General features: G+C 43.9%; 2 protein-coding genes and 1 pseudogene across 4 annotated transcripts; all 3 read left to right on the top strand.

Annotated features, from left to right (window-relative positions):
* Positions 1–9,818: 9,818 nt before the first annotated feature.
* Positions 9,819–10,106, top strand: LOC123637963 (annotated as a pseudogene).
* Positions 10,107–17,970: 7,864 nt separating this feature from the next.
* ADGRE1 (adhesion G protein-coupled receptor E1) lies at positions 17,971–66,543 on the top strand. Of its 3 annotated transcripts, none has more exons than XM_045548462.1 (28): positions 17,971–18,147; positions 20,647–20,709; positions 30,671–30,817; positions 31,459–31,614; positions 31,738–31,857; positions 33,375–33,530; positions 35,072–35,227; positions 35,351–35,470; positions 36,933–37,088; positions 37,212–37,331; positions 38,854–39,009; positions 39,936–40,082; positions 40,806–40,955; positions 42,949–43,092; positions 43,181–43,327; positions 44,419–44,507; positions 45,810–45,893; positions 49,203–49,380; positions 51,857–51,976; positions 52,391–52,590; positions 53,044–53,214; positions 55,057–55,251; positions 56,509–56,744; positions 57,773–57,839; positions 60,727–60,818; positions 63,675–63,843; positions 63,951–64,055; positions 64,994–66,543. In XM_045548462.1, exons 1-28 carry the CDS (start codon positions 18,114–18,116, stop codon positions 64,997–64,999), a joined length of 3,684 nt encoding a protein of 1,227 aa, XP_045404418.1. In that variant the 5' UTR covers positions 17,971–18,113; the 3' UTR covers positions 65,000–66,543. The 3 variants fall into 3 exon arrangements, with proteins under 3 accessions (XP_045404418.1, XP_045404429.1, XP_045404421.1); XM_045548465.1 differs by having other exon boundaries at positions 18,094–18,158; XM_045548473.1 differs by lacking the exon at positions 33,375–33,530.
* Positions 66,544–75,339: 8,796 nt separating this feature from the next.
* Positions 75,340–101,894, top strand: LOC123637905 (putative adhesion G protein-coupled receptor E4P). Its single transcript, XM_045551109.1, has 14 exons — positions 75,340–75,371; positions 76,125–76,175; positions 77,930–78,052; positions 78,957–79,109; positions 82,052–82,092; positions 82,608–82,743; positions 88,138–88,322; positions 89,614–89,784; positions 91,631–91,825; positions 96,839–97,074; positions 99,280–99,346; positions 99,938–100,029; positions 101,241–101,421; positions 101,793–101,894. Exons 1-14 carry the CDS (start codon positions 75,341–75,343, stop codon positions 101,892–101,894), a joined length of 1,764 nt encoding a protein of 587 aa, XP_045407065.1. The 5' UTR covers position 75,340.
* Positions 101,895–102,564: the final 670 nt, after the last annotated feature.

The following is a 102,564-nucleotide window of genomic DNA, read 5'->3' as shown; positions in this document are numbered from 1 at the left end:
GAGCATGGTAGCTAAGGCTCCAGGAGGATTCTAAGGTCCTCTCTGCCACTGTAAAACTAGCTGTAATTTTTTTTTTTTGAGACACAGTCTCGCTTTGTCACCCCGGGTAGAGTGCAGTGGTGTCATCATAGCTCACTGCAACCTCAAACTCCTGGGCTCAAGCGATCCTCCTCTCTCAGCCTCCTGAGTAGCTGGGACTATGGGCCTGCGCTACCAAGCCCAGCTAATTTTTCTATTTTTAGTAGAGATGGGGTCTCGCTCTTGCTCAGGCTGGTCTTGAACTCCTGAGCTCAAGTGATCTTTCTGCCTCAGCCTCCCGGGTAGCTGGGACTACAAGCACGTGCCACCATGCCCAGCTAATTTTTTCCTATTTTTAGTTGTTTGGCTTATTTCTTTCTATTTTTAGTAGAGACGGGGTCTTGCTCTTGCTCAAGGTGGTCTCGAACTCTTGAGCTCAAGGAAGCCTCCCGCCTCGGCCTCCCAGAGTGCTAGGATTATAGGCGAGAGCCACTGTGCCCAGCTGCTGTAAAATTTTGGGAATGACTTTACCTCTCTCAACCAGAGAAAGATGAAATCACCTGCCCAAGGTCACAGAGGTATCAATAGTATGTATCAGAGTGCAAAGCCACCCTCTTAACCATTCCTCTAGTGGCCGGTGGGGACCTTGGCATGTCCCAGTTCCCTCCCCAAGCTCAGATAAGCCAATGCCCAAATGGCACTTGCGAACACCTGGCCAGGTGCAGGATATAGTCTCTGGAACCCTGAGCAAAGTGTTTGCCATGTTCGAGGAGCCATGAAGCCGAGAAGAGGGTGTTGGGGGAGGCAATGGAGTCACAAGGGATCAGGGACAATGCTGGGAGGTTTCTGCCCCTCCCTATGACTCCCCCGGTGAGTCACGCCATGAACTTACCTAAGACCTAAGGTGGCCACCTGGGTTGTCTAGTTCCATGGTGTTGGTGAGGTTGAGTTCATGGACTTGTTCTTGGAGTTCCCGATTGTCACTGACCTCAGCCCCAGATGGTAGGAGTGAGTCAGGCACAGATCTGTCTGCAAAGTGTGCCCAATTGAATAGAAGATTCTAAAAACCAACTAGGCAGTTATGACACAGTGATGAGTTTCAAGATAAGAGAACCAAGGACGTGGTGGAAGCAAATACATATCTTACCCAGGCTTGGGTTGGGGGAGGGTAGCCAGGGAGGGCTTCTTGGAAGAGGAGACATCTAAGGTGCCACCTCTGTGATGAGCTGGGTGGAGTTGCCTAGGTAAAATGGGGAGATGCAAATGAGGGTGATTGTGGTGGGTTGTGGGAACTTTAAGGGGCTCATTTTGCTCAGAGGGAGAGGGAAGTGGGGGTGGGGGCATCTGGAAAGTTGTTGGGACTTGAATCAAGCCCAGGTAATGCCTGATGTGAGACCCCATACTTATATGTTCCCTGGAGGGACTAGGGACAGAGGGGGGTAACTGATTCCTCAAGATATCTTGATGGGGGAGGCTACTCCTTGCTCGTGGTGGAGAGGAGGATGATGATGGCTCTTGGTCACCCCTGAGGGCCACATGTGTTCCCTGAAGTGGCCTGCTGATGGCTGGGGAGTTGGGGTTGAGGGAACAGCTGGTACCCCAATATGCTGGCACAGAGGGTCAAAGATCACAGGGCAGCCTCACAGGGCCCTAACTCGGAGTCCTTTCGTGCTGGCTGTCTGTTACTTCTGGCCGCCTGGGGGCATGCACATGCATGCACACATACACACATGCACGTGCACACATGCATGCACACATACACACATGCACGTGCACACACGCATGCACACATACATGTACACACACATGCATGTGCACACACATGCACACATACACACATGCATGTGCACACACGCATGCATGCATACACACATGCACGTGCACACACGCATGCACACATACACGTGCACACATGCATGCACACATACACACATGCACGTGCACACACGTACACACACATGCACGTGCACACACGCATGCACACATACATACACATGCACACACACATGCACACATACACACATGCACGTGCACACACATGCACACATACACACATGCACATGCACACACACATGCATGCATACACACATGCACGTGCACACACACATGCACACACACTGTATTAGTTTGCTGGGGTTGCTCTAACAAAGTACCACAAACGAAGTGGCGGAAACAATAGAAATTTATTCTTTCACAGTTCTGGAGGCCAGAAGTCTGAGGTCAAGGTGTTGGCAGGGCCACGCTCTCTCTGAAGGCTCCAGGGAAAGATCTGATTTTGCCTCTTCCAGCTTCTAGTGGTGGCCAGCAATTGGTGGCATTCCTTGGTTTGTAGATGCATCACTCCAATCTCTGCCTTCGTCATCACATGGTGTTCTCTGCACCTTCCAAGTCTCCCTCTCTTTTCTTCTATAAAGACACCCGTCATTGCATTCAGGACCTATCCTAAATCCAGGCTGATTTCATCTCAAGATACTTAACTAATCCTATCTGTAAAGACCGTGTTTCCAAATAAGGTCATGTTCTGAGGTCCTGGGCATTAGGGTTTCAACATGTGAATTTTTGGAGGGATGCAATTCAACTCGTAAGACAGACAGACAGACAGACACATACACACACATACTCTGTATACAAAGACCCTCATAAAAATAGAAGCACAAATGGTTAGAACAGTCACATAGATGTTCATAAAGAAAATAGCCCCAAAGGTACACACAAACACACGCAGTAAATAGAGACTCACAGATATAAAGATTCTGTCCCCCTCGGGTGAGCAGAAGCACAGAGGGACACAGACCCAGACAGACAAAGAAAAAAAATATTTGCTCACCTACAACAGGCAAACACAGCAGACGGAAAGCTGTAGAGACACATAGACAATGTGGCCCGTTGCAACATGCCAGAGGACCCCAGACCCAAACACTTCTCTCTGCCCCCAACAATGCCGAGAAAAACACTGAAAAATGAATAGAAACACATACACATAGATGCAAAAATACACACTCCCTCTTCCAGCAGGCAATTGCATGTGTACACACACACACACACACACACGTATACACATAAAACACTCACAATGCCACCTGCATGAACATCAGGTAGTCCCTGTTAAAGACTGTCTCTCTCTCTCTTTCTCTCTCTCTCTCAAACAGACTCACTCTTACACCCTGTCCTAGGAATTTAAAAACACTGATAAACACATGCAGTGGGTGGAGAGAGACTTCAAACACAGGCAGACAGACAGACACCCACTAGATCAAACAGGGACATTTGTGAGCAAGCATCGCAAAGACAGATACACAGGCAGGCAGACTGTCTTCCCGCAGACAGCCCCAATTTAAATCCATGCTTGCCCCCTGGTGGACAGTAGCAGTAGTGAGCCAATCTCAGCATACCTCCCCAATTATAATATATACCCCCATTTATTCTCCCAACAAGCCATAGAAAACGACCCACCCAGAGGCACCACATGGGGGGTCTCATTCAAGAGTTTTGAAGAGAAAAAAAAAAACCCTCACTTCCTCATGGTGGGGAAGCACAGGGTTGGAGGAGTCTAGAGGACTGAAAGTTTTCCTGGAAGGGGAGGCAGGATCTGGGTCTTTGAAGGGTAAGTAGGAGTTCCTGTTGTTGAGAAGGCAGAGAAATATGGTGTAGGCGGAAGGGGCTCTCTGTGGCCTGAAGGTTCTTCCAACCTCTTTTAACCTCTAGTGCTTTACAGAAGTCTCAGCTTGGGCTATTGAATCGGTACCCTGTCTTTTCTGGAAGAGAAATGTTTTTTATCCAAAGGAATGAATCCGTAGTGGTGAAATTCCAGGCAGTGAAGTCAGGTCTGGGGCAGATTTTCACATAGGGTGCCGTCCTGTTTCATGGGGACCATTCACTCAGGGGAAAGTTGTCCTCAAGGAATTCAGCACACTGTTTTCCCTGGTGTTTGAGCCTGGGGTGGGGGGTTCAGGTTCCAAGAGATCATTTTCCATGCTGTCCTCTGAGCACCGATTTGAAGCTATGTGATGCCCTCTCGTGGCTTTTGCTGATTTGACTTCAGCACCCAAAACTCTGCCTAGACTGTTCTGAAAGATCAGGCTGGAAGGGTGGGCTTTGACATTTGAGAGCTCTAAGCTGCAGGACAAGGGGAGCTTAGAGTGGGGGGATTGAATCACCAGATGTTGACATAGCACCTGCCCATTCCCATGGTGTAAATACTCCCACCACATCTGTGTATTTCAAGTCATTGGTGTTGTTATCATCACCTCCCCTTTTTTTTTCTTTTTCTTTTTTCTTTTTTTGAGACAGAGTCTCACTCTGTTTCCTGGACTAGAGTGCCATGGCGTCAGCCTAGTTCACAGCAACCTCAAACTCCTGGGCTCAAGAAATCCTCCTGCCTCAGCCTCCCGAGTAGCTGGGACTACAGGCATGTGCCACCATGCCTGGCTGATTTTTTCTATATATATTTTTAGTAGTCCATATAATTTCTTTTTATTTTTAGTAGAGACGGGGTCTCGCTCTTACTCAGGCTGGTCTCGAACTCCTGAGCTCAAATGATCCGCCCGCCTCAGCCTCCCAGAGTGCTAGGATTACAGGCGTGAGCCACCGCGCCCCGGCCTATCATCACCTCCCTTATCTCTAGTTTCCCCCACTTCCACTCCACCCAGCAAAAGCACCACCAGCGTCAGAGAGAACCCAGGCACCAGGATAACCACAAAACCTTGCGTAGTTTGCATCTTTCTTCCTGCCCTGGCCACACTAGCCTAATAAAGCAGGAAGGGGCAGAGAGGGAAAGAACTGAGCAAGGATGTGGCCTCAGTGGGAGTTTATTTAGAGATCAGTTCCACAAAGAGAAATAAAGCAGTGTCACAGGCAAGAGAATGTCTTTTTAAATTTTTTATTATTTTTTTTCAAATGGACAAATAAAAATTGTATATATTTATGGTGTCCATCATGGGGTTTTGAAAATATGTATAGATTGTGGAATGGTGAAACCGAGCTAATGAATATATGCATTACTCATATATGTATTTTTTTTGTGGTGAGAACACTTAAAATTTACTCTTAGCAATAGTCAAGAATGCAATACATTGACTGTGGTTTTTTTTTTTGGGGGGGGGATGGATAGAGTCTCACTTTGTTGCCCAGGCTGGGGTGCAGTGGCATCATTATAGCTCACTGCAGCCTCCAACTCCTGGGCTCAAGTGATCCTCCTGCCTCAGCCTCCTGAGTAGCTGGGACTACGGGTGTGCACCACCACGCTCGGCTAATTTTTCTATTTTTAGTAGAGACAGGGTCTCGCTCTTGTTCAGGCTGGTCTCAAACTCTTGACCTCAAGCGATCCTCCCACCTCGGCCTCCCAGAGTGCTATGATCACAGGCATGAGCCACCGCGCCCAGCCCTCTCACTGTGGTTTTGATTCCCTAATGATTAGTGATGTTGAGTATCTTTTTGTGTAATGGAGGGTTTTGAGAGAGAACAGTGATTCAGACCCAAGAGTAGAATTGTTTGGCTTGGAATTAGCATCAGATGTCCTGTCCACAGTTTTCAGGGGTGACCTTTGAAAACTGGGACAGGACAGCTAGAGAGGGCTGGAGTTGGGTATTTCCCTTCTCCCACGTGGAAAGCTAGAGTTGAACAGAGTTGGGTATTTCTTTTCTCCCATATCATTTAGGCTTTAATATAATCTCAGCAGGGGCTGGGCGCAGTGGCTCACGCCTGTGATCCCAGCACTCTGGGAGGCCGAGGTGGGAGGAACACTTGAGGTCAGGAGTTCAAGACCAGCCTGAGCAAGAGCAAGACCCTGCCTCTACTAAAAAAAAAAATAATAAAATAAAAATTAAAAAAGAATATAGATCTGTGTTGTTCAAACCACCCAGACTGTAGCACTTTGTTATGGCAGCCCTAACAGAATAATGTAGTGCAACTAGTTCTCTGCATGCAACAGGAAAGCCAAACCTCTAAGCTGGCAGAACATATTGCCCCTTATTTAGGCTAATTTTTGAGGCCCGTCTACCTTCTAGAACCTTCTCCTTTCTCAGAGGCTTAGGGCTAGAGACCCATTTTCTTTTTTGTGTAGATTCTTTTGAGGTAGGAAACTGGCAGTCCCTGTTGGATAAAGAGTCCTAAATCCCAAATCAAGTTCTCTGATAAAACAAGAGACAGTGGTGTAGAAACCCACCCAAACTAGCGAGAACCCAGATGGTCGGGAAAAATGAGCTCCAGTTTCCCCTCACTGCTCATTATCCACTAGTTTTAATAACGTATTAGCTTACTACAGAAACTCCACCCAGGGCCATGACCTGTTACAAATGCCATGACAACTCCCGGAAGTTGCCCTATAGGGTTCAGAAAGAGGAGGAACCCTCAGTTCCGGGAACTCCCCACCCCTTTCCCAGAATTTTTGTAAATAATTCTCCCTCTGCTCAACATAAAATTAAATAGAACGTATAAAAGAAGACTCCAGAAACTCACAAGGTGCTATTCTGTGTTGCCCTGAGAGACAGCAGATGCCCAGTCTATGGGGCAGCCTCCTTTCTTTTAAAAAAAAAATTAATACTTTTATTACTTTAATAAACTTGTTTTTGCTTTGCACTGTTGGCTCACTCTTGAATTCTTTCCTGCGTGAAACCAAGAACCCACTGGGCCTTCAAAGAGACCCCAGTTTGGGGGTCCACTTTCCTATATTTCTTTGAGACCCACTTCCTTCAAATCCAGGCCACTGTTTGCCTGGGCTCAGGGGCCCTGTTTTTGGGGAGCAAATCTGATGATGTATCATTTTGCTCTTTAGTCTTTGACACTTCTATATCTGCTTCTGGGTCTACTTGTGGTAATGTCCAAAGGCAGTCTAGAATAGCAGTTCCTCTAGCTGTTTCTTCTGCCCCTTGTGAGATGAAACGATAATCAAAACCATTTGGGGAACTGGCTTGGAGCTCTGCCAGAAACCCTTGCAGAAATTTGCAGAGGGAGAGTACGTGCACAGTCGTGCTTGTGCAGACACCCGGTATCCACTGCACGGGGGTGTGGACGAACAAATTGCACACAACAACATACTGTATAACTTCGAAAGGATGTGGCCTAAGCTGTAAATAGGGATACGGAAGGATTTCCAAGATATATTTCCAAAGTATATTTCTTATCACTCAGGGTACAGTCAGGAAACAGAAATTGCACCAGTTTTTGTGGGTTTATTTTTGTTTTTAAGGAAGTACATGGTTAGATTGTTGCTTAGTTTTATAAAGTTACACGCATTTATCATTGTGTAGTGAGATCAACTCTATATGAAAATGAATTCGAGGCCACATTTCATCAGAGAAACTCAAAACACATGATGTCTTTAGTTCCCTTTATATAGCATGCACCATAAAATAATTTGATTATTTTATTTAGCATGCACCATAAAATAATTTGGTCACTTTATATAGCATGCACAATAAAATAATTTGGCAGGATGGTGGGTGCCCTTTGTTTTGGGGCCAGTCTCTTCGATGTTATTGAAAAGTAATTTACGTACGACACACAACATTCTTTTGCAGCATAAGGTCTGATGTTTTGACAACCACTACCAGAGTCAGAATACAGAACATTTCCACCATCCCCCCAAATTTCTTCGAGATCTCTTGTAATCCACCCCTGGCCCTAGGTAACCACTGATTTGCTCTCGCCACCCACAACTATATGTGGTTTTGATTTTCTAGAGTTTCATATACACAGGATTGTGGGGGTGAATTTTATGTGTCAACTTGGCTAGACTATGGGAAGATATATTTTTAAAGAGATCATGAACGTTTATGGTCAGTTGACTTTAAGGAAAGCGGATGACCCGTCATAGCGTGGGTGGGCCTTGTCCAATCATTTGAAGGCTTTGAGAGCAAAGACTGAGGTTTTCTGAAGAAGAAGGAATTCTGCAACACAGAAATGTAGAAATACTGCCTGAGTTTCAAGCGTTTGGACTCAAGACTGCAGCATCAATTCTCACCTGAATCTCCAGCATGTCAGCTTGCCTAATGGATTTTGGACTGGCAACACCTATAATTGGGAGCCAATTCCTTAAAATCTCTCTCTCTCTTTCTCTCTCTCTCTCCTGTTAGTTTTCTTTCTCTGAAGAACCCCAAATAATACAGGATCCTTTTACTTTTTATTCTTTTGTGTCAACTTCTTTCTTTTTCAGCACGATGTCTTTGAGATTCACCCATGTTCTTGACTGTGTCAGCGGTTCATATCTTCATTGCGTAGACTCATCATCTGTTGATGGGCACTTGAATGTTTCCCTGTGTTTGGCAATTTTGAATAAAGCCCCTGTAAACATTTATATATGAGTCATTTCATGGATCTATGTTTTTATCTCTCTTCAGGTAAGCACCTAGGAGAAGGATGGCTAAACTACGGACAGACTTTCATTCTAGGTGGTAAGTGGTCATGACTTCAAGTGCCCTGAATGTCCAGCCATTACCCTAAGACTTCCCGAGATCCAGCTACTAAGGGGTTAATTAATGCCTGGAATCTCGCTTTGGGATCTTAGCCAGCGTGCATTCTGATTGGTCAGTGCTCCACCTCTACCAGGTGTCCTATACTTCAGATACCACCTGTGCAGAAATGAGTTAACATAGTTGGTTCTTGGTGGGGTCTGGGAATTTGGATTTGGGGATGTTTCCTACCATTTCCACACTGTTAGTGCAAACCCGAAGGAAAGACCTTCCGGGCTTTCCTTGGGCCCTGAGTCTCTAATGAGCTGTCCCGGTAGACCACATTTCACACCTGCTTTTGCTAATAGTTGCTGGAGGAATTAATTACCTAATTAATTAAGTTGTGACTCAGCCGGGAGAGGACTCTTGGGTGCTTACCTGGTTTCCCTTGGACTTCAACCCACGTGCATTTTCCTTATGCTGATTTTTGGTTTGTATCCTTCTGCGGCAATAAATCCCAGCCTGACCGAGCCTGCGGGTGGCCTTGGGGACCACCGGCAAACCACCCCTTAGGAGCTGTAGGTAAACTACAAACTCCTCTGAGGAAAACGTGGCCATGCCCCTCAGGATCCACCTCCCTCCCAGGGCACCTGACCCTTCTGTCCAGCCAGAGGGCAACTCCTGTTCATCTCCCACCTCCTCAAAATCCTGGTCTGGGGCAGTGGGGTAGGGGTCCGAGATCAGGAGATTCATCTGTTTCTCTTTCTTCCTTCTCTCTCATCTATTTCTTCATTTTCTAGGACATGGTAGCAAACAAAATGACTCCCCTGCTCTGAGGAAGCTCCCAGTCTTTTGAGGGAAACAGACATTTAAACAAGCATAGAGAGTGTGGTGATGGGGAAGCATAGAAGAAGCCCCTCACCTTAAAGTGGGAGTCAAGGAAGGCTTCCTGGAGGAGGTGATATTTATGCCAGAAGGATGCATAGGATTTGGATGAGTGCTCATTGCAGATCTGGATTTAAGAAAGAGCTAGAGGGGAGGCTGAGGTGGGAGGATCCCTTGAGGCCAGGAGTTCAAGACCATCCTGGGCAACATAGCAAGACCTCATCTCTACAAAAAAAAAAAAAAAAAAAAAAAATTTTTTTTAAATTATCCAGGCATGGTGGCACACACCTGTAGTCCCAGCTACTCAGGAGCTTGAGGTGGGAGGACGGCTTCAGCCCAGGAGCTGGAGGCTGCACTGAGCTATGATCTCGCCATTGCACTCCAGCCTGGGCGACAGAGTGAGACCCTGCCTCTACTAAAAAGAGAGAAGTAGGGGCTGTGGCTGTACGCAGGGGGCCGGCTGCGATGGCTGCAGTGTCTGCGGGGCTGATGAGAAACTGCTAAAGTTCCCAGGGAAGCAAAGTAGAATTTCCTAAGAGCATAAAATGGAGGGAGAGGAGAAAGCCTATGGTGGCTGTGAAGGCCCTGATGCCATGGATGCCAAATCGATATATTCTGATGGGCGTGACTTTACTGTAAAAAGAGAACATGCGCTAACATCAGGAACAATGAAAGTATTTTACCCGCAAGCTTCGCTACACTAACAGCTCCACGGAGATTCCTGAATTCCGAATTGCACCTGAAACTACACTGGAACTGCTGATGGCTGCAAACTTCCTAGATTGTTCAATCAAACACATTATAATAAACTATTAGTTTTTTCAGTATTTCCTACCTGTAGTTCAGTGAGTAATTTTTTCATATGTAGCATGTTGCCTGTGTGCAGTTAACTATAAAGTTCACTGCAAAGCAGATTCTCTTTTGGTTTTTTTTTTTTTTTTTTTTTTTTTGCGTAGCAATCAGGGTTAATATTTGTTTGTTACCTCAACAAATTAGGGACGTTTTCACAAATGGAAATAAAGAAATATGCCAGTTCAAAGAGAGAGAGAGAGGGAGGGAGAGCGCTTGAAGCAGAACTTGCTGCTGAGGAGTCTTGTGCATGGGGGTTATTGAGCAGAAAGGGAGTGAAGGAGGGGAAGGCCTGCAGGGCAGGGAAGAGGTGATCTGAGCTGGAGCCTAGCCTCAGCCGGATCCCACTGGGCACGAATGGCACCACCCAGTTGACCTCACCTTGAAGGCGAGGGGCTGGCCTTTTGCATGCATGGGGCTGGGTGTGAGGGTTTGTGCAGCTAAGTTCGGCTGAGGTCAGTTCTCCGGAGAAGGGGGAAGCTGTGAGCTATCAGTAGGCAACACTTGCAGCAGCAGGGGGATGGGTGCACCAGCTGGTAGAGGGTGGCTGGGCAGGGCGTCGACAGCATTCACTACAGGGGCCTCAATTATTTTAGGATCACTAGAGTTTGGGGTGGAGAATGGAAAACAATGAAACAAGATGGGGAGACCAGAGTAAGGCTAGGTAGGGTCTTGAGTGCCATATTAATTAATGAGGCCAGACTTTACCCTGAAGGCGCTAGGGAGCTATAGAAGGGTTTGTAGTACAAGAGGGACATGGTCAGGTGAGGTAGAGGCTGCCCTGGGGGCCCCTGGGGTTTCCCAGGTTTCCTGCTCCTCCTCCACTCGGTGTGACAGGGAGTGATGTCCCTGAGGCTCCTCTGCTGGGCTGACTTCTTCAATCCTGAGCATCCCTTGCTTTCCCCATTTGCCAGGAAAGTCAAGAGTGGTTAGATTTTTGCAGAATGGTTCATTTCCTCCACCCATCCTTCCCCTTCTTGTCTCTCATCCCCACCCACATCCCTGCAGAATCGCTGCAGTCTGGACTTTATAGCCTGGGTAAGCTCTCGTGGGTCTGAAGGGAGTCTGGAGTTTTTGGGTCTTCAGTTACTCACTGGGGACCCAAGCCCCCCACCTGTGGTAGGTGGGATCATGCGCTCCCCTCACCTCTGCAAGTTGTCCACAGCCCACCTGATCCCTAAAACCTGCGGATGTGTTGCCTTCTATGGCAAAAGGGACTTTGCAGAGGGGATTCAGTTAAGGATCCTGAGAAGGGCAGGTGATCTGGGGTCACCTGGGTGGCTCTATGTTGTTACAAGGGTCCTTATAAAAATATGAAAGGCAGGAGGGTTGGGGAGAGAAAGGGAGATTGAGAGAGAGACTGAGAGACAGAGACACAGAGAGAAATTGATTGGAAGATGCTACATTGCTGGCTTTGAAAATAAAAGAAGGGGCCACAAGCCAAGGAACGCAGGTGGCTCCCAGGAGTTCAAAAAGGCAAGAAATGGATCCCCCGCTACAGCATCCAGAAGGAACACAGCCCTGCTGACATCTTGGTTTCAGCCCCATAAGACTCATGTAGGACTCTGACCTCCAGACCCATCATATAGTAATCCACATTTTTTTCAAGCCACCAAGTTTGTGGCAATTTGTTGTAGCAGCCGTAGGAAGCTCATCCCGTCCCCATCCCGAGGAGGGATCTGGGCTTGACTGCAAAAATGCTAATTCTTTAGCCCAACCTCCACCTTCCAACTTCTGTTTCAGACTCTCCACCAACATGCAGATGATCCCCAAATCCTGCTGTTCCTGCCTCCTGAAACCCTGTCCCTCCCCCACAGCCTCTGTCCTAGACCGGATAACCATAAAATAGCCATCACTCTTTTCTTTATCCTGGGAGCAGTCCCAGCCTCCTCCCCGTCTGCTCACCCCTGGCCCCACCCTGTCTATTACCCCTCTGCATGGCACAAGTGTTGTAAAATACTAGCCTGTGACTCCCTTGCTGAACTCCCTTTTATTGTCCCGAGGTTAAAGTCTAAACTCTTTCACCCGAGATAGGGAACTGGCAGGCTTTGTGCAAGAAAGAGTCGTAAGACCCGGACCAAGATCTCTGATAAAACAGGAGGTGGGGTCGGGTGTGGCGGCTCACGCCTGTAGTCCCAGCACTCTGGGAGGCTGAGGCAGGGAGGATGGCTTGAGCTCAGGAGTTCCAGACCAGCCTGAGCAAGAGTGAGACCCCATCTCTACTAAAAATAGAAAAAATTAGCTGGATATGGTGGTGAGCGCCTGTAGTCCCAGCTACTAGGGAGGCTGAGGCAGGAGGCTCACTTGAGCCCAGGAGTTGGAGGCTGCAGTGAGCTATGATGACACCACTGCACCCCAGCATGAGTGACAGAGTATGACTCTGTCTCCAAAAAAAAAAAAAAAAAGAGCAGGTGTTAGTGGAAAAACCAGCCAAAACCAGTGAAAGCCCAGATGGTGAGGAAAACTAACCTCAAGTCACCTGCACTGCTCATTATACTCTAGTTATAGTGCGTTAACATGCTACAAGAAACTCCCACCAGCACCACGACTGTTTCCAAATGCCATGGCAACTCCTGGAATTTGCTCTATGTTGACTGCCACACTAGAAAAAAAAAATTTTTCCCCCCTAGGGCCACAGTGTTTTATTATGAAAATAGAATAAAAACTTTGAAAACACAGTGAGCCTTTCTAATTTAATGAAAAATTTGTTATTTTTTATTGTTTCCTGTGTGTGAGTTATGTGCAACTCACGTGGGGCTAGAATCAATTTTTACACTGCATGCCGCTTGAGTTGTATGTGACTCATGACATACTTACTGAATTTGTTTTGGAGAATTGAGTCTTCATAGGTGAGGCCCTGGGCTCAAAACTAGCGTGAGTTAAATACAACTCACATGGCAGTTAATGTGTTAAATGGGAGAGGGACCCAGGGTTCCAGAGACTCTCTACCCCTTTCCGAAGACACTCATGAACAATCCTTCTTTTGTTTGACATACAGTCAAGAGATAACCATAAAATAGCCATCCAGCAGCACAGAAATGCTCCTTTGTGTATAGGGCAACTACCTTTTTCTTTTTCTTTTTTTTGAGATGAAGTCTTGCTCTGTCGCCTTGGGTAGATGCAGTAGTGTCATCACAGCTCACTGCAGCCTCAAACTCCTGGGCTCAAGCAATCCTCCTGCCTCAGCCTCCTGAGTAGGTAGAACTACAGTTGCACCATGATGCCCAGCTAATTTTTCTGTTTTTAGTGGAGATAGGGTCTCACTATGTTGCCCAGGCTGATCTTGAACTCCTGACCTCAAGTGATCCTCCCACCTCTACCTCTCAGGGTGCTAGGATTACAGGTGTGAGCCACTGCGCCTGACCTCTTTTTTTCTTAACTCAGTAAACTTGCTTTTATCTTACCCTATTGGGTTTCTCTTGAATTCTTTCCTGTGTGAAGCCAAGAACCCACTTGGCCTTCAGGCCAGACCCCAGTTTTGGGGTCCACTTTCCTGTATCACACCCACATTTTAAAGTCCTGCAGGATATGAACTTTGGTACATTTTCCAATTCAGTTTTTGCTGGCATCAGGATTTCTTCCAGGCAGAGCTGGGACTATTTGACATCGTGGAATAATAATAATAATAAATAACAACAATAACTGATAGTGTTAAGCATTTAATCTGTGCCAGGCAGGGTTTTATGACTGTACCACATTAAACTTCAAATCCTGTGAAGTAGACACCTTATTATTTTGTTGATGGTAAAAACTGCTTCTGGGTATATTCATTGTCTCTTGCTATGTAACAAAATTACTTCCAAACTGAACAGCTTAAAATAGCAAACTTTTATTTTCCTATAGTTTTTGGGAGTCAGGATCTGGGGGTGGCTTCATTGGGTGGTGCTGGCTCAGGGTCCTGCATGAAGTTATAGAGAAGCTGTTGGCCGGAGCTGCATCATCTAGAGCTCAGCTGGCGCTGGAAGATTTGCTTCCAAGGTGGCTCACTCGCATGGCTGTTGACGGGAGCTCTCAGTTCCTCCACAGCACTGTTTGAGTGTCCTCACAACATGGTGACCGTCTTCTTTCCAGTGAATGGTCCTGCAAAGACAGAAGGCAAGGAGGAAGCCACAGTGCCTCTTTCTATCTGGTCTCGGAAGTGACATACTGTCCCATCTTCCTTTTTGTGTTCGTGAGAAGCAAGTGCCGCCCACACTCAGGGAGAGAGGGATTTGGCCCAACCACTTGAAGGGAGGAGGATCCAATACTTTGCAGATGTATGTTACAACCGCTACACGGGTCCATCTGCCTCTAGGAGCCGCAGTCCTGGATCTATTGAACAAAGATTACAGAAGAAAGTGCAAGTCCCTGGTGGTCCCTCCTAGTTGGTAACATTACCCCACAGGGAATTGTCAGGGGAGAGAATTGGGGTGTCATATTACTAGGAGAAGGGAGGTGGGAGGAGAGAGCTACATCTGTGGTTTCCTCAGAGCTGGTATGTGCCAGGGGAAATCCTCTTAATTCTTTTTGTGAGTCCCCAGAAGGCTGTTTGGCCATCTGGGGCCTTCCCCTATACTATGATACTTCCTTCCCCTACGATCAGAAGCATCGTGAGAAGACATGGGTGGAGATATGTTGGTTAAGGCTGTGGTCCCCAACCCCCTGGCCTGTTAGGAACTGGGCTGCACAGCAGGAGTTGAGTGGTGGGTGAGGAGTGAAGCTTCATCTGTATTTACAGCTGCTCCCCATCACTGGCATCACCCCCTGAGCTCTGCCTCCTGTCAGTGGCATTAGATCCTCATAGGAGCATGGACCTTACTGTACACTGCGCATGCGAGGGATCTAGGTTGCGGCTCCTTATGAGAATCTAATGCCTGATGATCTGAGGTGGAGCTGAGGCAGTGATGCTAGCACTGGGGAGCGGCTGCAAATACAGATTATCATTAGCAGAGAGGTTTGACTGCACAATAAATATAATGTGCTTGAATCATCCCAAAGCCATCCCCCCGTCCACACCCCCATCCATAGAAAAATTTTCTTCCATGAAACCGGTCCCCGGTGCCAAAAATGTTGGGGACCACTGGGTTAAAGGATGCAAATTTCAGTTAAATAGGAGGAGTAAGTTCAAGAGATCTATCCTACAACATGTTGACTATAGTTAAGGACAATGTATTGTATACCTGAAAATTGCTAAAAGAGTAGATTTTAAGTGGTCTCGCCACCAAAAACTGATGTGCATGTGAGGTTAAAGATATGTTAATTCTCTCGCGTTGGCCAGCCATTCCATATTTCAAAACCTCATGCTGTCCACCATAAATGTATACAATTTTGATTTGTCAGTTAAAAGTAGAAATTAAAAAAGAAGAAGAAAAGAGAAACAAATGGAAAAAAAGAACGCACAGATCTCATATCTCAACTAGGGGAAATTAGAAGTCAAAATAAACCAAGTTGGAGCTGGTGTTTCTGGTTGGTAGAAACCATGGAAGGAATCCGGAGTTATGGAAGTATGGAGAGATCCCTTGTTTGGAAAGCAGCTTCCCTTGAACTTTGTGGGCCTTTGCATGTGCTTTATTTACTTCTCATGCTGTCTTTTCTCCAGAGCTCGGCTGGCTACCGCTCCTTCCTCAGGTCTCAGCTTGGGTTAGACTTCCTCTGGCCAAGCCGTACACCCCTCACCTCTGGCTTTCTGTTTCTCACAATGAGGAGAACAAACCTGTCTTTCTCCACCACCCTGGGGGGTGGGGGGTCTGACGTCATCTGTGTCTAACAGCCACAGCCAACACTGGGGACTGAGCTCTGGGTATACTCTTGCCTGCAAGGCTATGTGCTGAGCACTTTAATACCTCCCTGGCCATAAGGATCTTTTGGGACAGGGCTGATTGACTATCCCTGTGCTCCAGGTAAGAAACTGAGACCCAGAGAGCTGAGTCACCTCCCACAGACACTTTGTGAGCACCCTGTAAAGTCAGGAGTTGAACCCATGGCTGTCCGACTCCAGTTTCTCCCGCCGTTATAGCCAACGCTCAGAGCGTTGGTTGTCTGCCAGCCTCTGTTGTGGGCATGTCGTAGACACCAACTCCTCTGAGGCTCGCATCAGCCCCATAAGGTAGACCCATCCTCTTAATAGGCCCATTTTACAGATGAGAATGTCAAGGCAAGTGGAGGCAATGGGATTTGAACCCCCAGCAGTCTGGTTCCAGAGTTTGGGTTCATCCTCTAGCACTTCTATAAACCATAATGCAGCTCTGTTTATCCTCCTCCCTGGTGGAATTTTTTTTTTTTGTATTTTCATGCCAGCTCTTTACTGCGACCTCACCAGGCAGGGTCCCTTCATGCGCAAACAGGAAGTGAAGCCCTAGATGCACCTTCTTCAGGGTGTTGACTCCAAGGTGGCTACTTTGCCTTGCAAAAGAGCAAAAAGGGAGACTGCAAAAGCAAGTGGAGATTTTTCTTTCCAAGAACATAGGGGTGGCCCTTGCAACCTCCTTGGGAGCTTGTAGCAGACGCCGTTGGCGCTCCATGGCCTTGAACCCTTCGGGAGACTCCAGCCTGATCTCTTCTGGTTGCTGCATTTTGTGGTCCACAGGGTTCTATCCACTGGAGCCCACTCGACCTGCGAGGCCAGGCCCGAGTGTCATCGGGTTGACGTCTGTCCTCCCACCCCCAACCAGGGAGCAAGCCTCACCCAATGACTGACAGTTGTTGGGGTAAAAATACTCCAGCTCCGTCACCCTTCAGTTGCAATAACTCTAAGGAGTGTGTTCTATGCTGCCTCCCAGATATCCCTGGGGAAGTTAAGGGCCACTTTCTCGCTGCATCACCTCTTTGATAACACACCCATTATTGACTCTCTTCCTTTCTCACTTCCCCTCACCGCCCAGCTGGTGTCTTCTGGGGTCACCTCCCTGAGAAACGTTCACTAAAATCCTTATCTCAGGGTGTACATTTGGAAGACTTTTTTTGTTCGTTTGTTTCTTTCTTTTTTTTTTTTTTTTTGAGACTGAGTCTCGCTCTGTCACCCAGGCTGCAGTGCAGTGGTGTGATCACAGCTCGCTGCAGCCTCCAACTCCTAGGCTCAAGCAATCCTCCTGCTCCAGCCTCCTGAGTAGCTGGGACTACAGGTGTGCACCACCAGCCCCAGCTAATTTTTTGTAGAGATGGGGTCTTGGTATGTTGCCCAAGCTCGTCTCAAACTCCTGGTCTCAAGCAATCCTCCTGCTTCAGCCTCCCAAAGTGCTGGGACTACAGGTGTGAGGCACTGCACCCAGCCATTTGGGAGACCTTAAGATATTACTAGATCTCCTTATTTATGAGAGAGAGAGAAGGGGGGGGCTGGGAAACTGAGCATGGGCTGGGAGGGGTCAGACAGAGTTGAGCCCTGAAGGAAGATGAAATGGTTAAAGCTCTTGATCCTGGAGTCAGGGGGTGTTCATTTCATATCTTGGGTTTGAGTGGCCTTGGACAATTTATAACTCCTCTGCAAGCCTCGGTTACCTTTTTTGGTGGAAGGAGGGGAATTCCTACTTTACAAGGCTGACATGAGGATGCAATTAAATTTTGTTGGCAATGTGCCAGCAGAGCGCCTGGTATATGATGGTTACGACGGTCGTTTGTTTTCGTGGGGCAGGCTGAGAAGAGACTCTTAAGTCTGAGACTTGCTTCATCAGGGGCAGGAGGTGGAAGCTCATTTGCTGGGTGCAATGAAAGAGGGTGATGAGAGTTGGGAGATGGATGTCAGAGAGCAAAGCAAAAAGAGAGAGAGGGGAAGAGAACAGCACACGTTAGCCAGATTAACTTCTCTTCATTATGGAGGAAGGGGCAAATTAGGAGTTTTCCAGGGTGTCCTATAGTGCCAACGACTCAGCAAAAAGGGCTGTGATGTGCTGGGGACATTGAGCAAGCCTGGCCCCGCCTTCCTCTCGCCCCACACCTTCCGTTACTGAAAACCCAGAGTAAGAAGAAAAGGTTCCCCTGTTGGGACGGCAGGACCACGACATGATGTGGCGCTTCAACCTGCTCCTCTTCTGGGGTGAGTGTGCGGTGAGTGGTGGGGGTTCCTGGGGGCAGTCTGGGCTGGAAATAGGCTACAGAACAACAGGCAGAGCTATAGACAGTCTCCAGCCAGGGGGCCATGGAGTGTCTCCAGGCAAGAAATCCTAATTCTAGGCTGGATGTTGCAAACACCTTCCTTGGGGCATCTTTGACAGAATTCCATAGGGAAGTCCATCTGTCAGGGCAGATTTTCTTTGCAGTCATTCGCCTGCCCTGAGCACCTGCTGTGTGACAGGTGCTGTTCTAAGCACCAAGGGTATACAGCAGTGGACAAACAGATGAGGTTTCTGTGCTCGTGAGGTGAGAGCAGACAGAGAAGAAGACACGGAGGGTCATGGTGGTTACCCACTGAATACACTGCTCTAAGTCCTTTAAACGTAGAATGTATCCAGTTGCCACATATGATTTCTATGATATTAGGTCAATATGAGCCCCATTTTGCAAAGGTGAGGAGGGAGGCAAAAGAGATAAAATAACTTGCCACGACCGCTTAGCCAATAAGGAGTAGAGCCAGGGTTCCAAGCCAGGCGATGTGATTCCAGAATCTCTATGCTGTATCATGTACACTATATTGCCCCCAAATAATAAGCAAATGAAAGGAATGTAGGGAGTGGTAAGTGTTATGGAAGAGGTTGTTACAGAATGTGACTGGGGGTTACGGTGAAGGGGAAGTCAACAGTGGGGGTGAAATTTGTGCTGAGACCTGAAGAATGAGATGGAGCCTTCCTGTTTGTTCTTCATTTCTCTTTCATTGGACATCAGTTTGTCCTGCCTGGCTTTGTTTATCTCTCGTGTTGCTGGATTTCTGTTTCTGTCTTGTGAGTTGGGGTCATTAGTTCAAACGTAAGAATAGGGGTCATTTTTTAAGTAGCAAGGCTGAGTTTCCTCCACTGTGGCACAATGGATCTGGTTCCCCTGTTTTACCGAGGAGGAAACTGAGGCACAGAAAGATTAAATAGATTTCCTGAGGCTACCCAATCAGTAACTGGTGAAGCCAGATTTTTATTTTATTTTATTTTATTTTATTTTATTTTATTTTATTTTATTTTATTTATTTTATTTTTTGAGACAGGGTCTTGCTCTGTCACCCAGGCTGGAGTGCAGTGGCGTCATCATAGCTCACAGCAACCTCTAACTCCTGGGCTCAAGGAATCCTCCTGCCTCAGCCTCCCGAGTAGCTGGGACTACAGGCGCGTACCACTGTGCCTGGCTGATATAAAAAAAATTTTTTTTTGTAGAGATGGGATCTGGTTATGTTACTCAGGGTGGTCTTGAATTCTTGGGGTCAACCAATCCTCCCGCCTCGGCCTCCCAAAGTGCTCACAAGCGTGAGCCACCACGCCCGGCTACTGTGGGACTTGTTGACGGGCAGGCTTCATTAGAAGAAATTGTTGGCTTGGTGACATCAAATGTAGGGACACAGAGTTGTTACTTTGGGGCGTCGGCACTGGTGTTAACCATTAGCAGCCCTCAGTCTGCCCTGAAGCCGATCAGCAAAGACTTGTGGTGATGATATTGATGATATTGGTGATATTGATGATGGCAGTGACGATGATGATGGTGTCAGTTGCGCAGCGAAGCCAAACGCTGCAGGCCTGCACTGCCTTTTAAACATTAAAAAAACAAAAACTAATCACCCTACCCTCTCATGAAATTTTAATATCACAGATATACTGTATATCTATATATGTTATATGTAAATGTCCACATGTGTCTTTTTTTATTTCAGCATATTATGGGGGTACAAATGCTTAGGTTACACGTTACACGTGTCTTATACATAAAAGAGCAAGACTTTTTTTTTTAAAATCTCTTCCTACGAATAAAGTTTGGCTCCCTTGGGGGAGATATCCCCCTTTGATAATGCATGCTTTAATGTGTGTATGTGTGTGTGTGTGTGTATATATATATATATATATATTTTTTTTTTTTTTTTTTTTTGAGACAGAGTCTCACTCTGTCACCCTGGGTAGAATGCAGTGGTGAGATCATAGCTCATAGCAACCTCAAACTCCTGGACTCCAGGGATTCTCCTGCCTCAGCCACCCAAGTAGCTAGGACTAAAGGCACGAGCCACCATGCTGGGCTAATTTTTTCTATTTTTAGTAGAGACGGGGTCTCACTCTTGCTCAGGCTGGTCTCGAACTCCTGACCTCGAGTGAGCCTCCTGCCTCAGCCTCCCAGAGTGCTGGATTACAGGCATGAGTCACTGCACATGGCCCTAATGTATGTTTTTGAAAAAAAAAAAAAAAAAAAAAAAAGCTGGAACTATTTTTGTAATTGAAAAGACAACAAAGATAAAGACAAAATGAAAAACAAAAACAAAGTGTAGAAAATCAGGAACAGTCGCTGGGCAGATTATGTGAAATAGTATATGTTTGTCCCCCTGAGGCCAAGCCTGGAGTCATTCTGCAGGTTGAGACCAAAGGGTTATTTTTTTTGGTGGTTATGGTGTTTTTCTTTTCTGTCTTCACAGGGTGTTGTGTTCTATTCAGCTGGAAAATGCACACAGTGTCCACAGTGGATCTAACGACAATGGGTAAGTTAGCTGAAGAGAATCCACATGCCTGATGTGGTGGAGGATGTTCCTGGCGAGAAGGGGTCCTCCATCGGGATGCTTTCTGGGAGCTCACTTGGGTGCTTGCTGGGAGATATTTAGTGGCAGAACAAGGGTTAACATGCAGGTCTCCTGATTCCCACTCCCAGCTCTTTCCTTTGGAAGTGCTGTGTGATCTTAGGCAAGTCACATAACCTCTCTGATCTCCAGCTTCTTCAGCTGTGAAATACAGATAACAATGAGTCCTATCCCCCAAGGATGTTGTGAAGCTTTAATTCAAAAGAGGTAACTTTGTAAACCGCCTCGCTGGTAGTATGAGCTTTATAAACGATAGTGGAAGAGGAGTAGGGATGGAATTTACTCATACTACAACTCCATGTAAAAAAAAAGTGGCTCCTTTATGTGTCATTAAATGTTCTCGTCTCTACATAAGCTCTGGATAGAGGGAGAAAGACACTGTCAGCTCTTAATTGCTCTCAGCATCTCCAATTCGTGGTTCATACAGTCTCATTTGGGCAAGTCAGTCTCTACTGTGTGAAAAACTAATTTTTTGAACTTTCTCACCTTTCCCCTTGCTCTTCCCCAAGACAGCATCTGAATGTTTGGTGTAGGGGCAGCTGATGGAATCTTATAGCTATGAGGCAGGGGAGCAGGTGGGTTCTGAAGGGGGTGTCTTATCTACGGGTGGTGTGTGGTGCCATCTCGTTTACCCAGCAACCCTTTTGGAAGCTCTGCATCTCCCAGGGGTCCATGCAGGAGACCCTGGTCCCATGTTCAGGCTATGGGAAACGAGAAGTCTTTTTTTTTTGAGATAGAATATTGCCCTTTTGCCCAGGCTGGAGTGCAGTGGTATCAGCCTCGCTCACAGAAACCTCAAACTCCAGGGCTCCAGTGATCCTCCTGCCTCAGCCTCCCCAGTAGCTGGGACTATAGGCATGCGCCACCACACCTGGCTAATTTTTCTATTTTTAGTAGAGATGGGGCCTCGCTCTTGCTCAAGCTGGCCTCGAACTCCTGAACTCAAGCGATCCTCCTGCCTCAGCCTCCCAGAGTGCTGGGATTACAGGTGTGAGCCACCACGTCTGGCCACCAGAAGAGTTTTGTTGGGCCACTTCCTAGCCATGTCTCTCTACTGATTCCAAAGCTCTGCTCCCACACACACCACGTTGGATGCAGCAACTGAAGAAGGCAGGCTTCGCTTGTAGACTCAGAATTTCCACCTGCCCTTTACTGGGAGAAGCCAACCTTTAGACTTCATGCCCCTGGATTCATCCATTCCTATTTGGAAGTTTCTAAGGTCACCCATCTCCATCTGGGTTTAGCCCTGAAGTGAAGTGGTTGAGGAACAAGAATCCTGCACTCATAGCTCCCTCGATTAGCTTTCCACAGCTGCTGCTTTCCCCATGCGACAGATACTACTCTGAAATTATCTCCCGCGTCCTCAATGAAAACTCTACCTTCCTGTCCTCCAAGCTTGGCTCTTGAAATGTTAATAAATGGGAACTTGGATATCTGTTTATTTTTTTTTTGCGAGTCTTTGCTTTTGAAACTATTGTCTTGCTGAGAACTCCATGATCCAATTTGGTAATTAAAGCATGCACCTGACTGTTTTGTGCTTGTTGTGTGTCTGGTGCTAAAACGTCTTCATTTTTCTCTGAATGAGTAGAAATCCTTTGGCAGACTGTTTAGGGGAGGTCACAGCCATAAAAGTGGGAAAGAGAAAAATCACACTGATATGTTTCCAAAACAAGGCAACCTTAATGAAATAGTTATTATTATTGTTGGTGTTGAGCGCAGAAAGTGGAAGGTGGGGAAAAAGCTGTATTAATCTCGACAGCCCCGGACCCAGCCCAGGCCTGGCACAGTATACACAAGTAAGGTAGATCAATAAAAGGAGGATTATGTGCTACATATAGAGAGTGTGAGAAATGTTACAGTAGAGGGATGTATAAGGAACTTATAAATGGAAATTCAAAAGGCTTAATATTTGAGCAAAATTTGGCACTATCAGGATTAAAAATGCAAACACACAAGTTTTCCCACTTAGTGAGAGTTCATGTATTGCACTGTACACTTACAATACCTTTTCTACACATATTACACTTAATTAAATATTATAAAAATGCACATACAGTTGGACACATCAGCGGCTCATCTAGAAGTTTACTCCAAAGAAATGTTCCTGTAATGTGCAGAGATATCTCCCCGTGCATCTAAGGATATGCACCCTAATACTCCCCTCGAATAAACTAAATGTTTATTTATACAAGGGGACTGGTTAGATAAATTGTTGAGTTGGTTCCAGTAACCCTAGCTGCCGTACCAAATAAACCCCAAGCTGTCAGTCCATTACTAAAAAGAAGTTGCTTCATACAAAAAGTTTAATTCTTGTTCATGTGGGAGTTCAGTGCCAATGTTTCTGGCTAGTGGGTGGTTTTTCTCCATGCAGAAATTCACGCACCCAGGCTCCTTCTGTCTTGTAGCTGAGCCATATTGGTGTTTCCGAGTCTTCTGCAGACAGTGGCAGAAGAGGAAAGAGACAGTGGAGAAGGCACAGCCACTTTATAAAAACCCTGATCTGGGCTGCCACTTGTGGTCACCTGACTGTACCTGGCTGCAATGGAATCTGGGAATTGTAGTCCATGATTGGGTGGCCGCCTCCTAGTGACAAAATGATACCATGGAAAAAGGAGTGCAAATTTTTTTGTTTTGATATTTGGCTGGCTAGATATTTTGGCACAATTCTACTCTATGGATGGATACAATGGAATACTATGCTGCTATTAAAAAGCACGAGGTAGGTCTATAGAAACGGACTTGGAAAGATGCCCCAAACATATTCTTTTCATTTATAGAACTATTTAAATATTCAAAGGTAGAGAAAACAGTACAATACTCCCCTCAATTTATTCCTCAACCAGTTACAAAACTTGACACGTTTTGCGGTTCTTGTTCTGCAAGACATACTATGAAGTGAACGAGCAAGTAGTAGAACAATGTTCTCCAACAGGACTTTCTGTGAGGGTGGAAATTTTCTAAGTCGACACCGACCAATAAATACAGTAGCTGTCTTGGTTTGTTTTGTGCTGTTATAACAGAATACCTAAGACTGGGTGATTTATAGAGAACAGAAATTTATGTGCTCATAGTTTTGGAGGCTGGGAAACCCAGGAACAGGGTGCTGGCATCTGGCAAGGGGCTTCTTACTGTGTCACCCCATGGCAGGAGGTAGAAGGAGGAAAGGGAGAGTGTGTGAGACAGCAAAAGAGGACCTAACTCCCTTTTATGACAAACCCACTCCCATGATAATGACATTACTCCATTCAGGAGGGCTCCTTCTTTATAATCTAATCACCACTTAAAGCTCTCATCTCTCAACACTGTTGTCTTGGGGATTATGTTTCCAGCACATGAACTTTGGGGCATACATTCAAGTCATAATGTTTTGCTCCTGGCTCCCAAAAGTCATGTCCTCACATGCAAAATACATTCATTTCATTGCAACAGCCTCAAAGTCTTTTTTTTTTTTTTTTTTTGAGACAGGGTCTCACTCTGTTGATCTGGGTAGAGTACAGTGGCATCATCATAGTTCACAGCAACCTCAAACTCCTGGGCTCAAGGGATCCTCCTGCTTCAGCCTCCTGACTAGCTGGGATTACAGGCGAGTGTCACCACGCCTAATTTTTTCCTATTTTTGTAGAGACGGGGTCTCACTCTTGCTTAGGCTGGTCTTAAACTCCTGACCTCAAGTGATCCTCCTGCCTTGACCTCCCCGAGTGCTGGGATTACAGGCGTGAGCCACTGTACCCGGCCTGTGCTAAGCTTTTTACAGTAATTACCTCTGTGTATAAGGATGAGGACTGAGGACTCTTAATTTTTTATATACTTCTGCATTATTTGAGTTTTGTTCCAAAAAGCAATTATTACCTTATTAAAAAAATGAAAACAAATGAAAAAAATGAGCAAAAATAATGACTAACATCTCCTTTTGGATGACAAGGGCATGCCACCACACCTGGCTAATTTTTTCTATTTTTAGTAGAGACGAGGTCTTGCTCTTGCTCAGGCTGCTCTTGAACTCTTGATCTCAAGTGATCCTCCCTCCTTGGCCTCCCAGAGTGCTAGGATTACAGGCATGAGCCACTGTGCCCAGCCAAGGGTCTTTTAAAAAATTATGGTATCTGGCCAGGCATGGTGACTCATGCCTGTAATCCCAGGGCTTTGGGAGGCCTCGGCAGAGGATCTCTTGAGCCCAGGAGTTTGAGACCAGCCTGGGCAACATAGTGAGATCCCCATCTCTACAAAAAAAAAAATAAGAAATTGAGCTGGGGGTCCTGGCATACACCTGTAGTCCCAGCTACTCAGGAGGCTGAGGTAGGAGGATCGCTTGAGCCCAGGGGTTGGAGGCTGTAGCGAGCTATGATCATGCCACTGCACTCCAGCCTGAGAGACAGAGCAAAAGACCCTGTCTCAAAAAAAAAAAATTATATTATTCTATAAGGGTGGATAATAAAGAAGGCTGAGTCAAAACGGGGGCAGGGATCTGAAAAACTTACTTTTTCAGACAATAAAAAACCTAAATGCTTTATTTACTGTGTATGGTAACAGAGCACATCTATGAAGTATGGTGAACAAAGGTACGGAAAAATTTGGATCATTTAAAAATGTTTCTTTATCCCTAATATGTGTGTTTGTTGCTTTTTTCCACCCAGACTTGCATTTGATAAAAGAGCAATTGTTTTTCTTTATTTATGATACACTTTAGACTTGCCCCAACTTATTTTTCTTCTGAAAATTATTTAGGTTCTATTATATTTTTTTTAAAGATGTGAGCTGCCACTTGTGGGGATTTTTAAAAAATTGTTTTATTTCTGCATATTAGGGGGGTACAAATGTTTAGATTACATATATTGCCTTTGCACAGCCCAAGCCAGAGCTTCAAGCGTGTCCATCCCCCAGACGGTGTGCAACACACCCATTAGATGTGAATATACCCATCCCCTCCTCCCTCCTCCCACCTGCCCGACACCTGATGAATGTTACTACTATATGTGCACTTAAGTGTTGATCAGTTAATACCAATTTGATGGTGAGTACATGTGGTGCTTGTTTTTCCATTCTTGTGATACTTCCCTTAGTAGAATGGGCTCCAGCTCCATCCAGGATAATACAAGAGGAGCTAAGGCAATCACAGCAACAACAAAAATCAGCAAATGGGGCCTGATCAAATTAAAAAGTTTCTGCACAGCCCAGGAAACTATCACGAGAGCAAACAGACAACCTACAGAATGGGAGAGAATATTCACATGCTACACATCTGATAAAGGGCTGATAACTAGAATCTATATAGAACTCAGGAAAAGCAGCAAGAAAAAAACCAAACAATGCTTTGCCTGAAAAGTGGGCAAAAGACATGAACAAAAACTTTTCAAAAGAAGACACACTGATGGCCAAGAAACATATGAAAAAATGCTCAACATCTCTAATCGTCAGGGAAATGCAAATCAAAACCACAATGAGATATCACTTATCTCCAGTGAGAATGGCCTTTATCAAAGAGTCCCAAAACAATAAATGTTGGGATTTTTTTTTTAAGAAGGGGGGTTTTATTGAGATGGTTTGGAAAACTTTCTTGAGACAGTGATGTTTCCGTGGGCACAGAAGGATGGATTGATTGACGCCATGCAGGCAAAGGAAGAGGGTGGGAGATGGCGTACCTGGCCAGCTGGAGCAGCAGGAAATGTTCCTGAGGCTGGGAGGACTTTGGCGACCTGAGCAAAGGTGGGCTGATGGCAGGTGACCAGTCACTCAGGACTGGGCTGTTATTCTGGTTTTGGGTGGATCTGAGTCGTGAGAGATTGGGCTGGAGGAAGAGGGTGGTGTGTGGGAAGCTCACGGGATCAAGATACCACACACAGTAAATTACTGGAAGTCTGCAAAGAGAAATATGGCCTCTGCAGATGGAAGGGGAAGCTGGAAATGAGAAGAGAGATATCATCGGAGGCCCCATGCAGGCAAGGGAAAATAACAAGGCACATTGGAGGAGCAAGGAGCCTGGATCTCAAAACCAGTGTTACAAAAACAAGAGTGAAAAATGTCATAATACTACTACTAATAAGCCATCCTTTCCATTTTTTTCCTGGTGTTTTATAAAGAGTTTTCTCATCCTACCAATGGATGTTGGCATCATCACTGGTTCTATTCTTTTTGAACCTCACATTTAGTCCACTGGCAAATCTTGTTAGTATCACTTTCAAAAATAAATCCAGAATTTCATGCTCTCCATGCCCGCCTCCGGAATGTATGTGCTGACATCGTTCGCCAGGACAAGTGCAGGTCACCTCCTCCTTGATCATTTTGCTTCTGCCCTCCTGTAGTTCTGACGAGTGGTGAGAAGGATCACATTAAAACCTAAACCACGTTGTGCCCTTCCTCTGCTCAAAAGCCTCCCATGGCTCCCATCTCTCTCTGATAAAAAGGTTAATGTTAACTATAGATGCCCTATTGTGCTACTGAACATTAGATCTTATTTCTCCCATGTAACTATATTTTTGTACGCATTAACTGTCCCCTCTCTACCCCCCACTCCCCTTCCCAGCTTCTGCTAACCATCATTCTTCTGTCTACCTCCATGAAATCAATTTTTATTTTTAAAGAGACAGGGTCTCACTCTGTTGCCCAGGCTGGAAGGCAGTGGCATCATCATAGCTCACTGCAGCCTCCAACTCCTGAGCTCAAGCGATTCTCCTGGCTCAGCCTCCTGAGCAGCTGGGAATATAGGCACATGCCACCAAACCTGTCTAGTTTTTAAATTATTTATAGAGCTGTGGTCTCACTATCTTGTCCAGGCTGGTCTCAAACTCCTGGTCTTAAGCTATCCTCCTGCCTCAGCCTCCCAAAGTGCTGAAATTACAAGCTGGAGCCACCGGGCCCAGCCCAGAGTTCAATTTATTTTTAGCTCCCACGTATGAATGAGAATACATGATATTTGCCTTTCTGTGCCCAGCTTATTTCACTTAATATTACATATTCCGGTTCCATCCACGTTGTTGCAAATGACAGAATTTTGTTCTTTTTTTATGGATGAACAATATTCCACTGTATATATGTACATTTTCTTTATTCATTCATCTGTGGGTGGACACTTAGGTTGATTCCATATCCGACATGACACTTTGGATTTTTAAAGGCTTGGCTCTGTTGCTTACCAGCTGTGTGTCCTTGGGCAAGTCACTTAACCTCTCTGAGCCTCAGTTCTTCCTATCTGGATACTGGGAATTATATTCATTTCCTATGGCTGCTGTGACTTGTTGGCTTAAAACAACAAAAACTTATTATCTTACAGTTCTGGAGGTCACAAGTCCAAAATGGGCCCCACAAGGTTAAAATCAAGGCATAGGCAGGGCTGCATTCCTTTTGGAGTTTCTAGGGGAGAATCTGTTTTCTTACTTTCATCTTTAAAGCTAGTATTGGTTGATCAAGTCCTTCTCACATCACATCACTCTGACAGTGCCTCTCTTCGATTCATCTTTCGTTTACAAAGACCTTTGTGATTACATCGGATGCACCTGGATAATTCAGGCTACTATCTCCATCTTGAGGTCTTCTGATTAGCAACCTTAATTCCACTTGCAACCTTAATCGCCCCTTGCCATGTAGCATAATGATTTTGCAGGTTCCAGGGATTAGAATGTGGTTATCTTTTGTGGAGGGGTCCCAATATTCTGCTTCCCACAGGAAGGATAGTATCCAATGAGCATCTTCTCTATCACCTGGGAGCCTGTCCCCACCTGCAGCCTTGTCCTTCTGAAGCACACAGTGCAATGGAGCTGGTGGCCTTGTAGAAGCTAATCACAGAGACATTCAAGCAATTATAATAGTAATCAATGCCATAAAGGGGGAGCTCAGGGCACTATTGGAGAATCAAGGAAGGTTTCTTGGAGGAAGTGACATTAAAGCAAAACCTGAGGAATGGATAGGAGCTGGCCAGGCAAAGCAGAGGCTAAACAGGTAAACTGAGGTATAGAGAGGTGAATTAATTGACTTCTAGGCACCTTCCATCTTTTTGTCTGTCTCTAGGTGTGAACTGTATTCCCATGGCTGAGGATGGATCACCCCACTCTGTCCATCTTACAGCCTAGGTGAAAGGGGGAAGAAGGGTAGAACATGCCCCTCCTTTTTAAAAAGGTGCATACATCACTTTTGTTCATCCCCATTGGCCAGAATTCAGCCATGTGGCCACACCTAGCTGCAAGAGAAGCTGGGAATACAGTCTTCAATTGGGTCATGATTTTATTAAAAGGAAGAGAGCGGAATGAGTCTGGGGGAACAGCTACCATTCTTGGATTTGAGGTTTACTGTTGGAACTTGAACCCAAGTCTGTCTTGCTTCCAAAGCCTGCAGTTTTGACTCTCATCCTTTTCTGTCCAGTGCTTGCATGTGTATAGTGTGGTCCATGAACCAGAACCCTTAGCATCCTCCAGCAACTTGTGGGGAATGCAGAATCTGAGACCCCCACCATCCCCATATCTGTGGAATCAACATCTGATTCACGATCTCCTTGGAATCTAAGGGGAGGCAGAGGCTGCTGGACCACACTTTGGACAGCAATAGTCCAGAGCAGCATTTCTTTTTTTTTCATTTCAGCATATTATGGGGGTACAAAAGTTTAGGTTATGTATATTGTCCATGCCCCCCCACCCCCCCGAGTCAGAGCGTCAAGTGTGTCCATTCCCTAGACAGTGCACATAACACTCATTATGTAAGTCTACATTCTCAAACTTTCTTGTGGGCACAAACCAGCTGGGAATCTTGTCCAAAATGCAGATTCTGATGCTGTCGATCTGAAGCTGAACCTGAGATTTTGCATTTCCATAAAACTCCCAGGCAGTGCTTATGCTGCTAGCTCACAGACCACACTTTGAGTAGCAAGGGTCTAGGGTCTTTGAGGTACTTGATAAGCATAGTTGGTTGACATTTCAGAGTCCTAGGGCTACCCTAACTAACGGCCACAAACTGGATGGCTTAAAACAACAGAAATTTATTTTCTCACAGTTCTGGAGGCAAGAATTCTGAAATCAAGGTATTGGCAACCCCATTATCTCTCTAAAGGCTAATAGGGTAGAATCTGTTCCATGCCTTTTTCTTAGTGTCTTAGTCCATTTTGTGTTGCTATAAAGGAATATCTGAGGCTGGATAATTTATAAAGAAAAGAGGTTTATTTGGCTCATGGTTCTGCAGGCTGTACAAGAAACATGGCACCAGTATCTGATACTGGCAAGAGCTTCAGGGAGCTTCCAATTCAGGTGTAAGGCAAAGAGGGAACAAGTGTGTCACATGGCGAGAGCAGGAGCAAGAGAAGGAGGAGGGAGTGCCAGGCTCTTTTCAACAACCAGCTCTTGCATGAACTAATAGAGAGAACTCACTCATGACTGTGGTGAGGGCACCAAGCCATTCATGAGGGATCCACCCTCATGATCCAAACATCTCCCTCCAACACTGGGGATCAAATTTCAACATGAGATTTGGAGGGGCCAGACATCCAAACCATACCATATAGCTTTTGGTGTTGCTGGCAATTCTTGGCATTCCTTGGCTTGTAGACATGTCACTCCAATCTCTGCTTCTATTGTGACATGGTGTTCTCCAGGTACCTGTCTCTTTGTCTCTTCTCTTCTTATAAGGACTCCAGTTATACTGGATGAAGAGTTCACCCTACTTCGGTACTATGTCATCTTAACTTATATCTTAATTACATCTATGAAGACTCTATTTCCAAATAAGATTACATTCACAGGTACCAGCATTTAGGGCATCAACATATCTTCTGGTGGGGGACACAATTAAACCCACAGCAGTCACCTCCGCTGTTTTATGATGGGTTCCCTTGCACCTCACTCTGATGCTCTAATCTTGTCCAAACACTCCCTTTTGTACTGCCTAGGTTTGAACGCGTGTGCTTACACCACCACATGCCCAGCTTATGCAACTTGCACCACCACTACGAACAGTTACTATTGCACTTGCAAAAGAGGCTTCCGGGCTAGCAATGGACAAATGCAATTCAAAGATCCAGGAGTAAAATGCAATGGTGAGTTCACAAGCCCCTCAAAACCCTCCAGCATTTGGTAGGAAAATCAGGTGAAAGCTGGCTGGGTAGTGGATGTAGGTACTGCCCCCTTTCCTCCAAACATGAACCCAACCCTTCCTTTTCCTCCTTTCCTTTCCTTTCCTTTCCTTTCCTTTCCTTTCCTTTCCTTTCCTTTCCTTTCCTTTCCTTTCCTTTCCTTTCCTTTCCTTTCCTTTCCTTCCCTTTCCTTCCCTTTCCTTTCCTTCCTTCTTTCCTTCTTTCCTTCTTTCCTTCTTTCCTCTCTCACTCCATTTCCCCTCTTCTCTCTTTCTGATTATGAAATATGATGGTTGGGCTTCCTCACAATATGGTGGCTGGGTTATAAAGATGAGCATCTCAAGAGAATAAGGTGGAAGTACGTGATATTTTTATGACCCAGTATGGTATGTTTTTGACTTAATGTCACTTCCATCATAGTCACAAGTATGCTCAGCTTTAAGAGCAGAGGGGACATACACCCCACCACTTGATGAAAGGAGTACCAAAGTCATGTTTAGGGAAGAGCATGTGGGATGGGAGATATCGTTTCAACCACTTTTGGCAAATACAATCTGCTACCTGAGATGAGGTATATTTGTAACTCCAGCTCTTTCTCTGTCCAGATATTGATGAATGTTCTCAAAGCCCCCCAGTGTGTGGTCTTCATGCAGTCTGCGAAAATATGAAGGGCAAATACAAATGCAGCTGTTTGCCTGGTTTCTCTTCTCCCACTGGAAATAGCTGGAACCCGGGAAAGCCAGGCCGTTTTGCCTGTACAGGTAATGCTCTTGGGCTCTCAGGCATGGGCCTTTGGTGGACATCTTCCATTGGGTTGAGTTCCTGTGTTTCTAGACTTACACAGCCAATCTCTTGTCCACTCACTCTTCTCTACTCCTTCTCAGACATCGATGAGTGCCTCACCAGTGGGGTCTGCCCTGAGCATTCTCACTGTGCCAACTCTGTGGGAAGCTACAGTTGCAACTGCCAAGTTGGATTCATTGCTAGCAAGTCCACCTGTGAAGGTATAAAGGACCAGCTCTTCATTATTTACCTACTTAATTAATTAAGGATGGCGTCATTAGAAGATCATATGAGGAAGGGATTTTCTCACTTTATTTTATTTTATTTTATGATTGTTTGAGACAGGATTTCACTCTATTGCCCAGGGTACATGCGGTGGCATCATCATAGCTTGCAGCAACCTCAAATGCCTGGGTTCCAGTGATCCTCCTGCCTTAGCCTCATGAGTGGCTGGGACTATGGGCATGTCAATTATGCCTCGCTAATTCTTCTATTTTTTGTGGAGACAGGGTCTTGCTATGTTGCCCAGGTTGATCTCAAATTCCTGGCCTCAAGCAATCCTCCTGCCTTGGCCTCCCAAAGTACTAGGGTTACCAGCATGAGCCACTATGTCTAGTCTGAATTTTCTTATTTTAGGGAGAAAACTGGGGCTCAAGGAGGTGAAGTAACTTTCCCAAGTGTATGCAAGTATTATATGGAAGAGCTGGGACTTGAATTCTGGTTGTGGGTCTACTATGAATCAAACACTGGGTCACGCTGTACTTGAGTATAATAGAAAGCTCTTGTTACTAAACAAATCAATGGGCTTGCAGTCCAATGTGCATAGAAGCCAATACTATGGCACCAGCCTCTGAAAAAAGAAAAGTTTTATTGCAAGTTGACTGGTGACTGGGAAGGAGAGAGGAGGAAATGCTCAAATCTGTCTGCTGGATCTGGGGCTGCCTTGGTTTTATGAGCATAGGTTATTGAGGTGTGATGTGATTGGATCTTGCAATGAGGTGATGCTAGGAGGCATGATCTGATTGGGTCATGCCATGGGTGATGCCAGGGCTCGATCTGATTGGACCCTGGAACCTGCCGTGTGGTGTCCCCTTCTGAAGTCCGTCCCCACTTCTCAGTCTGAGCATTTATGTTCTGCCCACCGTTGCATGCTTGGTTCAGCTGGGGGTAACATTAAACCTGGAGGTCCATGGCAACTGCAAAACTACTCATGATTTTATTACATAAACAAAGACCCTATTTCCAAATACTAATACATTCACAGGTACCAGGGTTTAGGACTTCAACTAATTTCCTTCCTTCCTTCCTTCCTTTTTCCATTACTTTTCCTTCCTCTCTCCCTTCGTCCCTCTCTCCCTCTCTTTCTCCCCCCGTTTCTTTTTCTGATTACGAAAATATAAAAGGTCACTGTAGCAGTTCAAGGATGGATGGGCTTCCTGACAATATGGTGGCTATGTTCTAAGGAGGAGCATCTCAAGAGAACAAGGTGGAAGTACATGATACTTTTATGACCTAGTATGGTATCTTTTTGACCTAGTGTCACTTCCATCATAGTCACAAGCATGCTGATATTTGAGAGCAGATGGACATATATCCCACCACTTGATGAAAGGAGTACCACAGTCATGTTAACTGAAGAGCATGTGGGATGGTAGATACTGTTTCAATTGCTTTTGGAAAATACAATCTCCTAACCAGAATGAGGTACATTTGTAACCCTAACTGTTTCTCTGTCCAGATGTTGATGAATGTTCTCAAAGCCCCCCAATATGTGGTCCTCACTCAGTCTGCGAAAACATGCTGGGGACATACAAATGCAGCTGTTTGCCTGGTTTCTCTTCTCCCACTGGAAATGGCTGGATCTGGGGAAAACCAGGCCATTTTTCTTGTACAGGTAATGCTCTTGGGCTCTCAGGCATGGGCCTTTGGTGGACATCTACTATTGGGTTGAGTTGCTGTGTTCCTAGACCAGCTCTTCATTATTTACCTACTTAATTAATTAAGGATTGCATCATTAGAAGACCATATGAGGAAAAGATTTTCTCAGTTTATTTTACTTTATTTTATTTTATTTTATGATTGTTTGAGATAGAATTTCACTCTATTGCCCAGGGGTAGATGCAATGGCATCATCATAGCTCACAGCAACCTCGGATGCCTGGGTGCCAATGATCCTCCTGCCTCAGCCACTTACCACTGTGCTAGAATAATTTTTCTATTTTCTGTAGAGACAGGGTCTGGCTACATTGCCCAGCTTGGTCTCAAACTCCTGGCCTCAAGCAATCCTCCTGCCTTGGCCTCCTGGTACTTTGGGAGTGCTAGGATTACAGGCATGAGCCACCATGTCCGGCCTGGATTTCCTCATTTTAGGGGGAAAATTAGGGCTCAAGGAGGTGAAGTGATTTTTCAAGGATATGCAAGTGTTAATTGGAAGAGGTGGGACTTTAACTGTTGTTGAGGAGTTAGTATGAATCAAACAGTGGGTCAGGTGTATTTGAGTATAACAGGGAGTTCTTGTTACTGAGCAAATCAATGGGCTTGCTTCCGGTGTACATAGAAGCCAATACTGTGTGGCACCAGGCTTTGAGAAAAGAAAAGTTTTATTGCAAGTTGACTGATGACTGGCAAGGAGGAAAGGCCCAAGTCTGTCTTCTGCAGCTGGGGGCTGGGTCAGTTTTATAAGCATAGGTTAATGACATGATTTGATTGGCTCTTACAATGAGGTAATTCCAGGAGACATGATCTGATTGGGTCATGGCATGGGATGATGCAAGGGCTTGATCTGATTGGATCCTTGATGGTGCCTCCTGGTGTCCCCTTCTGAAGTCAGTCCCCACTCCTCGGTCTGAATGGTTATATTCTACCCACCATTGCATGCTTGGTTCAGCTGGGGGTGGCATTCAACCTGGGGTCTATGGCAAGTGTAAAACAAATCATAATTCTGTTACATAAACAAATAAGATTACATTCACAGATGGCAGGATTTGTGACTTCAACTAATTTCCTTCCTTGCTTCCTCTTCCCTCCCTCCCTTCCCTCCTTCTTTCCTTTCCCTACCTCTCTCCCCACTCTTTCTTTTCTGATTATGAAAATATGAAAGGTCACTGTAGAAGTTCATGGATGGTTGGGGTTCCTCACAGTATGGTGGCTGGGTCTAAGGATGAGCGTCTCAAGACAACAAGGTGCAAGTACAAGATATATTTATGACTTAGCATGGCATCTTTTTGACTCAGTGTCACTTCCATCATAGTCACAAGCATGTTCAGATTTGAGAGCAGAGGGGACATATATGCCACCACTTGATGAAAGGAGCACCACTGTCATGTTAAAGGAAGAGCATGTGGGATGGGAGCTATCGTTTCAATCGCTTTTGAAAAATACAATCTGCTAACCAGAATGAGGTACATTTGTAACTCTAACTGTTTCTCTGTCTAGATGTTGATGAATGTTCTCAAAGCCCCCCAATATGTGGCCCCCACTCAGTCTGCGAAAACATGCCAGGGACATACAAATGCAGCTGTTTGCCTGGTTTCTCTTCTCCCACTGGAAATGGCTGGATCCGGGCCAAGCCAGGCCAATTTGCCTGTACAGGTAATGCTCTTGGGCTCTCAGGCATGGGCCTTTGGTGGACATCTACTATTGGGTTGAGTTCCTGTGTTTCTAGACTTACACAGCCAATCTCTTGTCCACTCACTCTTCTCTATTCCTTCTCAGACATCGATGAGTGTCTCACCAGTGGTGTCTGCCCTGAGCATTCTCATTGTGCCAACTCTGTGGGAAGCTACAGTTGCAACTGCCAAGTTGGATTCATTGCTAGCAAGTCCACCTGTGAAGGTATAAAGGACCAGCTCTTCATTATTTACCCACTTAATTAATTAAGGATGGCGTCATTAGAAGACCATATGAGGAAGGGATTTTCTCAGTTTATTTTATCTTATTTTATGATTGTTTGAGACAGGATTTCACTCTATTGCCCAGGGGTAGATGCAGTGGCATCATCATAGCTCACAGCAACCTCGGATGCCTGGGTGCCGATGATCCTCCTGCCTCAGCCACTTACCACTGTGCTAGAATAATTTTTCTATTTTCTGTAGAGACAGGGTCTGGCTATGTTGCCAGGTTGGTCTCCTACTCCTGGCCTCAAGCAATCCTCCTGCCTTGGCCTCCTGGTACTTTGGGAGTGCTAGGATTACAGGCATGAGCCACCACGTTTGGCCTGGATTTTCTCAGTTTAGAGAGAAAATTAGAGTCAAGGAGGTGAATCGACTTTTCAAGGTTATGCAAGTGTTAATTGGAGGAGGTGGGTCTTTAACTGTTGCTAGGACCTACTATGAATCAAACAGTGGGTCAGGTGTATTTGAGTATAACAGGGAGTTCTTGTTACTGAGCAAATCAATGGGCTTGCTTCCAGTGTGCATAGAAGCCCATACTGTGGCACCAGGCTTTGAGAAAAGAAAAGTTTTATTGCAAGTTGACTGATGACTGGCAAGGAGGAAAGGCCCAAGTCTGTCTTCTGCAGCTGGGGGCTGGGTCAGTTTTATAAGCATAGGTTAATGACATGATTTGATTGGCTCTTACAATGAGGTAATTCCAGGAGACATGATCTGATTGGGTCATGGCATGGGATGATGCAAGGGCTTGATCTGATTGGATCCTTGATGGTGCCTCCTGGTGTCCCCTTCTGAAGTCAGTCCCCACTCCTCGGTCTGAATGGTTATATTCTACCCACCATTGCATGCTTGGTTCAGCTGGGGGTGGCATTCAACCTGGGGTCTATGGCAAGTGTAAAACAAATCATAATTCTGTTACATAAACAAATAAGATTACATTCACAGATGGCAGGATTTGTGACTTCAACTAATTTCCTTCCTTGCTTCCTCTTCCCTCCCTCCCTTCCCTCCTTCTTTCCTTTCCCTACCTCTCTCCCCACTCTTTCTTTTCTGATTATGAAAATATGAAAGGTCACTGTAGAAGTTCATGGATGGTTGGGGTTCCTCACAGTATGGTGGCTGGGTCTAAGGATGAGCGTCTCAAGACAACAAGGTGCAAGTACAAGATATATTTATGACTTAGCATGGCATCTTTTTGACTCAGTGTCACTTCCATCATAGTCACAAGCATGTTCAGATTTGAGAGCAGAGGGGACATATATGCCACCACTTGATGAAAGGAGCACCACTGTCATGTTAAAGGAAGAGCATGTGGGATGGGAGCTATCGTTTCAATCGCTTTTGAAAAATACAATCTGCTAACCAGAATGAGGTACATTTGTAACTCTAACTGTTTCTCTGTCTAGATGTTGATGAATGTTCTCAAAGCCCCCCAATATGTGGCCCCCACTCAGTCTGCGAAAACATGCCAGGGACATACAAATGCAGCTGTTTGCCTGGTTTCTCTTCTCCCACTGGAAATGGCTGGATCCGGGCCAAGCCAGGCCAATTTGCCTGTACAGGTAATGCTCTTGGGCTCTCAGGCATGGGCCTTTGGTGGACATCTACTATTGGGTTGAGTTCCTGTGTTTCTAGACTTACACAGCCAATCTCTTGTCCACTCACTCTTCTCTACTCCTTGTCAGACATCGATGAGTGCCTCACCAGTGGTGTCTGCCCTGAGCATTCTCACTGTGCCAACTCTGTGGGAAGCTACAGTTGCAACTGCCAAGTTGGATTCATCGCTAGCAAGTCCACCTGTGAAGGTATAAAGGACCAGCTCTTCATTATTTACCCACTTAATTAATCATGGATCACGTCATTAGAAGACAATATGAAGAAGGGATTTTCTCACTTTATTTTATTTTATTTTATTTTTGATTAAAAAATAAAATTTTTAAATCATTTTAATCATTTAAATTTTTTTAATCATTTTTGATTATTTGAGATAGATTTTCACTCTATTGCCCAGGGGTAGATACAATGGCATCATCATAGCTCACAGCAACCTCAGATGCCTGGGTGCCAATGATCCTCCTGCCTCAGCCACTTACCACTGTGCTAGAATAATTTTTCTATTTTCTGTAGAGACAGGGTCTGGCTATGTTGCCAGGTTGGTCTCCTACTCCTGGCCTCAAGCAATCCTCCTGCCTTGGCCTCCTGGTACTTTGGGGGTGCTAGGATTGCAGGCATGAGCCACCATGTCCGGCCTGGATTTCCTCATTTTAGGGGGAAAATTAGGGCTCAAGGAGGTGAAGTGACTTTTCAAGAATATGCACGTGTTAATTGGAAGAGGTGGGACTTTAACTGTTGTTGAGGAGTTAGTATGAATCAAACAGTGGGTCAGGTGTATTTGAGTATAACAGGGAGTTCTTGTTACTGAGCAAATCAATGGGCTTGCTTCCGGTGTGCATAGAAGCCAATACTGTGTGGCACCAGGCTTTGAGAAAAGAAAAGTTTTATTGCAAGTTGACTGATGACTGGAAAGGAGGAAAGGCTCAAGTCTGTCTTCTGTAGCTGGGGGCTGGGTCAGTTTTATAAGCATAGGTTAATGATGTGATTTGATTGGTTCTTACAATGAAGTAATGCCAGGAGACATGATCTGATTGGGTCATGGCATGGGATGATGCAAGGGCTTGATCTGATTGGATCCTTGATGGTGCCATATGGTGTCCCCTTCTGAAGTCAGTCCCCACTCCTCGGTCTGAATGGTTATATTCTACCCACCATTGCATGCTTGGTTCAGCTGGGGGTGGCATTCAACCTGGGGTCTATGGCAAGTGTAAAACAAATCATAATTCTGTTACATAAACAAATAAGATTAGATTCACAAGATGGCAGGATTTAAGACTTCAACTAATTTCCTTCCTTGCTTCCTCCCTCCCTTCCCTCCTTCTTTCCTTTCCCTACGTTTCTCCCCACTCTTTCTTTTCTGATTATGAAAATATGGAATGTCACTGTAGAAGTTCATGGATGGTTGGGCTTCCTCACAGTATGGTGGCTGGGTCTAAGGATGAGCGTCTCAAGAGAACAAGGTGAAAGTGTAAGATGTATTTATGACTTAGCATGGTATCTTTTTGACCCAGTGTCACTTCCATCATAGTCACAGCATATTCAGATTTGAGAGCAGAGGGGACATATACCCCACCACTTGATGAAAGGAGCACCAAAGTCATGTGAAATGAGGAGCATGTGAGATGGGAGATATCATTTTAATCAGTTTTTGAAAATACAGTTTGCTTTACCAGGATGAGGTGCATTTGTAACTCTAACTGTTTCTCTGTCTAGATGTTGATGAATGTTCTCAAAGCCCCCAAATATGTGGCCCTCACTCAGTCTGCGAAAACATGCTGGGGACATACAAATGCAGCTGTTTGCCTGGTTTCTCTTCTCCCACTGGAAATGGCTGGATCCCGGGCAAGCCAGGTCATTTTGCCTGTACAGGTAATGCTCCATGTTTATCTATAGGGATGATGACTAAAGACTGTGAAAGGCCAGGAGTGATCAAGCCCTTATCACATGTCCCCTGGCTTGGTCTAAGAGATGTTGGATGTCATCTCTGCTTTTTCTCATCTATTTGTAGCAGTGAGTTATGGCTGAGTAACATATCACCCTGAAAGTTAACGGCTAAAAACAACCACATTTATTTAGCTCTGGAGTCCATGGGTTAGCAATTTAGGTTAGGCTCTCTTGGCCAGTTCTTTTGGTCTCACCTGGGCTTGTTCTTGTGTCCACAGTGAGCACATCCTGGCTCGGCTGTTTCACATGTCTGGGACTCATCTGGAATGGTTCATTTCGCTTCCACTTGGTCTTTCATTCTTCATTAGGGTAGTCTGGGGTTTATTTCTATGGAAGAGGTAAGAGGGCCAGGAGAATGAACAGAAGGAAACAGATTTCTTAAGTCTCGAGTTTGCGTCTGGCTCTTGTCACTTCTTCTGCATTCTACTGGCCAATGCAAGTCATAGGGCCAGCTATATTCAAGGTATGGGGAAACAGATCCCACCTGTTCGTGGTTGGCATGGCAAAGTCACATGCATGCAATCTACATTCCAAGGTGTGAATACAGAGAAGAGTAATGGACTATGGCCATTTTTGTAATCTCCGTTAATTATGTTTTGAAATTATTTGCCACCCTTCTGCTTACATATCATTGGCCAGAATTTATTCTCATGGCAATGGCTAAGTGTAGGAGGCGACTGGGAAATATGTCCCACTGTGTGCCCTGGAAAAGGGGAGAACACAGATACTGGAGTGCATCAGCCCAGTCTGCTGCAAATGAACATGCAGGGTGAATCTCCTATCTGCCGTCTGCCGTCGTCTTTCCTCATTTTCCTTGACCTGGGTTTGGGGTTTTCTCTTCCACTCCTCAGAGGTGAACGAATGTGCCAACCCCAGAGCTTGCCCGGAGAACGCGACTTGTTATAACACTCTTGGAAACTACTCTTGCGTCTGCAACCGAGGATTTGAATCCAGCAGCGGCTCCCTGAGTTTCCAGGGTGTGGGGGGATCCTGTGAAGGTAGGCGGAGGTGTCTTTTGGAGACTCGGGTCCACATCTGTTTGCAAAGACGCCAGTGACAGGGTTGGGGAGAGTCTTGGCTGAGTTCATGACCTTCATCTGCAAATCTGGAGCCTATAACTATTCATTCATTCAGTCACTCACTCACTCATTCAACAAACACCTCTTGAGCACCTATTCTATACTCTATAATAGTTAAGGCACTTGGGATAGAGCAGTGAATAACATCTCCAAATACCATCATATTGGGGGTTTGGGCTTCAACATATGAATTTGGGAGGAGGGGGGGCCACCATTCAGACCATCGCACCCAGGATCACCAAGCCCTTCAGTGACAGAGCCGGGCTTTGAACCCAGAAGAAAGTTCACTGGGAGAAAATCAACCTGTGTGGACTAAAGTTAATCTATGCACCTGCCTCATAAATTGCAAGGAGATTAGGAGCAAACGATTCAGTAGGTGAGCTTGGTTGGGGCCAGGTTCTCAGAGCCTTGCACATCTAATGAGGAGTTTGGATTTTATCCTGAGCCGTGGAGAGTATTGTCGGAGTAGTTTATGGGTCATCAATATGCCTCTAATGGTTGCTCTCTGCATGGTGAAAACGTGGTTCAAGAAGGTGAGATTGGAACCAGGGAAACACATTGGCTCCAGTCAGCAGTGAGGCTATGAGGGGCTGTAGCCCCAGTGTCCTTCCTTCTTTTGACTTAGACTGGTTTTCTGCTTAGATGTGGATGAATGCTCCAGGAACTCAACTCTTTGTGGTCCCAATTCCATCTGCATCAACGTCCCGGGAGCATACAGTTGCTCCTGCCTGGCTGGCTTCTTTTCACCCAATTTTTGGACCCTCAAGGATCCAGGGGCTTTTGAATGTGTAGGTAAGTCTCCCAGCCATGCTGAGGACGTCTCAATGGATATCCAACGACCTTGAAACATAGCGGCTTTAGAACAATGACCCTTTATTCTTGCTCACTATTCTACAGGTTGAGCACATGATTTTTAAGGATCTAGGATGGCTGGCACATCCAAAATGGTCTTGCTTATGTGACTGGCAATTGGTGCTGGTCTCTGACTGGGATCTCCACTGGGACCCTGAGCTTTCCTCATGAGTCTTTCCACATCGCTGCTTGGGCTTCCTCATAGCATGGCAGCATCTCTAAGACAGAGCATTTCAGGAAGAAAAAAGCAAAAAACTGCCAGTCTTTTTATGGGCTGGGCTTGGAAGGGACTTGGGACAAACAGTCCTTCTACCACACTCTATTGACCATGGGCCCAGGGCCCGTATAGATTTCAAGGAAGGGGAAATAAACTCCCTGTCTCACTAAAGGAGCAACATGTGCCTACAGGAAGTGGAGGAATTGCTGGAGGCCATCTTTGGAATATCTATTCTATTGCATTTTATATTCTTCAACTGTGAAAAACGCATGCTTCTCTTCATTAAAAAGGCTGTATTTCTTATTATTTGTTGATATTCGCTAGCTGCTGATATTGTTAGAAGCAGAATAATGGAGGGGTCAAGTTGAAAAGGACCTTATAAATAAGTTAGTACAGGTTTAGGTGCTCCCAGGCACCCAAATGGGATCCCATCGAGACCAAGGCAGAAGCCATGCAGGCAAGGCCATGGGCTCTCCCATCCTGCTTTTGTCAAATTATCACCTCTTTTATTTGTTTTATGTATGTGGGTTTCACTTCACATAAAGAAAAGCTTGCTGGGTGAAAAAGTTTTGAAAACGGTGCATCTAGCCCAACTCCATATGCAAATTTCAGCCACTAGACCACCAGGGACATATGCGCATTTCATCTGTGCTCCCTGTGACAAGATGTCACCTAGTTTATGCTTAAATGTTTCTGGAAGTGGGGATCTCTCTCCTTCTAAATGAGGAGACGTCTTCCGTGATACTAACAGGAAAACCACTTCCCCTTACCTTCCAACGACGGCCCTTTCTTGTGTGTCTTTGGGGGCCTTCAAATTAATCCACATTCATATCACAAAGACTTTTTATTCCAATTCTCCACGGTAACGCCCAGTGCCAGACACCATATACTGGCTTGAGTCACTAGTCAATGTTGCCTGTTTAGTCCTCCTATTTTGTGAGTTGTTATAGAAATAAGAAAACTTTTGTCTTTACCACCTTCCTCATCATTTTTTCCCCCCATAACATTCTAGTCCATGTATCTGCTGCAATTCAGAAACCCTCCGAGGGAGACCTAAGCCTCTGTTGGCATAGTAACCTGGCATCCCCCTGGATTAGTTAAGTCAGAGTTTCTCAGCCTTAGCACTATTGACATTTTGGGCTGTATACTTTTTTGTTGCTGTGGGGAGCGTGTTCTGTGCAGTGTAGGATGTTTGGAAGCATCGTTGGCCTTTACTCACTAGATCTCAGTATCACTCTTTGTTGTGATAACCAAAAATGTCTACAGATACTGCCTACAAATTTCCCCCCAATTATAGCTTAACATAATAGAAATTTCTCACTCTTATAACAAGACAATATGGATATGCCTGGCCAGTGGGCAGCCTTCCTTCACATGGTGATGAAGGCACCAGGTCTTTCTCCATCTTTTGGTCCTCCTATCCCTTAGAGCCTTGGAGTCCCTCGTTCTAGCCAGTGGAGGGGGAAGAGAGAAGAGAGAGGTCACACCTACTTCTTGACCAGTGTGGCCCACAAGTGACGTGTATCTCATAAGTTCTCCTATTCAACGAGTGAAAACTAGTCACATGGCCGCACCTAGATGCAGAACGTTCTGGAAAATGTATTCTCTGGCAGGGACACCATTGTCTAGTGGACCACGACTCTATACTTTGGAAGAAGTATGACTTGGTTGGACCATTGGCCCACCTCTGCTTCACACTGATTCCGTACCCTACAGATATCGATGAGTGTGCTTTCAAGACATGCCCCGTCAATGCAACCTGCACCAACACTCCCGGGAGCTACTTTTGCACCTGCCACCCTGGCTTCGTACCAAGCAATAGACAGACGAATTTCACAGACCAGAAAGTGAAATGTAGAGGTGAGGGAGAGTTTTCTGGGACAGCCCTGAGAAGTCATTTCTCCTCCTTGTTCCTCTGGGTTTCCTGATATTCTCCAGTTCCTTGCAGATATCGATGAGTGCTTCCAAGATCCATCACTGTGTGGTCCACATTCTGTCTGCACCAATGCCCTGGGCTCCTACAGCTGCAGCTGCATGATGGGCTTTCGTCCTGATCCAGAACGCTTCCAGAAATATGGCAACCTCAGCTGTAAAAGTAATAATCTCTTTGTATGTCTTGGCGATGGAATCTGTGTCTTGCTTTGGTTCTAAAATTTCTCACTCTACTCAACCCCTGGATCCTTCTCTTACTTCCACCCCATTCACTAAGTACTGAGCATTCTTCAGTTCTGGATATGATGGGCATGATTCTCATTCTCAGAGGGCTTATTATCTAGGGAAGGAGCCAGGGGGCTCCTTCACACACAATTACGTAATATTTAATAGTTATTAGGATGAGTGCAATGATTGAAAATGCATAATGTGCTTTGGAGTGGTCAATGGAATATTGAATTTGCTCCATGCAAAGGATATTTAAGTGGAAACTTGAAAGAGGAGTAGGAATTCTCTAGATGAAGAGAGGGATCACAGTGTTCTGGGTTATGGCATGTGCAAAGGCCCTGAGGCTCACGCAAAGTGAGTACAAGAGGAAGTGGCATTAGATGTGTGCAATGAGGTGGAGAGAGGTCAGAGTCTGCAGGGCCTTGTGTGTGTGCCATGTGAAGAATTTTGGAGTCTTTTTTCCCCCAAGAACAATGGGGAACCACAAAAGGTTTAAAGTTTTAAAATTATGGATTATGGGATACATTAAAAATATATGTTATTAATACTTATAGGGAAGCAATGAGGTATAACAATAAAATGAACATACCTGAGGCCTTTCCCAACATAAGAAAGAGAATATCATCAATACCATTGTGTCTTCTGCATGTTCCTTCCCACTATGTCTCCTCCTCTGAGGGACCCACCTGGAATTTTGGGTTCATTATTCTCCTACTTTTAAAAAATATTCCCTCCTGGGTATGTATCCCTAAACAATATATCTGCTTAGTTTTGCTTGCTTTGGAGCTTTGCAAAAATGGTATCACACTATTTATGGTCTTCTCTGATCTGCTGTTTTCACTCAATATTGCACTCTGTAGAATCCCTCATGTTGTAGTGCACAGCTGTAGTTTGTTTAGCTTCACCATTTTGTGTTATGGCTATGGGCCATTTTTAAGCCGGAGAGGGGGAATGAAATCTGACTTTTTTTTTATCCTGCCTTGCTGTGGTTGACATTTGGTTTTGTTGCTTTTGTTTTCTTCCTAGGACTTCCCTTCAAGTGTATGGAAGATGTGATACCCAATAATAAACAGGTCCAGCAATGCCAAGGGGGAGCAGCATTGAAACCTGAATATGTAAGTGTTTTTGAAGTTTCCTAGTTCTTGAGGTTTTCCTAGAAGCCACTTAGGTAGAATGTTGTTTTTGCAGTTTTAACAAAGGCAAAAATAACAGTAGCATAAACCAGATAGAAGTTTGTTTCTCTCTTCTGTAACAGCCTGAGTGTAAGATGTGCAGAGCTGATAATGATGAGTCCATAAAGCTCCCATGTTGTGGCCCAAGACGGCTGCTCCAGCTCCTGCCATCACATCTGCATTCCAGATGGTAGGAAGGGGAGAAGAGGAAATGGAAGGCACAGTCTTTTCTCCTTTAACTGCATGACCCAGCTTCACTTCTGTTACCTGACTGGCCAAAAATTAGTCACATGGTCACACATAGCTGCAAGGGAAGCTGGGAAGGAAGGATATTTGCTTATCTAAAACTTGAGGAAGAAGAAGGGGAGACTGTATTGGAGTCTCCCCAACAGTGAAGGTGTTGTTGTTGCATCCAAGTGATATGGGACGGGTGATACTCAGCTAGCCTAGCAGTGAGGAATTTGGACCTCCTATCTAATGAAGTCATTGCTGTGTGTAAAAACTCTATAGTCTATTTAGAAATTGTTGCTACTGTTCTAAATAAGAGCTTGTAAATTAGCGTTGGAACTACCACACACCTTGGACCACTGTTTTTACTTTTAAATTGTAAAATACACATAACATAAAATGTATCATTTTACATATTTTAAAGTGCACAATTCAGTGGCATTTAGTCCATCCACAATGTTGTGCAACTGTCACCATTATCTGGTTCCAGAACATTTTCATCACCCTGAGAAGAAACCCTTCCCCATTAAGCACTCACTCCCCATTATTCCCTTCTCCCAGCCCATGGCCAACACTAATCAGCTTTCTGTCTTCATGGATTTGTCTTTCCTGGACATTTCCTATACATGGAATCGTACAATATTAGTTCCTTTGTGTCTGGCGTCTTTCACTGGGCATGACGTTTTCAAGCTTCATTCACTCTATAGCATGTATCAGAAATCCTTCCTTTTTCAGGGTTGAGTAGTATTTCATTCGAACCACTGTTTGCTTACACATTTCCCCATCTTTTTGTACCACTAAATAGTTTTGCTGTTTGTTCATGTTTGCTTCTTTTATTCATGGAAAGGAAAGGTGATGTGATTCTAATTTTGATCAAAGGATAGTTTTATTTCCCTGGGAATTCTAGATACTTGGGGATTCAGGAGTACGATGGGCTTGATGGCTCAATTTGTGGATTATGTGCTTGGAGGAATGGATGGGTCAGTGCTCACAAATGCTCTTTCTTCTGGGGCACAGGTCTCCTTTTGTGCACTGATAAATGCCATCTTCAGCATTCTGAATGATGTGTGTGAAAACAAAACCACTGTGGTTTCTCTGAAGGTAAAAATAAAATTTTTGTGTCTTGAGTTTCAAACATCTCGGGTACATTTGGGGAGTGCGGAAAGTCCTCTTTGTAATTCATGGGTTGTGAGTTAACATTTAACATATTATAGTTGTAAGGTTTTAAAAATTAACATGAGGTAAAATTACTTTATTTATTTGTTTTTTTTTTGGTGTATAGTTCTGTGAGTTTAATCACGTGAATAGATTTGTGGAACTACCACCACAATCAGAATACAGAGCAGTTTCATTTCCTCCAAAAATTCCGTTTGGCTTTCTCTTTATAGTCAGATACCCCCTTCACCCCTAACCTCTATACATCTCTGTCACTGCAGTTTGTCTTTTCAAGAGGGTGATATAAATGGAATCACAGAGTATATGGCCTTTTGGGACTGACTTCTTTCACTCAGCACAGTGCATTTGAGACTCAAGGATGTTGCGTTTATCAATAGTTCCATTCCTCCTCCTCCTCCTTCTCCTTCTTTTCTAAATTTTTACCATTAGTGACATTTAGTGTATTCATAGTATTGTGCAAACCATCACCACCCTCCATCTCCAGAACTTTCTCATCTTCCCGAACTGACACTCTGTCCCCATGAAACGCTCACTGCCCGCCCTCCCCCCCCCAGCCCCTGGCACCCACCACCTACTTCCTGTCTCTGTGGCTCTGACGACTCTAGGGACCTCCTGTGAGTGAAACCACACAGGATTTGTCCTTCTGTGTCTGGCTTATGTCATGGAGCATGATGTCCTCAGGGTTCATCCATGTTGTAGCATGGATCAACGCTTCATTTCTTGCTTCATTTGTCTTTTATTGCTGAGTAATATCCCATTTTATAAATGCACCGTGGTTTGTTTATCCATTCATTTTTGAAGGACATTTCAGTTGTTTCCAGCTTTTTTTTTTAAAATAATTGTGGCCTCTTTATTTATGTAAACTTTTGTTACATATATTGCTTTTGGTGGTTATCGATAGAGCTGCTATAAACTCTCCTGTGCAGTGTTTTTGTGTGTGTGAACATGAATTTTCGTGTCTCCAGGGTAAATACCTAAGAGCAGCTCAGTTATTACAGTTGCAGACATGAAAACTCAGTTTTTCTTAAGCCTTTAAGTTGGACTTAGGGATGTTGTTTTATTTATAAATCTGGTTATTTTTGTATGAAAATAAGAATAATACGTTTACTTGTAATTTTACCAATTTAAAGTTAATTTAACATATTTATTCATTAAGTTTACATTTTCATGAATGGTTGACCTTGTTTACACACTTAATTAAATTTTCTCAAATGTTTTATGCTATCTTTACAAATATCCTAATTTCCCCCCAATTTCAAGTACCTAATGAGGAAGATTTCCAAATCTAACAGGCAAAGTCACTAGAGCCCTTGAATGACCCATAAATCCAATTGATCAAACCTATTAATATATTAATAATAATTCAGATTCCCTTAAACATTCAATACAGTTTATAAACAGCCATGTTGTCTGAAATTGTTCGTTTTAAAATCACAAGTCTAATCGTTTTTTGCAGCAGAACCATGTGGTTAACTGGTTAGCTTCTCCAATGTGCCAAATTGTTCTAAACCCTTTAAATAACAGATGTTTCCAGATTATGCTAAAGATCTCAAAACCTTTTAAATTTCCCACACAAGTATTACCGCTAAGGATATTTAATTTGTCTATTTTTTTTTTTTTTTACTTTCCTGAAAGTATGAAATAACCTTCTGAACTAAGAAGATTAGAGTCAACATTTCAGGGGGTGGTTTTGATGAGATTTCATCAGCTGTAGAATTGTGGACCATGTTTTTCTAAGAGGCTTCTAGTTGAGATTTTTTTCTCCCGTGTCAGGGTTGTGGCGGGTGTGGACTCCAAAGCCGTGCCTTTCCGGGATACTGTTACAGAACTCAGGACATCCTGTTTCTCCTGGACAAACACCACTCAAATTTCACCCCTATCTCATAACATGAACAATACTATTATCATTATTGCTTTTCTTAATCCTATCCCTCCAGACATAACCAATGCTAACAGTTAGATGCTATCTTTCGATATCTTTTTGTGAGTGTGTGTATACACAAACACATTTTAGAATCATCTATTGAGCATTTACTATAAGAGGTTGAGGGCAGTTACTAGTGAGTCAGCATCGGGTGCTGCCAAGATTCAGATCACAGGTCTCTCACCTACTAGATACACGTCCTTGTTTCCCTATCCAAAAATGAACATAATAATGGTCTCTATTTTATAGTTATCTTCGCCAAATTAAACAGTTTATATATGTGTAAGATACTCAAAACAATACCTGGCTCTTAACAAGTGTGTGTTATTTTTATTTCAATATGCCAGCACATAAATACCATAAATATAATTTAAAAAATTAGAATTATTGTTTCTGAACTAAATGAGATAATACATACATGTCACTCTGTAATTTGCTTGACTTAACAATAGGCCATTTGCAAGTGTTGGTCACTGTCAAAAAAAAAAAAACAAAAACGCACATACGAAACAATAGCCCATGGACTTTTTTCCTGTTAATACATGTAGGTATGCTATGACATTCTTTTTTTTTTCAGTTTTATTTTAATTTTAATTTTTTATTTCAGCATATTACAAGAGTACAAATGTTCAGGTTACATATATTGCCTTTGCCCCACCTGAGTCAGAGCTTCAAGCATGTCCATCCTCCAGACGGTGTGCACCGCACCCATTAGGTGGTGAATATACCTATCTCCTCCTCCCCCCCTCCCACCTGCCCAATACCCAGTGAATGTTACCACTAACTGTGCACTTAAGTATTAATCAGTTAATCCCAATTTGATCAATGACATTCTTGTTAACAGCTGCATACTATCCCATGGTTTGACTGCTTAATCTTCATTTATTTAACCAATGTAGTGGGCATTTAGGCTTTCCACAAACCATCCCAACGTGAACATCACTGGACAAGATCCTTGTACAAATTTTAAGTATTTCTGGAAGGATTAATTCCTGGAAGGGAAATTGCTGGGTCCAAGAGTATGTGAAGTTTATGTTGTCATAGGTGCTAAATTACTGAATTCTATAAAGGCAACACCAGTTTGTATTCCCAGTGGAGCATCTTGAATTGGGAAGAGGGGCCTGAGTGAATGGTCTTTTCAGTTTGCCTTTGCTCTTGATTCCCAAACGTGTCTTCCTAAAGAGAGAAAGGACGGCTGTTATTTCATTAGTGTGAGTGTGTGTGTGTGTGTGTGAGAGAGAGAGAGAAAGAGAGGGAGAGAGAGAAAGGGAGAGGGGGGAGAACACTAACAAACACATCTTTCCTTGCAGAGTACGGCCAAGAGCCTTGCCCCTGTGCTTGAACGAGTATCTACATCTTCCAAATTCACCAAGGAAAAGATGTCCGCGCTGGGCACGGTCGTCCTGCAGAGTGTGGAAAGCACCGTATTGGCAGCTCTTCTGGACCCCTCGGCGAACGTCAGTCAGACTATTCGGACGGAAAACCTGGGTAGGATAAACCACTCATGGCAAGGTTTGATTTCGAGGAGTGACTCTGGCAAAGGGATTTTCCGTGACTCTCCCACTCACCTTTTCCCCAACTGTTTCAAAACCCTGATCTCCCAGCAAAGCAAGTCTAATCATGTTAATATTTCCCATTTGTTGAGTGCTTGGCAAGGGCCAGCCACTGTGATAAGAGCCTGTCATTAATTTATTCAGCCAATATTTGTGCTGGGTTAAGGTACGGTGGTTATTTGCTGTGTTCAATTATTTCCAGCTCCCCCTGCTGGGAACGTGGTAGGACTGCACTTCCTGGCTCTCTGGGATTAGCTGGGATTTTGTGACTAGTTCTGGCCAATGGACTGGGGAAGAGAATAATTGCTGGTGTGAGACATTCCAGAACTTTCTCTCCCTCTGACATAGTGACTGGCAGTGTTTCAGGTCACAGCTGCTCCAAATGCCTGGGTGCCAGAGTAAAGAAAACACAGAGCATGGCCCCCAGTTAATCAATGGCAAACACAAAGCATTAAGGACCAATACATCCTTGTTATTTTCTAATCCACTAAGACTGGGAGTTGTTTGTTACTGTGGCATGACTAATCCTTTCCTGACTGATGCATGCTTGATGGGTGGCCACTTGGGCATACTGGGTGCTGTGGATCTTTTACAGCAACAACCCACTCCCAGTAGTAGTTCCTGTATCAGTCACACAAACCTAGGAAATTCCATCCTAATGGATGCCCAGGAGGCCAAGATGTAGAGTTTGAGTATTTGATGGACTCCCAACAGTAGTGAACACAACTGACCTCACCAATCTTTTTTTTTTTTTTTGAGAGAGAGTCTGGTGCTGTCACCCAGGCTGGAATGCAGTGGTGTCATCGTAGCTCACTGCCACCTCAAACTCCTGGGCTCAAGCAATCCTCCTGCCTCAGCCTCCCGAGTAGCTGGGACTATAGAGGCATGCCACCATGCCTGGCTAATTTTTCCATTTTTTTGTAGAGATGGGCTCTTGCTCTTGCTCAGGCTGGTCTTGAACTCCTAACTGGAAGTGATCCTCCTGCCTCGGCTTCCCAGTGTGCTAGGATTACAGATGTGAGCCACCACACCCAGCCACAAATCTTATATTTTAGTGAGTTGAATCAGACAATAAACAAAACGGACATCTGGTATAACAGATAGAGATAGCTCTATTGAGGAAAATACAGCAGGCTAGGGAGGTTAGAGAGGGTCTAGAATTAGTGGGGGAGTTGTTATTTTATATAGTGTGGTCAGGGGATGTCTCATTGGGGCAGGGACCTCAAAGAAGGGAGCTGTGTAACTATTAGGAGAAAGAGCAAGCGTAGAAATACTTGGTGAGTTCAAGGAACAATGGGGTGGCCTGTGTGGCTGAAGTGGCATACGGCAGTGGTCCCCAACATTTTTGGCACCAGGGATCAGTTTCATGGAAGAAAATATTTCCACACACAGGGTGGGGATGGGGGGATGGTTTCAGGATGATTCAAGCACATTATATTTATTGTGCAGTCAAACCTCTCTGCTAATGATAATCTGTATTTGCAGCTGCTCCCCAGTGCTGCATATCACTGCCTCAGCTCCACCTCAGATCATCAGGCATTAGATTCTCATAAGGAGCCACAACCTAGAGCCTCAGCACACACAGTTTACAGTAAGGTTCATGCTGCTATGAGAATCTAATGCCGCCACTGATCTGACAGGAGGCGGGGCTTATGCGGTGATGTGAGTGATGGGGAGCGGCTGTAAATACCGATGAAGCTCAGCTCTCTCACTTGCCACTCACCTCCTGCTGTGCAGCCTGGTTCCTAACAGGCCATGGACTGGTACTGGTCTGTTGCCTGGGGTTTGGGGACTGCAGGTGTAGAGGATGGTGAGCACAGTAAGAGAAGGGGTCAGAAAAGAAAGGAGGAGGCAGATTTTGCAGATAAATGGAGGGACTTAGGGACTTTGAAGTAAGATGTGGGGCACTGGAGAATTTGGAAATAGGCATGGCATTATTTAATTTATATTCTGAGAAGACACTTTTGGTTCCATTATCTGTTTTATTTTCATGAAGAGTCAACGGGATAGGTCTTGCAATTATTGCCACATTACGGATGAGAGATGGGAGGCTCAGAGAGGTTTAAGTCACTGCTCAAATTTGCACAGCTGGTGAGTGGCAGAGCTGGGTGCCCTAGTTACCACCATGTGACTGCACAACCTGAGCCCTTGTCCACTGTGCTATGCTTGCTCCAGCCCCTTCCTGTTTCCTCTGGCTTTGGAAAACTTATAAATTTGGAGTAGCCAGAAGATCTGGCTTTTCATTGCTGTTGACTTCACCTCCTCTCTCCCTGATGCCCCTGCTACGATGTGAGACCTTTCTGTTCTTTCCTTTGCTTGCAACCGTGTCTGTATACCTTTCTTGGACAGACACTAAATTTGGGACCCGCTTTCAGGGTGATCTCATACAAAGTCTCCGTTTCTCTTTTTAGACATTGAGAGCAAAGTTATCAATGAAGAATGCACTAAACAGAATATAGTGTTTAACCTGAAAGCCAAAGGGGACGAGATGAAGGTTGGGTGTTCCATCATTAAAGAATCCGCATCCACAGGTACTGACCCCATGTCCTAGAATCCAGGCTGGGGCCCATTCCCTCAGCAAATATTTACCTTCTAGATGCAAGGACCAGCGCCAGGGGGTTGAGAATCCATGAGAGTGGAGGCAGAAGTGGCCCATGCCCTCAGAGGGTTTTCCACCTGCTAGGGAATCAGGCATTAATTAAATAATCTTACAATACAATTTTTTTATGGTTTTGGGAAGGGTCACAGTCTGGAAGTTCACTGGGATTTCAACCCTCAGAGCAGCCCAGTGAGGTGTGCGGGGTGAGGTGTGTGGGATATTAAAGTGTGTCTTTGTGTGTGTACATGCATGTGTGTGTGTGTGCATGCGTGTGTTGGGTCATCTATAATAACTATTCACCAAACGATTACCCCCCCTTTTTTTTTCCACTGTGGGAAATCTGCAGGGACCACCGGAGTGGCTTTTGTCTCCTTTGTGGGTATGGAGGCTGTTTTAGATGAACGTTTCTTCCATGGCCTCCAGACCCCCTTGGCCGACTCCAAGACAAAACTGAAGATCAATTCTCGCGTTATTGGGGGCATCATGACTGGGGAGAAGAAAAAGAACTTCTCAGACCCAGTCGTCTACACTTTGGAGAACATCAAGGTTTGTGAAATTCTCTACTGAGACCCCTGTCGACCTATCGAGAACTCCCCGGACCCTCCGTGGCCTTAACTCCCATTTTCAATGGGACACCCATAAGGCAGCAGCTTCTGTCATTCCCAGCACCTCCAGCCAATTCCCAAAATCCAGCTCCAGAGGGATGAGCTCTCCTGTTTCCCTGTGGGGCTCTTCCATTCAGCAACTGGCAGGATATTTAGGATGGGTGAAGTCACATCCATGCAGAAACCTTTATGGGTAGTTTGTTTACACAAACTATGTTCTAGTCAGTGGTGGAAACATGTCTGGCCTCTAAGACATTTCATTTCATCACTGCATTTTGAAATATCAGCATTCTCCTCCATTTCCCCATCTTCTTGCCCCAAATTTCTCTTGAGGTTGGCCACATCAACTTCATTTGAGGGGGATTCTCAGGTGACCAGGGCCTTTGTTTTTCAGCCAAAGCAGGAGTTAGAGAGTCCCATTTGCGTTTCCTGGAGCACAGATGTGAAGGGCGGGAGATGGACAACCTCTGGCTGTGTGGTCCAGGAAGCTTCCGAGACACATACTGTGTGCAGGTGCAATCGGATGGTGAATCTTGCCGTCATCATGGCTTCCGGAGAGCTCACGGTCAGTACGGATGGTCTGTTCTCTGGCTTCCTGAGTACCCCGCCCCAAATCCAATGGGGAAATATTGACTAAACATCAGTTGCGTGTCCCCCGAGGTGTCAGGTGTTGTGGGAGGGAGTCCTAGGGACAGAAGGCGTGTGTGCCATGCCTTTGCCCCAGCAGAATTCTCAGACTGGTGGGGAAGCCATGATACTCAAGTATAAAATGAGAAATAAGGACCCAAAACAGGTGTGGGCACCACAGCAATCACAGATCTTATTTAATGAGCACTTGCAGTGTGCTGGGCTCTGTATTTTAAGTGAAGTGTTTTTGGACCCATTTCACAGGATGGGAGACTGAGGTTCTTTAGCCTGCCCAGTCATGAAGCTAGGAATGGGTGGAAGTGGTGTTCAAACCCAGGGAAGTCTGGCTCCAGAGGTCTCTTCCCACCAAACCATACAAATGGAGCAAGAGCTTGTGCTGTAGGAATTCAGAGGTGTTTCAGGGAGAGCTGATGGTAGGTCAGGGAAGACACGGGATATGAAGTGAGCCTGGGCGAATGAGTAGATTTGGTAGAGAGGAAAGACATCCTCAGGGTGCTGTGGAGAGTATCTTTGCCTGTCATGCTAGACCTGAGGCTCGATTCCCTGCCAGGATGTCTTAAATGCTGCTTAAAGGACCATGTGGCTTAGCATTTAAGACAAGATCCAGAGAAAGACTTATCTATTTTCAAATCCCATCTCTAGCCCTTCCTAGCTGTGTTTTCTTGGACACGTCACTCAACCTCTCTGAGCTGAGCCCAGCTCTCTCATCTCAGAAATGAGAACAAGAAAAATAAAAATAACGATGACGCCTAACACTTATATAGTGCTTAGTATCTTTTGGGCACAATTGTACTTTTAAGCATATTTGTTTAATCCTCCTAAAACAACCCTCCAAAGCAGTTACTATGAGCATTCCCATTTTAACAGATGAGGAAACTGAGGCACAGACCAGTTGAGTGTCTCATCCAAACTCATACAGCTGGAAACTGGCAGAACTGTAGTCTGTTTTCTTAACCACTTTGTTGACAATATTATGAAATGAGGTCATGAGGTGGTGCCTGACTTATCTTTAACACAGAGGAAGCACTCAAATAAATTTAACATTAATTTTAAAATGAATTATGAATGAATGGCACAGGGGAAGGGCTGAATACACACCCAGAAGTCGAAGCATTCCTGAATGTTTGAGTGTCAGTCAGGATTCAGTGCAGGAAGCAGAAACCACTCCAGGTATTTCAACCAGAAAGAGATTTAACCCAGGGAATTGGGTGCTCATAAAATCGCTGGAAGGTGATAGAGGAGTTGAAGTCAGGGAGCTGCCACTTGGATTTTGCCTTCAAGGTGACAACCCCACCCGCAGCTGTAATCCAGTGGTCAGATATTGCTACTGTCATGTCCCCTGCCCTACCCCCATAAAATTGGGAACCGAACTGTTGGGATATGAAATTTAGCCACAGCTGATTCCTGTCTGAAGAAAGCTGGTACTGGCTTCCATTCTGCCTTCCAAACCTTTCACAGTGTATCTCTTTGGAGAAGCTGAATTACACTCATGACCTTAGTCCCGAAGGATTCTGGGAGATGTAGTTTGTGGACATCCAGCCCCAGGAATACACAGGGCAGAGCACAGGACAGGGCTGGGAATGCATGGATTGCAATGCATTGCAAAAGATGATGATGGACCTAGCTCACTCTGAGTGTCCAAGGAAAAAAATGCTCTGAGTCCTTTCTGCTCAAGCCGGGGGTCTGGATAATTTTTTTCCCTGCCTGGGGAGGATTTGGATCCCCTTCTGAGGCCAACAGCTGAATTTCTTCCCAACAGATGGAGTTCTCCTTGTATGTCATCAGCCACGTGGGCATGATCATCTCCCTGGTGTGCCTCATCTTGGCCATTGCCACCTTCCTGCTGTGCCGCTCCATTCAAAATCGTAACACCTACCTCCACCTGAACCTCTGCATTTGCCTCTTCTTGGCCGAGATTCTCTTCCTCATTGGTATAGACAAGACTGAAAACCAGGTGCACATCCCTTGGGCTGTGTCCCCGTCATCTCCCCATCTGCCTCAGCTTGTCCCAACTCAACTCCCTTGATACTTGTTCTGACCTCAGGGCCTTTGCACATGCTGTGCCCTCTGCCTGTAGCACTCTCCCCCGAGCTCCTCAGTTTAAAATCACTTTCCTGATCATGTTATGGAGTTACTGTCTAAACAGTGGCTGTCACCCCAGGCGATTTTGCCCCTCCAGGGGCAATGTCTGGAGACATTTTTGGTAGTCATGACCGGGGGGAGAGTGCCACTGGCACCTAGTGGGTAGAGGTCAGGGATGATGCTAAACGTCCTATAATGCACAGGACAGTGTCCCACGACAGAGGGTGATCCAGCAACAGTGTTACAAACGTCAATAAGCAGCAGCTGAGAAGCTACTCCATCCTATCACTCTTTCTTGTCCCCCCTAGCACTTATGTGAAGCCATATTGATTATTCATTGATTTATTTCCTTATTTCTACCTCCTCCACTTGACTGTGAGCCCCGTGAAGGCATGAACATTGGCCAGTTACCCCCATAACCTTTTACCAGACACATAGGCTCTTAGGATTTCCTAAAAGGAGTACTATTCACATTTGGGATGAGATGGTCATTCTTTGTGCCCCTCTCACTGTGGGATGCTCAGCTTCTCTGATGTCTTGAAAACCAAATGCTGGTAGGGACCCTCACCCCCCATCATTTGGCTAGAGGTGGGCAAAGGTTTTCTGTAAAGAGCTACACAGTAAATATTTTCAACTTTGCAGACCACACAGTGTCATGATGACTCAACACTGCTGCTGTAGTGTGAAAGCAGCTGTAGATCTCACACACACACACACACACACACACACACACACACACACACACACACACGGGTGTGGCACTGTGCCAATAAAACTTTATTTACAAAACAGGCAGCCAGCCCCTGGGCTGCAGTTTGCTGAATCCCCACATCTTCAAACACTCCCTAAAGTAGGGTGATCAACTATCAGTTTTCCCAAAACTCTTCCAGGCTAGCACTGAAAATCACATGTCCTGGGGAACCTCAGTTCCAGACAGACCAGGACCATGGGTCCCCCTTCCAGGATACGGCGCTGCCCCTGGTTAGGAACCACCGTGTGCCTATAAATGTCTGTGAGACGGGTGAATGGGCCAGGGTTGGGAAACCCCAATCAAAGCAGTCCCTCCCCTGCCCCCTTCTCCTCCGTCTGCTCTCTGGGCGGGGGTTCCTGACGCACCTCTCCTCCCCAGATGGGCTGCGCCATCATCGCGGGTGCTCTGCACTACCTGTTCCTTGCCTGCTTCTTTTGGATGCTGGTGGAGGCTGTGCTGCTTTTCCTGATGGTCAGGAACCTGAAGGTGGTGAATTACTTCGGCTCTCACAATGTCAAGTTGCTGTACCTCTGTGCCTTTAGCTACGGACTCCCGGCACTGCTGGTGTTTGTCTCCGCCAGTGTGCAGCCGAAGGGCTACGGGATGGATGACCGGTGAGTGACATCCTCTTTCTCCCCAAAGACCCTGCTGCCAGGGTTCATGATAATTAATACTGAAGAACAAGAAGAGTAATAACAGCAGCAGTAGTTGTGGCTACCATTTATTGAGCTCTTACTTTCTGTACTGTTGGTCCCAGGGCTAACATGTACAGCAGCACAGGTTGTGCACTGTACAAATCCAGAAGTCACTACTATAATACTTGAGGCTCACATTCCAGGGAGAGAACGTCTGCTTGGCCTAACTTCATTATTTTCCTTCTCTCTTCTGTGTGTGTGTGTGTGAATGGGGAAGGGGAAAGAGTACTTCTGCTAAAGGAATATTAAGATGCTGTTATTGGACGTGGAAAAATGGTTGTTGTATGGTAAAAGGAGCAAGTATGCACCAGTAACATGATAGAAAGAGGCAAGCCAGTCTTCTTTCCTTCCTTCCTTACTTCTAGTAAACAAGTACGCAATGCCTTTTCCATGCCAGGCTTTGCCCTGGATGCTGGGCACACAGAGATAACCATTTTCAAGGTCCACATTCTTATGTAGCTCCTGGTCTAGTAGGGAAGCCAGTCTGCAAGTATGCAAAGATTTGTATGAGATGATACTTGTGATAGTGATAGCTGCCATTTGGAAAGAAGGCTGTGAGTTCTGCTAGAGAGTGGACAGGGGTAGACATGGGATATTTTAGCTAAGGGTAGTCAGGAGTGGCTTCTCAGAGGAGGTGAGATTGGAATGACAATGTGTACCAGCAGGGAGTTTTGCATGGCGGGGGGAAGGTATCACAAAGATTATGAATTGAGGATGAACTGAAGATCGGACACCAGGTGAACATTTCAGGAACGTTTTCCCAGGGAAAGTCTGAAAGAGGGAGAGCTATGGTCCAAAGGAAACCAAAATGCAACCTGAACCATCAGGAGAATCATCTGAGTCTCACCTCCCAATGTGCTCCTCCATTTGTGCTGTTGTTGGGGCGTGAATAACTGTACAGTTAGGACTCTGAGACCAGCGCTGACTCCTCCTATTTCTCTCCATAGCTGCTGGCTGGATGCAAAGACGGGGTTCATCTGGAGTTTCTTGGGGCCAGTTTGTGTAATCATAACGGTAAGCAAATTGCTTGGCAAAATGTATCCTGGAGCAGGAGGAAGGAGTCCTGAGGGATCGGGAACCGCCAGAGCAGTGCACAGCTGAGGTCACTTATTCCCCTCAAACATTCTCCTTCTGATCCTTGATTCTTGGGATTTCCAAGTTACAGAGTGATTTCTTTGACTTGTGATTTGTTTTTTTCATGCTGAAATGCAAACGCCCCTGAGAGGGACACCAATCTTATCCATCCCCCTTGTCCTTTGTGCTCCAGTGAGAATGGGTCTATCAGTCTCTCCTAGATGTAGATGTTGAAGGAAAGAAGAGATAAAAACAAATTAAAGGAAATTATAAGGGGGAACAGTGGGGTGACAGAGGGAATGGTGGACAAAGGCAAAGAGAAGTCTGAGGAGGTTGAACACCATCTCTTTGCCTCCCTGCCTCCAATCCAGCCTCTACTGTCCCGCCAGATGACGTTTCTTCTGACTCTCATTCATGGTGGCTCCTTTCCTTGTGTCACTGGTAATTTTTAATTATGAGCTCATGTTTGACTGATCTAGGTCTTGGAAATACTCCAGAGAGGTTTTTCTCTGATGTCCATCAGATTTTTGCCCTAACAAGGTGTCACACTCTGCATCTTAGAACAACAGACATTTATTGTTTCAAGGTTCTGGAGGCTCAAAGTCTGAAATTAAGGTATGGGCAGGACCACACTCCCCCTCAGGGCACTAGGGAGGGATGTGTTTCAACTTCTGGTAGGCTCAGGCCTTCCTTGGCTGTAGTTGGTGGTGTTCTACCTGTGTCTGTCTGCACATCATCTTCCCTGTGCGGGTGTCTGTCTGTGTCTAAATTTTTCTGTTATGACCTCATCTTAACTTGATTATGTCTGTACGACTCTATCTCCAAATAAGGACACATTCAGAGATCCTGGGGTTAGGGCTTCAACATATCTTTTTCAGGGACACAATTCAACCTGTAACAGGGCACTACCAACCTGAAACAATGTTAAATAAATTTCTCACTGCAGAGTTTCCCAAACTATGAAGGTAACATAAATTTCAACTCCCAAACCATGCGAGGCCAGAGCTATGGTTCCTTCCTGTCCCCTGACGCCTCCTCCTCCTCTTCCTCCCCTCTCTCCCCACCTCTCTACCCCTGTCCTCTTCTTTCTTTCCTCTCTCTCTCTCTCTCTCTCTCTCTCTCTCTCTCTCTCTCTCTCTCTCTCTCTCTCTCTCTCTCTCTCTCTCGTTTTTCTTGAGCCAGGGTATCAGTTTGTTACCTTTTCTCTTTTTTTGTTCGCTAACATCCAACCTTTTCTGGACAGAAAACTTATCTCATTTTCCAAGATAATTTTTTGTGTATTCATTCAATGAGGATGTGGTCCTTGCTATATTTTGTGGACTCCTCACCTTCCGTGGAATCAAGGGCTTGCCCCTGTCTTCATGAATGACCCCTAAATCCCTAACACTTGAGAGTCTTGATTTTAGGAAACACACTTCGGACAGCTCCAGTATTCTGCCTTCATAATTACTCTTTCATTGTTGGTCTCTGTGGATTTCTTTTATTTTTGTACAAGCTCTTCTACTGAGCTTGCACAAAGGTTTTACAGAGGGTTTTACAGAATGATATTCCTAAAACCCCAAATCGATCCTGACACCATTCTGCATGAAACTCTTCTGTGGTTTCTCTGTTGCTCTCAGGGCAGTGCCCATCCTCTAAGCCTGACACCTAAGGTCCTCCCTGACCCAGCCCTGCCCAGCTTCCCGAGTGTCTCTTTCTTCCCCGACCCTGCAAGTTCAGCCCTCCGGCCGTACCACCAACTGTCTCCTTCCTTGGCACGCTAAGTTCTCCCCTGCAGACCTTCCCCACAGAGGTGCTGGTGGGGTTCAAACCACCAATGTGAGATGCTTGGTACAATGTCTGGCATGGATCAGAGTGCAATAATATTAGGACTGAGCAACAATGGGAAAGATATTGATACTGATAATGATAATGACATGTTTATGTTGCCCATTCTGAAATTTTCATGGACATTGAGCTCTCCTGGAAGTTTTACTCATTTGGAAAAAACAGTCCCCCTGGAGCAATTGTTCTCAGCTGAGACAGTTTTGCCCCTTAGAGGAACTTGGCAAAGGTTGGAGATATTTGTGGTTATCACGAGGAGGAGGGTGGGTGCTGCCAGTATCTAGCAGGTAGAGGCCAGTGACGCTGCTCAACGTTGTGCAACACCCGGGACAGCAGCCCCCGCTCCCCGCCACGAACACATACCAAGAATGATGAGACCCCACACATCAGCACTGCCAAGGTGGAGAAACCCTGCCCTGGGAGCGTGTGTGTCCCAGGCTCCGGTGGTTTTGAGGGAGAGCCTGAGAAGTTAACAACTCTCCACTCAAGCTCACAGTCTGTGTCCTAACTTAACAGATGCATCCTGTGGAAATAAACAAAGACCACTCAGCTGAGAACAAGCAAAGGCTATTTACTCAGAGACTGCGATGGCACAGCAGTAAGGGAGTCAGACACTGTCATTTGCGTTTGTCTTAGACTCAAAGGTGGGCAGAGGAGTGGGATGTCTTTATAGTGGAAAAGAGAGAGGGCTTCAGGCTTGCCCTGATCAAAAACTGTTGGCACTGGGCAGTGGCAGGTGGCTAATTAGACGCAGGCTGTCCTATGTGATGGGTTAGGAGTGTCTATTGGCTTCCCCCTTTGGGTCTTAAGTTAGAAGCAGGGGTAAAAATTAGGGACGTTATCAGTTATTAACCAAGTCCTGGTTGTCCAGGGGTGATTGCCACCGGGGTCATTGTTTGGCTTGCTGTGTTGGACTGTGGGTCAGGGTTCTCTTTGTATAGACGGTCTCACCATTGTCCAATTGTATATTCAGTCTCTTGAACTTTTCTGCTTGACTTTGTAGGTCAACTTCGTCCTCCTGACTTGGACATTGTGCATCCTGAGGCAGAAGCTTTCCAGTGTCAACGCCGAAGTCTCGACGCTAAAAGACACCAGGTGCAGCCCTCTTTCCTTTCCTTTTCCAGTTTCCACGCCTTCTTCCCACAAAAGTTCTCTGTGCATCTTTTGTATGCTGGATCCTGTGCCCAACACAGAGGTGACGAGGCCTGGTTAGAGCAGCACAGGGTCTAGATCAGGAGGCTCCAACCCCAGTGCTGCTCCCTAATAGCTGTGTGACCTTAGGCAAGTTACATAACCTCTCTGAACCTTGGTTTCCTCATCTGTAGAATGAGGACATTAACACTGCTTATTATATGTGGCTTATGAAGAGTTTAGCACAGTAACTAGGCACAGTGAGTGTTGCATATATTCCAACTATTCATAAATTTTCTAATTCTTCTCTATGCATACTTATATGTGCATATTTACAAGAAACAGAATCATACTATTTTTGTAATTTTTAAATCTTAATCATTAATATTTTATCACTTAATTAGAAATTATTCCACAATAATTTTTTTCCATAGCATTTCAGTGCAAAGATGCAGTTCATTATATTTATATTATCTCTTATTCATAGACACTTAAGTTGCTACTATATATTTTTTTAATAAACAATACTGCCTTGAATACCCTCGTAGGTAAATCCTTCTACATGGGAGTTATTTAATTACAACGCTATGTGCAAAATTGCCTGGATATAGGATAGATTGGATTAGAATGCTTTTAGTATATACATACGTATACCTTCCAAACTGGTTTGCAGTAAAGTTGTTTCTAATTATGAGAGTGCTTGTTTACCTGCAGCATTGCCAACACTGGAGTTTATCATTGTTTTTGGTTTTGTTTGGTTTTACTGATCCAATAGGTAAAATATACTGTCTTATTATTTTAGTTATTAATACATGTATGTTATTGTATATTAAAGATGTAAGACTTCTTCATATTTCTATGTATCATTTGTATTTCTTAACTTTCTTACTCTCCTACTGTTCATTTTAAGAACCTACTACAACCATTGTCTAGGTTTTATTGTCCATAACTTGATCATATTCTTTGCTGCTGCTTTTTTTTAAAATTGAGACAGTGTTTCACTGATTCCTGGGTAAGATTGCTGTGGCATTATCATAGCCCACTGCAACCTCAAACTCCTGGGCTCAAGTGATCCTCCTGCCTCAGCCTCCTGAGTAGCTGGAACTACAGATATGCATCACTGTGCCCAGCTAATTTTTCTATTTTTTGTTGAGACGGGGTCTTTCTATGTTGCTGAGGTTGGTCTTGAACTCCTGGCCTCAAGCACTCTTGCCACCTCAGCCTCCCAAAGTACTGGGATTACAGTCATGAGCCACTGTGCCCAGTCTGCTGCTGCTGCTTCTTTTTTTGTCAGTATCTTATCCCATATCCATTTTAAATATTTTTGAAATGTTAGTATAAAAGTTAAGAAGCTGAAACAAAGTTAACACACACGAATGGCAAAAATTTAAACAGTACATTTCACATAAGATGAATTTTACCATTTTAACCACTTTCAAGGGTACAGTTTAGTGGCTTTTAGTGCATTCACAATGCTGTGCAACCACCACTGCTATCTAGTTCCAGAATATTTCAATCATCCCACAAGGAAGCTCTGCGTCCATTAACATTTCTTTATTTCCTGGTATACTCCCAGATCTCCTGATCTGCCCCAACCTGAAGCAACCATTATCACTCAAAGTGTGCTTCCTTCCAGAACACTTTATGGCTACATATCCACCTAATGTTGCATAAACGATAGGGTACTATATATGTTGTTCTGCACTTTGCTTTTTCCAAATAGCATAGAGCTTGTTTCGTATCGATACTTGTGGCTCATAACAGCTAACAAAAATGCTTACTTTGGGCCAGATACTGTTCTAAGCACCTTAAGGGTCTTGCTATCTCATCCTCTAATCTGGAGAACAAGTTGATCATACAGGTATTGTATTATTATCCCTATGTCAAAGTGAGAAAATTGAGGCACAGTGAGGTTAAATAACTTCCTGAGGCCACATAGTTAGTGAATAGATCAGGGAGACTTAGAATGCAGGCAGTCTGACCCAGAGCCTGTCCTCTTACCTGCTATAGCATATTGTCACTCTCATATTATTTTTTAAAATGTCTTTATCATCTGCTTTCAATCTCCATAAATTTGCCTATTGTGGAAATTTTATATGATTGAAATCATACAATATGTGGTCTTTTGTGTCTGGTTTCTTTTACTCCACATTAAGTTTGCAAGATTTACCCATTGTGTCATATATCATTGTATCACTCCTTTTTATGGCTGTATAATATTCCATTGAATGGATATACTGCCTTTGTGTATCCATTCATCTGCTGTTAGGTATTTGGGTTGTTTCCACTTGAGGGAGTGAGGGATGAGGAACAAATGCTTAATAGGTATGGGGTTTCTCTTGGGGTCAGTGACAATGTTGTGGAGCTAGATAGTGGCAATGGTTGTTGAACACTGGGAATGTACTCGATGCCGCTGAATTGCACACTTTACGTGGTTAAAATGGTGAGTTTCATGTTAGGTGAATTTTACATCAATACAAAGAAAGTCTTCATTGTATTTTATTCTATGGCTTCACCATTTATTTAATGTGCCCCAGATTTTTGGACATGTGGATCCTCCTATCTTTTCATGACTACAAGCAAAAGTTCATTAAATACACGTGTCCAAACAGCTTTGTGTCTATGTGTGTCTGCAGGCTGACTGTGTTTTCATTCCTGTAGGATTCAGTTCCCCTGCATCTTGACTTGCAGACTCCACATTTGTCCCCACCCACGTGGCAGGTCACATGGTGGCAGCCTCAGAGGGTTCCTAGCAGCATGGCCCACAAGGACGACGGTCACTTCCTAGAACCATAATGCTCTGCAAATCTTCTCCCCCAGGTTACTGACCTTCAAGGCCTTCGCCCAGCTCTTTGTCCTGGGCTGCAGCTGGGTGTTGGGCCTTTTCCAGATTGGACCCATAGCCAGTGTCATGGCCTACCTGTTCACCATCATCAACAGCCTGCAGGGAGCCTTCATCTTCCTGATTCACTGTCTGCTCAGCCGCCAGGTGTGTGGCCACTGCCTTCCCTGTCTCCCCGCCACAAGCCCTCTGCCCAACATGCCTGCACCAGGACTGTTTCGCTTCATCTGCAAACGATTTGTCTCGGTCTCCAGGTACGTGAGGAATATAGGAGGTGGATCACCAGGAAGACCAAGCCCAGTTCCCAGTCCCAGTCCTCGGTGATCTTGCTGTCCTCTGTGCCATCCACGTCCAAGACGGTGAGAGACCGCGTGCTTCCCGCAGGCACTGGGAAGGAGGTGGGCTTGCTGCTTAGCGACGCTCCATGCTGCCAGGTGTCAAGTACCACCTGGGAGCTGAGTGCACCCACCTTAGTTAGTTCATGCAATAAAGTGAGGGTGGAGCACTGTGGGTTTGGAAGCAGGGCTTCCCTTACAATCTGTGTGACCAAAAAAGGATAAAATCGTGACTCATACAGATATCAAATGAGCACATTAAGGATTTTATTCTACTCATTAATCAGTGAAGGAACCAGATCAGGTAGATGTTAATAATTGGCTCAAAAGAGAATGCAAAAAACGTGTGTGTGTGTGTGTGTGTGTGCACAAACACTTATACATACCCATATATATACATACGTGCACACACATATACACTTAGCTCTCCATATCCAGGGGTTCTACATCCGTGGATTCAACCAACTGGGGATCGAAAACATTTGGAAAAAACACTGCATACGCACAGGCTGTTTTTCTTGTCATCATTCTTTAAGCAGTGCAGTTAATAACTATCGACACAGCATTTCCATGATATTAGGTATTAGAAGTAATGATTTAAGTATACAGAAGGATGTGTGTCAGTTATATGCAAATATTATGCCATTTTATGTCAGAGACTTGAGCATCTGCAGACTTTGGAACATCTTCCGTGGATGTAGGGATGGTTGTGTGTGGCTTTCTAGCTTCTAGAATGGGAGCTGTTGAGGATGAAGCGACTGGGAATGGTTTTTGGATTTGCCAACAGTGTCTGCCACCCTAGAGACAAGCACTTCTAACATTTCAATGTTTATCTTTCTCGTCTTTGTTGTTATATTTATCTCTGTGTATTTTTAAGACTCAGACCCTGGTAGATATGACCCTTGGAATCACATTGGTATTAACTGCTGCTGACTCTGAAAAAACTCTTTTCTCTCTCACAGGGTTAAAGTCCTTTCTTGCTTTCAAATATGCTATGAGTAGGTACAGCAAGTGCCTACTCAGAAGTCTCTTCACAGCTTAACCTGCAAATGAAGAATCCCATCAGCCCCAGAACTCGCTGGGTGATTCCGAGCTTGGATGCACGGGCCGTCTTCCCACAGTTTTACGCAGTGGTGAGAAACAAGAGTTTCTGCTCCAAAGAACCATTTTGTCTTCTGTGTTCTGCAACTCTATGAATTTCCAGAGTTCTGGGAAATAACAGATCCCAGTTCTATGACATGGCCGAGAACATCTGTCTACCGTTTTGTTTTCTCCTGCATTCGTTGGTGCGAGGTTTTGAGCATGTCTTGCTGCATCTATCGGGGCCTGACACAGAGCAGCTCTCAACAAATCAGTTGTCGTCTTTGTGACTGAATTACCCCAGGACAAAGATTCTTCCTGCTTTTAACGACATGGCCAGTGGAACTGTAGTGAGAGTCCCAAGGAACTGATACAGCACATAGACGCATAGGCTACTTTGGCACAAACTTCCCCGTGATGGTGGTTCCTGTGCCTCATGTCTGCCAAAGTCCATAATGGTTTGGACGCAGACAGGAACAGTAGACAGGGTGGACAGAGACATAAGATCGGTAACAGTGGCAGCCAATGTTAAGTGAGCATTTACCCTGTCAATCACCTTCCAGGTTCTATATCATGGACCCTCCCCAACACTCCCAAGAAGCAGGCACTGTTCTCAGCCCTGTTTTACAAGATGAGGAAACTGAAGGTCAGAGTGGTTCCAGGGCTTCCCCAAGATTACACAACAGCTAAGGGGTAGAGCCTAACATCTCGCTATGCTATGCTGCCAGTCTAGCATTTTTCATGAAGGGCTCCTACCCAATTTAAATTGTTGTCATCTTGCTCCTTTGAGTGACACCATGTTTGCTAAACTCAATAGTCTTGAGGGCCAGAAAGTGGTGGCCTGTTTGGTGCCACAGAGAAAGAGAGGGAGTGATTGTGGTAAGACTCCACCATTGCCTGTTTGGAATGAATTACATCGATATCTTCATAAACACATGCACGTGAAGTCAAATAAGAGATATACTCAATATTGAAAGTTAAAAGAAAATAGCCATCCCAATGATCAAGAATTTCACGGAGATTTTGAGTTTTCTGCAAATGAATTTACCTATGAAACTTTTTTCTAATTTGATTTTATTATCTTTTTAAGACCATGTCTCATTTTGCTTCAAAAAAAAAAAAAAATCCCACACCTTTCCTTTACATCTGGGTTTCTCAGCCTTGGCATTATTGACATTTTGGGTGGATAATTCCTTAGTGTAAGGGAATGCTCTTTGCATTGTAGGATGTCGAACAGCACCCCTGGCCTCCACCCACGAGATGGCAGTAGTACCTTACGTCTTGGTCGTGACAATCAAAAATGTCCCCGGACATTGTTGAATATTCCCCTGGGGGTCCCAGAATCACTCCTTGTTGAGAACTGCTGCTTTAAATGTCCTTTTTGGTTCCAAAGAAATTAAACATTGCATCTAGAAACAAATCGAAATGGCAACGATATGGATTGTGTTTTATTTCAACACACCCTTGGAAATTCAGGTCCGCCACTCTTAGGACACGCGCCTCGTGCCACTAGCCCTGTGGCCGTCCACTCCAGCTGGATAAGAGTATATTATAACTTTTCTAGAACTTTTCTAGTGTTTAACACTCACCACCTAGGAGAAGGGTTGTCCTCTTAGTGCTAGCTTCCCTGGCTTCTAACTGATAACAGAGAGGGAACTGTAGAATCTTATCTCCTATTTCTCAACCAGTCTTGGGGGTTTCAAGACAGCCACTCCTTGTGGGTGTAACTTCCATAGTTCAACCCAAGGTGGAATTAAAGGCAATGTAATGAATACAAAATTTTGTAGGACTTTGGGGTCTCCATTACTTCCCTTGGCCAAGAGGGGGTCCATTCAGTCAGCTGGTGGGGGAAGCCTTAAGATGTTATTTCAGTTCACATACAGGATGCCTAAAGCAGTACCTGTCAGTTCCCTGTCTCAGTCAGGAGTGTGAGACCAGCGTGAGCAAGAGTGAGACCCCATCTCTACTAAAAGCAGGAAAAAATTGGCTGGTCATGGTGGCACACACCTGTAGTCCTAGCTACTCAAGGAGGCTGAGGCAGGGGATTGCTCGAGCCCAGGAGTTTGAGGTTTGATGCAGCAGTGAGCTATGATGATGCCACTGCACTCTACCCGGGGTGACAGAGTGAGACTCTATCTCAAAAAAAAAAAAAAAAAAAAGAGTGTGGGGGCCATGTTTTAATACCATATCAGGCATGAAGCACACTTGGCATAAGAGGTTTGTTGGAAGCAAAGGTGACGATGTAAGTTAAGGGCTAGGTCCCTCTGACTTCCAGTGAACCAGGCAAGAAAGAACATTTGTAGGAGTCACTAAACAGAACCTTTTGGCACCAGGTCTGGGCTGCCATTCAGATGGGGCACAGCTACTGGGCTCTATCCCATTCCTGCAGGCCAGACCACTGGCACTGTTTTTCCAGCCAATTCGTATACTGAATACCACTATGTCAAGGCATGGGAAGTTTGCTGAGGAACAATTCCTTTTAAATGACTAGCAAAGGAGGAAGTGGTGTTTTATGTTTTGTGCTTTGGATCCCCATGCTGGTAAAAAGAATGGTATTTCCTTCTTTTCTTAAAATGTGGTTTCCTCCTCTGTGACAGTTAATAAGAAAGAGTAATGCTGGTATAGGTCCAGGGGTGTGTGTTAATGGGTGACTTGGGGAGAAGCAGCTCACCCAGTCAAATGGGTTAAATGAGGAGGGTTTAATGCAAGGACTATTTATTTAGATGTGGGCAGGACTAAGGGAACTCAACAAACGATGGTGGGACATCCTGGGATTAGCAATGTGTGGGGAGCTGTCACCACCATTGTCTTGAAAAGGTGAAGAGAGAAAGCAGTTATAGGAACCTGGCAAGGGCTTTAGCCTTCAGTGGAAGAATCTAACCAATGCCCACATGTGCAGCCCTTGCAGGGAAGCAGGAGCTGAGGAAATCAACATCTCCATCACTCACTCCTCCAGTCCTCCTCTCTCCTTGCAGGGCCAGCATTGGCCAAACTCAGCTTCAAGGCACAGAACATGGGGGTCTGAGATGTTGCAGAACACACAGGGCAACCTCTCAACGCACAGAGCAGGGTGTACACGGACGGAGAACAGATATGTTTCACAATTGCCTAAGGTGAATTCTTGCATGTCTGTTAAAGTTTGAGAGGTGACCACACCATGTCAAACAATTGGTTCTGTGATGGTAACAGATAATGGTGACAGCCTGCTTCTCTACCAAGGCCCAGGTGAGATACCCAAAGTAGAGGTTTGAGAGGAAGATTATCAACAGATTCTCATGTCTGACCACTTCTGCTTTTGTTATGTCTTAATTTGTTCGTTGGCTCATGGGTCACTCAAGTGTTTGTCTATGTCTGTCTGGGGTTTAGCATTCAAACTCCCTGGGTGAGACACAAGCTGAATGGATTGGTCAGTCAATGTCCAACACAGAGAACTGTTTTAAGGTACATTGTTCTTCTTGGCCACCTCTTACATTGTTGGTTGCCATATGGACAAATCCATGTTCCAATCAGCTGTGGTTGGGAGGTGAAGTCAAATAGTAACATGCCTGACAACATAAGTGGAAAGAATTCCTTCTGGGCTACTTTGGGAAGTGTATCAGTTAGCTTTGGCTGTGTAACAAATCATCTCCTCCACAAATTTTTTAATTTTTTTTTTGAGACCAAGTCTCACTCTGTCACCCGAGGCTGGAGTGCAGTGGTGCAATCACAGCTCACTACGGCCTTGAACTCTGGGGCTCAAGCGATCCTTCTGCCTCAGTCTCCCAAACAGCTGGAACTACAGGTGTGCACCACCATGCCCTGCTAATTTTTCCTATTTTTAGTACAAACGGGAGTCTTGCTCTTGCTCAGGCTGGTCTCAAACTCCTGACCTCAAGTGATCCTCTTACCTCTGCCTCCCAGAGTGCTAGGTCTACAGGCATAAGCCACTGTACCCAGTGAATTTTTAAAATTTTTGCTTAATATAACAACTATTTTATTTACTTCTTGATTTTGTGGCATGGCTACATATTGCTTCTGACCTGGGTTGGCTTCACTGGTCTCTTCCATGTGTTGGTGGTCAGTGGTGGGTCAGCTGATTGAATGATCTAACATGGCCTCACTCACACACCTGGTGGTCAGCAGGTTGGCAATCAGAGTGACAGCTTGTTGGTTGGTGAGCCTCGCTCCCTTCCACACGGCCCACATGGTCTCTTTTTCTCCAGCAAGCTGGCACTTTCTTTGCATCCTTTTAGTTAATGTATATTTGGCCAAAGCCAGTGACATGGCCAAGCTTTGAGTCAGTGTGGAAGAGAGACCACACTCAAAGACAGGGAATTCTTGCATTCACTTATGCAAACAATCTATCACGTGCAGAATTGGGCGGTGAGCACACAGAGTGCTCAGAATATCAGGGACTTCTCTTGGATTCAGGCATTTCAGTTTTACATTCAGACAATTTTGATTTCAGTACAGCTGAAAATGACAGACTGGAACTCTCCAATTGTCATTCACAAGATGACACAGCAAACATGTTGAGTGGTACGTGGAGAGGCTGACCACCAACCCAACTATGCAGCCATCACTGGGGGATTATTTCAATACTTTATTGCGTTTGCTGTTATTAATTTATAAAACTAAATGAGAAACAGAAAAATCAAGGCATTAATATTAGGGACAATAAGGCCATGATTCATAAATGTAGTAAAATCAAGACAAGAAGTGAATCACTAGGTGTGAATTTGGACTTGCCAGACTAGAGGGTGTATGCCATATCCATGCTGGATCTTCCCAAGGGTCTTCTAATACAAATGAGACAAATATTGCAGTACACCATTCTAGTGAAACCTGTCAGGAACTTTTACCAGCCAAGTATTAACAGATTTGTGTAAGCTTGTTGGGTGGCCCTATCCCAAAGTCCAAGAATATGGGCAAGTCATTTTCCCAGAGTGGTTCACTGAGAAGTGATTTTGAAATGGGACAATAGGTAATACAGAGACATGCTGATTTCTCCCTTCCACACTCTGGCCTTCAACTCTTGCAGTAAAACATAAAGTGTCTCTTCAAAGTTGGACCTATTTCCTTGGCATCCATGAGAGTTGAATCCACTCCCCATTATTTATTGGGTTTGTCCCGTTTTGAACGCCATCACCATTCCCAAGTTCATTTTCCAAGGCAATTCAATATGGCCCATGCTGGTAATGCAGGATTTAAATTACTGTAATGAAAGGAGAACTAATGGACCTCGGACCATTAGGCAAACTCCCTGACCAACAGCCCAGCCTTCTCGTCTACCCACAAGACTCCTTGAGAAATTAGACCTCCTGATAAGTGGCGATGCACTTCCTCTTCTGTTAGTTCTGAGGAGCTACCAGGCTGGGTTGGAGGCAAGGACTTTTCATCTTTGGGGTAAGTAGGCACAGTGTCTTCTCATAGAAAATAGAGAAATGTTTTACCTGTGATTGTCTGTCTGGAAAAGTATTCTGTCTCTGGAAACCTTTTCAAGGAGACCTCACTCCATGTCCTGTTGCTTCATTTCTTGAATGTTGCTATACAGCATCTGTCTCATGTTTATTTGTTCCCTTCTGCCGGGACAAGGAGTGTGTGTTGTTGTGTGGGAGTGTGCAACCTACTGAGATGCTTCTGCACACTCAGAGGAGGTGTCGAATTGAGTCTTAAGGGGTTTCAGGTGGACTAAAATGACAAAGTTTCAAGAGAAAAGAGCCTACAACAAATGTAGCATATAACTAATTTGTTGTAAAAAAATGAGGAAAACAAGGTCTTAAAAAAATAAGTGAGTTTCCTGAGATCATACGGTGAGTAAAGAACTTTTGCACACACCTCACCCCCATAAGAAACACACCAGCGCAGGTAGATGCCAGGCTCACAGTGGAAGGGTTGTATGCTTGATTTGTGCCAAAGAAAAGAGATTTGCAGGTCAACGTTTTTCAGCCAGCTGGTTATGACCCACTGGAGGGGGATGGACCATGAATCCAACTTAGTGCATAACAACCAGCCTGGCAACCACCAAACATGAAAAGGACCATAAAAATTATAAAATATCAGGTGCTGTACATGGTGAATATTATCTTGTGAAACTTGGTTCAGTTGCCCCCCTTTGAAATGCATTTCTCAGTTGGTTACAGCCAAAAATCTCTACAAATCAGCATCCCTAGAGACTTCAGTTGTTCTGACAAATATTTATTGTCACCTCTTTTATGTAAATATACTCACTTTAGTTAAATTTGTTTCAAATGAGGCCTCAAAAAACAATTGTCCTCACTCAGACAGGGATCCTTTGCTTTGAGCGTATTTTAGAGTAAAATATTGTTTTGGAAGGATGAGAAACGTGAGTGAAAAAGGGAGACAGGTATTTATTGAGAGAGGAAAGGCATCCAGAGAGGGACTAAGTATAATTCCTCCCGTGGGACACAAGATTCCCACTGCAGAAATTGGTTTTCAATCAGGCGATATTGTCCACTGCAGAGATTGCAAGCTGGGGGTCCCCTGGCTCTGTGTTTAGGGAAACGTGGATGTGGCTGTCTCTAGCTAGAGCCTGTGGTCTCCGGTTTCCCACGGTACCCACTGCTTTCCACCCATGGTCTGACTTACTTGCGTTCCATGTCTAGCCTCCCAGTGACATTGGGGTTCCTGACCTTGGGGAGGTGGTTGGACACGGGCTTTGGACTCAGGGAGACTTTGTACAAGTCTTAGCTCTGCATTTCCCTAGCGGCATGACCTTGAGCAAGCCATATAATCTCTTGAAACAGCAATTTTCTTCATCTGAAGAGTGGGGAGACAATGATAAGACCTACGTCATAAGGTGCTTGTGGGCTTTCAATGAGATGATAGTCAGAATGTTCCTAGCAAGGCACCTGGCCCATAGTAGAGTTCCCATAAATGATTTTAGGATACAGTAATGGAAAGGATGAGAGAGATTTCTCACCCTAACCGTGGGTGGGGCATTGAGTGTGAACTGCTGTGTAAGACGCAGGCAGCCCTAACAGATTCCAAATTCAAAGATCAAAGCCCAGTAGATATATCAAGACAGGAGTTTGGAGAAGGGACAGAGCTGCCAAGAGAACCCATTTTTAAAGTTATTTTGTGTTCTATTCTATTAAAAAACTTCATTATTATTATTAATTTCTTATCGTTAAAGCAATATGCAAAATTTAGAATTATAGCTAAATAAAAAGGGATTTAAAACCACTCATTATTTATGTAGGTGTATGCCTACATAATGAGTGTGAGGCGCACTGTCTGGAGAATGGACACACTTGAAGCTCTGACTCAGGGGGGTGGGGGGGCATGGGCAATATACATAACCTAAACTTTTGTACCCTCATAATAAACTGAAATAAAAAAAAAAAACAAAACCACTCATAATGTTTTATCAACAAACTAAGGCTTAGAGAAAAATAAATAAATAATTTATAAAATCATTCATAATGTCAATCTCCTATTCACATTTATAATTCCTTTTTTTTTTTTTTTTTTTTTTTTTTTTTTTATTTTTTTTTTTTTTATATATTTTTTTTATTTCAGCTCATCATGGTTATAATTCCTTTAAATGTGATATTATATACTTTGCTGTATAACCTGCATTTTTATTAATACATAGTAATTGTATATTTTATGGAGTACAGGTGACATTTTGATACATGCATAACATAGTGTGTCGTAATAGAATCATATAATCTGCCTTTTATCCTAATGCTATATTATAATTGCTTTCCAGGCTACTCAAATAGCCTAATACAGCATGATTTTCATTTATGATATCAAATTATGGGCATTGCACATATTCAAATGCTGTCTTTCTTCCTGCTTCCATTTTATGAAACTGTTTTCTTCAAACCGCTTAGTACATCTTCCCCATCAGCAACTTTATCATCATTGGCACCGCTGTGTGAGTGTCTTAGCAGATCAGCAGGGCACATTATCTCTCCTAATGTGCACTGGAAGTTTTATCTTAAACTCCCACTGCCCACTGGCATTACCTTAGGAGAGTGCTTTTCAAATTTTAAAATGATATCCACAGGCAATCACTTAGTGCGATGCTTCTTAAAGTCTCTTTCAAAAGGCTCATTTATAGTGATGTCTGGCACTGCCACTGTTTTCTTTGTCAGAAATGATTTATTTTTTCAGTAGAAAAGACCTTCACTTGGTTCAAACTGCAAAAGGCACAAGAAGATGAAATGTGACAAGTCTCTTTGCTTCAGCTTCCCAGCCACTCATTTTCAAAACCACTTGATGTTATGAGTTTCTTAGGTACCCTTCAGAATATTTTATACAAATACAGTATCATGACAGATATATGCATGCACTTCGTGCATTTATGTTTGTATATTTGCATGTATGACTTTGTGCATGTATATACATATACACACACATACATATAGCATTATATGTAGAATTCTAACACTTTTTGTAAAATAGGGGAGATAGTTGCCCTGTTATATAAATATAGTATAAATATATGTATACATTATTTCCAACTGTATATAGTATGCTAACATTTTCCTTATCCTCTCCCTATTTTATACAAATATTAGCAAACCTACTTCTGTCCTGTGGGAGTTGTTTATTTACTAACTTAACAGTACACCATTGAGATCAACTTCCTCCGCCTCCCCACCCCGCTCCCTGCTCCACCTTTTTTTTATTATGGAACTTTTCAAACATATAAAGTGTAGGGAGAATAGCAGACCCTTCACCCAGCTTCAACAATGATTAACTCCTGGCCAATCTTATTCATCTTTCCTTCCACCCAGTCCCCTGAACTACTCCCCCTACTCAATTACGTTGAAGCAAATCTTAGCCACTGCATTATTTCACATGCAAAATTTTTAGTTTGCATCTCCAAAAGATCAGATTTCTTCACAGAAAACCTCTTGTCCTACCTCTAGCTTCCGCTAGAGCAGACATCCAAATTGACAGGCGAGGAAGCTGAGGGTGAATTATCACGTCTATGGAAAACAGAGAGTCATTCTTTAACATCATGAAATGTTCAGCTTTATAACCTTTTAAAAGATGATTTGTTTAATTTGGGTTCAGTAAGACACTGCAATTGGCTGACTTGTTTCTAAGTCTCTTTCAAACTAGGTTCCTTTTCTATCTGGTTATTTTTAACATCTTATATATTTTTTTTTTTGGACAAAGAAAAAAGTGGAACTAATAGAAGTAGAGGCTAGAACAGTGGTTAACAGAGGATGGGGCAGGGTTGGGAGGTGGAAATAGGGAGGTGTTGGTCAGAAGGCACAGAGTTTCAGTTAACTAGGGGGGATGCTTTAGACATCTATCATACTGCATGGTGATGACCGTTAATAATAAGACTTATATTTCCAAATTACTAAAAGAGTAGATTTTAAATGTCCTCATCACAAAAAATTATATGTATGTGAGGTGATGAATATGTTAATTACTTTGACTTCATAGTTCCACAAAGTAAACATATTTTGAAACATCACATTTTACCCCATAAATATATATATATTTATCAATGAGAAATATTTTTTAAAAATCAAATATATAACAGCAATGTAAAAAAAAAAAAAAAAGAGGCTGGGTGTGGTGGCTCACGCCTGTAATCCTAGCACTTTTTGGAGGCTAAGGCAGGAGGATTGCTTGAGGCCAGGAGTTTGAGATCAGCCTGAACAACACAGTGAGAGTCCCTCTCTACAAAAATTAGAAAAAAATCAGCCAAGTATGCTTGTAGTCTCAGCTACTTGGGAGGCTGGAGAATTGCTTGAGTCCAGGAATTTGAGGTTGCTCTGAGCTATGATGATGCCACTGCACACTCTGGGTGGGGTGACAGAGCAAGACTGTCTCAAAAAAAAAAAAAAAAAAAAAGAAATGGAAACAAGGTACTTTGTCTAGGGGAATTTTCCACAGTCTGGATTATGCTGATTGCAATAGAACAGGATTTTAAATCTCAGCAGAACATTCAATCCACGAGATGCATCTCTTTTGCACCATGTGTTGGGTGGTAAGCTTGTGTCCTACAACCACCTCTGCTGTGATCATTCTTGCAGGATCCTTTCCTTGAGAGAGTTTCCCAGAAGCAAAATTACTGGGTCAAACGAGAGGCAGGATTTAGGGTTTTGATAAGCATCAACCTCCCCCTGCCCCCCAGGTTTCTACCCTTGTGACCCTGAGGAGTTGGTTTTCACGGGGCTTATTCATTCCAGGAGCTCTCACCACATCCTGCTGAAGAGAGATTCTCAGGTTGTTGCTCCTGGTGCGTCTGTGCCATGGGAAGCAGCTGCTTGCTCCTGCTCTCAGGTAAGTGGGACAAAGACCTCCCCTCCCTTCTCTTCCTGCCCCTGCTGTCCTGGCTACGTTTGCTCCCTAACAATTGGCATTTTCTCCAGCAATAACTGCATGTGCTTGTCCTACACAAAACTCTCCCGTTGCGTCTCTTAGGCTGGGCTGCCCCAAAGCAGAACTGAGATGAGAACTAGTGTGTGTAAGTATTTATTTGGGAGGGGATCCCAGGAAGCACAAGAAGGGGACTGGGGGTGTCACACAAGGAAGAGGGAAGAGCCGATGAAGGTGCGTTAATGAGGGGCCATCACTGTGCAGCTGAGGAAGCTGTGAATTATCACGTCTGTGAAAAGTGGACAATTGTTCTTTAATGTCATGAAATGTTCAGCCTTATAACCTTTTAAAAAATTACTTGTTTGATCTGGGTTCAATACGACACTGTGATTGGTTAATATGTTTCTAAGTCTCTTAGAGCTCGATCCTGCTGGGGACCCTCCGAGAGACGGTGTCATTCCCAAATGTTTCTGACATGCCCCCGTGGGCTGCAGAAAAATGCACTTTGCAGACAGATACAGTAGGATCTGCAGACTTAGGAAGCCTCTCTGGGGTTGGCTAAGGGGACACTTCACGTACCTGCTATACTGATCCACCACCAAGAAGGTCCGTGCTTGCAGTATTGTAGCTGAGCAGGTTATAACGACCTGAACCCAGCCTTCAGCCAAGCAGAGCCCAAGAGTCCTTGTCTGAATTGTCCTCTCCTCTCTGTTCTAGGTCTCGGTGTCTTGCTGGCTGTGTCAGGACCAGAAGCCAAGAATTCTGGAGGTGAGCCTACTCATAGCCAAAGGCCAGAGGAAAGGAAACTGGGATCTGGAGACTTGCTTCTGGGAGGGGAAGGAGCCCTTTGCAAGACAGTGAGCACTAAGTCCCTGGTGTCTCCCACCTGCTCCTGGGAGCTCCCGAGGGCTGTCCGCCTTCTCTGGCATTACCATCATCATCTGCATTTACTTAGCTAAGCAACTCACACACAGCCTCCCATTCAGTCCTCTGTGACATTCCTACACAGAAGGTGCAGACACTGTCTACACCTGGCCAAGGGTCCTCCTGAGAAGGTGCCAGCTCAAGGTCACACAGCTGGTGGATGCCGGATTCTGCTCTTTCTTTCCCCAAACCTGTGTCCTACGTCACTCCTCAAAATGCTCTGCCTTTTCGCCACATCGTGGGTGGGGTTCACCCGAGAATTAGATCTTGACAGCGAGTCATTATTCTGGGAGGTGACCCCAGAAGGCACCACCTGGGAGTGGGCAGTGGCATAGGAAGTGGAGAGGGTGATGTAGGACCTTGTCACGAGAGTTACATGTGGGCGACTGGAGCCCGACCCCTGGGGGAGCCGCTGGACACAGTGTGGAGCCCACACCTCACAGTTATTCACTCCAGTGGGCAAGGAAGATGTTTCACTGTTGTTATTTTTTAACTTGTAGTAAAAAATACATAACATAAAATTTATCTTTTTAACCATTGTCAAGGGTACAGTTCAGTGGCATTAAGGGCATTCACACTGTTGTGCTACCATTGCCACTATCCATGCACAGAATTCTCTCCAACTGCAGAACTGAAACTCTGTCCCTATTAAACACTGACTCCCCATCCACCCTCCCTCCAGCCCCTGACACCCACTGTTTTACTTCCTGTCTCTATGAATGTGATACCTCTAGGGACCTCATATAAACAGTCATACAGTGTTCGTACTTTTGCAATTGGTTTATGTCACTTTGGTAATGTCCTCAAGATTCATTTATGCTGTTGCATATGTCAGAATTTCCTCCCTTTATAAGGTTGAATAATACCCTATGGTGTGGTTATACCACATTGTGTTTATCCATCCATTCATCAGTGGGCATCTGGTTTATATACAGCATTGGGCTATTATGAATAATGCTGCTATGAATATGGGTGTGCAAACATCTCCCCTATAGCTTGCTTTCACTTCCTTTGCGTATATACCCAGAAGTGGGACTGCTGGCTCCTGTGGTAATTTGCTAATTCTAAATTTTGATTTCTTGAGGAATGGCCATGCTGTTTTCCACAGAGGCTGCTGCATCATTGTACATTCCCCCCAGTATGGCACAAGGGTTCCACTTTCTCTGCATTCTCCCCAACACTTGTTCTTTCCTGGCTGATTTTTTAAAATAGATTAACCAAGCTGAGTTGTTTTAATGGACTGACTCCTGTCAGTCACTGATGGAGGGAGCTGCTCCTGGAAGGGAAAGCAGTGCTAACCTGCCATGTGGTGCACAAAGCGGACTCTGGTGGCCAGAGAGAGCCCTCAGGTGAAGAAGCACAGGTGCTGGCATTTGGAGGCCACCGTCAGGCGGGAGTGTGTTGGTAGAAGAAGTGGGATCTGGGCAGGCTCTGTGCCCATCTGTGTTCAGCTGTGGGCTGGGTGCAAAAAGGATGCCATAGAGCTATTCCCAAGAGGACATCCTTCTCACCACAGCACATAGATTGTAGGTGCTTAAGGAACATTTCCGGAATAAATGAATGAGCAAATGAATGCACATATTCTGTGTTCCCTGCAGCTTTCTGTCCTCAGTGCCCCGAGCATGCCTTATGCCACAACAGCACCCACTGTACTTGTGAAGATGGATTCCGGTCCAGGTCTGGGAGGAAATACTTTTTCAGCTCCCATGAGACATGTGAAGGTAAAGATATGAATGAGATTTAATCCAACCATTCATTAGAGATAACTATTCTAGTGCTTGTGTCCTCCATCTAAAGCACAAGAATCTATGGACCAAATACAACCCATAGCTCTTCAGCAGACTAATTGCCCAGGTACAGCTATTGGGCAGGTGCACCTGTCCCTGAGTGCTTCAGACAGAGACAGCAGGTGTCAGTCCTTGCGTCTGGGCACCTTCTGTCTGTGGGCTTGAACCTCAACTTGGTCCATCGGCAAGGAAGGCTGATGAGACAGGGAGATGCAAGACACACAGACATTGCACAAGCCAGGATTTAACTAGTGTGGTCTTTCCACCTAGCTTGCAGCCTCTCCTAATAATGTGTTAACTTACCCTATATTTATTCCCTTGCTACCCACTGTGTGTTTTTAATTGATTTAACAAATTTGAGGCTCACCATTAAACAAAAACAACATTCCATTGTTGCTCTGGTGATTTGACACATCCCCTGTACTACACTGTAAAGCTCCATAGGTACTTGGTCTATTTCTGGACTTTCAGTCCATTTCATTAGTCTATTATTTATTTATTCACATGTCAGCACCTCGCTGTTTTGTCAAAGCATTATTGGATGTTTTAATGTCTGGTTCCCATCTTGCAGTTTTTATGCCTATTCTTGCATGATAGTATCAACTCATCTCACTCCATAAAATACATGTAGATGTTTTTTTATTGGGATTTCATTGGATTTGTACACGAACATAGGGAGAACTCTTATCTTTCTCATGCTGATTCATCCTATCCATGAATGGGAGATGTTATTTGGGTCCATTGATGAACAATGTTGGGTGATAAAGATTCTATGGGCAAGAGAACTGGTATCATTCTATGAAAATGAAAAACAACAGTATTTTCTCTTGATTCACAGACATTGATGAATGTAGAACTGGACTGGCAAGATGCAAGAAAAGGGCATATTGTAAAAACAAAATCGGAAGTTATGTCTGCAGTTGTGTCGTGGAATATCCTATCTTCAACTGGGTGGCTAGTTTGGTGGATATTGACCATCCAGACTGTTATGGTAAGAACCTCCTGATACTCTCTCCTCCACCAAAAAAGATGGAGGTGGGGGAAGGTGAGGAGAGTTTCTGAGAGCTGCCAGCTTCAGGCCAGGGCGAGAGAGCACAGCTCTGTCCTAACAGACATCCCTCTTTCCTTTGTTGTCATTGTTGTCCAGGCAGACGTTATCCCAGCCTATGACATAAATAACCATCTCTGTATAGATGCCTTAACAGTTTATGTCTCCTATACAGGTCTCTTTCCTGGCCTTGAAAAAGACATCTCTGATTTTTCTTCTTGGACTTGTCTACTTATTTATCTCTCACTCACCTTAAATTCAATTCCTATGTCTGTCTATGTATGTCCTAAAGCCCATGAGTTCATGCCGTTAGCTCTGATGCCAGCACAACGCCGAGGCTTGTCTCAGCCTGCCCTATTTCCTTATCTGTAATTTCTTTGTCCAACAATGAGAAGCCTGGCCCCTGCTATCCACAATATGTTTATGTAATTGTTCAATCCTAGCATAATTCCATGTTTTGAGTTAGATGGATTGGATGTAAGTGCTGCCTCATCCCCTCCCTAGCTGGCTCTCAGTTACTGATTTAACTTCTTTAACTTCATATGCCTCTTCTGTAAATGGGAGTAACACTAAGATGTATGTGTTAGTTATGTGTTGCTGCATAACAAGTAACTCCCCCAAATTTAGTGGCTTAAACAACATATTTATTTATTTTATTTCAGCTTATTATGGAGGTACAAAAGTTTAGGTTATGTATATTGCCTATGCCCCCCACCCCCCCTGAGTCAGAGCTTCAAGTGTGTCCATTCCCCAGACAGTGCGCGTTGCACTCATTATGTAGGTATACACCCATCCCGTCCCCCCACCCCCACATCTGCCCGACATCCAATTGGTGTTATTCCCAAATGTGCACTTAGGTGATGATCAGGGAAACCAATCTGCTGGTGAGTACATGTGGTGCTTATTTTTCCATTCTTGGGATACTTCACTTAGTAGAATGGGTTCCAACTCTTTCCAGGAGAACATAAGAGAATCTATATCACCGTTATTTCTTATAGCTGAGTAATACTCCATGGTATACATATACCACATTTTACTAATCCACTCATGTATTGATGAGCATTTGCATTGTTTCCACATCTTTGTGATTGTGAATTGTGCTGCTATAAACATTCGGGTGCAGATGTCTTTGTAACAGAATGACTTTTGTTCTTTTGGGAAGATGCCCAATAATGGGATTGCTGGATCAAATGGTGGGTCTACTTGTATCTGTTTAAGGTATCTCCATATTGCTTTCCACAGAGGTTGCCCTAGTTTGCAGTCCCACCAGCAGTGTATGAGTGTTTAAACAACAGCTTTATTGTTTCAACATTTCTGTGGGTCCAGGCGAGGCTTAGCTGGGTCCTTTGCTTAAGGGTCTATCACAGATATATATCTATGGTAGATATTTTCTGGACTGTGATTTCATCTGGAGGCTTAACTATGGCAGGATGTGCTTCCAAGCTCACTCACAGGGTTGGTGGAAAGATTCACTTCCTTAAGAGCCCTTGGACTGAAGTCCTCAGGATTTAGTGGTTGATGGGAGGCCATCATCAGTTTCTACATTTGTGGGCGTCTGTCACTGGATTTATTATAGCAAGCACCTGAACACAGCCAGAGAGAGTGAATAACACAAAAGTCATAGTCTTTTATAACCTAATTGCTGAAGTAACTTCCTATCACTTTGCTGTATACTGTTCATTAGTAATGAGTCACTGGGTCCAGTCCACAGTCAATGGGAGGAGATTTCGCAAGAATGTGAATCCCAAGAGGTAGGGATAATTTGAAGCTATTTCAGAATCTGGGTTACTGGGTTGAATATCGTGCTCCCTAAATTCGTGCCCACCTGAAACCTGTGAATGTGATCTTATGTGGAAATAGGGTCTGTGCAGATGTAATCAAGTCAAGATGAGTTCATACTAGTTTAGGGTTGACCCTAAATCCTATATAACTGGTGTTCTTATAAAAAGAGGGAACTTAGGAAACAGAGACACACACAGAGGGAAGATGGCCGTGTGTAGACAGACGTTGGACTTATGCTGGCACAACCCCAGGAAGGCCAAAGATTGCTGGCAACCACCAGAAGCTAGAAGAAGCAAGGCAAGATTCCTCCTTAGCACCTTCTTCAGAGGGAACATGGTCCTGCTGACACCTGGACTATGGACTTTTAGCCTGCAGAGCTGTGAGACAGTAAATTTATGTTGTTTTATGCCACCAGCTTGTGGCGCTATGTTTTAGCAGCCCTAGCAAACTAGTACACCTCTTCTGTTCTTTATGATTTTTAATGCATGTAAAATAGTTAGCAGGCTTAGGTACCTAGGAAGGCTCAGTAAGTATTAACTCTTATGCTACATAAGCCTATTATAGAACCTTCTGCATTCTTTTAAAGGAGATAGTGTAGATGTAATGTGTAGACAACTGCTTCTATATTATTAACTCAATCAACACTGAATCCTTCAGGAAGCCTTCCACATAACCCTGATGTGTTGGGGTTCTCTGCTGTGTGTCCCCATGTCATTACATTCTATTTATTAAGGGCATCACTTCCAATCACTTAATTATTTATTTGTAATTATTTCCTTAATGCCTTTCCTTCCAGACTGCAAACTTCACAAGAGGACACCCTTGGTCTCTTTTACTAACCTCTATCCATGTGGTTTAGCATTGTGTCTGGTGTTGACAGGTGCTCAGTAAATACTGCTGCCTGAAGTATTAAACTGGAAGCCCGCATTCTAACTCCCTTTTATAATCTACTGTAGAACACATTTTGGATTTCTGAGATTAGAATTGGGGTGGGCTGCAGAAGCAGCAGGGCAAGACCCAACTTGACACTGATTGGAAGAAGTGATGTGAGTGAGGGTGGGTTTTCTCTCATATCCCATTTAATGGCTACTTTTCCCCCCCAGAGAACAGCAGTGGAAATAAACAGTCACCAGCGAATATCTGGGTAAGTGGGGTGAAGCCTGGGTTTGGAAAGCAGCTGGTCCATCTCACCACATCATTCCCCTGCTTTAACACTAGCAGCTTCCCTGTGATTTTTAGGATGGATTAGTTCTCATCCAGGGACAATTTTGTCCTCTATCCCAAGTGTCATCTGTCAATGACTGGGGATACTTTGGGCTGTCACAACATTAGGGGTGAGAGGGTCGTATGTTACTGGTATTTAGTGAATGAATAGACACCAGGGACACAGATCAACATCCTACAATGCCCAGGACAGCCTCCCACAACCAAGCATTGACTGGTCTCAGATGTCAATAGAAATGAAGAAACTGTGGAAGAGTGACAATGCCTCAGCTGTCATTTAGAGACTTGTGTCAGAGTCTAGAATCTCGTGTCCACCCCCACTAGTAGCACCTTAATCAATATTGTCTTCTGGGCTCATCCCTACCACATTTATGCATATTTGTGCCTTCTGAAGTTTCCGTGAGAATCTACTAATTAGCCTTATTTCTTTCAAAGGAAAGTCTGGGGGCGAACGGAAGCAGAAAGGACCTTGCAAGAGAGGTTACCCAACTACTCCAGAAAACGGAATTAAGTATCTGGAATTTGAGTTTTGTTTCTCCTGGATATGGTGAAGATTATAAGCTTGGTATAGGTAAGAGCTGCTGAGTAGACTCCTGCGACCTCCATAAAGAGATCTGGGTCCTGGAGAGGGCAGGGCTTATGAATGATAAAATGTATGGGCTCCCAGAATCACAGTCTTCCATGCTCACATTACATGAGTAGAGCTCTGCTTTCAAACATAAAAATTCAAGGGACAAGAGAATAAACCAGTGCTCTTCCCCATTCCAACCTCCCTTAATATGGTGAAAATTACTTACCATCCTACCATGGGAGGTAGAAAGGAAATCACTTTGGGTTATGTTCCTACTCTACTCTCATATAGTCACAACAACAGAGAATACTTCATCTTTGGTCATGAAAATATGTGTAGATATTTTCCTGCACACTAAACAAGTAATTCTCCAGCAGATACCAGCTGGGTGCCTTGTCATTCAATTCTGACATTATTTACCTGGAGGTAGCATCAGACCCCACACATTGCGCACTTAGTCCCACAAGAGCATTTTCAGTTCAGACTTCAATTGCAAATCCCAGGTTGTAAACTGTACTTCTGACTGTGTCTGGCTATAATTCAGAGTCCTGTGACCTCCCTCCTTGGGTGTGATTAATTTACTCGCTGAACTCAGAGAGGCAATTTACTTGCATTTATCCATTTATTATAAAAGATATTATAAAACAAACAGATGTCCAGCCAGATGGAAGAGATGCAGAGAACAAGGAATGGGAGAAGGGGATATGGAGCTTCCAAGCCCTCTTTGGGTGTGTCACACCCCAGGAACCTCCAAATTTTCAGCTACCTTGAAGCTCCTGGAACAACATTCTTCTGAATTTTGTTGGGTGCCCTATTATTTAGGCATGATTGATTACAGTATTGGACACTGGTATCAACTCAACATTCATCCTCTCCCCCTCCCTGTCGGTGGCATGGCATGGAAAGTTCCAACCCTTTAATCTCCTGGTTGGTTTCCCTGACAACCAGCTCCCATCCTGAGCCCACAGGAGGTGGCTAAGAGTCACCTGGCTAGGACATAAGATGCCCAGGAAATTCCAAAGGATTTAATGAGTCACATGCCTCTGATCCTCAGGAAATCTCAAAGGTCTTAGGAGCTGTGTGTCAGGAACAAAGACCAAATATCAGAACAAAAGATTTTCCTAGTGTGCCTATTGCTCAGGACATTACATGGGTTTTAATAGCTCTGTGTCAGGGACTGTGGTGTATCCTTAACCTTTGCATCTGTTATATTAATAATTTCAAAGAACTTTTGGCTTTGTTGATTATTTGTATCATTTTTTTGTTTTCTTTTACATTTATTTCTTTTTTTTGAGTAGAAGGAAAGAGAAGTTTATTAATTTGCCAGCAAATGAGGAGGTTGGTAGACTCCTGTCTTAAAGTACCAACATCCTCTTTCACATTTATTTCTACTCTTTATTATTTCATTCTACTTTCTTTGTATTTCATATTTAATTTTTTAACTTTTTGACTTGATGCCTTAGATCATTGATTTTTAAGGCATCCTCTTTTTCTAATGAATGCATTTAAATTCTTCAAATTTAGTATAAATTAGAGTTATACACTTCCCTCTAATTACTTCTTTGGATGCATCTTGCAAATTTTGAGATGTCGGGCTTCCATTATCATTCAGTGAAAAATATTTTAAAACTTTCTGTGAGAGTTATCACTTGACTTATGGGTTATTTAGAAATGTGTGTTTCATTCCCAAATGTTTGAGCTTTTCTAGATGTCTTTGCATCTATTTAGAACTCAGGAAAATGAGCAAGAAAAAAATCAAACAACCCTATCAAAAAGTGGGCAAAGAACATGAACAGAAACTTTTCAAAAGAAGACAGAATAATGGCCATCAAACATGAAAAAATGCTCAACGTCTCTAATCATCAGGGAAATGCAAATCAAAACTACAATGAGATATCGCTTATCTCCAGTGAGAATGGCTTTTATCAAAAAGTCCCAAAACAATAAATGTTAGCATGGATGCAGAGAGACGGGACTGCAAACTAGTGCAACTTCTGTGGAAAGCAATATGGAGATACCTCAAAGAGATGCACTGATAGTTTCTTATTTAATTTTATTGCTGGTGGTTATCAAGAAAGGATATGAACTTTGTCAAATGTTTTTTCCACATCAATTCAGATGATCACATGATTTTTATCTTTTGTTCTGTTAATGTGATGGGTCCCAGTCATTGATTTGTGTATACTGAACCAGACTTGCATACCAGGGATAAATCCCACGTGGGCATGATGTATAATCTCTTTGATGTGTTCTTGTCTGAGAGCATACTCTTTAAAATTTCAGTCCTTTTAAATTCATTGAGACTTGCCTTATAGTCTATTTTGACAACCGTTTCATGTGAACTTAATATCTGTACTAGCATTCCAAATCAACTGGTGTAACAAAGACTGAAATAACGATATCTTAAAAAATGGCTTAACTATTATTTCCTTAACAGTTTGCGCATATGGAGCTCAGGGCAGATGTGGCTGTTCCATGGCAGCTCTGTGCTGTGTCATCTTCACCATTCAACTTCCATCTCGTGTTGTAAGATAGCTGCTCTACTTCCACATCCTCTTTCCAGCCAGTGGGAGAGGGAAAAGAGAAGTGGCATGGATACTCATTTTTTGTAGGACACATCATTCTGATTTTCCATCCGTTGGCCTGCAAATAGTTACATGGCTCCACCTAGCTGCAAGGGAAGCTGGAAAATGACTTGTGTTCAGCTCCAATTTGGTAGTCCTAGTCCCAGAAAAAGTTGGGGTGAATGGTGACTGGGGACACTGAGTTGTCTGCCATAGCTCCTAGGACAATTTTCTTACTTGTCCAGAGACAAACTCCTTGTACCAAAAAAATTTATGGGGATAATCTTTCATCAGATCTTGTGTTTATATGATATGGATAGAGTTTACTCAAAGGATTCTTCTTCAATGCAACAGAATTTCACCTAGTGATTTTACTTGAAAAACTTTCTAATACTTAGCCACTCTTGTTTAGAAAGATTATATTCCTCTTTAACAGGGACTCCAATATCACTAGTTCACTTTTTCTTGCTCCTTAAGTAGGCTACGGTAAATGCTAAATTTGCACCCTCCTTAGTTCTAGCTCATGGAGGCACAGCTGTCTCCTGTCATCTCTTGACCAGTGTGTATCTTGCTCTGGACATTGTCACCACTTCACTCCCCCCAGCCAGTGATGTGGAGGGGAAAAGCCATCTGGTCTACCCTGCACTGGGGACATGGAATCAGCAGTAAGGGGTCTTCCAAAGAACGGAGATCCTCAACAAGTTTTTTAGTCATGGGAAGTAAGTACAAAAGGACTCATTTTCTTCATGTTTTCAGTTTATGAAACCAAGAGGTGCAATGAGACAAGTGCGAAGACTCTTCTGGAAGCTGGAAACAACACAATGGATATCAACTGTGCTCATGCTTTCAAAGGAGCCACAACAGGTACTGTGCCTACAATGGATTCTCTTGACTCCAAATCCTAGGCACCATTGTCTCATTTCTAGGTTACTAGACCAAGGGATGGGGACTTATAGCATTTTTCAAGTAGGAAGATTCTATGAGATTTTAGAATGAAAAGATCTTCCTTGACCACTGATCAGGCAATTGGGGGAATAAAGTTGAAATCTTAAAAGGACTGCACACTTTGTGATACACATTTAGGTTCCAACAGGATTCCTTGACATTCTTCCTTAAAAGGGACAGGCTGACACATGCCTGTTTTCCATGTGATGTCTGAAAAGGTAACATTCGATTGTGGTAGATTACCTCAAATATCCTCTCCTTTGAAAAGAGTTTTATGAACCCTTATTTAAAGAAGTCACCCAGTCTTTTTCTGTCCTATAGCTTGGCAAACTTGTTCTGCAAAAGGATAAGAGAGTAAATATTTAGGCTTTTTGGACCAGATGATCTTTGTCGTAACTACTAAAGTATGCCATTGTAGCATGACAGCAGCCATAGGTGGTATGTCAACGAAGCAGTGTGACTGTGTGCCAATAAAACTTTATTTACAAAAGCAGGTGGAAGGCCGGATTTGACCCTCATGCCAGAGTTTGCCACCCCTGTTTTATCCCTTCACTTTTAGTCTCTGCAAAGCGTCTGCACTGTGTCATTTTTTTCTAATTTATTGATTGGTTTCTTATCCACCTCTCCCCCTACAATGTTAGCTCTCTGAGGGCACAGATTTTGTCTGTTTTGTTCACTGCTTTGTTATAATACTTAGAATGTCTTGGCACACAGTAGGGGTTCAATAAATGTGTGAGGAAAGAATGAATAAATTAACTAATGCATATAAAATATTTCAAAGAGTAAGGCCTGGCTACACAGAGAGTAACATGCCTGCTGCATCTACTCCAAAATAATTCTTGGCTACTGATTTACCTTTTCTCCTTACTATAAGGTATAGAGTAGGGGAAGAGAGGAAAGGGATCTAAAAGTGAGCTCATTTTTATTTTTTTATTTTTTATTTTTTTGAGGCAAGGTCCCACTCTGTCGCCCAGCTAGAGTGCAGTCATCATAGCTCACTGCAACCTCAGGCTCCTGGGCTCAGGCGATCCTCCTGACTCAGCCTCCTGATTAGCTGAGAGGACTACAGGTGCAGCCACCACACCCAGCTAATTTTTTCTATTTTTAGTAGAGATGGGGTCTCGCTTTTGCTCAGGCTGCTCTCAAATTCCTGAGCTCAAGTGATTTGCTTGTCTCGGCCTCCCAGAGTGCTAGGATTATAAACATGAACCACTGCACCCCACCATGAGTTGATTTTTAAGATGGAGTGAATAATAATACAGGTGGTAAGTAGCTTTGGCCAAAATCGGATGGTGGCACATGAATAATTGAAATTTGGGAAACACGCCAAAGGTTACAGAACATCCTTTGTGCATTGAGCATCTGTGAATTAAATTGCACTTTCATAAAAAGTGAAGGGGAAGAGGAAGAGAAGGGGCTGGGGGAGGGGGACAGGGTGAGAAAAGGGGAAGGCGTGAATTAAATAGAATGGGTCACCCTGCATACCTTTCCACTAAATCAGATACCCCAGAGTGAATGGGAGATGAAGGATGGGAGTGTGAGCCTTCCTTAGCCTTCCTGAGCTCCACCTGCCCTTCTGAGGGCGAGCATTTTGCCACACAACTCTGATTGTGATGTGTAAGGGCTCACATATATTTTTACTACTCATTGATGAGCATATTTTCACATAGGCCTCTTAAATGTGTGGGGCCTTATAATGTGTATTACATAACCAAAAGTGCTGCACCCCAAACTTCACATAGTGTATTGAATGGGAAATTTAAGGGATTTCCAAGGGCAGTTTTAACTGTCCATTTCTTGCCTATTGACCCTCATCTAAGACACTAGTGGACCAACTTCCCAAACTATGCACATTTCCTAATGTTATTTCTTATTTTTTTCTCAGATAGAAGGGCAGTTGCCCTCATCACTTACCTATCTGTTGGAGGTATTCTCAATGGATCCTTTTTTAAGAACAGAAGAGGATTGCAGGAAGTAAAACTAAACTCTCACATTGTGAGTGGCACCATTGGCTTGAAGGAAAAAGTTGACCTGTCTGGACCTGTAGTCCTGAATTTTCAACATACTCAGGTGAGCAGAAGCCAGGGCAGGTTCTCTGTGAGGTGTTTTAAAGTAAAGGTTGTATTATCAGCTTCCGGGTAGGGCAATGAATCCAAGTCTAATCACTCAGAGGCAGACTGACAAGAAGATGTGGAAACAACCCAAGTGCCCAGCAATATATGAGTGGATTAATAAAATGTGGTATATGTATACTATGGAGTTCTACTCAGCCATAAAAACAATGGTGATCTAGCACCTCTTGTGTTATCCTGGATAGAGATGGAGCCCATTCTACTAAGGGAAATATCACAAGAATGGAAAAACAAGCACCACATGTACTCACCATCAAATTGGTACTAATTGATCAACACTTATGTGAACATATGGTAGTAATATTCACTGGGTGTTGGGCAGGTGGGGGCGGGCCAGGAGGGGATGGATATATTCACACCTAATGGATGCAGTGCGCACTGTCTGGGGGATGGACATGCTAATAGCTCTGACTTGGGTGGTGCAAAGGCAATATACATAACCTAAACATTTGTACTCCTGTAATATTCTAAAATAAAAAAGACATTAAAAGTCAATAAATTTGAAAATTAGAAAAAAGAAGAAACGTTAAAGTGCCTTCAATGAAACATCACCTCACATCTGTTAGGATGGCTATTACCAAAAAGTCAACATATAAGTATTGGTGAGAACGTGGAGAAAAGGGAATTCTTATAGATCTGTTGGTGGGAAATGTAAACTGGTGTAGCCACTATGGAAAGGAGTATGAAGGTTCCTCAAAAAATTAAAAATAGAATATCATATGATGTAGCAATCCCACTTCTGGGTATATAGCCAAAGGAATTGAAGAGACAATTGCACCCCCATGTTCATTGCAGCATTATTCACAGTAGCTAAGACATGGAAACAAACTGTTTTCACCAACAGATGAATAGATAAAGAAAATCTAGCACCTCTTATATTATCCTGGATCACGCTTGAGCCCCTGAGTCAAAGTGAGATATCACAAGAATGAAAAAGCAAGCACCACATGTACTCGCCATCAAATTGGTATTAACTGATGAACACTAAGGTGCTCACATGGTAGTAATATTCACTGGGTGCCAGTCAGGTGGGGTCAGTGGGGGTGGGTAAACTCACAGCTAATGGAGACGGAGCTCACTGTATGGGGGAAGCGCACACTTGTAACCCTGCCTTGGACCAGGCAAAGGCATTACATGTAACCAAAATGTTTGTACCCCCATAATATTCTGAAATAAAAAAAATAATCAAACCAAGAAGGGACACACTTTCATGCTATTCTCTTTTCCAGCCTGGAGGTGCGAGGACAAAACATTTGTGTGTCTACTGGGAAGAATCGCAGGAAGAAGGGGGCAGCTGGTCCACGGAGGGCTGCTCTCACGTGTACAGCAACGATTCTCACACCAAATGCAAGTGCTACCACCTGTCCAGCTTTGCTGTCCTTGTGGCTCTTACCCCCAAGGTACCAACATTCACGGTCCCCTCTTGTCAACCTGATTGTGTCTGGGAAACTGTGAGGTCATCCTCTGCATTTCGTACAACAAGACTGTAAGATAAGGAGTCATGGGGTAGTAGTCACTTACGTGAGAGGGGATTCCAGGAAACACCAGTGGGGAACTGGGAAAATTAAATGGGAAGAAGACAGAAGCCAAGGCAGAGAGCATTATCAAGCCTGTCACCACTGGGGGCAACTGGACCCTATTCATTCTGGGGGACTCTGGGAGTCAATGTAGAACTCACATGTCAGAGTTATTCTAACTGAGTGGAAAGAGAGCTGGGGTATTTACACTCCAGTTCCCTTTCGTCATTTATTGGGAGTTGTACCCAGGAGATGTTGATTCTCTGACACTTCCATGGACATGGGCAGAGTGAGCTCAAGCTAACAAGGAAAGCCCTCAGACACTGGGGAGTTTCCTTGGCAGCTGCTACAGTGATAAGGTCCAAGAAGATCTGGGATTGAAATCATCTGTCACTCTGCAAGAGACACTTACAACTGAACCTCCCCCTTCAGACCACAGGAAGGCAACTGGCTGTCACCAATGACATAATATAGCCCTCTGAACTTCCTAGGTCCCAACCTAGTCTAGGATAGTTAAATTATTTAAACTCAGGTTTAAGGAAATTTACTGAGCTTCTCCCCCTATTTCTTTTTAACTCTCATGTATTGAACATTTGCTATATGACAACCACTGTGTTGCATGCTTGCATGCTTTATATGCATGGCCTCATTTTAATATTTATTGAGTGCCTATTATACACCAGACATTGCTCTGGGTGTTGGAATACAACACAGAACAAAACAGATAAAAAAAAAATCCCTGCCTTCATGGATATTATCTTTGAGTGTTTTCCTGTCCAACAGGATAACTAGACACACGTGGTTATAGAGCACCTGGAATGTAGCTAGGGCAACTGGTGAACCAAATTATTGATTTCATTTAATTTTAATGATCCAAATTTAAAAACTGGAGAAGCATATAATATTCTTCAGTTGAGCACAACTTTATTGTTTGGTAGGACTACATTTCACTTTCACTACTGAAAATGCAGTGTCTGAATTGAGATGTGCTGTCAGTGTGAAATATCCATTGGATTTCAAAGGCTTAATATAAAAAAAAAGAGAAAGTGTACCTCACTAATAATTGTTCACATTTACATTGATTCTGTATTTAACTCATAATATTTTGAATCTACTCAGTTAAATAAAATACACTGTTAATTTCATGCTTGTTTTTACTTTTGTTATTATGGCTACTAGAAAATTTCAACTTATACACGAGGCTCATGGCTCACCTGTACCATTTCTTTTCTTTTCTTTTTTTTTTTCTTTTTAGACAGAGTCTCTCTCTGTCATCTGGGCTAGAGTGTGGTGGCCTCATCATAGCCCACTGCAACCTCTAACTCCTGGGCTCAAGTGATCTCCTGCCTCAGCCTCCCAAGTATCTGGGACTACAGGCATGGGCTAGCACACCCGGCTAAGTGTTTTACTATTTTTAGTAGAGATGGGGTCTCAGTCTCACTCTTGCTCAGGCTGGTCTCGAACTCTTGAACTCAAGTGATCCTCCTGCCTCAGTCACCCAGACATGTCCCATTTCTATTGGACAGCACTGGTGTAGTTGTTTCAATTTTTCAATACTTCTGTGTGGAGAACACTATTACTGCCCCATGTTGAAGATGGGAACACCAAGTCTCAGACAGGTTAAGTCACTTGCTTCAGGGATTGAACTCAGAGGACCACCTGTCTTTCCATCAGGAATGCAGCAGCACAGCTGCAAACTATAACAGATTCCTCCTTTGGTGGCTTGCAGGAGGATCCTGCCCTGACTGTGATCACCCACGTGGGGCTCATCATCTCCCTGCTGTGCCTCTTCCTGGCCATCCTCACCTTCCTCCTGTGCCGGCCCATCCAGAACACCAGCACCACCCTCCACCTGCAGCTCTCCCTCTGCCTCTTCCTGGCCCACCTCCTTTTCCTCACAGGCATCAACAGAACTGAGCCTGAGGTATGCAATTAACCAAATTACTGCATTGTCATAATCTAATCCAGCTATCTTCTGAGAAAAGGTGGGGAGGGAGGCATTAATCAGGTGCGATGGTGTGGGGGGAAATGCATGAGTTCCCACGTCAGCTTTCCTTCATATAACTCTGAACAAGACCCATACTTTCTGAGAGACCATTTAGCAAAGTGATTGAGAGTCACTCTGATGGTATTAGGGCAACACTAGCTGCTGTAACAATCTACTCCAAAATGTCAGAGGCTCAGCACAATAGCAGTGACTTTTTCCCTTATGCATCAATAGAGGGTGAGCAAATAGGTTTTAAGAGTGTCTATGTTCTGCTCTCAGACTGATTGATGTTGTTCATTGTTCATACACAGCTCCCAAGGTCACCCTGGGATCCTTTCCATTTTACCCAACTGGGAGGGGGAAAAGAGCGTGGCAGAGTCCCTTGGGGGAGGTTTATATGGGCTGCACCAGGAAGTGATGGCGATCACTTCCCCTCACATTCTATTGGCTAGAACTCAGTCACATGGTCACACTTAACTGCAAGGCCTGGTGGGAAATGTAGTCCCTAGCTGGGAAGCCACTTCCCAGAGACAAATACGTGTTTTGTATTTGCAAGCTGGGGATGAACTTGAATTTTTGGTGGCCAGTGGCTTTGCCACACTGATCTACACTTGAATTCAACTCTTCATCCTACTTGCCTGTGACCTTTTTTGAAGTGACTTCCCCTTTTTATTTAGTTATATATATTTTGAAATTAACCAATAATTACATATATATTTGTGCACAATCTATTGTTTTGAAATATGTGTACATTATGGAATGGCTAAATCTCTCTAATTAACATATGCCGTATATCACATCCTCATTTTTGTGGTGAGAACACTTAAAATCTGCTCTCTTGGCAATTTTTAAGTGTAAAATAGCTTGTTATTAAATATAGTCACTGTGTTTTATGATAGATCTCTCGTGACTTCCTCTTTTTAAACTTCCTCTCTAAAACAGTGTCCCCGTCATAGGGCTCTAGTAAGGACTTAAAAAGATAAAAGATATTTAAATAGAAGAGTGTGGATTCATCGCTCAGACAGCAATACTAGCTTTTACCTTTATCGAGATCATGGCCATCATAATATTAAGGAAGAACTGGAACTAGATGTTCTCCAAGGCTCCTTTTAACTGTAAAGCAGTATAAGCTCACAGCTAGAAAGTTACAAAAGGATTTTTTTTTTCTCTGAGAAGTAGGCACTCCTTTCTGGGGCCCTCTCCCTAGTCTTGGTTGGTTTCCTTACAAGCAGGTACTGATAAGGATTCAGTCAAAGATTCAAGGAGACCCTCAGCCAATCTCCTCCTTCCCTTCTCCCCCACACCCTCTGTAGCTCCCTACTCTGTGGTATTTTGTCTCATAAATTCTAGCTAACTTGGGCTCTGTATTAGTTGTCTAGAGTTGTCGTAACAAAGTACCAAAGTACTCAGTGGCTTAACTACCAGAAATGTATTGTCTCACAGTTCTGCAGACCAGGAGTCTAAAAATCGATCTGTTGACAGAGTTGGTTCTTACTAAGGGCTGCACAGGAAAACCTGTTCCACGCTCCTCCCCAGCTTCTGGTGGTTTCTGGCTGTCTTTGGCATTCATGGGCTTGTAGAAGCATCACCACTATCTCTGCCTTTATCTTCACCTGATGTTTTTCTTGTGTGTGTGTCTGTGTTCAAATTTGCCTTTCCTATAAAGACCCCAGTAATATCAGATGAGGGGCCCACCCTAGTGCAGACCTTATCTTAAGTATTAATAATTACAACTGCAAGTCTTTTTTTTTTCAAATAAGGTTGCATTCTGAGATATGGGGGGATAGCACTTCAATGTATAAATCTGGGGAAGGAAAACACAGTTCAACCCATCACAGTCTCCTGAAACTCTGAACTCCTGTTTCCTCGATTCATCAAGACTGCTGGGGCTTATCTGGGGGTTTCCCCTCCCTGGGATGTGACCTGGGAACCCTCTTTGGAAGTGAGCAGGAGGCTTCGGGGAGTCACCTCATCTGTGTCCCTCCTTTTAGGAATCACTGTGTGCACTCCCTACTGTTCAGTATCTCAAACTCATAATCTCATGTATTTTATTCGACATTTAGTTCTTCAGAGTGGGAGGGTCAATGCAGTTCTTGTTACTTTATCATGACTAGACACGGACATCTTGTTACCTACATGGAATGGAGAACTTTGTATTTGTGAACATGTCTGGAGAATTGTGAGAGATCATAAAGCACAACTTCTAGAAAAGTATATTCATTTACTAGGGCTGCCATGAGAAAGTACCACAGACTGGGTGACTTAAACAATAGAAATTTATTTTCTCATGGTTTCGGAGGGTGCAAGCCTGAGACCTAGGGGTCTGCAGGGTTGGTTTCTTCTGTGGCCTCTCTCCTTGGCTTGGAGATGACTGTCTTCTGCCTGTGTCTTCACCTGGTTGTCCGTGGGTGTGTGACTGTGTCCCAACTGCCTCTTCTTATGTGGACATGAGTCAGATTGGATAAAGCCCACTCGAATGGCCTCGTTTTACCTTAATCACCTCTTTAAAGGCCCTGTCTCCAAGTATACAGTCCCACCATGTGGTGCTGAGGATTAGAACTGCAGCCTGTGAACTTGGAAGAACACAGTTCAGCCCGTAACAAAGACAGAATGATGTTATCAATTGAGCTTTTTAATCTTTTCTGATGTAGATAAACCAAACTGGGTTTTCTCTTTATATCAGGCAACAAACCTAAGCCTCTGTAATTTCCAAGATGATAAAACCCCACTATGATTTATGTTTTCAGAATGTTTTCACCTACAGAAGTGTAAAGGCAAACTTGAAAAAAAAATACAAGTGTTTCTGATAGTTTCCAAACATCAATATAATATAGAATACTGTTCATACTTCAATAGGAGGTCATTGGAAATGTACAAGTTAGTAGATGTATCAGAAGTTACTCTTGATGAGATCTGGGTATCTAATGTATAGCATGGTGAGTATAGTTAATAACAATGTGTGACCTATTTAAAAATTGCGAAGAGAGTAGATTTTAAATGTTCACATTGTAAAAAATAAGTATGTGAGGTGATGGATATGTTAATTAGCTGGATATAATTATTCCACAATGTGTGTCTATATATATATATACACACATATATATATGTAAAATCACATTGTACATGGTAACTACATAAAATTTTTATTTGTCAGTTATACCTAATAGAAAATAAAATTTAAAAATAATAATGTCTTGTATACTTAAAATTTGCTAAAAGAGTATACCTTAAATCTTCCCATTGTACACACAAAGAAATGACAACTATATGAGTGTGGATATGTTAATTAGTTTCATTGTAGCAATCCTTTGCTAAAGGTTTATGTACATCAAAACATCACATTGTACACCTTCAATACATACAATTTTTAAATTTCTTAATTGTATATCAATAAAGCTGAAAAAAGATCTAAAAGACACTTTAGTCATTAAATAAGATCTAGAGGTATTTGGGCTGCTAAGTTTAAAACATTCTGCTTTGGAAGAAACATCAGAACCCAGTGTAACCTAGCATGGTAGCATTTCCTTTTCTGATTGAATATTTATATATGTGTGTGTGTGTGTGTGTGTGTGTGTATGGCTTAGATAGTTTAGAAATGTGTAGTACTTGAGATGTGTCTATAATAGATCAAAAGCAAAAAAAACCAGACACAGTTAAAAATTTAATTTCTTAGTATTTATTTGTGTGGTTATTCCATTTATGGCATGTGATCCTGGTGTTTGCACCTAAGGAAAGTGATGTCAGGTGGCCCTAAAAATACATTTATTTGTGTTGAGGCAGCTTTAGTGAATGGCGGATGTTTCCTTCCATGTGCTCATTAACATTCTGTTCCCAAAACAGATCCTGCAGCAAGTGATTTCAAGTTGATTATTTGTGACTGAGCTAAGAAATATGGATCTGAGAGGGGGAAAAAAGACATGGAAGGAAAAACAGTCATTAAATAGAAGTGTTTTTTAATTTCAAAGTATTATGGGGGTACATATGTTTTTGGTTACATAGATCGCTTTTGTAATGCTTGAGTCAGGGTTAAAAGAATACCTGTCACCCAGATGGTGTTCATTGTACCCATTAGATAGATTTTCACCCATCCTCTCTGTCCCCTTCCCCACTGCTTGATTTTTTTTGAGATTTACTTCCCTATATGCATATGTGTGCTCATGGGTTATTTCCAATTTAATAGTGAGTACATGTGGTGTTTGTTTTTCCATTCTTTAAGTCTGTGGTTCCCAATCCCTGGGCCAGACCAGTACTGGTCTATGGCTTGTTAGGAACTGGGCTGCACAGCAGCAGGTGAGTGGTGGGCGAGGGAAGCTTTATCTGTATTTATAGCCGCTCCCCAATGCTCACATCCCTGCATAAGCTTTTCCACGACCCAGGTCCATGGAAAGATTGTCTTCCATGAAACTGGTCCCCCGTGCTAAAAAGGTTGGGGACTGCTGCTTTAGATACTTAGGATAATGGTCTTCCAGTTCCAACCATGTTGCTGCAAAAGGCATTAAATCATCCCTCTTCGTGGTTGAGTAATGTTCCATGTATACATATGCCACATTTTGTTGAGAAGTGTTTCAAAGAAAGTTTCCACTGAGAGCAACTGGAACGTAATCCCACTGAGGAGCTCCAGGGGGCAGCATAGAGCATGTGTCTTAGAACTTGCCCACCTGAAGGGCTTGAGCAATGGAGTATTTACCGACCAAGTTTTGTCTGTTATGCATTTGGGGAGCTGTTCCCAGGATGGCTATTCCTCGCTTTCTGCATTGCTCCATGCATGAGATAAGCAGATTTCAATGGCCAGCAGAAGTCCCCAGAAAATGTGTCGCCCACAGGCAAAATGTCCCAGGTGCTCAAAGTGAAATTCCAGTGAGCAGGATCCAGGAAATGCTGAGAACTGAGGCTATAATCAGGTACAGATCGCATCTGCTGCACGCCCCTCACTCTTCTCTCCCCCTCCAGGTGCTCTGCTCCGTCGTTGCAGGGCTGCTGCACTACCTCTACCTGGCCGCCTTCACCTGGATGTTCCTCGAAGGGCTGTACCTCTTCCTCACCGTCAGGAACCTCAAGGTGGCCAACTACACCAGCTCAGGCCAATTCAAGAAGAGGTTCATGTACCCTATAGGCTATGGGATCCCGGCTGTAATTGTCGCTGTGTCTGCAATAGTTGGACACAAAAATTATGGAACATATACTCAGTAAGCATAATGTGTCTGTTTGTGGAGGAAGTGGTGTCCATGGCCCTTACGTGATTTGAAATCAAAATGTTTTTTAATCCGTCTTCTAATTGTGAATTTTTTTTTTGAGGTAGGGTCTTGCTCCATTGCCCAGGCTAGAGTGCAGTGGCATCATCATAGCTTACTGTAACCTCAAACTCCTTGGCTCAAGCGATCCTCCTGCCTCAGCCTCCACAGTAGCTGGGATTACAGGTGCAAGGCATGATGACTGGCTAATTTTTCTACTTTTTGTAGAGATGGGGTTTTGCTCTTATTCAGGCTAGTCTTGAACTCCTGACCTCAAGCGATCCTTCCACCTTGGACTCTCAGAGTGCTAGGATTACAGGTGTGATCCACTGCACCTGGACAAATTGTCAATTATACTTCAAATACATCCTTCCTTAAGTGTAAATTCTATCTCTAGGAAATCCCTAGCATAATGGTTCTTAGCATTGCTGGGGTTGGAATTTTGGTGAAAGCCAGACTCCCTTTCCTTGGACAAATATACATAGGTGCAAAAGCTTGAATGCACCTTCAGTTAGTTCAGGACAGGTAAAACCAATCCATGGCCCTACATTAAGAACCTGCATGCTACGTGTGCTAGAGCAGGAAGAATGGGTTGAGACTAATCCCCAACATGTAAAGAATAACAATGTTAACAGCTATCAAAGGCCTATGATGTATCAGAGCTAGCGATACCTGGATGCAGGAGCTCATGTCATTCTCACCGGGACCCTAAAAGATTGACAGTATATTGTCTCATGCACAAGACATAGAAAGCTTCATTCGTTTCATAAACTTTCCCAAGGTCAGAGCTAAAAAGGACAGTAAGTTGGAATTCCCAAGACAGTACTCTTAACAGCCATGTGTTACTGCCTCACTCAAGCCCTGCACACAGCAGTTAGTTGAAGAAGTTGCTATGTTGGTCATGGCACGTGGGTTAGGAGGTAGGTTGTGCATGCACTAAATCATCATGTATGTTGCTGTCCCTCTTGAAGTCAAAGAGATGCCGAGTTTCCCGCTAGAACCCTATGTCCCATCAGAACAATTCTGGAGGCAGAATGGCAGGGGAGATTGGAGGTTGCCAAACTTTTTCTATAAAAAGCCAGATGATCACTATTTGTGGCTTTGCAGGCCACATGGTCTCTGTTGCAGTGACTCAACATTGACCTTGTCAGATGAAAGCAGCATTGACAGTACGTGAATGAATGAGTATCACTGTGTTTCAGCACAACTTTATTTACAAAAACAGGTACTGGACAGGATCTGGCCCATATGTCATGGTTTGCAACCCTTGGAACAGAACTCAGGTGTGGAAAGTTTCCTGCCCACTGAGTGTTGGCCATTTCGTGTGCCTTTTACCAGATTCATAAGGCCGGGTCCCCTGTCAGAGTAAGTTACACTATCGTGGCCAACATAAGTCAGAGCAGGAGGCAAAGTATTTGGGCAACAGAATAATTGGTACACAGAAGGTACTTATTTGGTGTTGCTTGTCTTTATGGTTGTAGTTAAATTATTATTTTTATTCTCCTCATTATAACAATGATTATCACCATGAAAACATTTATCAAGCTTTAACTCTTGGCCAAGAACTCCACCCCAAAACTTCACGCACATTATCTTATTAATCTTTTCTACAAGTTCTATGCGAGGGAAGCTACAACATTCTGGTGAAAAAAAAATTAAAGAGTCAAAATAAATTGGATTGATATCTCATGTTTATGAATAGAAAGATTCCATATGGTCAAGATGTCAGTTCTTTTCAACTTGATCTATACATGCAACACATTCCCAATCAAAATTCCAGAAAATTATGGTGTGGGTTCTGATATGGTGATTCTAAAGTTTATAGAAAGGAGGCAAAAGACCCAGAATAGCTAACATAATATCAAAGGAGAACAACAAAGGCAGAGGACTGATAATTGCCTGGCTTCAGGACTTGGTGTGTAGCTACTGTGTCATTTAATCTCTCCAGTGCTTCAATGAGCTCCACTTCCCACTTTGGGAAATTGAAGCTCAGAGGATACAGCTTGTGTCAGACGAGGACCCACACCTGACTCCATCTGAAATTCTGGTTCTGAACCAGACGGCTCCTGGCACTGTTCAGATCTTGCTCTGGGAGCCATATCCAAGCTCCCTGCCTTCTCCCAAGGAACAGGCAGCTAATGCGTCTCTTTCTCTCAACAGCTGCTGGCTCAAGCTTGAGAAAGGGTTCATTTGGAGCTTCATGGGGCCCGTGGGAGTCATTATCTTGGTAGGTGATAGTTATTTATGGGTGTGTCTGCCGTGGGGGCCAAACATACTGAATGTATTTCTTACCTTAGAGCAGAAATGAGATAAAGATAAGAAATACAGCCCCTTTGATAAGGATCAACCCCTCTTCCTGAAAATACTGTCTTCACTTGTCTTTCTCCACGTTCCCTCTTACTCAGTAGTTGCTCTGACATATTAATAATATAAGCATCTGCGGGGGATTCTGCTCAGAACCTCACATTCGTTCATTCAACAGATATTTGGTGAGTGTCCTCTCTGCACAGGTGACAGGTGTTTTCCTGGTTGTCAGGAACTTCCTTATTTTACCTGTTGTCTGGCATAGAAGTTAATAGGACCCTTCCACTTTCAAAGTGTCCTGGTTTGAATAACAAATTATATGGTCACTCAAACCAAGTACCAAGTGCTACAGGATGTATACTGTGTGTCGTCTATAATAGACCAGAGCATATGTCCATACCATCCTTATGAAGCCTGTATCGTTTGGGAAAAGAGTCTTAGGTCCACCTCAAGTTGGAGTGGATGAAATGGCCTGAAAAGAAAATTCAAAGTCATTTCTATGACGCTTCCACAGATAAACCTGGTGTTCTACTTCCAAATTCTATGGATTTTGAGAAGCAAACTTTCCTCCCTCAATAAAGAAGTTTCCACCATTCAGGACACCAGGTAAGAAGGTTCCAGAATCCTCAGTACCCACACATTATTCCTATATAACTATTCTTCCTGGGAAAGAGAAAAAGCCAGATAAAAATATGACATAAATTTTCCTACCACTCCATAAAGAATATGTGAGGGACAACTTCTAGAAGAAGTAAAAACTATGATTTTAGGATAACTCAACACACTCCTTTATTTTTTTATTTGAGAAAGATTTATCAAGTGTCTCCTTTGTATGATGCACTCCCTGTATGAAATCAATGCCAAAATCGACATTATCCTTTTCCCCACAAGAGTATATACACATCTGGACTCTGTTCTCCTTGTTGTGGAAACTCAATTCTCATCAATACCAATCTACAGTATTAAGAATAATGATGACAACAACTAATATTAGGTAGGAACTTGGTAGACACAAGGCATTTCTCAATATTATTTCCTGGAATGCTTCTAACTCCAACCTATGTGGTGGATGCTACTAGCATCCCCACTGATAATATTAATATGAGCTCACTGCTCACCTTACCCAGGAGTGGGTCAGTATCTTGCATCCGTGAGTCATGTGCATAAAACTTAAAGGAATATATTCCAATTTCAGACCCTACCTTTGGTCTCATCCACTTATGAGAGCAATGTAATCTCTCTTAGCCTCAGTTTCGTCAACCCTGGAAGTGACATCAGAGTGTCACATTTCTTAATGTTTCCCCAATCCTCCTACACGTGTGTGCATGAACGCACACACACATGCAAATGCAGATACACATGCACACGCACACTCACACACATCAGCTCTCCCTGCCAGCTGCCATCGACAATCCCACTCCATCATACCAGACACAATCTTTGTTTGAAGAAACCCAACACTCGGTTATGTTCTGAAGTCAGAACATCATCATCATCCAAATATTTCCAATACAAATTTCTAGAAGCATCTCCCACAAATCTTCCAGTAAGTCCAGGTGGAAGACTTTGCAGACAGATCAAATCATTTCCAAGACATGGGGAAGAAAGCACTATTCTCAGTGATCCGCAGTGATTGACAGCAAGAGTTCTACCTTAGCCTCAAGCTGGGTGACCTTGTCTTAGTCAGGTAACTGCACCAGGTTGTCGTGAGGTTTAAAGAAGGTAGTGCACACAAGGCATTGAGTCAGCACTGATACGAACTGAATGTGTGGTGAATACCTGATAAACCGTAGTCATTATTGCTCTTTTTCCCCCAGAGTCATGACGTTTAAAGCCATTGCTCAGCTATTTGTGCTGGGATGTTCTTGGGGCCTTGGTTTTTTCATGGTTAAAGAAGTAGGGGAGACGGTTGGCTCGGTCATTGCCTACTTATTCACCATCATCAACGTCCTGCAGGGGGTGTTGCTCTTTGTGGTCCACTGTCTCCTGAATCGCCAGGTAAGGCTCCTTATTTCATTCCTCATCATCCTAGTCCCAGCGTCTTAGTGGATGGTTGTTCACATTCTCACCCTTCCCCGGCCTTTTATTTGGGGGCTCTCTTGAGTTTGAAAAGAGGGTTTAGGTGCTGCTTGGGTGTGCTGTGTGCTTTTGGTTTCATCTGTTCAGCATCCTTTTCTACAACCTAGAAATTTGCATTTAAACAAAATGAATCCACTTGAACATGACCAAGATCAAACAGAAAACTAATGAAAGAGTCATAGAGAGTCGGGCGTGGTGTCTTTCAGATCTTTAGTCTCCCATTTCAGGGTCCTTTCTCCCAAATTTAGCTCTGGATGTAACACGAGCCTGTATACTCCTCAAACTTGCAGGTGCGAATGGAATACAAGAAGTGGTTTAGTGGCTTGCGGAAAGGGGTAGAAACTGAAAGCATTGAGATGTCTCGCTCTACCACCCACACCAAAGAGGTATGATCAGCTCACCTAGGGTGGCTTGTCTGAACCCAACATCTCCTGCTTCCAGGAGCTTCCTGGTTCTTTCATCCGAATGAAAAGAGAAATTGCATTAGGTTCCTGCATTATGCAGCTGAAGTTTCTGGGTTTTGAGACCCAAACCAGAAGAACTCTTCCTTCTTTATCTCCTTGCTTCCTTCTTCCCTCCCTCCCTCCCTCCATTCCTTCTTTTCTTCCTTGCACAAACATCAAAAGGATATTGAACACAAAATTTTAGATGAATTTAATAACATTCATTTAACAAATATTTACTGTCCCCTGTGTGTAGGTGCCAGGGAAACTGCAGTGGACACGTTGACAAAGTCCTTGCCCTCATGGAGCTAACATGCTGGGGGAGGGGGGGAGGAGCAGAAAACAAACCACAAAAAGTGAATTTTATGGCATGTTAGAAAGGATGAATGCTACAGAAAAATAAATGGAGCAATAAAGAATGGATTGCTCAGGGTGAGAGGAGTCCAGGTGTAAATAAGGCAGCCACAGTGAGCCTCAGTGAGAAGCTGACACTAAGTGAAAACCTGAAGGCTGTGCATGATAAAAATGACCTCTGGATTGTAAAATTGTCTAGATTTGCAGAACTATGAATAGACTCTAGGGGCTGTGGTTGAAAGCCATAGATTTACTGGGCTTGTCC

The sequence above is a fragment of the Lemur catta genome, chromosome 1, assembly GCF_020740605.2.
Source record: "Lemur catta isolate mLemCat1 chromosome 1, mLemCat1.pri, whole genome shotgun sequence".
In the NCBI taxonomy this organism is placed as follows: domain Eukaryota; kingdom Metazoa; phylum Chordata; class Mammalia; order Primates; family Lemuridae; genus Lemur; species Lemur catta.
The sequence above is the reverse complement of the archived record's forward strand: the minus strand, read 5'-3'. Positions and strand labels throughout refer to the sequence as shown.

Excerpts from the sequence above, each read along its gene's own strand:
- ADGRE1 (XM_045548462.1), top strand. The coding sequence starts at position 18,114 with ATGATGTGGCGCTTCAACCTGCTCCTCTTCTGGG. Across the intron at positions 18,148-20,646 it reads CAACCTGCTCCTCTTCTGGG|GGTGTTGTGTTCTATTCAGC; the intron begins GTGAGTGTGCGG and ends CTGTCTTCACAG. Across the intron at positions 30,818-31,458 it reads TCCAGGAGTAAAATGCAATG|ATATTGATGAATGTTCTCAA; the intron begins GTGAGTTCACAA and ends TTCTCTGTCCAG.
- LOC123637905 (XM_045551109.1), top strand. The coding sequence starts at position 75,341 with ATGGGAAGCAGCTGCTTGCTCCTGCTCTCAG. Across the intron at positions 89,785-91,630 it reads TTGTGGCTCTTACCCCCAAG|GAGGATCCTGCCCTGACTGT; the intron begins GTACCAACATTC and ends GGTGGCTTGCAG. Across the intron at positions 100,030-101,240 it reads TCCACCATTCAGGACACCAG|AGTCATGACGTTTAAAGCCA; the intron begins GTAAGAAGGTTC and ends TTTTTCCCCCAG.